At 39.4% G+C, this 144,179-nt stretch overlaps 1 protein-coding gene across 2 annotated transcripts; it reads left to right on the forward strand.

Moving 5' to 3' along the window:
- Positions 1-4,155: 4,155 nt before the first annotated feature.
- Positions 4,156-112,247, forward strand: fbxl4 (F-box and leucine-rich repeat protein 4). Of its 2 annotated transcripts, none has more exons than XM_060820799.1 (8): positions 4,156-4,285; positions 10,911-11,504; positions 19,699-20,026; positions 77,764-78,008; positions 80,288-80,501; positions 95,262-95,333; positions 100,323-100,635; positions 110,855-112,247. In XM_060820799.1, the coding sequence occupies exons 2-8, from the start codon at positions 11,002-11,004 to the stop codon at positions 111,016-111,018; spliced, it is 1,839 nt and encodes a 612-aa protein (XP_060676782.1). In that variant the 5' UTR covers positions 4,156-4,285; positions 10,911-11,001; the 3' UTR covers positions 111,019-112,247. The 2 variants fall into 2 exon arrangements, with proteins under 2 accessions (XP_060676782.1, XP_060676792.1); XM_060820809.1 differs by lacking the exon at positions 110,855-112,247 and adding an exon at positions 103,635-103,699.
- The last annotated feature ends 31,932 nt before the right edge of the window (positions 112,248-144,179 follow it).

Raw genomic sequence — 144,179 nt, forward strand, 5'->3', positions numbered from 1 at the left:
CCCCTTCCTAGATGTCACAGTGGAACGAAAAGCCAATGCAGAGCTGCAGACCAGCGTCTCCAGGAAAGTGACACACACAGACCAGATGCTCAACTACTGGAGCAATCATCAGGACATTATTTAAATCAGCCACAACACACAGCAGCATCCAGGAATTATGAGATGGTGAAGAAAAGCACCTATACAACATATTCAAGAACCGATAAGCACTGTTTGCTGATTCTTATACAACAAATCTTAACAAGAAGACACAACATGTCTAAAGACTCTACCCACACTACCATACATTAATGACATCTTGGAGATGATGACCAGTCTACTCCGGCCCCTTGACATCATGGTAGCCCACAAACCTACCAACACACTGAAACAACTCTTGATGAATCTCAAGGACCCTGTACCAACAACTAACAGAACTAACATCATATACAAAATACCCTGAAAGGACTTCAACAAACATGACATTGGACAGACTAGCAGGAAACTAGCCACCAGGATACATGAGCACCAACTAGCCACCAACAGACATGCCAACTAACACTAGTATCCTTACACACAGACAACAGGAACACCAGTTCGACTGGGACAATCTATCCATCCTGGGACAGGTAAACAAAGATACACATGGAAATTTCTGGAGGCCTAGCATTCAAACCGGAACTCCAACAACAAACACATCGATTAGGACCTCATTTACCAACCTCTCAGAAAAAGAACCGGAAGTGATATCCCCACCACAACAGATACATAAATAGAAAGTGGGGTGGAATACAGTGCTTCAACAGAGGCTCACTGATGAGGTTAGCTAGCATGGTGAAGAAACATCTGAGAACAAACCTGCCAGCTCAGTGAGCAAATTTACAACCTGAGCTACACAAAATCTTCACAAAAATTGCAAGCTGTTTTTACTGCTGTAATTTCTGGTGTCTCGGGTTGATGCCTTGTTGTCTGACTGTTTTATTTGTCTTTTGAGACTTTGTAGTGATTATTACACCTGAGCACTTGCTAGGCCATTTCATAGGGCAGTTAAGAGTCAACCACATTGCTGTGGGTCTGGAGACACATATAGGCCAGGCCAGATAATAATGGAATATATCCTCCCCTGAAGGACATTAGTGAATTAGATGGGTTTTTCTGACAATCAACAATGATTTCATGGTCAACATTTGATTCTTAAGTACAGATATTTATTGAATTCAAATTCCACTACTGCTGTGGTGGGATTCAAACCTAGGTTTCCAGAATATTACCTAAATTTATGGATTAATAGTCTAGCATTAATATCACTTCCGCCATTGTTTCCCCCAGCAAAGAAGTGCTTGCAATTGAAATAGAGCTGGAGTTTGCAATCAGATGCTTCCTGTATTTGCCTTTTCAATGTCCTAATGTCCAGCAGACATAGATCATGTGCTTTTGCCGATCAAAATGAACTAACACCACCCATCCTGGCTGGTGCCCCAGTCATTTTCCAGTTGCATTACACATATATGGAACGGCAAATGAGGGCACAGAACACATTTAGTGGTGAATGCTGTCAAGACAACCTCTGCCTGGTCACTAGGTTCCTCCTTACAGACTCCAATGTACTGGCTTAGTTTAAAGATTGATCATGAATGTGGGTATCTGGGGCACATGTGCCACAGTGGTGGCGTCCTATCTGTAGATCAGGCGGCTCAGATACAGGATCACAATTTACAGCAACATGTAACTCCATGTCACCTTATCATAGATCCCTACTAGAATAAAGGTTTCTCTATTATTTCCTTTGAAAATCATAAATTTAGTTTTTTCTCTCAATGATTACCTTCCTGGGAATATGAGTAGTTTCAACAATTATCCTTTTAATTTAACCATTGGAGCCCTGGTCACAAACTGGTGAATCCAAAACCAATGTATTCTAAGTAGTGAACATGGTGGTGAATGATATGCTTTAACCTTTGCTTTTAATAGCTGTAGCAAAATTTCCTCCAATTTATATCCCAGTCTACTGCAGAAAATGGCTGACATCCAATTAGAATTTACTCATGTTTTCCTTGACATTGCACTATATTTCATTGATCTGTGTACACTGACCCTTTCAATCTCTTTGGATCTCCAATATTTCTAATATTTCATGATTTTAAAATTACTTGGATCTTTTATGGGTCAAAAATGTATGACCTCAACCCACCATTGTTGGAATCCATCAGGAATGATGTTGTCTGCTTCCTCAAACTATCAGTATATCTTTGCAATGTCATGCTCTTGTCTACATTACTTGCCATTCCACCTATTCTTGGATCATTTGTAAAGTTACATGTAAGACTCTCTATTGTGTTATCTAAGTTATCAATAAATTAGTAAGTAGTTGAGGTCCCAGCAACCTTGTGAAACACCACCACTTAGTTCCTTCAAGTTTGTTCCATTGACAAACCATATTGACCCATTATTCCTACTCTCTATCTTCCACTGCCTAAAGAAGCACCTAAGCAAGTCAAGATTTTATCACCAATTGCAGCAGCTTCAATTTGAGTCAGCAATATCTTGTGCAAAGCTTCTGGGAGATCATATAAACTGCATACATAGACATTCCTCCATCTACTACTCTAATTCATTCCTCAAAAGATTCAATTAGGCTTGCTAAACACATACCCCTTACAAATATCTTGACAATCGCTCAAAGTTCTCTGTCAATTAAAGATTCCAATATCTTGACAATAAGAACTGTTGTAATAATAGAGTAATAATTAACATTCCTTCCAACTCACGATCCCCTGTTGTAAATTGTTTCCCACCTTCAGTTCCCTTCTTCACCATCTTTTTTTTAATCCCTGTAGTTGATCTTCTAAGCCTTGTAAATTGCTCACGTCAAAATATTTTGTGAGCAAAGATTCGTCACTACAGGGGACCCAAACAACATAAGTTAAATGAAATAACAGATGTCCCATAATAGAATGCTTCTAATGATACCTTTTATTTTACATAAAAGTATAATAAAATGTGTCAAGCATTAAAATTTACAATAGTCCAGCAAACTACAGGAGACAGATGCCCATACCACGATCAGAAAAATTTCTTAAAGGAAAAAAGTGAAGTTGCGAGGCTGAGAGGTCTGGAGAGGATATTGCAGGGTGTCTTCGTCTTGGGCAACTAAAAGCAAGGTCATAAATGGTGGAGTATTTAAAATTATAGATGCGCAAGAGGCAAATGCTGATATCCCAGGGGATTTTAGTCAAAGGAATTTACGGAGAGTGGAAAAGTGAGGCTAAGGGGACGGGGTTGAAAATAAGGAGTTGACAACACTTGTTGATTTCTGTTCATTCAAGGCTTTGATAGAAACTTTGACGTTTTGATGTGTTTTTAAAATTTTGACATAACCCATGAGACAGTAGATTCCTTGGTCTGCAATCGGGTAGTTAGAAAAATTGTAACTATTTGAGTACATATGTTTTGGTAAAAAAAGAGACAAAATGTGCATTTTGTTTACTATTTATGACAAACACCAATCAACTTCCTAGTCATCATATCCATTGCTGCGGCAACTCGAGAATCCCTATCAAAAAGTGTGCTCAAAGACTGATATTTGCAAAATGACTCTGTTGATATGCATATTCAAGAGTTGGAGATGCCTTCAACATATTGTCTAGCTATCACCATTGTTAGCAGCTAACCCAAGAATGCAAATTTGAAAAGGGTTTTGTGATTTATACATGAAAGAAGTGAAACTATCACTGTATTCTACAGATGAAAGGCTTAACAGACAATCAATTTTTCAATGTATAATTTCAGTTACATCACTGCAAATTTTTGCTATAAATTCTGTGTTACGATGGAGCTCTCCAGTATCACCTGATGAAGGAGCTTCGCTCCAAAAACTAGTGTGCTTCCAATTAAACCTGTTGGACTATAACCTGGTGTTGTGTGATTTTTAACCATATTCAAGAGAACTAAGTAAAAACAATGACTGCAGATTCTGGATTAGTGGTGCTGGAAGAGCACAGCAGTTCAGGCAGCATCCGAGGAGCAGTAAAATCGATGTTTCGGGCAAAAGCCCTTCATCAGGAACGGCCTCTCGCAGGCTGGAGTGCTTTCTCTTTAGTCACGACCGAAACTACAACTCCCGGCAACCTTCGCCGTTGTATGCTCGGAGTTCCCGGCTGGAGGTGACATGTTTACATTTACGGAGGGAGCAGAAAGACAGACTTAAAACAAAACAGCATGTCTTGTGATTGAATAAAACATGCTTAATAAACAAATCATCTGTTCTGCACGCAGTAACACAGCGTCTGTAAATGCTGAGCGACAGGTACAAATAATGTACATTTATTTTTTGGGAGGGGAGGGGTGATAATATGTGTTGTGTTTGTAGTGCACCCCAAAGGCCCCTAGAGCTTGGCAGCTTTACGGAGAAGGGTGTATGTGAGCTGAAGTTCCAGCGTTGGTGGAGCTGACAGACACGGTACTGTCTGTGACTGGAGTTTGCAACTCCGCCTTCCTGTTCCAGAACGTTGGTCACAATGGCCAAGTATCAAAGAGCGAGGCCGACATTCCACAGATAGAATGTCCTCATTGTCTCAATGTTCCAAAAGCGGCACTTCCGCACCCGGTGTCCACCAAGTTAACCTACCATCCGCTGCAACCCATACACTAAATTTAAAAAAACATCACCACCTTTTGTAAATATGTTCTCTCTCCCCCCCCCCCCCCCCAAATCTCGTTGGTGTGCGACAACTAATCAAACTAAAATCGCCAGTTTTTAATGTCCTTTACAAATGGTCCTTCAAAAGGTTCCAGTTTACACTGCCGCGTTTGCGTTGATGCGACGGGTTTTGGCTTTCACATCAATTCAAACGTGGTAGAAAATGACCGACCGTTGTGGGATGAAAGTCCAAGTTTCATTTCAACAAATGAGCGTCACAAGCATAGTTACGATGCAATTCAGGTGGTTTAAAAAAAAGCTTTTTCTTATTTCCCCTGCTCTCCGTTTATTAAGGGCTTTTGCGTTGTAGGTACTAAGTGGGGAATGCTGTCAATCTAGAAAATAGACTATATATCATAAGTGAATACATGGTGTGGGCCAATCGTGGCTTAATAGCACTCTCAACTCTTGAATCGCAAAGTTATATGTTCAGATTCCCACATCGGGATTTAAGCACGATAAAGACTCACATTCCTGTACTACTTGTTGCAGACTGAGATTATTACCCTTTTAGGAGGTGGCGTCTTTCACATCAAGTATAAGACAAGTCTCATCTTCCAGCTTTGGTGGATGCAAAAAAGTCCTGAAGCATTATTGTGAAGACTAGAAGGGGACTTATCCCAGATATTCTTATCCCTGAAAGAAATACCAAAAATAAAAAATCCTTTGGTCATTACCACTTTACTGTTTCTGGGAGCTTGCTGTGTGTATAATGAATACTGTGTTTCTTGCATTCAACAGTAAGTACACTTCAACAAAGTACAGTACTTCATTGGTTGTGAAGTGCTTTGAGACCTCTTATGGTCATTAAAAAGTGTTGCATAAATGTGAGGTTTTGTTTAAGTTTCAAATTTAGGATAGTTTGGAGAAGTAGCTTCACGTTTTAGAGTACCTGGTGTTTGTGGGTTTATTTGATGGCTGGCAAATTTTGTATTACCTGTTTTTCAGTTTTTATAACTTAAAGTGTCGTTTCCTCTCAATTTGAATGGATCAGCCACCCAATAATTCAATGGTAGTCTCCCTTCAGAGGAGGTGTTTGAGATGAATATTTGGTGGGTTCCAATTTATTGTACACCAAATGTCCTATTTTGTTTCAGCGTGTTTTCATTATAACAATATATTTATTTATCTAGTGACCTTAAAATAAAATATCCCAGTATGCTTCAGTGTAATATGATAAACAACCTATGACACCACACCAGGAAATCAGCTTAATCAGAACATTAGGCTTTAAACAGTTTAGTAAAGGAGGAATTTGAGGAAGCAGAGAGATTTGGGGTGGGGGTGAAATCCAAAGGACCAGATAATTAGTTTGCACATTCTCCCCGTGTCTGCATGGGTTTCCTCCGGGTGCTCCGGTTTTTTTCCCACTGTCCAAAAATGTGAATTGGCTATGCTAAATTGCTCGTAGTAGGGAAATGGGTCTGGGTGGGTTGCTCTTCGGAGGGTCGGTGTGGGCTTGTTGAGCCGAAGGGCTTGTTTCCACACTGTAAGTAATGTAATCTAATCTAAAATTGAAGGAATTGTCCTCACTGTGAACTGATTAAATCTGGCGATGCTCAAGAGGTAAAATTAGATGAGCACAGATAGTTTGGAGGGTTGTGGGGTTATAGGAGATAACAGAAATAGGAAAGCATAAGATGGAAACAAGGACGAGATTTTTAAAACCTATATGTTGCTTGACTGGAAATCTGTAGTAGTCAGTGGACAGTGAGGTGATAGGTGAAGAGATGATAGCTGTTCAAATGATGATACAGGCTGCAGAGTTTTGAATGACCTCAAGTCTATGGAAGATAAGAATATAGGAGTGCAGCCAGGAGAACATTGGAATTGTTGAGGGAGCAGTAACAAAGGCATGAATGAGGGTTTTTGCAGCAGTAGGTAAGCTAACTTGAGATAATGTTATGGAAGTAGAGATGGGCTTTTGCTGAAACATCGATTTTCCTGCTCCTCAGATGCTGCCTGACCTGCTGTGCTTTTCCAGCACTACTCTAATCGCCAGCATCTGCAGTACCCACTTCCGCCTATGCAAAAAATATTCTGCCCTCCTAACCCCTGAGGCCTACAGAAGTGCATGTTTTCAATGGTATGGTAATTTTAAAATCTAAATATATATAATTCTGAACTGACATTGTGGAACAATGGTATCATTACAACACAGAGGAAGGCCATTTGGCTTGTGACTGCAGCAACTCTCTGCAAGGCAGTTCTCCCACCCTTTCTCTCTCACCCTGCCTCTTCAGATGCTTACACAGTTCCATTTTGAAAGCACAGATTGAGTCAGCTTGCACCATGTTCCCAGGTAGTACATTCCAAATCCTAATCACTCACTGCCTGAAACATCTTTCCCTGTGTCACTGTTGGCTCTTATGTCATTGACCTGAAATTGGTGCTTTCTGTTTGTCAATCCTTCAACAAATGGGAAGTTTCTGTCTGTCTATCCTGTCTAGACCATTCATAATTTTACCAAATTTACTCTGAATTGTCTCCTCCTTGAGGACAACAATTCTAATTTTCCAATTTATTTGTATAACAGGAGTTTCTTGTTCCTGGAAGCATTATTGGAAGTCATTTCTGCAGCCTCTCTAAAACCTTCACATTCCTTCCTAAAGTGTAGTGTCCAGAATTAGAGAAAATGCTGCAGTTAAGACCAAATTCAAGTTTTATAATGGTTCATGGTAGTGTCCTTTGGACTTAGTGTATGTTGTATTGAATTTTTAAAAATGTTACCTTGGGATGTGGGCAATGCCAGCCAGGCATTGGTGTAATCTCCAAATTAGTAGAATATCAAGTGCCAATCACAAAGTGCTGGTAAAGTCACATATAAGACATACAAGGTGCAGGCATCAGGCTTTCTTCTGTTAAGGAATTATTTAAATTATTTTCCTAGTGTCAGACAAAAAATGACTACATATACTGTAATTAAATTCATCGCTTGTTGTTGTGGTTTTTTTTAACTTAAGCAGTTGCTGAATTAATACCATTACTGTAAAGCTACAGGATATCTGTAATAAGTATTGTTAAAGTGCATTTTCGTACACTTAAAATATACTGTTGCTATTTGATTTTCAAAAGCTACCTTTGCAAACAGGTAATATTAGTCAGATTAGAATTGGGGTTCCATTGTACAAGCACTTATGAAGTAACATGTGTTAAGGCAAGAAATCATTGCTGAAACATGGTTCTTCAATCATTGTAAGAGGCGTACTTGGGTATATTGTTATTTTAGATTTGTTTGCATTATATTAAAATATTTACTATGGCAAAATCAAATCAGAGGCTCTCCTTTATTTTGTTTTTTTTTGGACATTGGAGGATTATGATGCCAAAGAAGCATACTCTCCTTTTGATTTTTTATTAACATTTTGTAAAGGATTAAGAAGGGATAGTGAGGCTGGAGTGTTCTGTGTCTCCCCAGTGTTATGTTTCACTTAGAAGGATAAAAAAAAATGCAGTTTCTGACATGATGTGCAAAGGGGAAATTTAAGCATATATATCAATTCAAGAGATAATCCTTGATGAGTATTGGAATTCTGATTATATCACTTTCTGCAGATCAGTGGGAATTCCTATGGTTCAAAGCAATATTCTTCCATTTAAAAGTTCCATCTTTAGCAATGATGAAATGTCATCCATAGTAAATGCGACAGTGTTGATTTTGTTTTACTCATTGGGATATGCTGGTTAGGCCATCATTTATTGACCATTGGTAATTGGGCCTGAGAAGCTTGTGGTGAGCTGCTGCTCAGTGAAGTGTTGGGTATAGTCTGTCACGAAGGGAGTTCCAGAAATCTGACTGTGCAACGATGAAGGAATGGCGATGTAGTTCCAAGTGCAGGATAATGTGTAGCTGGGAGTAGGGTTTGTAGATGATGGTGGTGTTTCCACAAATCCACTGCCCTTGGCCTTCTGGCTGGTAGAGGTTGCGGATTTGGAAAATGCTTTTGAAGGGGCTTCAGTGAAGGTTGTCAAAAATTTATGCCATTATCAATCTGTCTCTAATATTTCTGAATCTCATGATTTATTGGTGAATAAAAAAAATCAAATAACTATGGCCCTCATGTTAAAGTTTTACCTTCTAGTGTGGAAAACCATTGGCAATACATCTGTTTTTTAACAAAGTAAATGAAGTAGAAAACAATATCAGTTACATTGACACTTTCGATTTGGTAACAAATGGCTTGAGTTTTTTCTCTCTGTGTAATCAGAGAAACTTACATCCTGGAAAATTGTGCAAAAGTTAACAAATCGTTCAGTGATTAATTGGCCAGTCCTGCTTGAATAATTTAAGCGATTTTTATTCAAAATGGCAAATACTGAAAAAACTCAGCAAGTCTGACAGCATCTGTGCAGAGAAAGCAGAATTAATGATTCAAGTCTGTTTCTCAGAATCTGTTCTAAAGAATGAAGAAAGGTGACCGGACTCGAAACGTAAACTGCTTTTTCTCCACAGATGCTGCCAAACCTGCTGAGCTTTTCCAGCAATTTGTGTTTGTTTCAGATCTTCAACATCCAGTTCTTTGTTTTACTCAGGAAAGTTTTATTGGTTGTTCTTGAATTTATTGCAGTTCACAGAAATCTTTTTATGAAATTCAGTGGCTTCTGGAGATTGCTCTAAATATAGTGTGTATATTTATATACCAACATGTGTCTGGAGCTTTTGAATTGCATTTAGTTACAGTTAGCATTTATAATAGTTTATGTGACCCTCATGTTGCATTGCAAGGATTAAGCAATTACTAAAACAGATGTTCAGAATCTTCTGGACTCCAGGAGAAGGAAAAACAAGTATTGTTACTGTACAATGTTTTACAGCTACTGATTTTGTTGTTGTTGCTGATTATGATATATTTGTGGAAATAATGCTGCTGTTACCTCCTAACTCTGTACTGCAGCTCACAGGCAGGTACCAGCTCTTAAGGCATGTAAAAATGTCAGGGATAAAACATACTTTTTCAGTTTTCGGTCACAGGATACAGGCACTGCAAAGGAGGCCGTTATTTTTGCCCATCTCTAATTGCCTTGGAAAATGTAGCAGTGAACTACCTTCTTGAACTGCTGGTGAATTACTCACTGCAGAATTCCAACCTTCTGAACAGTCTTTTAGCCACTATATTTATGTGACTATTCCAGTTCAGTTTCTGGTCAGTAATAAGCCCAGGAAGTTGATAACGGGGATTTCAGCAATAGTAATGCCATTGAATGCTGAAAACAATGGTTAGATTCACTGTGTTTGGAAATGGTGTGGTGCATATGTTGCTTACTACATATAAGTTCAAATCTGGATGTTGTCTATAGCTTTCTACATTTGAACACACGTTGGTTCAATATATGTGAAGTGGTAATTGGTGCTGAACATCATCAGTGCATATCCCCATTTCTGGTCTTATGGAGAAGGGAAAGAAATTGATGAAGCAATCAAAGATGGTTGGGCTTAGGTCATTAACATTAGCATCTTTGGCAGTGACGTCCTACAAGTGAAGTCATTGACAATCTCAACCATTTTCCTTTGTGTCTGATGTAATTTCAACCAGAGGAGAGTTTTCCCTGATTCCCATTGACTCCAGTTTTGCTAATGCTTTTTGCTCCTTAGAGCCACACTCAGTCAGAGACAATCACTCTAGTCTCATCTGTAGTGCCCAATATTTTTGTCTGTGTTTAGACCCAGTTGGTAACGAGGTCAGGAATTGAATGGCCTCGGAGAACCCGTACTGAATATCAGTGAACTGGTTATTGCTGAACAATTACTGACTGGTAGCATGATTGATGACCCCTCCCAATTCTTGTTGATGATGGAGAGTCTCTAGGCTGTTGTCTTGAAGGTACAAATCTGTGCATGAAGGCATTCACTTCTGTCTGTTTCTGATTATAAATGTGAATTTGAATGGAAGTTTGAACTTCACTCAGTTCAGATACTCACTTCACATAAACTCACTTCAGAAAAGTAGAATAATTTTGTGTGTCCTTTGCTGATTTCAAACAAAGTGAAATGCTACTCCGTGACCTTTGTTTTTCCCACTGTTGATTCTTTAAATTTCTGGGGTGTTATTTTTCCATGATAATGTTTAGAATTTAAACAGGACAGGATGCATGGTCAGTGGTTCCGGTTAAAAATGAGTTATCTTATTGCGATATTCTGAGTGTTGTATTTAGTTAAAGAATCAGTTTTGACAATTTTTCTGATTATTCTTAAAGAAATCACCATGATGTCCTTTTGGTTTCATTCACACAGGTCTGTGCTGTGTTAATGGGAATGAAGAAATAAATAAAGCCAGGGGCAAAATAAAGCATCTGTCGTGTAGGAAGGACATAGACAAACCTCAATGTATCCCATGTTAACATTTTTGAGCATGTTTTACTACATTTGCCTACGTCGTAGAGCCAGATCAGGTACAAGAGGAGAAATAATGAACAGTCGGCGAGCTATTGAGTCGAGCAACCGCATCCTACCTCTCAGCGTCGAAGTGGTGCAGTATGCCAAAGAAGTGGTGGATTTTAGTTCTCAGTATGGCAGTGAGAACAGCTTGTCCTATACTATGTGGAATTTGTCTGGACTGCCAAATGTTTACCCAAGTTCCGGTGATTTCACACAGACTGCTGTGTTCCGGACCTACGGGAGGTGGTGGGAAAGCTGTCCGAGTTCACCTCCACCATTCAGAAGGACTCCCCGAAGTTTTCATAGCCAAGAATATGTTGAATTAGCGTTTGAGGAGGCTGTGTACCCAACAGCTATTGATGTACTGGAAACCTATCATCCTGGAGCCATCGTTAGGATCTTAGCTTGCTCAGCAAATCCTTATTCCCAGACTCCTCCATCAGAAATTAGGTAAAGGTAACTTCAAAAGTTGTGACAACTCATTTAAATTATTGCTTGCTTTTGCAGTGTTTAGTATTTTCCCACAACTGTTTCTTTCTTGAGAGACTAAGAACACATACAGAATCAGCCAAGGGAACCCAGTGAAAGTAGATTCTGTCTGTGTGCTTTCATTGTATGTTTCTGTTGATGATAAGCACTTACTGTGCTGCATGACAACTTAGATAACAAATGTTATGTGTGTAGGTAATACACTTTATGTTAATATCTTCAGAATCAAATCTCCATGACCAGTTCTATTGCAGTAGCTCTGTTCAAACTTTCCCGTACTTTAAACCCCAGAATTCTGTCTGCTCATTCCATTGCATTGCATTCCGTTAAGAAATAATTGTCCTTTATAACAAAATTAAAATAGATTGCTTAGATTATAAATAATTACTTTAAAATGAAGGGGATCTTCAGCTTTCTAGTTAAACTGTGCACAAAAACAAATTTATAGTCTATCTACCTGGATTGTTTGGTAATTGCCTATGATGTTTAATGTTATTATTTTGACTCGTGTGTGTTTTCAAGTACAAAGTCTGAGAACAGTAATATGATAGCTACTGCAATCACAACAGTAAATTGAAACATTTCAGTTACAAATAGCATTGATGAAAGCCAGTCTGTGCATTATTTTTAAGACTATTTATACAATATAACTTTTTACAATAAGTAAAACTTACTGTATTAAACATAAATGAAATGTATTAAGTAATCTTGTTTGTTGCATACTAGTGTTTACAGATGTATATTTTTGTTTTGCCTTTCATTATTGTGTGAGGCTTTTTTCCCACACTCATTCTGCAGCTAAAATGTAGACCCCCTACCTTTGGTTAATAGTGGATAATGGGAGATTCCGAATATGATATTTCCCAAATCCTATCAAATTAAGGAGCCTGTTAGTTCTTGTTTTGGCCTTAGGTTTTTACAGCGTTCCACTCTGTGTTTTACCTCATGCTGTGACCAAGTGGGTATCAATTACTGGGTTAAGTTTTAAAAAAAATGTTAAGAAGATTAGTGGCATGTAGCCTTGAATCAACAGTTTGAAATCCAGCAATGAATGTACTATAGGGTTTCTCTGTGAATTGGGATTTAACATAGTGACATTTTACTGGCTGTTGAAAAGCTACAGTTGTTTCTAGAACTTTCCCCTTGAGATTAAGTTTTTGATGTTGGAAGACCTAGCCATAAGAGTACAGTAAAAAGAAGTTAAACTTCGTATGTTAACATGAATTCAGTGAAAGAGCCTAAACATCACTGGGATTCACCTGAATACAATTGCTTACTTTGTAAGAAATATTTTGAAGATTTATCTGTAAGCTTTTATCATATGAACCCAGTTCTCCATTATACTTGATGGTAGCAGCAAGTGAGTCTGTGAGAGGCTAAAATTCACTTCTTGTACATGGGGTATAGGGTTGATGGAAACAAACAGATCCAAAGTGATGTAAAGATTCTGTCCTAAAAAAAAGTTGATTAAAGAATGTTGGACTATAAAGGTAACTGTTCATTTATCTTCAAAAAAATTAGAAGTTGTAGGATTTGCATCTATTTAATCAAAATGAGGTAAGATGAGATTGTGAAGGGAATCAGAAATTTGGGTGGGGAGAAAAAGTGCTATTTTGTGGGCTTCAGTGTGATGGCAACTATCTGAAAATGGCTGATACAAAGGAACAATGTCGTAGATATTGAAAATCTGAAATAAAAAAAAACAGAAAATGCACAGCAAATCAGATCAATTCAGTGGAGACACAAACAGATTTAATATTTCAAGTCATTTCATCTCACTGAATGGCTACAGATTTGAAACGTTTCCTCTCTCTCTCCACAGATGCTGGCTGACCTGCTGAGAATATCCAGCATTTTTATCCTTATTCCTATAGAGAGCTTTGTGGATTATAAATACATAGAAGGAATGTCAACAAACTCTTAGGCCCATCAGTGCACCCCAGTATGTGTGTAAATTGGTGCCAGTGAGATAAACTCAATGATCATGAAGAGTTGTCACCCCATCTGTTGAATCAAACTTGTATTAAGACATAATTTATTATTATTTAACTTTAACACACTGCCACTGACACTCAGTAGTACCAGTGTGTACTATCTGCAAGATGCATTGCAGAGATTCACTGAAGATCCTTATACTGCACCTTCAATGCCCCCAACCACTACCATCCAGAAGGACAAGGGAACAACACCACCTGAAAGTTCCCCTCTAAGCCACTTGCCATCCAGACTTGGAAATATATCATATACCTTCACTGACGGTGTTAATATCCTGGAATTCCCTCCCTGATAGTATTGTGGGTCGATATACAGTGTATGGAGTGCAGTGATTCAAGAAGGCAGCTTGAATATACCTTCACAAGGGCAACAAGGGACAGGTAATAAATGCTGGCCCAGCTAGCAGTGCTCATGTCCCAGAAGTGACGAGAAGAAAAAAAAGTCTACTTACTAATGAGGGAAAGATTATATCCCTGCTCCCAATGTTCTTGGTGTAGGTCACAAGTAAAGGAGTTTGGATGAATCATTCTTAGAGTATATCCTGTAAACGTTCCATAACAATTGGGAGTTACACAGATGAGAACGTTTGCAGACTTTAGCAGCACACTGCACTGAATTACCTGACCTTAAAAAGCCAAAGGGTGATTCATTTAGCCTTTGTAGCCTGGCTTAGGGAGAGGGAAACGAAGTAATCAGAATTTGTGCCTGACACTCAACCATTCATAACGAATACGGTGAAGGACACTGGATCAGGATAGGATCAGGGCTGATTTTGATACCTTTGGACTGTTTTAAGCAGTATGGTATCAGTTAGATGATCTGCTTGTCAGTAGGTTTTAATAACTTTCCTACCCCTATGTTATGATTTTTGTTTGATCTGAATATTTTCTGTATGTATGTGTACCGATTCTGCCTACGCCTCACCTTTTTTTAATCTGCAGTAATCTTGAACATTATTGCATTTCAATCTTGCTGAAATATTTGGTAAAATATGTTTAATCGATCTGTGCTCTTCTTATTACACCTATCCTTTCTGCTTTTTGTTGTATGTGTACATGCCCCCATGTTGACCAAAGAGTAAAGTAGAAATATTCTCCTTGCTTTGTACCAAGTATTTGCCTTACACGTAAAAACAAATAGATGCAGTCAGTTAAAATTTCCATTGTATCCGTCCAGTCCGAAAGATCATATGATACACTTTGCAAAGCTATCCTTGTCACAGGTGATGGTCCATGATAGTAACCAGTGTTGTGGACAATGAGACTAAACTATTTTCATTGGATTCATTACAACTACTTGAGAGATTAGGTTTCTACAATTTGATTGTGCGATACTATTTTTAAAAAATGTATAATAATTCCATCTGGACCTCTAGCCTTTGCTAATTTGACAAAAAGGAAAGAAGGATACTGGAATAGGTTAGGGGATGACTGAAAATGTATTACTAGTTGTTTCTATCAAAGTTTAAAAAAATCTCAACTAGTTCTTCAGAAAGGCATCACCTGCACTCATCTAAAAAAACCTTTTAAAGAGCATGAGTGTTGCAGATCACAGATGATACACTGCACTTACGCTGTTGGGTCCTCACTGTAGAAATGTTTAATGTTTTTGCATGAAATTAATTTGTTTCTTATCAATTCCTTTTAGTTTAAATGCTTCATATAAAATAGTCAAGGCAGGACTCTCAAATGTGTTTCTGCAACGTAATTTCAGGTGGAACGTGCACATTGCTATAAGGTATAGTTCATCAAAGTAGACACGTGCTGCACAAAAATAGACTTCAGTTCAACTCATCCCAAATTAATCTAATCCCCTTTGCCAGCATTTGGCCTATATCACCTCTAAACCCTTCCTATTTACATCCAGATGCCTTTTACATATTGGAATTGGACCAGCCTCCACCAATCCCTCTGGCAGCTCATTCCACACACATGCCATCCTCTGCATGAGGAAGTTGCCCTTTAGGTCCCTTTTTAAATCTTGCCCCTCTCACCTTAAACCTCCTCCCTCTTGTTGTGGACTCCCCTATCTTGAGGAAAAGACCTTGGCTATTCACACTATCCATGCCTCTCATGATTTTATAAACCTTTATCAGGTCACCCCTCAGCATCTGACACTGCAGGGAAAATGGCCACAGCCTTTTCAGCCTCTCCCTCTCGCTCAAATTTCCAACCCTGGTGCCATTCTTATAAATTCTTTCTGAATCCTTTCAAGTTTCACAACATTTTTGTTTCAGCAGGGAGACCAAATTATCCATTTAGAGAGTTTCCTTTTGGGCTAACCTCATGCACAGTGGTCTTCAAGTGTGCCTGTCATTTGATGACTCACTTATCTCTCCAGCGGTCCATATCTTACCCTTAGTTGACGACAAGTTTGTGAAAAGAGTCATCAGCCTTCAGCGAGCTTCTTGCACGAGAGCTTCTAGGCTAATGGACGTAAACTTGGTGGAGCCAGGTTTCATTTACTTATAGATACAATTTCTATATTTGTCATGTATAAAAGATATGCTGAAAAATCATTATTGTTGATAGGCTAAGTGAATGGGCAAGAACAGAGAGAATATAATGTAAATAAGTGTGAGATATTCATTTAGAAAGAAATAGAAAATAGAAAGGCAGGCTTATTCTTAAATGTTGAGAGATTGGGAAGCATTGATGTCCAAAGGATCCCAGTGGGGCCTTGTTCGTGAGTATGGAATGCTAGCATGTCACTGCAAATTGGACTGCATTAATTTAAGACATCTGGTCAGCATGGATGAGTTGGACTGAAGGGTCTACTTTCAAGCTGCCTATTTCTAGAACTCTATAATTCTAACTTTGAACTATCTGTAGCAGATATGTGCAAGTTCCACCTGAAATTACGTTGCTGAAATACATTTGAAATTCCTGCCTTGACTATTTTATATGAAGCATTTAAACTGAAAGGCCTTGATAAGAAACAAGTGCATTGATACGAAAACATTAAACATTTGTCACTGCAGAAAGCAATTAAGAAGTCAAATGGTCTGTTGCATTTGTTGCAAAGAAATTTGAGGACAGAAATGAACTTGCCTTGCTGTAGTTATTTAGAGCCTTGGTGAGACAGCATCTCAAACTTTTTGGACAATTTTGGTTTCCTTATCTAAGGAAGGATGTACTTGCCATCGAAAAAGTGCAGCAGATGTTCACCAGGATAATCCCCGTGAACGATGTATGAGGGGAGATTCAGGAAACTGGGCCTGTATTTTCAGTGCTTTGGAGGATTAGTGGTGATCTCATTGAAACTTGCAAAACCGTTACAAGACATAAATGATGTATATAGGATCTTTCCTCTGGCTGGTGAGTTTAGAATCAGGCAACACGGTCTCGGATAAGGACCATCCATTTAAGACTCAGATGGACAGGAATTTCTTCTCTCAGAGAGTGGTGAATCTTTGGAATACTCTGCCCCAGAGAGCTGTTGAAGCTTAATTATTCAACATGTTCAAGCCAGAAAAAGATTAAAGGATGCTAAAGATTATTGGGAAAATGGCATGGAATTGAATGATCTTCCATAATTTCCTATACTTCTCCTTTGGCTGATAATTAAAGCACAAAAATGTTAGGACTAGGTTTTTGGTTCAGCACTTTGGATTTTTCATGAGATTCTTCAACTAAATATGCCTCTGCCTCCCTGTTCATCTTCCCTTTTCCAGACAGTTAAAACAGAATCAACTCAAACACAGAGGTAATGTCCTTAAACTTAATTACTTAAAGCAGCCTTCTCTCTTTATTGCTGACTGACTGAATGACAATACCTTTTGCCACGGATTTGTGGTATTGACCTACCAGCTTACTATTGTGATGCCTTGGATTAAAATAATAACTACAAAGGAAGTTATTGGAGTAAGCTCACTACAAAAGATTCAGTTTGTTCAGATGCATCATCATACCACTTGTTACTGTGGTAGCAAATTGTGCTGATGAACATAAAGGATCACGCAAAATATACGTAATTATAATTTTTCCGTAGCATATTGATAATATGCTAAATCAGTCAAACACTAATCATTTAACCTTTTCTCATGTGTGCTATTAAAAAGATAGAAATCCTTACCTTTACTTTTTACTGAATGTGGTAAAAAGGAAAAGTAACAAATAAAAAAATGGAAATGAAAGAGAGGGCATGAAAATATATTACGAAGCCAGAAAAGAAAAATCCAAAGATGTTTTACCAGTATATAAAAAGAAAAAGAGTAAAAGAGGAACCTAACAGAGATGAATAAAGGAATGTGAAGAAGCAGAGGATATAGGAAGAAGTTTAAATGAATTTTTTTGTCTCCATATTCACAATGGAAAGGGATGATGTGAATACTGTAATCCGAGAGGAGCAGTGTAAAATATTGGACAAAATAATCAGAGGAAGTATTAGAAGAGTTGGAATCATTGAAATTGGTTAAGTTACCAGGGCTAGATGGATTATTCCCAAGAATGTAGAAGGAGATCAAGGAGGAAAAAAACTGATGCTCTCAGGATTATTTTTCAATCTTCACTCGACACAGGTGAGGTGTCAGAGGCCTGCAGGACTGCAAATGTGGTTCTTTAATTTATAAAGGGTACTAAAGAAATGCCAATTATAGGCTGGTTACTCTTACATTGGTGGTGGGCAAATTGTTAGAATCAATCGTGAGAGGTTGGATAAACTGTCACCAAGAAAGGTATATGCAAGTCATGGATAGTCAGCAGCGATGCCCAACTCTTCTAACAAGAACCTGGATCTGCACCTTAAGTGCTGTAAGCTGCAGTACGAGAGGCCGGATGCAGGAAAATGGGATTAGAAAGGGCATCTGGGTGTCTTTGGATCAACTTGGTCAAGAAGGGCTGAATGGATCCCTTCTGTGCTGTATCATTTCTTTGGTTCTATGGAATGTCTGAAAAAGTATTTTCCTGTTGTTATTGCTTTAGAAAGAAGGTGGCAATCAATTTGAGCACAGTGGCTCAGAGGCTCTCAGGGCCAGGGACCCGGGTTCGATTCCAGCCTCTGAAGACTGTCTGTGTGGAGTTTACACATTCTCCCCGTGTCTGCGTTCTTTCTTCTGGATGCTCCGATTTCCTTCCACAATCCAAAGATGTGCAGATTAGGTGAATTGGCCATGTTAAATTGCCCATAGTGTTCAGGGATGTATAGATTAGGTGTGTTAGTCAGGAGTAAATGTAGAGTAATAGGGTAGGGGAATGGGTTTGGGTGCGATACTCTTCGGAGGGTTGGTGTGGACTTGTTGGGCCGAAGGGCCTGTTTCCATAAGGAAGGGATTCTATGTTTCTGTGATTTGTTTTTGTTCGTTAATTGATGGATAAACATTGGCCAGGCCAGCAGGGACAACATCCTTGTTCTACTTCAATTTAGTGCTACAGGATCTTTTTACCTCAGAAAGACATCTCCTCCCTCCACAATGCACTAGGAGTGTCAGCCATGACCTTTGTGCTGAAGCCATAGAATGAGACTAGAAACCCAGAGCCTTACAATTCGAGGCAAAATTGCTGCCTCCTAAGCTTTGGCTAAAAGGGTGAAACAAAATAAATGGTTTTGATTCCAGGAATCAACAGAATACAGTTGTAACTCTTTGTGGTTTGTTGACCCTGCTGATGAGAAGTCTATTTCTTGTTGATCAATGTTAATGAAATACACTATTGTAATAGTCCCTCATCCCAAAGTATATTTGTGTAGCATGTAGAAGGGAGTGAATCGAAGAAATATAATTTACTAACTTTTGAGTGCGTCTTTTGTACTTTGAGTACCTTGTTTCATATGTGATATTAAAAGAAACAAAAATAATAGTATGTGCATGTAGGGTCAAATGGGAAAACTGTTTTTTAAGAAGATCTACAAGACTGTTTAGCTAAGATAAAGTGCTAATGTACTTTTATTCAAAACTACTTGTTATTTCATAAAACCAGATTTGTCCCGTCACATGGCCTGTAGTATTTGAAAAACACCAGTCAGATAGATTGCTGAGTTAGGAAATTACATGGGTGTTTGTTACACAATTTTGTGAAATTCCATTTCAAGGGTCTTTAGGCACAATTTCAGTGAGTTATTTTCAAATTTCAATTTGTATAATATATTGTATGAAAAAATAATTTCACCTCATAGATTGAAGCTGATTTCATTCTGCCAAGCTTAATGTTTTATGTGCCTACAGATGGGAGACCTTATGGGCAGGTGAACCTGAGAAAGTCAATGTCTCGCAGGCTCGCCAATTTACTCCGTGCATTAAACAACTTGACTTCATGACAAACTTGATTCGCCTGGAACTGAACAGTTCTTTCCTAGATTACTACACGGAGTTGGATGCTGTCCTGTTGCATGGTGTTAAGGACCGGCTTCTTTCTGTTCACAAACCATCAATGCTAGATCTGGAAGATGACGACAAGGATGACCACAGTTTAGAGTTCTTCAATGGGCAAATCACTGGAATACCCTTGCCTGAATACACAAAGAATGGTTATTTTGAAAAACTGCCTTATGAGGTAAGAGTTTCATTTAAGTGCATACAGAATTGGGGAACAGAATTAATGTACTACTTTGTAATGGGAATGAAGAAGTGACCTACTTCCAAGTCTTTAACAATTTTTCTGTATAATGCTTTGAGCTCTGACCTTCATGAATGTTGTGGATGTGTGCTGTTGTTTAGCCATCATTCTGCATCTGGGGTGGTTTAGTGCACATTTTAGCTAATTTAAATGAGAATTAGCCTTCAGCACTAAAATGGTTTCAGTTCACAGAACAAAATTGTTACTCTACTCTTATGATGTTTAACCAGTTTCATTTTGACAAGTGGAGATTTCTTCATGATTTGGAAAAAGTATTGTGTCTGCTTCCACCACCTCCTCTAGCAATGTGCTCCAGGCGCTTACCACCCTTTGTGTGAAAAACTTGCCTTGCACATCTCTTTTAAACTTCCTCCTGGCACTTTGAACCTCTGTCCCATGGTAATTGACCCCCCACCCTGGGAAAAAGCCTCATACTTACCAGTCTATCCATGCTATTCACAATCTTATAAACTCCTATCAGATTGCCCCTCAATCTCCTGCAGTGAAAACAAACCCAATCTATCTAAACTTTCTTCATACTTGGTAACATCGTGGTAAACCTTTTCTGTACCCTCTCTGAAGCATTCACATCTTTCTGGTAGTGTGGTGACCACATCTATGAGCAATATTCTAAGTGTGGCCTAACTAAAGTTCTATAAAGCTGCAGCATAACTTGTCTATCCTTATGGAAAGACACAGCCAGTCAGACAACATCGGAGGAATTCCTGATGAAGAGCTTATGCTCAAAACATAGATTCTCCTGCTCCTCGGATGCTGCGTAACCTACTTTGCTTTTCTAGCACCACACTCTTGACTCTGATCTCCAGCATTTGCAGTCCTTTTTCTCCTCCTTGTCTATGCTTCTACTCAGTGCCCCTTCCAGCGAAGGTAAGCATGCCATAAGCCTTTTATGCTATCCTATCTATCTGCACTGCCACCTTCAGTGATCTGTGGACCTGCACACCCAGATATCTCTGCATATCAAAGTCCTAAAGATTCTGCCATTGACTCTATAGTTTCCACCTGCAATAGACCTTCCAAAATGCATCATCTCACATTTATCCAGATAAAACTCCATCTGCCATTTTTCTGCCCATGCTTCCAAATCATCTATACCCTACTGTATCCTATGACAATCCGCCTCACTATCCGCAACTCCACCGTTACCAAACCTAATTTGTGTAGATCATGAACAGAGGATCCCCTCAGAATACCACTAGTAACCAATCTGAAAAGTATCCCTCCACTGCTACCCTCTGTCCTCTATGACCAAGTCAGTTCTGTACCCATCTTGCCAGCTCGCCCCGATACCACACAAGATACTACTGTTTAAGAAGGGTGGTAAGAACAAGCCAGAGAACTATAGACCAGTGAGCCTAACGTTGGTGGTTGGCAAGTTGTTGGAGGGAATCCTGAGGGACAGGATGTACGTGTATTTGGAAAGGCAAGGACTGATTAGGGATAGTCAATATGGCTTTGTGCGTGGCAAATTATGTTTCACAAACTTGATTGAGTTTTTTAGCAAGGTTAGATCTCACGGAATACAGGGAGATACAGAACTGGCTCAAAGGTAGAAGACAGAGGGTGGTGGTGGAGGGTTGTTTTTCAGACTGGAGGCCTGTGACCAATTGAGGGCCACAAGGATCGGTGCTGGGCCCTCTACTTTTTGTCATTTACATAAATGATTTAGATGCGAGAATAAGAGGTACAGTTAGTAAGTTTGCAGATGACACCAAAATTGGAGATGTAGTGGACAGCGAAGAGGGTTACCTCAGATTACAACAGGATCTGGACCAGATGGGCCAATGAGCAGAGAAGTGGCAGATGGAGTTTAATTTAGATAAATGCGAGATGCTGCATTTTGGGAAAGCAAATCTTAGCAGGACTTATACACTTAATGGTAAGTCCTAGGGAGTGTTGCTGAACAAAGAGACTTTGGAGTGCAGGTTCACAGCTCCTTGAAAGTAGAGTCGCAGGTAGGTAGGATAGTGAAGAAGGTGTTTGGTATGCTTTCATTTATTGGTCAGAGTATTGAGTACAGGAGTTGGGAGGTCATGTTGCGGCTGTTCAAGACATTGGTTAGGCCACTGTTGGAATATGCGTGTAATTCTGGTCTCCTTCCTATTGGAAAGATGTTGTGAAACCTGAAAGGGTTCAGAAAAGATTTACAAGGATATTGCCAGGGTTGGAGGATTTGAGCTATAGGGAGAGGCTGAACAGGCTGGCGCTGTTTTCCCTGGAGCATCGGAGGCTGAGGGGTGACCTTATACAAAATTATGAGTGGCATGGATAGGGTAAATAGGCAAAGTCTTTTCCCTGGGGTGGGGGAGTCCAGAATTAGAGGGCATAGGTTTAGGGTGAGAGGGGAAAGATATAAAAGAGACCTAAGGGCAACTTTTTTACGCAGAGGGTGGTGCGTGTATGGAATGAGCTGCCAGAGGAAGTGGTGGAGGCTGGTACAATTGCAACATTTAAGAGGCATTTGGATGGATATATGAATAGGAGGGGTTTGGAGGGATATGGGCCGGGTACTGGCAGGTGGGACTAGATTGGGTTGGGATATCTGATTGGCATGGACGGGTTGGACATTTTACCAAAGTCCTAAAACTGTGGACGTAGCTCATAGAATAGAAGATTTTAATCTGATCCATTTGGATTTTTGATAGTGCTTTCTCAGTATTGTTCATATCCTAAAAGCAGCACTGTTTAATTGAAGTAGAAGGACTTGCATTTTGTGGCATCAAAACGATTTACAGCAGTTGTCACCATTGTAAAGGAGGAAATGTGGCACCTAATATTCGCATAGCATGCTTCCACAAGTAGCTGTGAAATATCTGACCAAAGCAATTTTAATCTGCGTATCGAACATTAGGAAATTTTCCTAAATAGTGCCGTGGAATATTTGAAGTTCACCCGAGAGGGCCAATACGGCCACAATTTAATATCTTATTCAAAAGCCAGTACCTTCAATAGTATATTTGTACTGTGAAGAAGTACCAGCCGAGGTTAAGAATTCATGCCTCTAAGTAGAGCCTAAACCTGCAACTTTCTGATTGAGGTGTGAGACTGCATAATAAATATTGAGGTGACCAATATATTGATATTGTGAAACTTTACCTTTGCATCACGAAGCTAAAAATTAGTAGATTGCTTTCAAAGGGGAGAAGCAAGTAAAATCTAAATCTTAGGGGAAAACACTTGGTCTGAATGCTTCCAATCTCAGGCTTTGTGAATCTGCTTGTATGGACATTTCAGTTATCTAAACCCAGGGAAAATGTGTCATGTTATGAATATGTTTTCAAGTCCGGTTTGTACATAATCATATTGCATTTTGATTAATGAAAAGAAACTGGTAAAAACTTGCATGCAAATAGAAATGGGGAATTTATAATTAGATTAAATTGGCTATGAATAATGAGGAAAAATCAATTCACGTTGCTTTAATATGTGTCATTTGAGTCTACTTTTCAGGTGATTTCTTGACTGAAGTTAAAGGGCACGTAATTAATTTTCCCAACATTAACCCATGACTGGTTGAGGTGATATGCTCGATCCACAAGTGTTTGAAATAAAAACTGAAAGTGCTGGAGAATCTCGGAAGGTCTGGCTGCATCTGTAGAGAGAAAAAAATAGAGATAATATTTCGGGCTCAATATGACTTTTCTTCAGAACACAAATGGACGCAACTGTAGTGCTGCCAGATGTTTTAAGTTTCTCAGCATCTTCTGTTTTTATTTCAGCTCTCCAGGATTTGCAGCAGTTGTACAAGTGTTTGACGTGGATGTGTTGAATTTCCAAAAGAGCTCTTCCACTCATCTGCAATAACCTCTGCCAAACAAAACAGAAAAATCTCATCAAAAATAGCATAAAAGATTCCCTCGGAATGTCCGAAGGGTAATTGACGTAGTATGAGGAGGCGTTGTCCTTTGGCGTCAAATGTCCTCGGGATCCAGTTCAATTTAGCTGCAGAATAAAGTTTTGACAGTCTAAATTAATCTCAATGCACAACTTAATCTGTCAGAGGCAGTAACCTGGGGTGGATTTGTGCTTCAGGCTAAAGATAGAGCTTCACAGAATTGCACCTTCAGTAGTTGTAGTACAGTGGAAGTTTGTTCTGGTGGTTCAAGATACCAAAAATTCATTTATAATGTGGGGGCTTTGTGGTTTCCAAAAGATGGAAATCTTTATATTTTCATTTGTAGGTTAAAATGTGAGAAGATACACGTTTTCTGACTAATAAAGTTCAGTTACAGTGCAGTCTCAAATTTTGGACCCTAGTATCCAAATGGGCTTTGACTGTATTTTGATGAGCAAAAGCAAAATACTGTCAATGCTGAAATTGTGCAACATCATACAACTTTCAGAAACTGTGAAATGAGAAACTAAGTAGATATTTCTGTGATCTTTCACCAGAACTTTGATGTACTCACTTGTTTGAACAAGGACTGTTGATGTTAAACAATTTGTCCATTAAAGTGAGTTAATCACTGAAGCCATTCTACTTGCATAGCCTTTAAAACTTGTTTCCTTTATTTTAAATCCGATGACTCCACAATTTTATGTAGCCCTGGTGGTGAACTGAGACCTGTTTCTTTTAGAAGTTCGTCGAAATGTAGTTTTATTTATGTTGAATGAAAAACTCATATTTCACTGAAACAGGTTTATTTGCTGATTATTGTAAATGTGTTTCTGTAAGGTTTAGTTGTAAACCAAAGAGGTTGTGCCAGCCAACTAGCTGATCTCTCCAGTTTATGGTGTCAGTAGATGCCACAAGATCAGACACAAGCCTTGAGTGCTTATTTTTGTAACTGTCAGTCATTTTGTGGAATGAAGTATGCAAAATATTTGTCTCTGAAGAAGATATGTGAATTACTACTAAAAGTAGGCGTTTTGTTTTACAGTGCTGCTGAACCACATGACTAAACAATTGTTAGAAACTGCTGAATGGTAATAATTTAATCAGGTCTTATAGGGGGAGCTCTGCGAGATATTAGAAAGCTTTTGAAAAAGAGCATGCTGGGAACTGTATGTGAATTTGTAATTGTGCCTGTTAATGGTAATTACCATCTCCTTCATATTGAAATGCTTTACAGTATTTTAATGGAGCTTGCTACAAATTTTTAATTCATTGTGTACTGACTCACTGTGGTATATATTTGATATTATACCTTGGGTTTGTATGGCGGGTTCTCAGAAGTTCCCACTTTAACTTTGAGAAATCTGAAAAATGGTCATATCTGACATTAGCCTCGTGCTAAGGTTATGGGAGGAGATACAAAGTTTGTGTATTTTAACTTGTTGTGAAGCCATTCTTTAGTTTAATCCTTGACAATTGCCTTGACAGATGTTTTCTGTTTTATCTTGGCTAATTAACATCTTTAGTTCAGTTAGATTTCAGCCCCTTCTTGTGGTTTTCTATTATATGGGATAAGCAGATGTTTTTAACATAAAAGTTAGATTCTTTTTAATGCCTGACACCTAGAAATGTTTGCACCACTTCTTAGCTGGAGGCCCGAGTGGAGCCGGACTATCAGCATGCTCAGAGCGGAGCAGGGACTGTTAATGCACGAGGGACTGGTGTGGGCAGTCAGCAGCTTGTGGGCCCAGTCACTCCATGTATGGAAGCCCTCTGCACAATCTACTGCAGGCCCTTTTTAGAAAGACTGTAATGTTTATCTTAACTTTATTTCTTATTTTTCTAACTCATACTATGAATAACTCTAAAGTAACGTTACTTTTTTTTCTTTATTTCTCCATTTTGTATCTAAGATTTATACCGAGGTACTTTGTACCTAAGGTAGTGCCATATGTGGCGACATTGTAAACTTTTCACTGTATTCCTGTACTTCTGTACTTGAGTACAAGTGCCAATAAATCTAATTCTAATTCAAATTCTAACTCTGGAGTATACTGGGCATCATGGTTTTTCCTGTGACATTTGTTTGTGTCATAATGTTAGCTTTCAACCCTGCTACTTTTGCTGTTTTGTTGCATCTATTTACTGATACATTGATTTGGACATACACTCTTTGTTCTTGCAAGTTTAATAATTGTTGTAAACACTAAAGTTAATAATTTTATCCTGATTTTCTTGATGAAAATATTAGATAAGAGCTCAAATGGAAGGTGCGTAAAACTGTACAGAAATAATTTTCAACTTTAGGCCTTTGTGTCAGTCCTTCTTATACATCTTTCTTGGTAAATAGGACATAGAACAGGACGGCACATGACTTCGGCCCATGATATTGTGCTGAACATGACATCAAATTCAACTAATCCCTCCTGCTTGCCCTTGGTCCATATCCCTACAATCCTTGTATAATCATATGCTTATCTAAAAATCCCTTAAACACCCCTATCATATCTGCCTAAAAATCCCTTAAACACCCCTACCATATCTGCCTCCACCACTATCCCTAGCAGTGTGTTCCAGATTCCTACCACTTCCTATATAAAAAAACTTGCCCCTCACATGTCCTTTGAACTTTCCCCTCTCACATTAAACGCATGTCCTCTCGTATTAGACATTTCAACTTCAGAAAGAAGATTCTGACTGTCAACCCTATCTGTGCCTGTTATAATTTTATAGACTTCTATCAGGTCTCCTCTCAGTGTCTGATGCTCTAGAGAAAGCAACCTGAATTTTTCTAGCTTCTCCTTATAGCTCATGCACTCTAATCCAGGCAGCATCCTGGTAAACCTCTTCTGCACCCCCTCCAAAGCCTGCACACCCTTTCTGTAATGTGTTGACCAGAATTGAATGCAGTACTTGAACAAGTGTAGCCTAACCAAAGTCTTATCAAGCTGCAACATGACATGCTGACTCTTGTACTTAATTTCCTGACTAATAAAGGCAAAAATGCCCTATGACCTCTTTACAATCCTATCTACTTGTGTGGCCACTTTCATGGAGCATTAGACTTGAACCTCAAGATCCCACTTTACGTTAATACTGTTGAGGGTCCTGCTATTAACTGTATACTTTTTCTTAGCATTTGATCTCCCAAAGTGCAGCACCTCACACTTAGCTGAATTAAACTTCAATCTGCCATTATTCCACCTGTATCTGCGGCTGACCTATATCCCACTCTATCTTTTGACAACCTTCTGTACTATCTACAACTTGACGGATCTTTGTGACATCTGCAAACATATTAATTCACCATCTACATTTTCATCCAAAATATATCACAAAAGGGAGAGGTCCCAGTATGGATCCCTGCAGAACACCACTAGGCATGGACCTCCAGACAGAAAAATACCCTTCCACCACTATCCTCTGCCTTTTGTGGGCAAGCCAATTCTGAATCCAAGCAGTCAAGTTACCATGGATCCCAAATGTTTTAATCTTCTGGATGAGCCTATCATGACGGACCTTGTCGAAATCCATGTCGACAACGTCCACTGCTCTACTATCACCTCTTTGAAAAATTCAATCAAGTTAGTAAGATGACCTGCCCCGCACAAAGCCATACTGATTGCCCTTAATTAGGCCATGCTTTTCCAAATGCATGTAAATCCTATCCCTTGCAATTCTCTCCAATTCCATTCCAACCAATGATATGAGACTCAGCAGTCTTTAGTTTCCTGGATTATCCCTATTTCCCCTTTTTATTTGAGGAGAAATATTAGATACTTGCCAGTCCTCCGGGTCCTCTCCAGTGGTTAGCGAGGATACAAAGATGCTGATCGAGGCTCCAGCTATTTCCTCTCGTGCCTCTCCCAATAAGCCTGAGGTAGATAACATCAGGCCCTGAAGACATCCACCTTATGCTCTTCATGAGACCCAGTGCCACTTCTTTCTTGATCTCAGAATGCCCCAGCATATTAGCACGCTCCATACTAATCTCACTACCTCCATGTCCTTCTCCTAGGTGAATACTCATTTAGGATCTCACCCAAATCCTCTGTCTTCAAGCATAAGTCCACTCATTTATCCTTGAGTTGCCATATCTTTACCCTAGTTATCCTCTTGTTTTTAATGCATGTATAGAATGCCTTGGGATTTTCTTTAACTCTATTTGCCAAGGTCATTTCATGGCTCTTTCTTGCTCTCTTAATTCTGTGTTTGAATTCTTTTCAGCTTTCTTCAAATTCCTCATGGCCTTTGTCCGATTTTAGCTTCCTAAATCTTATATATATATATATATATTTCATTTTCCCTTTTAACGAAATTCACAACCTCCCTTCTTATCCAAGAGAGGTTTACCTTACCATCTTGTCCTTCCTCCTCACTGGAACATGCACGTCCTGAACTCTGATCAGTAAGCCCTTAAACAATGCCCACATGTGAAATGTGGACATGCCCAATAACAGCTCCACCCAATTAATACTCCCTAGCTCCTACCTGATACTGAAGTAGTTTATCCTTCCCCAATTTAACATCTTCCTGAAAGGTTCTGACTTATCCTTATTCATAGCTCTTTTAAAATGGAAGGAGTTGTGATCACTGTTTCCAAAATGCTCTCCAAATGAAAGGTTAGGCACCTGGCCAGGCTCATTAGCAATTACTTAGTCCAGTATGTCCCCTCCTCTCATTGCACTATCCACACACTATTTCAAGAAATTGTCTTGGATGCACTTAAAGAAATCCTGCCCCTCTAAGCCTTTTGCTTAGTCCCAGTCAATACTGAGGAAGTTAAAGTCACCCACTGTGGCAACCCTGTTGTTATTGCATCTTCCTATAATCTGCCCATTTGTTCCTCAATGTCTTGGTAGCTGTTGGGGCTCTACAGTATAATCCTATTAGAGTAATCACACTCACCTTACTTCTGAGCTGTACCCATATTGGCTCAATTGATAACCCCTCCATTATGTCCACTCTGAGTGCAGATGTGACATTCTTCCTGATTATTAATGCAACTCCTCCACCTCTTATACCTTCCTCTCATCTTGATGGAATGTTGAGCAGTCAGTCCTGTGCCCCTCTCAACCTCTCTCTCAATTTTTATTTTTATTGACTTCAATTGGGTTAGTCCAATTTTTGCCCTTGTTACACCATTACCAAATTTCTTAATTAGCCCGGCACATTTCACAGCATCCCTCCTTCGGCATTCGCTGCAAGGTGTGCTGAAATAGATTGCTGTATTGCTTGAATCCTTGAAATTGCTAAGTATCTTTTTTTTGCCCATTGTCATTGGCAAAGAAGCCCAAGGCACTTATGCAATTGGAGAATAGTGACTTGAAGAGTGAGGATGAGGTAAGTGGAAGTGATCATTAAATAAAATGTTTGAGAGGAAGCAAGCAGAAATAGAATAGGTGTGAAAGACACAAAAGTAAAAACTAAGAAAGTCTATCCTGTCAATGGAAATCATTGAGGTTTTCCTGAAGAGGATTTAAACAGTAATCAACTGTGATATCAGGGGATGTTATAATATTCTGAAGAAAGCAAGATTAAATATGAAAAACTTGTACTTCTCTACTCAGCCTTTCTCAATAACAAAACAGTATCATCTTCCTGTCATAATATATAAATTTACATAAACTGGAAAAAAGGAACAATTTCCAATAAAAATGCTATAATTTGAAGTGAAAAATCTTTACCTTTTGACTAGGATTAAAATATATAATGAGTCATCAGCCACTATTATTTTTAAAAGATGTTACCTTGGCAATTAGTGGTTGCTTAGATAAGTAATTTAGATAAATAAATGAAACAACAACAGTCATATATAGAAAATGACCATGTGGGCATAGCATTTCAGGGTATTCTTTCTTGAGTATTGCTACATATGTCCAATATGAAGTGTTTACAAATGTCTAACTTACAAATACTTGTACTTTGAATGTAATCCCACAACTGATTCAATTTTAAAGAGCCAACATGCAAACATCTCCTAACTTACAAATGGCTGCTTTCCATTGTCTTGTACTGTGTACCTATTTGCATAAAATTCAACTTGCATACGGACTCCAGAATAGAACCCATTCTCCTGTAGTTTGATCCATAGCTGTATGTAGAAACTCCCTTGCACAGCATAATGGGCTCCATTTGCTCTCAAATGCATCTTTGAAATGGGGCTGTCAAACATGTTTCCTTTCATTTGAAGTTCTAACTGAGTAATCTACCAGAGGCTTCCTTACTACTTTCTACCAGAGGCCTACATTTACTGGGCAATGAGTGTACTGAGGGAAACCTTCAGTTTCATATCATATAAGATTAGTCTTATTGGCAACTTCGTAAATAAGACCCAAGGAATTTTTTTGCCTGTGCAGCTTCATGCTAAAGTAGGTCATGATCAAGCCATCCTGGCTATGCGGTACTCACTATCCTGATCAGAGAATTTCTTGCTGTGCATTGCACAAACTCTTGAACAGGCCTTCTATTTTTAGATTTTGCCCTGAAAAATGTCCAGTCACATTATTCTGAAACGGTAACATATTTCAAAACTTTTGAGCAACAGGTAAAGTTAGCTATGACTATGCAGTAGGAACACAAGTGGTATTTGTCACTAACAGCACGTTGCCATCAAGTATCATAAAAATGATTGATGTGGTAGTTGAATTTCAGTGCTGATGTGATGCAAAGTATGTAAGCCAAGCATCTCAAAGACTCGTGGATCGTATCAAACAATTTGACATTTTGATCATTTGCAACAGGCACAGTGCCCAGCATTGGATATGATTCTGCGATTGGATAATACTTGCGAACATATCCTGAGTGTGCAAAGGACCACTGTAAGATTGCCACGATGTGGCATACCTTTGTGTACTGGAAGCTACATATTAACATACATGTTAATATACAGGGTCCTGTTCTTTGCAGACAGAAAGAAAATAAACACACACTGAGCTTGTTTCAACTCAACAACATAGATGACAGGTTCATTACGCAGAGTGATGCCTTGACTAATCAGACTCAGCTTGTCTGGTTTGAATTTAAACAAATCTTGGCAGTTTATATCAGTCGTTACCTAGTTGGTACATTTTCCATAGCAGCGACTCATACTAATCAGAGTCCACTTGCCAACGTTAGTACTCTGTTGTCATATAGTAATAAAATACTGTTCCCCTTTAGATCAGCATTCTGGCAAACTGTCCTGATGACTGCAAGACAAAAGCATATCTCTTTTCAGCAGTGAGCATGTTCTGTGCTACCAGGTTATTTGTATTTTTTTTAATCCAGATACTTAACTTTGGTATTGGTATTGTTGTATCTCCAAGACATGTGCAAGACAGTTTTTAACCTGGAATAAAGCTCTTCTTCCTTTTCGTTTTTGTTTTTCTTCTCATTCTACCCTTCAGTATTGCTTTGCATAATTTCACCCAAAATCAAACCTCTCTGATAAACAATTACACCGACCTCATCCATAGCCTGCCAGCCTTGCTTCCCATTTCCAACAGCCACCTCAAACTCAGCCACCTCAAACTCACCCACCCACCTTGCACCTTCCTCTGTAATTTGATGGATGTTTTTTGCAAATGTAAAAAAGCTTCCCCTAGCATTCCACAGGACTCAACGTTGTGTTCCTTGCTGTTTGTTGTGCATGTATAGATAGTGATGGTTTGGACGTAAATGTGGGAGAAATGAGGAGTTTGCAGATGATGCAAAAACTTGGCTGTGCAGTTGGTGGTGTAGAGGATAGCTGTTCACTGGATGATATCAGTAGGGTTGAGTGGGTAGAAAAGTGGCAACTAGAATACAATCTAGAGAAGTATGAGGCAATGCATTTGAATAGGACAAATAGAGTAATGGAATACACAATAAATTGGTGGATATTAAGAAAGCTGAAGGACTTGAGACACCCTTCCAAAAGGAAAAGCTAGTAAAACTGGCAAAAGAAACACATTGAAATTTACAAGATGAGTTCGACCAAAGCGGAGCTCCAGTGCAACCAATACATTCATTTACAGAATGAGTTTTTAAAAAAAATTGGTCTTTCCCTCTGAGTTGAACTCTGTATACTAAGGTCACTGAAGCTTGCATGGCAAATAGATCAGGTGGTTAAAAAAAATTATTGGAACACATTTGCATAAAATGCTGTTTAGGCTACATCTGGTATTTTGTATATACTACTTAACAAATCAGATCCCAGACTGAAGTCTGGTTTAATGGATCATATTTTCGTTTGAGATTTGACAAGGTAGTCTCTTCTAAAACATAAGCTTGTAATATTCCAGTTTGGGTTTTCTTTTATTTCAAAGGGAATGGAATATAAAAGTAGGGAAGTTTTGCTACAACTGTACAGGGCACTAGTCAGCCCACAGCTAGAATGCTGTGAGCTGTTTTAGGTCCTTCATCTAAGGTAAGATGCGGTGGCATTAAAGGCAGTCTAGAGAAGGTCTGTACTTATTGGCGTTTAAAAGAATGAGAAGTGACCTTATTGAAACATACAAGATTCTTAGGGGACTTAACAGGGTAGAAGCTGAGAGATTATCTCCCCTTGTAGGAGAGTCTGCTACCAGAGAGCTTAATCATCGAATAATGGGTCTCTCATTTAAGACAGAGATGAGGAGGAATTTCATCCATTGCAGTGTTGTGAACCTGTGGAATTCTTTACCACAGAGAGCTGTTGAGGCCGGCTCATTAAGCATATCCAAGGCTGAGATAGATCTTTAATCAGTAAGGGAAACAAGGGTTTTAGGGAAAAAGCAGCGAAGAGGTGGTGAGGTCAGATTAGCCATGAGTGGTGGAGGAGACAAAATAGACTTCTCTTCCCAGCATCATTGATGCTAGTCTTCACGCAATTTGATTCACTCCAAGTGATGTCAAGAAACGGCTAACATCATTGGATACTGATGAAAGGTTGTTGACAATGCTATCAAGTGACACTTGTGAATGGAAAACCTTTTCTCAATTCCTCTTGGCTCCTGATCTCATTACAAAGTTGGTCGAAACATGGACCAAAAAGCTGAACTCCAGTGGTTAGGTAGGAGTGACTGAACTTCACATCAAGGCTACATTTGACCAAATGCGGCATTAAGGAGCTTTAGCAAAACTGGAGTCAGTCGGAATTGTTGGGTAGGCTCTCCACCAGTCATACCTGACACAAAGGAAAATGTTTGTAGATGTTGGAGATCAGTTAGTTCAGTTGTAGGACATCTCTGCAGGATAATAGCCTCGGCCCAACCATCTTCAGCTGTTTTGTAATGACCTTCCCTCCATCATGAGGTCAGAAATAGGAATGTTCACTGATGGTCACACTACGTTCAGTACCATTTGCAATACCTCAGATACTGAAGCAGCCCATGATCAAATGCAGCAAAACGTAAAAACATCCAGGCTTTTCTTGTTGTACGGCAAGTAAAATTTGCATTAACTAAGTCTCAGGCTACAACCACACCCAACCTGAGAGGATCATTAAACATTGTCCCTTGACATTCAATGGCAAGTATTACTACAGTTGAGTATCTTAATGTTAACTTCCTGGGGGCTACCACTGTGCACAAACTGAATTGAACCAGCTATGAGGAGAGATTGGACAGGAAAGGGCTTGAATCCACTGGAATTTATGAGATTCAGAGGTGACTTGATTGAAATCTGTAAGATGCTGAGTATTCTTGACAGGATGGAAGTGAAAAAGATGTAAGTACGAGGAGTCACTGGTTAAAAATAAGGGGTTATCCATTTAAAACACTTCTGATCTCTCTCTGTGTATTGCGAGTCTTAGGAACTCTTTCTGAAAAAGTATTGGAAATAGCATCTCTGAATGTTTTTATGTGTCTCTGTCTATGGCCTGCAGATGGACAGGTCTGTAGTCATATGCTTGAGGGACTTTTCTATCCTCTTGGATCCATCCATGCACTTTGGAAGTTGGACTGAAGATCTGAGGCAGAATGGACTGTCAATGGAAAGAATTCTTGCACATATGTGATATCTTGATGGTCACATGGTTATAAATGACAGTGCTGTGCCCCTGGGCTAATCCAGTGAATGGTAGCAAAACCCTGGATCTTCCACTATTGTAAGGTTGTGTGTGTCTCTCGCACAATCTCTCTGTCTCTCTCGTGTGCACACACACTCTCTCTCTCACACACTGTCCAACTCTGACAAACCTTCTCTCCTACTTTACTAAGCAGGTGAGGCTCAGTTGGCTGGATGGCTGATTTGTGAAGCAGAGTGATTCCAACAGCAAGAGTTCCGTTCCAACACTGGCTGAAGTAACCATGAAGGTTATGTCTCAATCTCTTCCCTGAGGTGTGATAACCCTCTGGTTAAACCATCACCAATTGTCTCTCACTCCCTCACCCTCTCTCCCCCTCTCTCTCACACTCTCTCTCTCCCACACCCTCTCTCTCTCCCACACCCTCTCTCTCTCCCACACCCTCTCTCTCACACCTTCTCTCTCTCACGCTCTCTCTCTCACACACTCTCTCTCTCACACACGCTCCCTCACACACGCTCCCTCACACACGCTCTCTCACACACACACGCTCTCTCACACACATTCTCTCTTGCACACCCTCTGTCTCTCACGCTCTCTCTCACACACACACTGTCTCACACTCTGTCTCTCTCACACCCTCTCTCACTCACACTCTCATTCACTCTCTCACACACTCTCTGTCAAACTCACTCACTCACTCTCACACTCACACTCTGTCACTCTCTCTCGCACACTCTCTCTCGCACACTCTTGCGCACTCTGGCACACTCTCATACATTCTCTCTCGTACATTCTCACACATACTCTCTCGCACACTCTTGCACACTCTCGCACACTCTCTCTGTGTGTCTCTGTCTCTTGCTCTCTCTCTCATGCTCTCTCACACACACTCTCTCTCATACACACACACTCTCCCTCACACAACACTCTCTCTCTCTCACACACGCACACACACACACTCTTTCTCACACACACACTCTCTCTCACAGAGACACTCTCTCTCACACTGTAATGAGGGAGCAACCCCAATGGTGTCGAAGGACAGTGGTGACTTTACATTTAACTTATCCATGCAATGCAAGGAGTTTGCCAACCAGATTCATAGCCCGGGTGTTTAGTACCACTTTTTGCCACTTGTACAGCAAAATGGAGGACTGCCTTACTAAGTGCCCAGTCTCCCTCTGCCCCACTAACCCTCTCATAGGGTCATTATAATACCCTGAAGATGCAATGACTGGATCTCTGCCTTGTGACTAACCATTGCCATTCAAAAAATGAAAACATCCAACACTTACACCTCTTAACAGCCAGTTCATTTGGCGAGAGCGCAGGATTCCTGTCCCATTATTCTGCTCTGTTGCTTATTGCTGGCACTGGGATTGATGGCTTGGAATAGCCAGACAGCTTCACAGTGTTTGTGAGGGGTGAGAGCGCAAAGAGGTGTACAGAATATTAGTAAAATCTAGCATGATTTAGCATGCTATTTGTCAGTGTAAAGGTAACGTTATATGCAACTTTTGAGCTTTATGAATTCAAAGCTTGTCATGGGCCCAAAACATCGATTTTCCTGCTCCTCGGATGCTGCCGACCTGCTGTGCTTTTCCAGCACCACTCGAACCTTGACTCTAATCTCCAGCATCTGCAGTTCCCACTTCTGCTGAGATGTTTTTCTTCAGGTCTGGCTTTTACTTTGTTATAAATTGTGGAGGAAGGCAAAACATTGCACACAGGAGCAAAATTGGGAATTTTTAAAAAAATACGGTGAGTTTTTCTTTTATTATCAATATGAAACAAATCTTTAGATCCAATGATTATCTTCACACTGACAATACCTGAAAAGTTGGTATCATTGAATTGGCATTCTGTGCACAAAAGAGTTGCTGCTTACATTCTGCATCCAGGTTTGAGGCTGTTTTGTACCTTTTGATCCTGTGCAGAGGATCAGTCGTCTTGGATTCTTTTTTTCTGATGACATGAAAGCATAGAATAATTTATTTTTACAAACTAGTTTGGAGAGTAAAATGCAATTGTTAATTATTACAATGCGAAGGCTTTTTGTATTTATGCTGTAATTTAATTATTCCAGTGATGCTGCAACAACAAATGTCTCTGTGAAGGATATCACACCAATAAAAAAAGTTGTTTTCCTGCTTTATACTTGTCATCACAGCTGTCAAAATAGTCCAATTTAGGAACATAGCAGTGATGATTGGCAAGTATTGCATCGTTGTAAACTCTGAGCTCAAATATCAATCACATTTCAGCCTGGAGGAATATGTTGTGTCTTTTTTTTTAGGTTCTTCGCATTTTGAACCATCATTTTATACAGAATATTAATAAAACCTAGCATGATATTTGTCAGTGTAAAAGTAAAGTGATATGCAACTCTTCAGCTTTATGAATTCAAAGCATGTCATGTTTTTCTTCAGGTACAGCTTATACCTTTGTTATAAATTGTGGAGGAAGGCAAAACACTGGAATCCCATTTTATCTTAACAGGAATGAAGTTTGATTTTACTTCTGGTCATATATATGTGATGAGCTGGAAGCATTACTGTCATTTCACGTACAGATCGGTTGCAGCCAACGTTCTGTTGCTGCCCTAGCCAGAATGAAGCTGTGTTGCACAAATTACAAGATGTACCATTGGGGTGGAAGATGATTTGCAATGACATCTTGATTAGAATGTGCACTTCCTTCACTGTAGCTTGTACAAAGTCTCCTAATCTTACAAACCTTGGTTTTCTTATCTCAACTCCCCTTTTGCGCATGTAACAATGTTGATGCAATTTGTAATAAACATTTTGTTTATTGACATCTGCAAAATGAAAATATATATGTGAACTCAGATGTAATAATGTATATGAGATGACAGTACCTTTACAATCTTGTTATCAGATGGGTATTTTTAAGTATGCATTAAAAGAGTACATGAACAATTTTGTTTGAACATACCTCAATGTTGGAAATCCAGAATAAAAAAATCATCAAATTACTCCCCTGAAAATGTTTCTGGATTGCTGTATAAAGTAATACATCTCACAAATGATATTGATTACTTATGGCTTAAAAGAACTGGTTTTCATTGAGCATTTCTTGCCACTGCAGACTAAAACTTTATTAACGAGCTCATGAATGCGAGAGACTTTTATGTGTGAGTAGTTCAGTCTTTTCAACAACAGGAGCATGGTCATTTAGGAAAGGCAGGCGCAAATGTAGGAAATAACTTTCTTTATGTGAACCTTTGTAAAGCAGATATCAGTATACAGTCTAGCTAATCTGCATTTGTTTTTGTCATAGGAAATTTTAAGGGAATGTTGTATTCCGTCAACATTGGGTCAGAATGACAGCAGGAATTGGCTGCATTTGAGATCATGTAACCGTCGCATTTGATGTTAACTATTTTATTGTCTTGTTTTGATTGCTGTGCATGACTTTTATGTATGTTTTCGGTGGCAGTATTGCAATGCACCTACAATCTGGTTATATTTTCTGCAGTTTGCAGATTTGAGAGGTTGTGCCAGGAGAGAAATTAGCCTTTGCTCCACCCAGTTTCTGAAAGCTAAATAGGTATTTGAACTTTGAACCAGAGTAACCTGTGCTAGATCACACATTTACTGCGGACAGTGCTCAAATACGCAGCAGAAGTGGATGAACTCACTCCAGAAAATGCCCACTAAAATTTAATAACAGATTGACTAGTTGGAGAAAGCGTTGCTCACTAGTCCAAATAGAATGGTGGGAATCTGTAAGAAGCTGCTCCTCCCATTTCAGTTAGGCTTTCTCTCAGTAAAAAGTGAGGTCTGCAGATGCTGGAGATCAGAGCTGAAAATGTGTTGCTGGTTAAAGTGCAGCAGGTCAGTCAGCATCCTGTTCCTTGGATGCTGCCTGACCTGCTGCACTTTAACCAGCAACACATTTTCAGGCTTTCTCTCACTCAACGTAAGTGGGACAGGAAAAAGGCTTGAGGCGGAGGGGGCTCAGGCCATGGTAGGATAGTGATGGGATGTGGAGTGAGGTAGCAAATCTAGAGGAGGAATGTGAGGGAATGCAGTAGGGAGTCAAGAACTCCAAAGGGGAGTGTAAGGTTGAAAATGGGGCAGAGGAGCTACAAAGTGTAGAGTGGTTTTCAGCCTTTAAACAAAGGATTAGTGAGTGCTGTAATGAATACTGTATTCAACAGGTACAGTTCAATACTGATGTTTTTATTTCATAAAGATTTGCATTTAGGTATTACCACATCTTGAATGGCTCATATTGTGTGAACTATCTGAGGTGCTCTGATTATCTTAGAGACACCTATGCAACTGTATAGCTGTGACCTCACCAGTCTGTAGAACACATGTTTATGGAGATGGGTTTTTGTACATAGAAGTTTGTGTCAGATATTTCTGAAAATAAACATTTACTGCTAACTTTATGCCTATTGTCTTGTACTATTTTAAATACTGTGATGTTTAGGAAACTGATACATCTCTTGTGTGTGTGCTTTGTGTTTAATGGGATAATGATGATTACTGGGATTTCAATTAATTCTTGTAATTCTACTTCTGAGAGTCTAAATGCCCCATTATATTAACCAAAATACAGAGGCATTTTTATTACTTTACATGAGTGCCTCACCTAATGAAGGGTTACTGCGAACGGAAAAGGAGCCCCTGAAAACTAAAACGTAGGCCCAAACATCAAAATAGCGCTCTTGATAAATCTCAAAAGGTGTCCTCAGGGAAAATAACAATTGATCTCAGGTGGTGTGCCTGCTGTAAAATTGGAAGTTTGTGTCTTGCGAGTATTTGAGGCGTATGACTGAAGCTGCTTCAGGTTCTTGAATACACCAATTGTAGCTTCCCCACTTCCTAAATTTGGCAGAAACTGAGTGAATGTGACCTAAACGCTGGAGGCTGCCAACATTAAACTAAATGTTTTTGTGCTAATACTGGTGAAAGCTCCATTATGTTAAAAATAGGAACAGAAATTGCTGAAAAAATTCACTGGTCTGGCAGCATCTGAGGAGATTTCTGTTTCTGTTTGTGATTTACAGCATTTGCAGTTCTGTCAGTTTCCATTATGTTGGAAACAGGTATGGGTGCCTAAAAATACTAAATGTATTAGATCTTCTTGCTTCCCCCGTCACACCTCCCCTCCCCAAACACATGTTCTAATCTCTCAAGTTGTGCAGTATTCTGTGCTGCACTGTATTGTGGCTTGTTTGGTAATACCTTTATTCAGAATTGAAGTTGGGTAGGGGCAGCACTTGTGAAATAGATTTCAGGTTTCTTTTTCCTCTTCAAAAACTTCATGGTTATATTCTAGAAAGAGTAGAAGGCGGAAGCATATATGAACAGTGGAAAGGTTTGTCCTTTTTGTTGATTTCCACCAACACCCCCTTCAAATTCTCTCTCTCTCTCTCTCTCTCTCTTGCTCTCTCTCATTCTCTCTCTCTCACTGTTCCTCTGTCTGTTGCTCCCTCTCTCTCACTCCTTCTCTCACTCCTTGCTCTCTCTCTCTCTGGCTCCCTCTCCCTCATGTCCACTCTCTCTCTTGTGCACGCGTGCGCGCGCTCTCTCTCTCTCTCTCTCTCTCTCTCACACACACACACACCCACCCACACACGTACGCACACACGTACACATTCTGAACTTCCATAAGTGTTGATAGACTTTCTAAATCCTATGTCAATGAACAAATGTTAAATGTTTTTAAACAGCAGCTCATACATCTTTATTTATTGTTTACGGATGGGTATTGCATCCACTTTACAGTGGTACAATATTATTGTGGATGGTATGTATCCTGTTTAAAATCAAAACCAAAAAAACTGCAGATGATGTAAATCAGATACAAAAACAGAAGTTGCTGAAAAGCTCAGCAGGTCTGGCTGCATCTATGCAGAGAAATCAGAGTTAACATTTTGGAGAATGGAAGCTTCTGAGGAAGAGTTAGCAGACCTGAAATGTTAACTCTGATTTCTCCAAAATGTTAACTCTGATTTTTCTTCATAAATGCTGCCAGACCTGCTGAGTTTTTCCAGCAACTTCTATTTTTGTTTCTATTTAAAATCAAGTTTGGCTAAATTTGCTTAAACTACAATGTAATTGTGTTTACTTTGTAGTTTGCAGTACATCATTTCTGTGACTTAGTTAGTATATAAGTAACCTTTTACCAATCAGACTGGGGTACAAAATGCTGCCATAAATTGAGATATGATGAAGAGAAGTCATTCAGACAAAGTGCATCTAAAGACTTGAAATGACAGTTGTGCTGGAATTTTGCAGTGAAGGTGTACTGGTTTGTGAAAAGAAAATAGTGCAGTCTGCAAATGTTCTGGGGTGGTATTTACTTACAGTGTGACACACAAAAATTGCTTGATGGATTTAAGCCTTTTTCACAAAGATCTAATATGGTATTTCTCAAACTGGAGAGGAAATGATCAGTGCCTTATTTTAAAAAAAAATATAATGACCATAAGGATATCTGGTCTTTGTTTACGCAGTAAATGGAAGTATTTCAAGCGTAGAAACTTCCTTGCAAAGTGCAGTAAAATATGTCACATAACAGATCAAAGGCAGAGGGCAGTGTGTTCCTTTTTAGATCCTGCCTATGACCTTGCAACATTTCATCATTGCAGCAAAGCTAATTATTCATTTCTGCCTTCATCTATAGGAATTGAATGAGCCAATTTATGGTTAAAAGCTGCTGTCATCACATAATTTTCACATTTTGTTCTACGTAGGCAAATTAAATTCCTTATTTAAGTAATCGAATTCATACTTACACAGCTAACATTCAAAGAAACCACAGTCAAGTACACTGAAAATCTTAAAAGATTTTTTAAATTCCAGTTCAATAATCTATGTGCACAAACCTTTTTGAAAGATAGAAATAGGTGGAAATGATGTTGGGTAAATATGACTGAACTTCTGTATTTCCTTTATTTCTGTGTTATGATCATTCGAGTGGTGTAATTGAATCAGTGAGGTCTGCACAATGTATATTTCATTGCTGTTGCTGTCTTCTGACATGCTTAGCAATTAATATGGTTTTATCACTTAGTGTTTTTCACTGATTACATTCCAGTGCCCTGTAAGATTTAGTGACACTATATGAATGCAGGCAGTTAGTGTTTTTTTTGTTACTATTTCCTATGCTCCTTTTTCATACAAATATGTAATTCAAGCATTGCAGTGGAAACTTAAAGTGACACAGATGTGTTAAAACATGAGTTTATGTGAAATTATTTTAGAGGCTGGTGTTGGTTAGAACTAATGGAAATCAAATGTGAACACAGCCCAAATCCTTTTGTACCTGGTTGTATTTTATACACCAAGTATTCCTGTAGCAGCTGGTTCATAGCATCAATTGTTGTTTTTGCTTTTTATATTCTGTACTTAATTAAACCCTGCTTCGAAGTGAATTTTCCACCTGCATTTCATAACAGCTATTAACAGTGCAGAGATAAACAGTTCATTAGTCTGAGTGCCAAACTAAACTGAAAGTCAGGAGGACCAATATTGAATTATTTGAGTTAATTTGCCAAATCCCTGTTTCCAGGATGTACTTTTAGAATGAGGGACCATTCATGCAAGATTAAACCACAGAGATTGTAGATTAGAAAGAGAAGGTGGGTTTAGACTTGATTGTTGGGTGAAAGCAGAGGACATAGGAATGTGAGAACAGGATGGTAAATGTGATCAGAAGCATGTCATAATGACAATGCCAGCTGTGAGATAAACAGCCAATTTTCAAATTCTATTTTGTATTTCTATATATTAAATGCTGAAATTCACTCTATTTCTAATATTGATTAAACCTGCCTCTTTTACATAGAAATATAGAAAGTATGAGCAGGAGTAGCCCATTCGGCCTGTTGGGCCTACTCCACCATTAACATGATCATGGCTGATCATCCAACTCAGCACCCTATCCTGGGTTTCTTCCCTTTGATCTCTTTAGCACTAAGAACTCTATCTAACGTGACAAAATCCCCAAGACAAGCATTCTGGTTTGTAAGTGGCATGGCAATAGAGATAACTGGGAGCTGCAAGAATAGTGGATCCATAGAATCAACGAGATTTCTGGAGGGGAGATGATGGCTAAGTGGTATTATAGCTAAGTGATTAAGTCAGGCACCCAGGTAATGTTGAAGGAACCCAGGTTTGCTTTCTGTCATGGTTGATAGTGGAATTTGAATTTGGTAAAAAAAAATCTGTACGAGTCTAACAATGACTATTGTTTAAAAAGCCCACCAGGTTCACGACTGTCCTTTTAAGGAAGGTAACATTGTGGTTCTTAACTGGTCTGGCCTTCATGTGACTCTAGACCCGCAGCAATTTGGTGGACTTTTCACTCTTTTATTCTGTCTCTCTGGGCAGTTCAGAACAGCAATAGATGCTGGTGCTACCCATATCCCGTGAATGAATTTTAAAAGAAGGTACTTGCAAATTTGATCTTGTTTTAGTGGTTGGCATAGTTTTTGAGTGTGTGAAACCTGTGCTAATGATAACCTGATTCTTAGCAACTGCTGGAATATTTAAAATACCAGCCTACCCAAACGTTAATTTTTATCAGTATTTTTGGTGGCAGATCATATATGGCAGAAATGGAAATCTTAATCTCATCTCTGTGTGAAATACGAACACTTCAGAAATGCAAGGGCAGACAATGAAAGCCTTTGGGTCATGGGAATGGATGACACATTCTTCCTAAGCTCTCAATATGTGTCCTCAGGTTTGCCCATGGATACTGAATGGGTGGCTCTTTAGGTTGTGTTAGGGTGGTTAGACTCATGAGTTGACATGGAGCTGGCATGAAATGAAGAGGGGCCAAATGGGATGGATGAAGGGGTGAGGACCTGACAACATCAAAAACAATTAGGACCAAGTCTCCAAGAACCAAAATGGACCATCTAACCAGGTCTAAATGGACCCATCGTTTAACTGCCTAGGAAATATGTCTGCAGTCAGTCAGCCCAACTCAATCCTGTTCCCACCTCCCTGAATCAAAAATTAAGGTAAGTGGGGATTTTAAGTTTCCCAAGTCAAGTAACCTGCCGCCGTAGTGGAAATCCAGTAAATAAAATGAATATTAAACCCTGAAACTACACCTGCGAAATGGGAAAGAGAATTCTGAGGAATAGACAATGAAGTTTCAGGAGAGAGAGGGAAGGTAGATTTGAGGAGGTTTGGCAGTCATTCCACCTACAGATGATTTTGGACTGATGGCCTGTGAGTTCTAACGTAATAGACTGGCTCAACATTTTTAAATTGAACCTTCTTGCAGAATACGTACAATGGTGATATATACATTTACTTTGAAATACCATCAGAAGAACGCTGCATTATTCTTTGGAGATCTGACTAGGAATCCACACCTTTTCACAAACCCTCTAGAAATGCCCTTGTGCTTTTTAATGTGTTAAAAGTGCTTTGGACATTGTGAGGTCTATGGAGTTAGCAGCCAAAGAAGCTGCACAGCTGGAACCCAGCACCCAACGACCTGGAACGATGACCACATAAAAGAAACCCATGTAGCAGTGAGAATGCCACAAGTATGGCAGGTCTGGACACTCTATTGTTGCAGAAAGAGCCAGTGCAAGATTAGGAAGTGAGTCTGGTCAGGAAAAACTCCTGCCAAAGATAAATCAGTTCAATCCCCAAGGGTGAAGGTCCTTGCTGTAGGCCATAAGGAAGATGTGAATGTCACTAAGGAATCAAAAATCTCTGACAAGGAATCTAAATTGAACATCCTGGCAATCCAAGGTGATATACATAGATTTTGATTTGTGCCTAAATTGATTTGGCAACCCATCAAAATGGAGGCAGGAGCGAGCACAACAGTTTCACTTATTCATGAAACAATTTACAACCAAAAGCTAAGACACCTGCCACAGAGCATTCGAACGTCATCCTCGAGACATCCACACAGCAGGCAGTGCTGTTAAAAGATGTGCAATGGTGATAGTAGGCGTGCAGGGCCATTGTAAAAGGCAATTATCCAGGCTTTATTTGGGCTGTCCATTCTGAAACAAATTGGCTAGACATCTTAAGTAAGTACCACAGTGTATTTGAAACCACATTTGGAGAAATGAAAGGAGTCCAGTCTAAGCTCCAATTAAAATCAGATGGTCAGCACGAAGGTTTGACGCCATGCACTGTTTCATATGCCAGTATACTGGCATATGTACTGGCAGAATTAATGAGACTGGTGGACACCAACATTCTCAAACTAGTAATGATCAGTATTTGAGTAATCCCGATCATACCCATTTTAAAACATGATGGATTGATCTGAATCTGTGGCACCTTCAACCTAGCACTAGATGCAGATAAATACTCATTGTCCTTGATTGAAGATCTCCTCAGTGGCCTGGCTGTGTTCAAAAATTCATAAAGATGGCCCTGCAGTTGTGAGTGGCAGCTGAATTTCATCCTCATCACTGATCGATCTGTATTTTATTAGGCTCCAGTCAGAACTTAGGAACATACAAACTCGTTCTTTGCTGCAACCCCAACAGGTAGGCTTTATTCCAAAATTGTGCATTCTATAAGAACCTCAAAAGAAGTCTGAACAGCCCATGAACCTAGTAGATAACTCACCAGCGTGACTCACCAGTGTTCATGTGACTCACCTCTTAAAGGGAGTCTGTCCCAAAGTAACATAGCCCAGCTATAATATGTAACATTGTCTACCACTGCCACATCCTGACTGAATGTAGCAGGACTGTAGAGCTTAATCTTGGTCTGTTGGTTCTGGATTTGCTTAACCCTGTCTATTGCATGGTGCTTCATTGTTGACAAAGACTGTAGTTCTGTGTTAGGGTTTCATTGGGTTGCCACCTCAATTTTAGGTAGTGCTGGTGCTGCTCCTGGCATTCCTAGCCCCCCTGCATTCTTCATTGAATCAAGATTGATGTGCCAGATTGATAGTAACGGTGGACTGTGGGTGAAATGAGGTTGCAGATTGTGCCTAAATACAATTTTGTGGTTGCTGACATCCCACAATGCCTCTAGGATACCCAGTTTTGCGTTGCAAGATCTGTTTGAAGACTGTCTTACTCAGCACTGTGGTAGTGCCACACAACATATGGAGGAAATCTTTAGTGTGAGGGCAGGGTTTTATCAACAGGATGATTGTAGTGATCACTTCTCCTGAAACTGTCATGGATAGATGCACCTTTGATAGGTAGATTTATGAGGGCAAGTTCAAGTAGGTCTTGTTTGCTCCTATTGATTCGCTATCACCTGCTGCAGGCCCAGTTTAGCAGGATTGAGCAGCTTGGTTGGTCATGATGTACTCAGCCACTCTTGATTAGAGACCTTGAAGTTCTCCACATAGTGTACTTTTCACCCTCCGAGTCTCTCTCAGTTCGCATTCAGGATGGAGGAGTACTGATTCATCAACAGAGGGGAAAGGGGTAGCTATACTTGGTAATCAGCCGGAGAATTCCTTGCTTCTGTTTAACCTGATGTCATGAAACTTCATGGAATAGAATCAATGTTAACGACTCCCAGGGCAACTCCCCTCTGACTGTGCACCAATGTGCGGCTACTTCTGGTGGGTCTGTTTGTCTGGTGGGACAGGGATGGTGATGGTGGTATCTGGGACCATATCAGTAAGTATAGTTTGGTGACAATGACTATGTCAGGCTGATACTTGACTTATCTGGGAAAAAACTCTCTTCATTTTGGCACAAGCCTCCCATATATTAATCAGGAGAACTTGGTCCATCCAATTTTATTCCTGCTGGATGATCTCCCATTCCTGATGAAGGGCTTATACACAAAACATTAACTCTCCTGCTCCTTGGATGTTGCCTGACCTGCTGTGCTTTTCCACCCTTTTCGACTGTTGAATGATCTAAGTTCAGTGGAAAACTGCTACAGAAGTTGTTTAACCAATCCCGGGCCAGCTACAGTAGTAAACAGGATTACAATTTACATACAATACACACAGGGAAAACAGTGAGCAATAACAATTCAAATGATGATATCAAATCAATTACTGGTTCAAGAAAGATACTGCTTATAAACCTTATAATTACATTTATCAACATTGTAAAACACTTCACATACAATGAATTACTTGGAGTGCAAAGCTGTTATAAAAGCAAACACGCAACAACTATTTGTGTACAAGATTTCACAAACTACAGTGCCATCAGGAACCACTTAATCTGCTTTTGGTGATGGTGGTTCACAGAGAACTGTTGGCTTGGAGAACTCTGTAATTTTCACTTACTCACATGGAATATTTATTGCCAATTTAAACTATTAAAGCAGGCGCATGGGGCCTCACATTTTTACATTTGATTTGAAGATGGCACCTCGAGCACTGCAGTACTCAGCAGTGCTCTGAAGTGTCAGACTAGATTACGTGCTTAAATCTTGGAGTGGAGCTTGAACCAATGACTTTCCAACTTCAGAAACAATAGTGCTAAGGCTGTGGGAAATTGACAACCCGAAACTGCAGGTCCCTCACTCTGACGTAGTTGCTACCGTGGAAATAATCAGCAAGGCTTTAAAATAAGTTTTTAAAATGTTTTGGCGGATTGCTGCAGTACAATCCCAACATTAAAGTAATTCATTTGCAGACAATTCTGTCTTGGCAAGACATTTCCTTTTAATTTTAAACTTGTTTAGATTCCTCTGATAATATCAAGCTAAATATTTTAATTTCCTAAAATATACAGCAGTGTCACTGTGATAGCCTTAGTTTGCTATCAGTATCCATGGTAATAAGTGGCTCCCTCATTTTAATTAAATTATTTGGCCTGTGGCCTCAGCTGTTAATGAGCTCAGAAGCTGTGTACACCTGACAAATGGACTTTACTGTTCAATTGTAAATATAGGTGGAAATGTTTTCCTTTAAATATTCATCAGCCTTGCAATCATCATCGAATCCTGATTTGTTGCACTTAAAAATGTTTAAGTTGAAGAGTATCTAGCTCAGACCGATATTTATTTTTGAAATGTCAGACTCACTGTCAAAATAGGATGAGTTGGGATAGTTAATTTACATAATATAGCGTAATGCTTCCTGATGAAGGGCTTTTGCCCGAAACGTTGATTTCGCTGCTCCTTGGATGCTGCCTGAACTGTTGTGCTCTGCCAGCACCACTGATCCAGAATGAGGAAAAGAGTAGTTGAGGACCAAGTTCTCAAACCCAAACCTAAGGTTTCCTGTTGCAGTGATTGCTGCGTTCCTATCTGCTTTAGAGGCTCAGACAACCCAGTCCTCAGTGCATTACCTTTCTCTCTGATTTTGGTCCTTTTCAGCCCCTTGCTCACCAACAATGACAACAAGTCTTCAGCTGCACATCCTGGGCTCTAGAATTCCCTCTAAACCTTTGTCTAAATGGACATTCCTCTCCATTCTCTCTCTTTCTTTCAAACCTGCCTTAAAATTCCATTTCAATTACCAGCTTTTCAGTCGATAACTTTGGCCCACCATTGATTTTCCTTCGGTTGGCTCTGCTTAAGCACCTTGAGACATTTTTTGTTACCCAAGGAACCATGGACGGGATTTTCAATCCCAATGTGGGTGTAATAGTAGGAAAAATTCACAGTTTGGCACGCTGGCCTTGAGGAAAAGAAATCTCCTTGAACACCTGAATTTTTGTTGCAGTGGGACAAGAGAGTTGGTGGGCAGGTTGGACTTGGGCCTGTTATCCACAGAAACAGTACGCAGATAGCCACAGGAGCTGCCAAGTGCCAGGGCAGGATGTTCAGAAGGCCCGCCTCTGCAGCCTGAGATCGTGTTTCTTCCCACAGTAATGAGAGTAGTTTGGCCATGTGACCCTTATTTGTCACTCCAGCCCCCATTCCCCTCCACCAGTGATGTACCATTCCCCATCCATGCAATCTCACATCTTCAGTCTCACTGTCCCTCTTAACTCCACCTTAGCCTTTGCCCCGGTAATGATCCCCATGGCTCCTCATACCCTCGATTCACTCTCTGTGGCCTCTTTGAAGAAGGGTCACTGATCTATAATGTCAACTCTGTTTTTTGTCCACAATTGCTGACAGACCTGGCAGTTTCTATTTTTGTTTGCTATTTCTAGCATCAGTAATTCTTTGATTTTTTTCTGTTGAGTGATAGATTAGATTATATTAGATTCCCTCCAGTGTGGAAACAGGCCATTTGGTCTAACAAGTCCACACCGACTCCCTGAAGAGTAACCACCCACATCCATTTCCTCTGACTAATGTGCCCCGTACAATGAGCAATTTAGCATGGCCAATTCACCTGACCTGCATATCTTTGGACTGTGGCAGGAAACCAGAGCACCCGGAGGAAACCCACGCAGACATGGGGAGAACATGCAAACTCCACACAGACAGTCGCCTGAGTCTGGAATCGAACCCGGATCCCTGGTGCTGTGAGGCTGCAGTGTTTGTTTTTGCAATGAAAGCCTATGACGGACCGTACACCACAAAGTTCAGTGCTAGGACCTTTGCTGTTTGTTATTTACATTAATGACTTGGATGTGAATGTAGATGATATAATTGGTAAGTTTACAGATGACATTACATTTGATGGTGTTGTTGATAGTGAAGGGGATAGTCTTAGGCGACGTAATGTGATATGGCCCGGTTGATAAATTGGGGCAGAGCAATGGCAGATGGAATTGAATCTTGATAAGTGCAAACTGATGCATTTTGGGAGGTCTAGTAAGGTAAAGGCAAACAAAATGAACGGTTGGTCTCTAGGCAGTACTGAGGAACAAAGGAACTAAATCCCTTAAGGTGTTGGGGAATCTGATTGAGGTATACAAAATTATGAGAGGCTTACACAGAGTAGATGTTTGACATGTTTGCTGTAGGGAAGAGATTTTTGAGACCAGAGACCATATGTTTAAGGTGCAAAGCAGTTAAAAGAGATCTAAGAAGAAAATTTTTTCCACTTAGAGGATGGTAGAAATGTGGAATTTGCTGCCTGAGAGGGTGATGGAGGCAGATACTCCTGCCACATTTAAGAAGCACCTGGATGAGTATTTAAAATGCCATGATATTGAAGGCCATGGACTAAATGCAGGTAAATGGGATTAGTGTAGTTTAGTGTTTGTTGATGGGCATATACATGATGGGCCAAAGGGCCTGTTCTCTGCTGTATGATTCTATGATTTTATGCCTCTATCCACCATAGGCAGGTATCAGCAGGCATGCTAAGATGAAGTAAAAATACATTTAGAAGTGTCTATTACAGACATCACTACATTTTTCAAACTTTCATTGTTAAAAGGTTGTTGAATACATTTCCATCCCATACATTTTAATCCATGTACCAGAGGATACAATAACAAATTAATCCGGTAAGAAAGGTTGGACCTTATATTGCAGAAAATCCTTTTTTAGGTTCTGTCATATAGCCACCCAGTGTTATACAAGAGCAGAAGACAATGGGTTTGAAACAACGGTGATGAGAAATATAGTGTAAGATATAGTGTTAGTTTAAACTTTTATGTATGATTTTGTGCCATTTTGTGTACATCAGAAAAACAACACAACTTCAGTTTACACGGTTAGTGTGAAGATGCTGCACTGGAATGTGATGATCAACATCTTTAGCAGTGTTTATAGGAATGTTGCTCATTTCAGTTATTTAGCAGATATATAAACTGATAAGCTTGTTGCACACAAAATGTCAGTGACATTATTTAGCTTGCTTGTGGTTCTACAGTAAGCCTGTAACCCATTGCTAGTAGTGAGGAAAGGGAATTCACTACCTTTAGAGACTTTATAAGCATTTTGCATGCCTTGTTTTATTGTGACTTGTATCCTGCTCTAATAATTCAAAAAGATTTGAACCTAAGAGAAATATTACTTGACCACCAATAGGGAAGGGCTGGTCAGGTAGAACAAGAATTCTTGCTTTTTATTAAGATTAATCATTTGATTTGTGGAAAAGTTGTACAATCTTCTTGGTTAATATTGTATTTTCTCATTTCTGAAATATTGATTGTGAAATATGAGAATCTTACACAATGGTATTACTGTGATCCAGCATGTATAGATTACCATACAGTGAGGAAGTTTGGAACTCAAATTAATCAGCCATCTTCAATAAAAAATGCTGTAGTTAATTTAACATAATCCACTTTATAAATCACTAACCAGTTTATAAAATATGTGAAGGAAATGAATAACCAATGACCCGAGTGTATAAGTCTGGAGCACACAATATTGCATAAATACAAGGATATGTCACAGGCCAGCAGTGAAATCTGATAAATATCTCTACAAATAAGGCTGACCAGATAACTCATGAGTGACAAATTTGCAAGTGAGTTATGATCGTCCTCCTGAGTGAAGATATTTATCGGATTGCACTGCTAATTGGGGCTGTATTCAGTCGATACTGAATGTTTTAAAGTAGAATTTTTAAAACTGTTTTATGGCAAGTGTGATGAGGTGAAAAATACCCCAATTTTTCTTTAGGTGTCTGGGTAAGGCATCTATATTACATAGTCACATCTGATTAATCTGTCGTGTAGATTAATCAGAATCAGGGATAGACTCAAAACACATTTACATTTTGGTGCGAGTATTTTTAATTTCACTTTTGGAACTCTGGCCAAAAGAGATGAGATTCCCTGGAGACATGAGGCTGTGGTGGGCTGGATGAAGTTGTAGAAGCTGAACATATGGTATCCTATTGTATAACTTTTTGAACAACAGAGGTACTCCTTTCATTGATTAAAAAATCTGACTGAATATAGTTTTGAAACTATTGCATATGGCAGGTATTTGTTTATTGTACTTCATTTGATCTCTTTGCGATATATATTTTTTCACCTTGCCATGGACTTTTCTCTGCCTACTTCCACCTATTGCTGTTCCGAAGTTCATGTGCTTGAACTGAAACAAGGCTGCCATCATATTTAATGGATGGTCTTTCAAAGCTTTGTGAGACGAACTTTCACATAATCTAAAGCTGCAGGATTTCTTCCAGATAAAGTCTATGTTTCAGAACTCGATATCTGCCGAGTATCCATCACTTGTTTATAATTGAGAATTATAAATAAGAAATTAATTTGCACAATGAAAGCTAGTTTGATATTGTGCTGTGTTAATTTATTACTTAAGTAGTAATTTGAGATGGTTTAAGATTTCTGGGTAAAGCACCTTTGCACAGTTTTTCTGGAGGCAGTTTAAAGGAGTCCACTGAAATGCTGATTTAAGATGAAATATTAGAAATGCAATTCGACCCCTATCTTCTATTTTCTTTAAGATCATTGGTTGAAAATGTAACTGCTCTGATTACTAAGCTATTTACCAATTATTCAGTATTTACAAAGATTTTTGAAATCCATACTCGCGTGGGTATTCTGCTTCTGCTTAATCTGTGGCTCTCCAACATCCAGCACAATATTTTGTTTTCAGTGAGCTGAGGAAAAGAGCTTGACAAGTCAAGCTGTCAGATTGTCTTATAGGCTTGTGCATATTTTTAGTGCCCCCTTGAGGTTTGCCCTTTGCCTAGGTCTAATACAAGCTGTTAGTGCTAACAGATCACCCCAGTGTGAAAAGGCTTAGCCTCTGGGAGCTCAGTTTGACACTTTAGTTACTTGCAGAACGTCACTTCTCAGTGTCACTGATATGTGAAACTGCAGTGCTGTTAAAGTGATGAAATGAGCTAAATTCAGAATGCATTACAGGAATGGGAGTTACTGAAATGGAGAGAGAATCTGTCAGTCAGGCAGGAGTGGCTTTATTTATGTGAATGTGGATTTTGTGCCCATGTAATGGATTTTGGTGCACTGTTTTAAATGAACAAGGTCACTATTAATGTTATCTTCATATTTGATTACTTCATTTTGAGAATGTTTCAGTTAATGCACTGAGGTGAATATCTGCCGAGAATCCTTTACTTCTGCCTGTTCCTATATAATTGACGTTCTCACTTTGGGGTACTTCTGGGTACAGAGCAAAATATACAAAAATGAAACTTTAAGATTATTTATGATGTATTACTTTGGGGTTTTTTTTCACTCCTGTCTTGTCGTTCTTAATTACAGGCATGAAACAGTTGGAAAAAAAAGCTAGCAATGGGAATTTTCACATTTAAATATATTTCATTCTCTTTACTCCTCATTCCCACACCCATACTGTGACACTGTTTGCTCTCAAAACCAGACTTCTTATTCTTGTACATGACTGCAAATGGACCATGATTCAGATTCTAATCTTGTCGTATCTAATTTGAAGATGTGAGTTTTGTTTTGTGTGCCTGGCCACACTACAAAGAAAATGTTTTAAATTTTGTTTTCAGCCGAAGTACAGGACACCACTAATGCAAAGTGATGCAATGGTAAGGTTTCAATGCGCTGTAGCGCTCAGCAAGTAAGGAAGAACCAAAAGAGGGTAAAAGATTAGAAAATCCAGTGTAAAAACAGAAAATGCTGGAAAAGCTCAGCAGGTCTGGCAGCCTCTGTGGTGAGAAATTACAGTTAACATTTTGGGTGGAGTGACCCTTCCTCAGAACTTTGACCCCTCTGAGGAGGGGTCACTCAACCCGAAACATCAATCCTGATTTCTCTCGACAGATGTTGCCAAACCTGCTGAGCTTTTCCAGCACTTTATATTTCCAGCATCCATATTTATTTCAGTTTTTATTTTGAAAATCCAATGTTTGGATTTAGAATAGGAGACATTACAATGACTTGTAATATCCAAAAAGTGAACACAGGATGCTAGTAGGTTTGTAGTTAAGAAACAGAGGACTAATAGATAGTCATGATCTTGCCTTTAAGCCTCATAAGTCCTTGACATTTATTTTTAAACAGTAATCTGTAATTCCAGTGCAACAAGAACACAGATAGGAAAGTCTTTACTTAGCATTAAAAAATAATCAGCAGCTTTTCAAAAATGACAAAATCATTCAGTAGACTGCCTGAGCACTTTTCAAACCTGATTCATATCACACTGCCAAGTCTGTGCAATATGAGCTAACTTCCACAAAGCACAGTCACACCTAAAGCTATACACTGCCAGTTATGTATCAGTATTGATAGAAGTGACTGTCACTGTACTTTTAACCTTTCAGCTTGTTTTTGATTTTCTTTGAAACCATACTGTCTTGTCTGTTGAGATATTTTACAACACTTCACAGAATTATGTGATAAAATCACAGGTAAAACACGAAACCCAACAGAGGAGCCTGTTATTGTATGTTCTGAAATCTAATTTTAGAATTGAATTTTAAGTTTACAATTGCTGTTGCTATTTTTTTTATTTTGGACTGCTTGACTAATTATTTCCACATTTTTCTTGCTTTTGTCCTTCTGGAAATGTATGATGAATACTTAAGTGAAATTTTGCAATATTCAGTTTTATAATCATCTCCAGTTGGACTCTTCTCCCTTCTATTCAGTGCCAATTTGCTTTATCGTTGTAAGTGTGAATGAAAAGTCATCGCTATTGTGCTGTAACAAAGCTTCACAGCCTTAGATCTTATTCGGCAGCAGCTGGGCTTTGATTCCAGAAGGTCTAATTCACAGCAATCCATATGTGTTCACCTCTCAGGTGTTGACAATGTTGTTTGTTATTGGAATCTCTGACCCCTGTGGTGATATTCCTGACAATTGCAAGATGGCATTCAAATGTTTAGGTTCTCTGTATTCCATGCACCTGAAAGTTTTAAAATAGAACAAAGGAGAGTTTTTTAAAAAAGAGTTCCACTTGCCCTGAGGCTGCTGTTTTACTACGGATTCTGTTGGGTCAACCTCACTGTACATCACAATCAAATAAGCCCAGAGAGCTCTCTGCGCATACAATTTGCTGAGACAATTTGACAGAACACTTACTTCTCTTGTAACATTAAAAAGATTTTTGACTAAGTATGAAATATTCCCCAAAGGTCCAGTTGATTTCCTGGCCAGTTTTTCAAGTTGGCTTTGCATCAGGCTGAAGTTGTGCCACACTCCAGGCAAAGCTCAGGATATCTCTCATCTCTGGCTTTCATGTGCTCAAAACTTGGATCACTGCCCAAGTCACAAGTTGTACTGCCACTTCTGTGTTGATGTTCGTCCAATAACACTTAACATCATGGTGAAAGTGGTAGTACAGTGGCAGCCTGAGACATGCAGCCTATCATGAAATCTGCTGTGTGTTCCAAGGAATTGGCACACCATTGTCTTGAAATGGTCACAAGCAATAAGTGCAGAGCTGAAGCAACCTTTATTGACATAATTTCACCTGGCTGTTCTAAACTGCGCTGGCTGCAAAGTGATTTAGGATATTCTGAAGTGGTGAAATGTATAATGTAAATACAGGTTTTTCTGTACAATTAATTTTGCTGAAGTAGGAGCAAATTACTGCAGATGCTGGAATAGAACATATAACATAGAACATTACAGCGCAATACAGGCCCTTTGGCCCTCGATGTTGCGCCACCCTGTCATACTAATCTGAAGCCCATCCCACTTACACTATTCCATCTGTATGAAAAACAAAAATTGCTGGAAGTACAGTGGTCAGGCAGCATTGAAAGAGAAAGCAAGCTAACATTTCGAGTCTAGATGAGCTCTGATGAAGAATACTTGAACTCCATGGATGCTGTCTGACTCGCTGTGATTTGAGGCTTTTTTTGTTTTCAGTAATTTTCTGAAGTGGTTGGTTTACATTGTTTTACATGTCTGTGGCTTTGTTTTGCTAGTGAGAGCATCGCGATGGGCAAAGTGGGCAGTATGTTTGTGAGATATAGAATGGGCTCACACCACCAGAGACACTGGCACTGTTTTTGAGTCATGAGACTGATCTGCTGGTGAGTGGGACTGCAGTTTTTACTTGACAAGAACAAAGCAGTCGCGAGTCTGGCTGCAAACCAGGTTGACCAGTTGTCCCAGGTTTTCTGGGACCATCCTTTACTGGAGCTGCTTTCCCCATTTCCCAGGTTATTATAAGATGTAGGAGTAGGCGTAGGCCATTCAATCCATCGAGGCTGGTCTGCAATTCAGTGAGATCCCAGTTGATCTGATAATCTTCAACTGCACTTTTCTGCTCTTTCCCCATAACCTTTGATTCCCTCACTGATTAAAAATCTGTCTATCTCAGCTTTAAATACAGTTAATGACCGAACCTAAATTGTTTTCTATGGTAAAGAATTCCACTCCACATCTCTGTTTTGAATGGGTGACTCCTTATTCTGAGACAATGCCTTAGAATGTGAACCCACAATGCTCTGACACAGTGGTAAGAGTGTTACCAAGCCAAAGCTGACAGAGAGGTTATGATTTATGCCGTAGTGCACTGCTATACTTTCTAATTCTGGCAATACTCCAATGTTTCATGACTTTACCATTCTGCATATTGTCATGGCCAGAGGGCATAAAGAGAAATAATGAAGAAATCTGTTTTCGCTTCTATATTTTCATGTTCAAATTCTGTTTCTTTTAGAAGTGGAAAACTTTTCTGGACTCATAGAATAGATGAGGCTGATCTCATTTTCATATTTCTAGAAGCTGCTGAACTCCCTGCATTGTTTAGACATTCCAACGAAAGCTGACACAAAGGATATGGAGAAGGTTGGCCTGTTGCTATCCAGCTGTGGACAAAGGGTCACACCCATACCCATTACAGGCACAAATACTTTATTTGTAGGTACTTCATCTTGCACAGGAAATGCAGATATGGGGAGATAAAGCTACGCTTAATGATCTTTCAAATAACCTATTGCAATGGGCCATCAGCACCTGAAATGCCTGACCTTGTCAAATATGACTTCCACGTAGGGATGAAACTTGTCTGCATCTGCCCTATATTGCAGAAAGCGTCTTTTATGTTTCGATAAGGTCACCTCTCATTCTTTTAAATTCCAATGAGTACAAGCCCAACCATGATCAAACTAGTGAACCTTCAATAGTCTGCCTCCAGTGAGAGTATGCTTTCTTAGATCATGGGACCAAAGCTGTTCACAGTATTCCAGAGGTGGTATAACTCTTTCCTTGTAAAGCTTTAGAAAGAGTTCCCTATTTTTATACTCCATTCCCTATGAAAAATTACATTTGTCTTCCCTTTTACCTGCTGAACCTGTATGCTAGCTTTTTGTGATTTACGCATGAGGACTCCGGATTCCCAATGTGCTGTAGTCAATCAAGATTTATATTATTGTGTTCTCAGTTTATATTTGGAAAATCTTTGTTCAAGAGAACAATTTGCAGAAGTCAGAGCTAACTTTTTTTCTTGCTGATTATGAATTAATAGAAAATGTAGTACATGTAGGTATTTATTTAGTGTTGACCAATGCCATATTTATGTGGATCCTAGTACAGATTCATTAGGAGAATTACGGAGTTCAGCTGGGCTTCTATAGACGTTGGGACCCAAACAAACCTTGCAAGGTGATCTCCAAATGACTTTAAGGCTGTAATCTCATGTTTAGGGCTGTAAACTGCTTCAGTTTCACTTTACAATTTGCAAAATTGCAGTTATGTTATCACTCTTGTATTCATTGTAATTTATATAATTTAATTGAGCAGGAAATAATTGAGATCCTGTTTATAAGATCCTGCATTCCCTTTTACAAATTTATTTTTGCTGAAACTAGCTGTCTAGGTTTGTATCATGTCACAGCTGGTGGGTGATGCTGGGATGGGGCAGGGGTAGAGATGGTGATGTGGTATGGTGGTGGTGAGTTGGGGCTTACGTGTTGTGGGGGTGGGGGTGAGGATAAATCATGATAGGATTTCCCCTCTTAAGCCAGAGACAGTATACTATGGTTTGATTTACTTCATTCCCTTTTACCCCCGTTTCTTACTGAGGTAGACCAAAGGGTGTTCTTCAAACCCTGGTATCTGGATTCCAATCGTTGATGTAAACCCACAGGAAAGTCGAAGGAGGACTGACTTTCAAAACACAGGGCAATTGCTTCACTACTCCACCAACATATACAAATACTCAGGATATTAAGGAAGGCAGGGTAGGAGAGGAGATAGGCTATTGATTGCAAGCTTTGGTAAATTCAAAGGCATTGAAAATCAGCTTGTGTGCATTATAACGTCCTGGTGATCAGTATGCAGCAATAGATTTTGTGGCTAACTAGGCCCAGAAATTTTGTTTCATTTCAGCAAGTTGTAATCTTCTTTCCAGCCAGCAACTTGGAGTTAGATGGAACGTCTAAATGAAGCTGTCAACTCAATCTAGAGTCCTGCTGTCCCTCTGGAGAACAAACTGCAGATGACGTAATCTTCCAGAATCGTGCATGTTAGCAATTCAACACACTCTGATTTCAGTCATATGACATGGTCAGGCATTTCGGGTGCTGATGGTCAATCGCAATGGGTTAATTGGAAGACCATTAAGTGTAGCTTTGCCTCCCTTTATCTGAATTTCTTGTGCAAGATGATGAGGTATCTACAAAAAGCATTTGTGCCTGTAATGGGTCTAGATGTGACCTTTTGTCCAGAACTGGATAGAAACAGGCCAACCTTCTCCATATCCTTTGTGTCAGCTTTCGTTGGAATGTCTATACAATGCAGGGAGTTCAGCAGCTTCTGGAAATATGAAAATGCCTCATCTATTCTATGAGTCCAGAAAAGTTTTCCATTTTTAAAAGAAACAGAATTTGAACATGAAAATATAGAAGCGAATATAGATTTCTTCGTTGTTTCTCTTTGTGCCCCCTGGCCATGATAATATGCAGAATGGTAAAGTCATGAAACATTGGAGTATTGCCAGAATTAGAAAGTATAGCAGTGCACTACGGCATAAATCATAACCTCTCTGTCAGCTTTGGCTTGGTAACACTCTTACCACTGTGTCAGAGCATTGTGGGTTCATGTCGCACTGAAGAACTGAAGCATAAAACTCTAAGCTGACAGTCCTGAGTGGTACTCAGGGAATGTTAATTTATTGGACATTTTTGGATGAAATGTTATTCTGCCTTTGTGATTGATGTAAAAGGTACAATAGCAATCTTTTGAAGAAGAGTAAAGGATTTATCCCTGGTGTGCTGATGATATTGTTCCTTCAAACAACACCACAAAGACAATTAATCTAGTCATTATCCCATTGCTGTTTCTGGAAGCTTGCTGAACACAAATTTGACTACAGTGTGTCCTGCACTATAAGGGTGATAAGTTTTCAAAAGTAGATAATTTTCTCTGAAGTGCTTTGGAGATTGTGAGACCATGAAAGCTGTTATATAAAATTGGGTCTTTTTTTCTTATTTTATCTGAGGGAGAATTGGGCCAAAGTACTCAAATTAAGTTTTTTTTTGTCAAATGTAGAACTTAATAAAACCACAGTTTAAGCCTTGCTTTTTAATCAGTCTGTTTGCTACTTAATATTCAGCAGTTGCATCCAGCATAGAACCTTGAAAACTCATCATCATTATGAAGTTTACAAATTTGGTCAATTTTTGATGATTTCTGAACTTTTTTCTAAATAATATGAGTGAATTGCTTAACTGTGCTAACCATGAATGACATTTGCAATATTTCACAATTGAAGCGCATGCTTACAATTAGAGATACTTGCTATGAAATTGATGTTTTAAGAATGATCATAAACAGCAATGATTATTGTAAGAAAGTATTAAAAGTCAGGATTCCCCTGTGAGGTATAAATAGAAACCAGTGTTTCCAGCTAGCCAGCTTCAGTTTGAATCTAATAATATTGAAATATTTTATGGTATAATTGCTTGTGGTGGGTATATTTGTTTCTGATATGGTTGCTATGAGTTCCTATTTGAGAATTGCACTGTATAAGATTGCTGCTCTAGTGCAATACTTGAAAGCGTGCTCCATTATTGATGATCGTTTAGAGCTTCAACTAAAGTAAGGCCCTGTGCACCTTTTCTGGTGATTTAGGAGATGTTAGTGATTCCATTTGCAGAAATGCATGAAGTTCTCCTGTCCTGACTAACACCTCTCCCTCATCTAATAACACTAAATCAGGTAACCAAATCATTAATCTCTTTGCTGTTTGTGTGACCTTGCTGCGAACAAAATGATTGCCATATTGATCCACATGACAACTTCCAAGTAATTTATTGTACACTGTTCACTTTGAGACATTTCTAAGAACATGATATTTTGCTGCATCAAGCCAGGTCTGTCTTATAGTGGAACATCATCTTTTTGAGTTTGCTGGCCAAATGTAGGCCTGACCCACAGCACCACAACCTCCACCACAGTTAGGGCAAGGAAGCAGCGCCAGTTAGAAAGGGGGAATGAGTCATGTTCTATTGGCATCAATCTGATCAACACTGGCCATCCAACTAACTGAGCCAATTGACCCCACCCGTGAGCCAAGGAATCTGAGTTTCTGTGACAATTTGTATTTATATATGTTTGTTGTAACCTGAAACTATTGATGGCGTTGCTAGATGCTCCAACAAACGACTGACCAAGAATCGCTCCTGCTTTTATCACCTGCCATTGGCATAGTTTGGAAGGATCGTTGGGACGTGGCACGATGTCACTGGACTATGAATCCAGATGCTTAAGCTAATGTACTGGTGACAAGGGTTCAAATCCTACGATGGAAGATGATGAAAATTGCATTTAACTTAAAAAAACATTGACCAATCACTGTTGCAGAAAATACCACCTAATGTTTGTGAGATGTGAGTGACACTTGACGAGGCCAGCATTTCTTGCCCATCCGTAATTGCCCAGAGAGCAGTGAAGAGACAGCCACATTGATGTGAGCCTGGAGTCACATATAGGCCAACAGTTTCCTTTCCTAAAGGACATTAGTGAACCAGATTTTTTTTTCAACATCCGACAATGGTTTCATGGTCATCATTAATTTTAGGTCTTTTATTGAATTCAATTTCTATCATCTGCCATGGTGCAATTTGAACCCCAGTCCTCAAAGCATTACTTGGGTCTCTGGGATTAATAGTCTAGTAATAGTCTAAGTCATCCCCTCCCTTAACTGTCCTCTGGGCAACTAGGAATGGACAACAAACGTGGCTCAGCCAGTATTATATCCACATCCCACAACTGAATAATGAAAAAAACCTGTTCGGCTGCATTATGAACTCATCATTAAATCCTGGGATGGAACTTGAACTCGGAGCTTCTGGCTAAGAGGCCAAGGATACTACTCGCTGCATCGAAAGATGTCCTCTTACTGCTGACATGAAAGGTTTATTTTGAGGCCAAGCGTTTTCAATGTTTATATAATAATTGGAATAAAATATGATTTTTATAAATAATTTTGTTTCAACAATCCAGAAACCAGTGCTGCTTCTTTCATAAGCTTCTTGCAGCTCAGGATGCATTAATGGAAGAGCAGTGATCATGTACAAAGCCCAACTTGTATTTCTATCCACTATGCCAACACGTTTTGTCACAATAGTCGTAACTATGGATTATCAAATTATAACTGCTATCCTTTGTTGTGACCTGAGACCTTTCATAGACAAAAATGATTTGTAAAAAAAGATGGATACTGCCCTTAAATGGCTGCTGTGATCATCTAACCACAGATTGAGGAGAAATTGAGGACTGCAGGTGCTGGAGAGTCAAAGTCAAAAGCTGTGGTGCTGGAAAAGCATCAGGATGAAGGGTTTATGACAATAGACAATAGGACAATTATGCCCGAAACGTTGACTCTCCTGCTCCTCGGATGCTGCTGCCTGACCAGCTGTGTTTTTCCAGCGCCATACTTCTCGACTGTAACCACAGATTGAGACAAGTTTAACAGACCATGTGGAACAAACAAAATCGCCTACATCGAAATAAGCATTTTCTTGGCAGAGCCGTGGAGTTTATGGGGTTTCAGATTGGGGATGAATCATACAGCTCCCAGAATAGATAGGGTGCCAGGTTCTGCTGGACAGGCAGAGTGAAAGAAAGGTTGGGCAGGCATTTTGGGGGCAGTACCCCCCCCACTCAAAATGAACTACTTTCTTCCTGCCTTTGTCCATGCAGGTATTTAAAAACAGCATTCCCGACTCCTGTCTGACTGCCCCCATCAGCTATATTCTGACATGGTAACATATTGTGAGCTTTTAACAATTGACTCTTAATTATTTATTAATGTCTGTTGGATAACCTGTCAGTCTTGGTGCGCATCCTCCTCAAGTATTATGGCGATAGGCTCAGGGTTGGCTGGCTTATCTACCAGGCATATTTTACACATCCCCATGTAACTCCTCCTTAACTTTACTCACTGACTCAGCATCCACTGTGCTTTATGACAGCGAATACCACAGATTCACAACCCTTTCGGCAAAGTAGTTTCTCCTCAACTCTGTTTTAAATTTGCTACCCCTTATCCTAAGATCTGAGGCAGTCCAGGGAAGCAATATTTCTGAATTTGCAGTCCACATTCAAACACTTGAAGCGTGTCCTTTTGAGAGGATGCTCGAGGATAAGGGCTGATGAGGCTTTGCCCATGTCAGAATAAGTATTTAACCATAAAAACTGCATAAAATCTAAAGAAGTGACTGTGGAAAAAAATAACTATGCTCATCCAAACTGAATTGGAATGAAGTATTGTTTATTTGGTTTTAAATCAAGTTAAAAGAAATTCATTGGGATACAGCTCATTTGCTGATGCAGATAAGCCTCAGGAAATACTGTTTGAAAACAAGCACTCAGTGATAATCAACTCATGGCATTTCAGTAGCTCTATGTGGAAGTGCACTGAGGTATACAGGCAAGCACACTCTTAGTTTCATGTCTGGTTTGTTCAGTCAGATGATTTTTCACCTAGCCTGAGGTGGAGGAAGAATAGGGCTCCAAATGTGGCTTTAATGTTCCTAGGCTAGGTAGGGAAGAATTAAATGCAGTTCCAATTCGAGATTATTATTCCTCAACCTGTGTTGGAAAGTGCTTCACTACTGCACTCTTACCCAGAGCAGTCAAGCAATGTCTGTGCTTGCTGTCCTGGCTCACAAATGAAGAATAACCATTTTTCATGAGCTACAGTCATTTTATATGGATTTTCTTTTACACAATTGGAAATATTGCGCAATTTTGCAAAATAGGCCTCACAGATTCTATCCAACTATTTCACCCTTCTGCTGATAAATCAGCATTTTCTAATCAACTGGAATCAGGAATAATGGAGTAGTTGTCAGAACTAATTATTATGTAATCTATATTATGTATTGTGTTTGATGAACCTTCCATTGATTCCATCATAGTGTTCACCATGTTGTCCATGTCTGGAGTTAATGACTCAATTTCGAACACTTTAAAATACGAGGCACAGCAATTGGAGTCTTAATTGTATATGAATTTTCTATTCAGCAGATTGGAGATTAACTGTTCCAGTCATATGGGGAAGGACACATAACTGACAGAAGAAATATATTGTGTTTGTTATAAGCGGTTTGTGCAGTGAATTTGACAAGTTTAAATTGGTGCTATCTCTGTTTAAGGTCAGTGTAAAAGCTTGTGTGAAGGAGAACAAATGATATTCTCGTCATACTTTTAGAAAATGAAACAAAACGTTTGTACTGTGACATATTTGTAGATATTCAATATAACAATGTATTTGGAGGCAGTGGAACTTTCAGAATGCAATAGTCCATTCGATCTTCGTTTATCAGCTTCTTGCAGTTAAATTTATTCCTTTATCGCATAGAGGAACCAAAAAAGTTCTAATTTATCTGTTTGTTAATCCCCATTTTCTCCCACTGCTGTCCGGCTGGGTGGAAATGTTCCTGCCTAGTTATATTTTCCTATCTAATTTGTTTTAGCCAACGAATCACTTGCACTGGGTGTTGTATAAAGTCATGGGTATGAAAGGATTAATCCAGACAAACCTGAAGCTCCACCTACTGCAATAGATATGACATAACGATTGAATGGACAGTTGGGATGGTTTGGTTAGCATTCAGGGCAGTTCTGGGCAAATGAAGTTGGAGACAGTTATGTTCTCTTAGATTCATGTGACCAGCAGTGTCAATGTAGCTTGCATATGATCACTACTATGTCATAGGCCTTACCTGGGTACCTAAGGTACTCAGTACACATCCTTAATTATAGAAAGCCTATAGACTAATCAAGGAAGAGGGATCGATGCCAGTATTCTCCCTGAGGTATCCATCACGATGACAACAGCAGTTCTCTGCTGTCTCTCAGTGACATCTAGACATCTACAGTATGGAAACAGGCCCTTCGTCCTAACAAATCCACACCGATCCGCCGAAGCGCACCCACCCAGACCCATTCCCCTACATTATCCCTGCACTTAACACTACGGGCAATTTAGCATGGCCAATTCACCTAACCTGCACATTTTTTGGACTGTGGGAGGAAACCGGAGCACCCGGTGGAAACCCATGCAGACACGGGGAGAATGTGCAAACTCCACACAGTCAGTTGCCTGAGGCGGGAATTGAACCCGGATCTCTGGCACTGTGAGGCAGCAGTGCTAACCACTGTGCCACCGTGACGCCCACATCATTGGAATTCACAGTGTTAGTTGGCACATGTACACTGACTAATATCTGGCTTGCAGTCTCTGCTCCAAGCTCTCTACATGCTGCCATGTGCCCTCACTTTGAACAACTTCTCCTTTTACTCCTCTCACTTTCTTCAGGTCAAAGGTATGGCCCTGGGTACCCACATGGGCCCGTTATGTCTGTCTCTTTGTGGATTAAATGGAACATTTCTTGTCTCAATCTTACTCTGGTCCCTTCCCATGACTCCTTCTCCGCTACATCAATAACATCATTGGTGCTGCTTCCCTCTCTCGTCTGGAATTTGAAATTTTTATCAATTTCACTTCCAATTTCTGTATTGCCCTCACCTTCACCTGGTCCATTTCTAACTCCTCCCTTCCTTTCCTTGATATCATTGTTTTCATTTCTGAGGATAGGCTAGCCACCAGTATCCTTTACAAACATACTACTACAAACCATTACCAGTGACTTGACTCTACATCTTTACACCCTGTTTTCTGTAAGGACTCCATCCAATTCTCCCAGTTTCTCCATCTTTCTTGGATCTGTTCTGACAATGCTGCCTTCCACAGTGAGGCCGTTTTCCTTAATGAAAGATTCCCGCCATTGCGGTCAACAGAGCACTTAGCCATGTTCAACCCATCTCCTGCTCTTCTGCCCTCACTACTTCTTTTCTTTCAGACAACAGCGATAAAGTTCCCCAAGTCCTCACTTATCACCCCAGCAGCCTCCACATCCAAAAGACGATTAGCTACCCGTTTCTGCCACCTCCAAAAGCATGCTATGACCAAACATGTGTTTCCCTCCAACCAAAACAGAAATTGCTGTAAAAACTCAGCAGGTCTAGCAGTATCTGCAGGAGGAAAGCAGGGTCAATGCCTGGAGTTCCGTGACTCCTCAGCATGTTCATATTCCCATCCTCTACTTTGTCAGCCTTCCACAGGGACTGTTCCTTCCAGGGCACCTGATCCACTCCTTGTCCATTCGCAGCATCTCCCTACACCCCCATGGCACCTTCCTATGCACTCACAGGAGGGGTAATGCCTGCACACTTACCTCCTCCCTCCTCCCTATACAAGGCCCCAGACACATCTTTCAGGTAAAGCAGCAATTTACTTGATCTTCACTCAATCCAGTTTAATGTGTGTGCCACTCTCAATGTGGTCTCCTCTACTTTGGGGAGATGAAAGGCAGCCTGGCTGATTTGCTTTGCAGAACACCTTATTCAGTTTGCAAAAATGATTCTGAGCTTCCAGTTGCCTGCCACTTCAACACACCTCCATGTCCCCATGCCAACATTTTTTTTTGCAGGTCTGCTGCAGTGTTTCACTGAGGCTCAGTGCAAGCTTAAAAAATAACATCTCATCTTCCACTTGAGGATCCTGCAACACCTGGGACTCAATATTAAGTTCAATAACTTTACAGCCTGATTCCACCCTTCCTTGTTTTTCATCCACGCCATACCCAGTCCTGTTTTGACATGGTTTGCTTTTAGGACAGTTACGCATTCTTATCTATTGCTCAGCCTATTATTACATTGTGGGTTGCTTTCAGTACAGCTCACCCATTCCCTCCTACTGATAACTTTTATTATCAATTGTTCAGTTTTTCTTCTGTGTTGACCGTAATCCCCTTGTTTATCTACCCCTTTCACTTCTCTGTCTCTCTGTTCTCCATCTCCATCTATCTGCTCTCCTTGCCCCCCCCCCTCCCCCAATGCCCTCACCTCCCCCAATCTTGTCTTCAGCTAAAGTACCACTTTCTCACAGCTGCTTACAGATACGATAAAGAGTCAATGGACTCAAAATGTTAGCTCTGCTTTCTTCCCACAGACCTGCTGAGTTTCGCCAGCAATTTCTATTTTTGGTTCACTTCTCCAGAATTCACAGTCCTTTGTTTGATTATATAATAATTTATCCATCTCAGCCTTAAATATACATGCAGACTCTGCTTCCACAGCTCTCTGTGGCAAAGAGTTCCAAAGACCCTGAACCCTCGATTTCATAGAGGTCTCACATACCTGAGGTGGATGTCTTATGACACAGTTGTCTGTAGCCAGGAGAGTGTTTGTCCCATATCGATGGCTATGGCAGCTGGATTCTGGAAGCTCTGTTCCCAAAACCATTCAGTCGTTTTTTTTTGTTTTCAGAATATGGACAGCGCTGGCACAAAAATGTGCCTGATTGTTCCGAGGACTTGGTAAGTGTTAACAGGTGTACTGTGGAGATAGTGAGGACTACAGATGCTGGAAAGTCAAGAGTTAATAAAATGTGGAGCTGGAAAAAGCACAGCAGGTCTTGCGGCATCATGGGAGCAGGAGAGCTGATGTTTCGGACAGGATCCTTCGTCAGGACTGTATTTACTGCAGTTACTATAATTATTTTGCTACTGTTACATCTTCTGGGTTACAGTTGAATGTCACAAACACCAGGTTATATTAAAGCAAAATACTGCTGATGCTGGAAATGTGGAATAAAAAAACGTAGTGTTGGTGAAATTCAGAAGATCTCGCAGCATCTGTGGAGAGAGAAGCTGAGTTTACGTTTCAAGTCTGATATGATTGTTCAGAACTATGTTATTCTGCCTCTGCCTCATCCTAGAGTGATTTTTGAACATCTGTGGCTGCCTGATCTTGTCTGTTACCTTCAGTTGAAGTGTGATGTTTTCTATTGTTAATTGTGTTGTTTTGGATTTTCACACTTTGTGAAAGGATGAATTTTTAGGCTGTAAAAGTCAGGGGTCACGAATGTGCAGGCTACTAATAGGTCTTTGTGATTTGATTGCAAAGCCCAGTTCACACATCGCACACAGCAGCCTCCTAGTAAAAGTTGTAGTATTCGATCTGGCATTAGAACATCTTTGTTTTTCTTTCCCATTTGTCCACACAACTCCTACCCCTTCCCACCTTGAATCAAACTATGATTAGATTAGATTACTTATAGTATGGAAACAGGCCCTTCGGCCCAACAAGTCCACACCGACCCGCTGAAGTGCAACCCACCCATACCCCTACATTTACCCCTTACCTAACACTACGGGCAATTTAGCTTGGCCAATTCACCTGACCCACACATCTTTGGACTGTGGGAGGAATCCGGAGCACCCGGAGGAAACCCACGCAGACACGGGGAGAATGTGCAAACTCCACCCAGTCAGTCGCCTGAGTCGTGAATTGAACCCAGGTCTCAGGCGCTGTGAGACAGCAGTGCTAACCACTATCTGAGGCAGCTCAAGATTTGAAACCTTCTTCACCTGTGAGCTGTTCAGAGGTTTGGAGACAGTAAACATACTGGAAGCCAGAGTCAATAGATGTGAAACTGGAAAAGCACAGCGGGTCAGACAGCATTAAGGAGGCAGGAAAGTCAGCATTTCAGGCTGACACCCTTCACTAGGACTGGAAGATAGAGGGAGCCCAGGAGGGCGCTGGGGGAAGGGTTGGTGTGATGGTGATAGGTGGATACAGGAACGGGTTATTGTGATTGGTCAGTAGGAGGGCTGGAGACTCTGCACCCTGATCAACTGTAATTTTCAAGGTACTTTTAAATATTTTTCTTTGCTTAGTAAGTTTTATCAAGAGCAAAGATGGATAAATAACATTGTGGTACAGATCAGCCTTGAGGCCTTGCTCCAGTAGCAAGGATGTCCAGATGAATGGAGAGCAGGCCCTGCTGTGTTTGCCGAGGAATACAAACACACGCACCCTTACTGCCTTCGACAACATTGTCTTGGTGTTGACATGCCTATCAATGTGCTGTACAGGCATGCTGCATTTACCAGAATTATTCAGCAGCTCCAGCAGCAAAGTTCAGCTGAGTTGGCCCCAAGTAAGCCACCTCGGTCCTGGTCCATACAGTCCGTGGCCGATTGGGTGAGGCATTGCAAAGCAGTACCTGGGGACAATGGCACTGCAGGAACAAGGGCTAAAAGGTCAGACCCAGGGCAAGTATCCTTACTGCGCTTTGCCAGAAACCTGGGCCTCATATTCCTGTGCCCAAGGGGTGGACTCCACAGTGAAGTAGAGAGGTCTGTCTTCAGTGCAATGTGTTTAGGAAGGATTTGTTAACACCCACGTGCAGGCCCCAAATCCACATAAGGAGCTAGAGTTCCTGCATGTCCTCCTCCTTTAGCACCAACATGGCACCTCCTTCTTGAATTCAACACTCCCAATCAGTAGAATGTAAAAGAATAGCAGAAATAGTCTGAGGGGCTGAATGGTCTGATTTTGCTCCTGTACCCTATGATACTCGATGCTTGCTTTAGTTTCTTGCACTTTGACTATTGCAGATTGAATATGCCGTAGAGGTTAACAAAGATGTGAGTTTCCTCTTGACAAAGACAAAAACTTAACAATAAAAGTATGAAGAAAGATTGGCACTAATCGTAAAGTCTTCTGGCTTAAGATATTTTTTCTTCTTACTATCATGGGATTTGGATATCACAGGAGAGGCTAGACTTTGTTGGCCATCCCCAAGTTGGTCTTGAGCTGATTGTCTCTCTAAGGCTATTTGACAGGACAGAGAAGAGTCCACCATATTGGTGTGGGCCTGGAGTTACATGTAGGCCAGACCAGGTAAGGGATGACAGATTTCCTTCCCTAGTGGGCATTAGTGAACCAGAAGAGCTTTAACGACATTGCTGGAGACTGGATTTATATTCCAGATTCAGTAATTGCATTTAAATTCCACCAGCGGGATTTGTAGCCGTATTTCCAAAGCATTTGTGTACGCCTCTGGATTGCTAGTCCATCCCGATAAGTCTTTCAACAGATTGTTGTTATGACTAATTATAATCATTTATTGATCAGCTGGTGTGAGTCAACAAAGAAACATGGCTGCAGGTTCTGGTCGTCTGCTGTGAATTAGTTGACTGAATATTTATGGACTGTCTACAGACTGTGATCAGCATATTTACATGCAGAGCATTTAGAACCCTTTGATGCCTTGATTCCAGTTGATTCTAAAATAAGATAAAACAATGTATGCTTTTCCCGATGTGATGTTGTTTTGACTATATTGTTTAAATGAGCATTATTCCTTGTGTTGTCCCTTATAGGCTGCCAAATGGGTTGTTTTGCACAAATGAAGAGTGAGAGCACTCTTATCAAGTCTTTTAAAGAAAGTTTACTTTGTAGCTATTTAGATCATGGTATTCTTTTGGGAAGAAAATCTGCCACACCATGCCTTGGTTTGGCCTGTATGTGAATCCAGGCCCACAGCAATATCGATGACTTTTACATGTCTTCGGAAATGGCCTGGTAAATCACAGTTGTATCAAACTGCGAAAGTATTATAAAAGGAGTGAAACCAGATGGGCCACCAGGCATCAATCAAGGCAGCAAAATGGACAACAGCACATATAGCCACGTCAACCCTGCAAAATCCTTGTGGAAAAAGAATCCTGATTGCTTTAGGAACTGTTGTCTGTGCTGCACACTCGGTTTCCTAATTAAAGGCTGCATTAATGTCAGACACTTTAATGTACATAGTCAGGTAAATGACAAGTTTGATGCCCAAGGTGTTGGCTGAATAACAGCCTTGCTGCATTTCCTAAGAAAGGTCAGCTGGACCTTGTGCCAAACAAGCGGTCTGCAGGAAACTGGAACCCCAGCCAGTAGGAGGCAGGAAGCGTCTGCATTGGTGTGGGGAACCCTATGGAAGATGTCATGGCTGCTGCCAGAAAAACACAACCCAGAGATTGACTATTACTCTAGTGCATACAATGATACTTTTTTAAGGTGAAGTCAGTGAGTTGTGTTTTTGTTTGTATTGTTTGATTTTAGTTGCATAAAGATGCTTTTACTTCACAGGCAATGTGTAGTATTGCATGAAGAAATGTCTACTTCTTAGTGGCCATTACCGGTCACAGAAGTTGATCTATAATCTAAATTGATAACTAAGTTAAAACAAAATTTGATTAATATTCAGAAAATGGGATTTCCTGACTCAAGTCCGAATGGATTCTCAGTGCTGGCCCTTTCAGTGCAGAATTGTAAGATTGTGTGTTAAGCCCATCATCGCTGTCACAGTAACTTGGACAAACAGGAGAGTGGTGGATGTTGAGAGGGGAGCAGATTCTTCTTTGGAGAGTGTTTATTTATTATACAATTATGTGTGGTTATACAAGGGCTGTCTAAATGACATTAGATATAAACCAGCAGCTTTGGATTTGGAGTTTGACCATTGAAGTTATTGGGAAAAAGAACGATTTTCAAGTTTCTGAGTAAGCTGTCAGGTTAACATTCCAGACAAGAGTTCTGCTGAAGTGTTGTGCTGAAACATCCATTTGTTTGTTCTTACCACACATGCATTACCTGACTTGTTGGTAGGATCCAATGCTTTGTATTTTTGTTCTATGCCTGCATATGTTTTCTGGTTAGCTCAACTGTATATTTTCTCAGATCTTTGCATTGAAGTACACAGTGACCTACAAACTAACAGTAATTAAGGCAGTTTTGACCGCTGATGTTTGATTTTACATATAGAAATAAAGGATCACTAATACAGGAAACCTGGACTGTCGTCCGATTTTCGTGGGAGAATAGACATGGTATGATGCATAGAGGTGGGGTGGGGATTTGGTTGGGGTTCAGCTGTAGAGCAAATGGGGCATGAATCACTGGAGGACTCTGCCTGGGGATTGATCAAGGTAAAGTTACTGCAGGGAAAGGCAACAGCTGTGAACCAGAAGAGCGAACCCATAAGCCAATTTATGAAAAAAATCTCACGGGTTTTTTTTTCACATGAGTGGTTTCAGTTTTACTGTCGACCTTAATGCATTTGGATAGTCTTCAAGTGCCAGTGAAGACAATGCTGGTGTGTAAGAGTGAGCACATTTAGAAGGCATCTGAAAAGTACTGTTGACTGCTACAGGTGAGAGCAAATGTATTTTTGAGATAATAAAAGAAAGTCCTTTGATAAATCAAATTGCGGAACAGATGCTGGAACCTTGCTATGTTGCATGTGTGATAACAGGCTTGCACTGGCATGGTGTGCATGCCTTCTGAAACTAAGCAGCTGTTCCACAGTTTCAGTACCAGGGCAAGCACAGCCACAGTACACTTTGCATATGTTTTTGTCGGGGTACTTGCGCCCTGTGAGGATGACATATTCATGCATATTTTCATTTTCTGCTCTTCAAAAGAACAATGTTCTCTGAAATTGTATATGAACAAATGATGTAATTGTACAAGAGAGGGAAAACTGCAGCCACAAAGAAAGATTGGATGGATTGAGATTGTTTACTTTACAATAGAGGGGATTGAGGTACCTATATACTATTTTACCGATATGACCGTAAGGTATAGGAGCAGAAGTCAGCCATTCACTGCATCGTGTCTGCTCCAGCATTCAATGAAATCATGACTGACCTCTTGACCAGTGATTCTCCTCCTGATTAAAAATCTATCTCAGCCTTGCAAAAATGTTAAAAATCACAGAACACCAGGTTCAAGTCCAACAGGTTTATTTGGAAGTCCATGTTTTCAGAGCGCTGCTACTTTGTCAGGTAGCTAGTGGGGCAGGGTCATAGGACACAGAATTTATAGTAAAAGTCAAATTCCTTTGATCCTGTCCCACTAATTACCTGACAAAGGAGCAGCCCCTGAAAAGCTTGTACTTCAAAATAAGTCTGTTGGACTGTAACCTAGTGTTGTGGTTTTTAGCTTTGTCCACCTCAGTCTAATACTGGCACCTCCACATCTTGAATATTTATAATGACCCAGGGTAAGGACTTATTTCTCGAAGCAAAAGGTCAATGACTAACTGATACAGATTTAAAGTAGATTGTAAAAGGAATTAGAGGGGAGGTGAAGGTGGTCTGAAAATCACTGTTGTTGACAGTCACAGGTGAGGTGCTGGAAATCTGGTTAACACTATTTAAGAAGGTGGTAAGGACAAGCCAGGGAACTATAGACCAGTGAGCCTGATGTCGGCGGTGGGCAAGTTGTTGGAGGGAATCCTGAGGGACAGAGTGTAGACGTATTTGGAAAGGCAAGAACTGATTAGGGTTGGTCAACATGGCTTTGTTCATGGGAAATCATGTCTCACAAACTTGATTGAGTTTTTTGAAGAAGTAACAAAGAGAATGATGAGGGCAGAGCAGTGGATATGTTCTGTATAGACTTCAGTAAGGCATTCAACAACGTTCCCTTAGTCTAATGCCCTCTCCCTCGCCTTCTACTCACCAAAAGAGCAGGAGAGGGGGTAAATTAAATAAATTTAGTACAGTATTTGAGCATTGCTGATAAAAGGCTTATTTTGTCTAAGCTTTTCATTTTGTACTCATTAGGTCAACTTGGAAGAACACCGATAAAGGGGAAAATGGCATTTTTATTGCATGAGGGGCATGCTGATCAGTAGGCAAACTATCCTGATGAGTGCAACACGAAAACCGCAACAAGAAGCGTTGTTTCACATTAGGTCTCAAGTTCCATGCATTTCTTAAATCTGGTGTACACTTCTTAAAGACCAAGTGCTCAGAACAGGTACTGCTAACGGTGCAGGACGTGAATCTGATCTGGAGCATTGTGAGAAAGCAATGAATTGGGAGAATGCATGCTCCAAGGTTTGAGGACATTACAGTGGAAGTCTTGGTGAAGGAAGTGGAAATGAAAAAAGATCGTATTTGTTTGCAGGAAGTTAGAAGACCCTCCCCAGTCAAATGTTCAGAAGGCAGTGCTAGGAGTTAGTGCTTAGGAGTCAAAGTCCAAGGATCTGTTTGCAAGAAGCTCAATGAACTCCCATGAATTGTCAAGGTCTGTGAAAGCATCTTAAAATCCGGCATCCCACTAACTGCAGACTTAGACACTCCTCCATTTTAGTATTCCCCAATCACTCATCAATCAACATCTCCATTAGTCAGAACTCAAATCAGGCATTTATCTTGTTTTATCTTACGTTTGCATGCTTATCGCTGCTGCTCACCTACCCCAACAACTCAGAGAATGCATCTACTGTCGACTGTTTATCCATGCCAACAGGCCACCCAAACACATTACATTACACTCAGCTCCCTTCTCTTGTAGCACATGGCCCTTAGGTAGTAGCAGTGAACTAAAGAGGTACTAACCCCCACAGAGGAAATTATGCTGATTGTTAGTGGAACAGCAATTGCTGAGTAAGTGATTTTGGCTGCAGAGGAGATAAGCATATTAATGGGGCAGTGCACAAATGGTCTCTGATGGGTATGTGCACGTCTTGATACAATGTCTGCCAGAAGCCAGAAATGTCTAGAAGCATGGAGGGATCTGTCATCAATTGGCAAAGAGTTTTTTCCCATTCTTTTCAACATGAAAGTGGCAACCAACTCCATTAGCACACGTGAACCCATCCAGGACGCAGTGAGTGACAGCTGAAATCTCAGCTTCCAAGCACTTTCCACTCTGTGTCCAAGGGCTGCAGGCGAAGCTTGGATTGAAATCAGATGGTTTCATCTTGCTGTCTTGCAAGCACAGACTGCTGCCATCATTGCTGTCCAAAGTGGCTTCAGGTCCTAACACATTGCTGAAGAGCTGCCCCAGGAGCATGGCAGGGCTCGGCAAGTAATTGTTGAAGGTTGCATGTACTGCGTTTAGTTTATTATCTTCAATTTTGTGGTTGTTTTATATTTGCATTGGCTAGCACTGTGATGGTTCCTGAAAGAGGGATGGTAAGATAAGCAGAATTATTGGGAAATGGGGAATTAGGTTTCCAGTTACTAGTATTTCACTTGAAGTAGTTCTCCACATGCAGCCTGTGTAGAAAAGGCTTGTCTTAATTATCTGCACGACCTCATCTTCCTCACCCCTCACCCCTACACTGCCAATGTTAACTTTGTCTATTCCGTGGGTCTATTTTTTAAAAACATTACATATTTCTGCAGAGTTCCTATGATAACTCAATTTATTCAAAGAGTTGGCAAGCAGCACAGGCTTAAACATTGCCAGGTTTGCTCCCTAGTCTTTTTGGAGTCACTAATATAAACCGAAGCATTAGTGGAGGGAATAATATCACTTATTTTTAAGATTGGGAGGAAAGTGCAGCATGTCAGCTTCAATTTGAGTGAATGAAGAGAGCAGACGTGTACTAGAACAGAAGCAATGACAGAGAGACCTGTCAGCCTATTTCTACCTATAGAGCCAAAGTGTGATGTTACAGAAAAACAGGTCAATGGTTACTGAGTATTTATTCTACGTCACTCTTGTTTGATCAATTGATTTAAATCAGGAGACAACATTGTAGCTGAAGAGTGCAATTAGATTAGATTAGATTAGATTCCCTACAGTGTGGAAACAGGCCATTGGGCCCAACAAATCCACAATGACTCTCCGAAGAGCAACTCACCCAGACCCAATTAGGAAATTTATTTTTAAATTATTTAACATCCAAATGAATTAACAAAATGGATGATTAGGCACCTGATATGTTGCAGCTGCAGTATGTGGCAACCAGTAGATGCAAGTGTGTTGCTGCTTAAGGCACCTTGGCTCAGAGTTGATGAACTGAAGTTTGAACTGAGGACACATCAAAGAAGGGGAGAGGTGCCTGGATACTGTGTTTCAGGATGCAGTCATACCTCTGAGATTAATTATATCAAATTTGGTCTAACCTGGTCTAATTGCTGTGAGGTCCATGTTTCTGGTGTGGACGAGAGCATAGGCAGGATGAGCAAATTAACCAAAGCACCACGGTACGGTACACCATTCAAATGGGGAGAGAGAGGGAAAAAAAGTATACAGGGTCATCACCATATCCGCAGGCACGGTTACCGCGGTTTCAGTTACCTGCAGTTTACTGCGGACCGAACATATTGCATGGAACTTTCCAGAAGCAGGGACCTGAGGGCTGCTGGAAAGGTAAATTTCCAATTTAAATGAATGAGTTCACTACTGTCTGTAGTCTCGGGCTTCCACGGTAGGTCTTAGAACATATCCCTGTGGGTATGGGGAGACTACTGCAATAGGAAATTTAGGGGAATAAATACTATTCTCTGCAACAAAGACATAGAATCCTGATGGCCATGTTGCCTACCTTGTACCAAGGTGCACAACATCTCTTCTGGGCTGTAGAGGAATTTAGAGTGAGAGGGGAGGATCCAATTGTCCATTAGGATATCATAAATAATGCTAGGGCTAGATAGAGGTTCTGCTGAGGAATTAGAAAGCAACTTGGGTGGCACAGTGGCTCAGTCGTTAGCACTGCTGCCTCACAGCACCAGAGTCCCAGGTTCAATTCCAGCCTTAGGTTTCTGCCTCTGTGGAGTTTGCACATTCTCCCTGTGTCTGCGTGGGTTTCCTCCGGATACTCCGGTTTCCTCCCACAGTCATAAGATGTGCAGTTCAGGTGAATAGGCCATGTTAAGTTGCCCATAGTGTTAGGTATATTAATCAGAGGGAAATGGGTCTGGGTGGGTTACTCATCGGACTTGTTGAGCCAAAGGGCCTGTAGGGGAATCGAATCTAATCTAATCTAAACTTGAGGTCGCACTCTAAAACAGGACTACCAAGGTCATGATCTCAGAATTGTTACCTGATCAATTGTGCAAATAGCAAATTAGCTTAGGATAAATGAGATTAGAGAGGTAAATGCATGGCTCATAGATTGGTTTGGGAGAAATGAGTTCCGATATTGAGCTGATGGCTCCAGAACTGGAGAAAGAAAGCTCTTCCATTGGGATGGGGTTCATTTAAACTGTGATAGGACCAGTGTCCTGGTAAATCAGATATCCAGGGTCATGGATAGAGATTGGAATTAATTAGTGGCAGGAAGTTTTAATTGAAGGGAAGTTTGAAAATCAAAAAGAAACAAGAGAGTGGAGGTACAATTTTGGGATGAAGTGAAAACTACCAGAGTGTGACAGGAAGGGACAGAAAATGGCCGTAGAAATTAGAACCAAAGTAAGTAGTAGAGGTAAAATGTCAAAACTCAAGCTCTTTATTTGAGTGCATGCCGTATTTGTAACGACATAGATGAGTTGATGGCACAAATAAAAATAAATGCATCTCACTTGATAGTCATTACAGAGACATGGTTGCAGTGTGACCATGGCTAGAAGCGCGATGTTTAAGGATTTTTGACAATCCATAAAAACAGGCAGAAAGGAAAAGAATGTGGAGTAGCTTTGTTAACAAAAGAAGGCATCAGCAAAATGTTACGTTGCAATACGGGTGCTGTACATCATGATATACAATCAGAAAATGTTGGAGTGCTGTTTCTATTTCATATTTGCAGCATCCACAGCATTTTCTTTTTATTCTATGTAATGTACATGCAGATAACGAATAGCAAGGGAAAGAAGTCACAGATATGAGTCATCCACAGTTCTCTAGTGATCATAAATTCCATAAACATTTTGAAGGAGAGCAACATGTGTAGCAAATGCCCTCAACTTAAATGAAGGCAGTTACAGAAGTTTGAAGAAAGCCTTACCTAAAACAGGCAGGGAAAATAGACGAAGGCAAAGGTCGGTAGAGAGCCGTGGAAGATATCTAACTAGATATTTCATAATACTCAGCAAAAGTTCATTCCAGTCAAAAAGAGCGACACAGTGAGAAGGATGAACTACCCATGGTTAAGATAAATGGTCAAAAAGCTTTTCTAGTCAAAACCTAAGAATCCAAAGTAACAGCATTGGGGGTAGGCCTGAGGATTGGGACTTCTTTGGAACTAGCAGTAGATGGCTAATGAAAAGAGATTGAGTTGGTTATGTAAGTCAATTGACAATAAATATAAAACCAAACAACAAAAGCAACTGCAAGTATATAAAAAGAGAGTAGCTAAAGTGGGTGTTGGACCTTAGGAGGATGAAACTAGGGAATTGATAATGGATAAAAGAGATATGGTAGATGATATAAAGCAATATTTTATATTGATCATCATGATGGAGAACATTATAACTGGCCTGAAGTACTAATGGGAGGAAAGATCTTCGAACAGTGTCTATCATGAGGGACAAAGTATTTGACAAACTAAGGGGACTGAAGGCAGACAAGTCACCTGGACCAGATGGTCTGCTTCCTAGTATTTTAAAGGAAATAGCTGCAGAGATAGTGGAGGTATTTCTCAAAATATTCCAGAGTTCATTGTACTCTGCAAGGACTCCAACAGAGTAGAAAATCATCATTGTGACATACCTAATCAAGAAGAGTTGAAGACTGAAAGCAGGAAATTATAGGCCAGGTAAACTCTGTTAATAAGGAAGAAATTGCAGGGCATTTAGAAAAGCTTCATATTACTAGAGTCAACCGAGCTTTATGAAAGGGATAATCTGTTTGATAAACCTCTTAGAGTTCCTTGAGGATATAGCAAGCAGAGTTGAAAAAGGGGAGCCAGTAGCTGTTGGGTATAGAGAAGGCAGTCGATGGGGGTCACATAAAGGTGTAGATGTTGCACAAGATAGGAGCTCACAGTATTTAGGTCGTGTATCAATATTGATTGAGGAGTGGTTAACACACAGGATGCAAAGACTCAGAATAAGTGAGTCTTTCCATTTTGGAAATGTGTAACAAATAGAATGCTGCAAGAATCAGTTGGAGGGCGTCAATTGTTTACTATCTACATGATGGACTTGGAGAAGGAGGCAGAGTGTAATGCATCCACATTTGCTGATGGTGCAGAATTAAGTGGGAGGCCAAGGTGTGATGAAGACATAAGGAATCTACAAAGGAAAATAGATAGGTTGAGTGTGTGGACAAGAGGTACAGAGTGTTGGTGAGGCCACACCTGGAGTACTGTATATAGTTTTGGTTCATGTATTTAAACAAAGATACACTGGCATTGGAGAAGTTCAAAACAGAACTGATAGTCTGGAATTCTCTACCTCAGATAGGATAGATAACTGAAAGTGTTTAACGAGAAGGTAGATAGATTTTTGAAATATCAAGGAATTAAGGACTCTGGGGAGCTGGCATGATAAGAAGAGTTGAGGCCTGGGGCCATGATCTTGCTGAATGGTGGGACAGACTTGAGGGGTTGAGTGGCCTAATCCTGTTCCTCTTTCTTATGTTCTCTCTGCCATTTTACTCAGAAATGAAAAATCTGCTCACATTCCCACACCAGTAAAGACCTAAATGTTTGAGTCAGTAATAATCAGTCTTAGCAGATGGACTTATGGACCCTGCCAACCTTTCGCAACAGTAACAACTACTTGGGTGATTTACTGAACATCTAAAAGCTATCCTCAAAGGAATCAGAGCTTTCAGAAGAGGAGTAAAGCAGTGAGGAAAATGACAAGGAAGAATTGTTCGGCATCGTGTATTTGAAAGCTACACAAACTAAGTCGACCTTGTGGGTAACAGCTGACGGTGCAATCAGTCCAAAGCAATCTCTGTTGAATATGAACAAAGTCTCTCCAATTGTTCTGATTCCTCCCAAAAAAACTGAAATTCTAAAGTAATATCTTATTTGATGATAGCTGCTGTCATCTCATGTGTGCCTATGTATGAGGTAGAGCATAATAAAGCTGGACCTGTTTTGTTTTAATTCTGCTGTTCATTTTCTTTTCCCACAGTTAATCCAGCTGATCCTCAGTCACCTGACAGTGCCAGACCTTTGCCAGTTGGCACAGACCTGCAAATTATTGTACCAACATTGCTATGATCCTCTCCAGTATGTCCAGCTCAGTTTGCAGCCTTATTGGGCAGGCCTGAATGATGGCTCTCTGGAGCACCTGCAGTCACGCTGTGCTCTTGTGCAGTTTTTAAATCTGTCTTGGACTGGGAATAGGGGATCCATTTCCACGCAAGGATTTCGCAGGTCAGTGTTAATGTAATTCTTGAATAAAATTAATTTACTGCAGGCACCAAACAATTTTAAATATTCAAGTTTGTCATTAGTGAGCAGACATTGTTGAGCTGATAGTATGGGCCTGGTAATCTTGACCTGTGATCGTGGAGTTGAACTCATCAAATGATGCAAACACCTCATTTAAAGATGTTTTGGTGTTCCTAGTACATATTGATGGCACACTGAGAATGGCAAGTACCATTGAAGGAGCTATTGAAGGAGCACTAAAGGATCTTGCAGCATGTTTTTTTGACAGCGTGTGAGTTTACTGGTCGATGACCCCTCGAGTCTTTAAAGATCAAATAAGTGCAGCGGAGGGAGGTGATTTGACCATATTGAAAAGGGAAGGCCACACAGGAGGAAAATGTGATTTTTTTTGACTGACATCTTCTAAAATACCTATTCTAAACAAGCACTGGGGCTCTGAAGCACTGCTGAAGCAGTGACACTGCATTATGGGAGCAACCCCGAAGAATTAACTTTGATAAGCCCGGTGCACAGTTTTTATGCTGGTCGTTATTTCACTCCACATTAGTTTAACAAATGGAAATGTATAACACTAATCAGAGTGTAATAGGCCTCAGCTCTCTATGTATGAAGGGCTTATGCTCGAAACGTCGAATTCTCTATTCCTGAGATGCTGCCTGGCCTGCTGTGCTTTGACCAGCAACACATTTGCAGCTCAGCTCTCTATGTGCCTGATAGTGTGAGGTCCAGGTGTTTCAAAAACCGAGACTTCATGTCAGGCCATCTATGAGTTTTCTTTTGTAAGGTATAATGTTCCCTTTATTTAAAAACCTGACTGTCAGTGGTTGTTGTTTTAGAAACCCTTTACATGTAAAACAGGGGGTTTTTTGCATTACATCTGGTGATGCTTACTTTTTGGAAGCAGAGGTGAATATTCGGTCAGCTTAAGCACTAGACATATTTGAAATTTAATTTAATTTAATTCAGCATCTCTCCCTTTTAAATTTTTCCTTTAATTTTTTAATTTAGAGTATGGTATCCCTTTCATTCCCTCTCCATTCTCATTCTTCTAAAACAAGCCTTACCAGTCAGCCTGTCCCTTGTGACAATGTAGTCAGGTTGGAAGACTTGCCAAGAGACATTGACTGAAGTTGGTATTGCACTATCTGTTTGAAAAGTACAAACAGTCTATCTGAATGTTGCAGTCAGGGGATTCCTCTTCATATTCTCTACTAACTCTATTATATGATGCACCCATTTTGGAAGATGTTGTCCTCCCAGGCTAATTACAAATGTTTATAAATATTTTTAATTACCAGCTCTTTTCTTCCTACTTAATTCAAAGCACACAAGCTATAATGGCAAAGCATTGATGCAATGTCTACAAAATTCAACATTTTCTAGTGTGGCAAAAATGCAAGAATTGATTTATTGAGGAGAAACCTATTGCAGTTTTAGAAGAATTAGATGATAACCATTTGACCAAAATGAGTTTCTAACTTCCTGCAACAAACATTTTTCAACATAATGTGTTGATTTTCTAGAATTTTAAGAAATTGACTAGTGACTCACTTTTCTTTTTTACATCTTTAACAAATAACATTCCCTTTCTCAGTATTTTGCTGGTAATCAAATATTTATTAGATGTGTCATATGTAGGGATCTTCCCAAAGTAAAAACTAATTTTTATCTGTTCCTCTTTGTTATCTTATACTTTGCAGCTCACCTCAATTGTTCTTGACTATGTTGTTACTGAATGATGATGACAGAGACTTTGTAGTTTGTTTTTTTCTCTGTTTTTAATTTAAATACAGTGAATATAAAGTTTTACCTTCTGTGTTTTGTGAAATAAAAAGAAGAAATACCCAAAATGCACAATAGGCACGTAAGTATCTGAAGGATGGGATAACATTGCTGGACCATCCTTCATATTATGGCATTTGCTTATACACCCTTGTTTTATTTCTTAAATGAAACAAATTTTCAAATTGACAGGTTAGATCATTTTCTAAAATAAAAAGCAGCAGTACTTGACTGCTTTAATTAAGGTGTCAGTTTACCTATTGGATGAATAAATCTGTAAGCAGTAACCCATTTTCAGATCTGTTCCATATATTAATTCAGAACTTTGCACCTTTTCACTTCCAGTGTAACATCTGCTGTTTTTCTATAGCTTATTCTTGACGTTGCCTCTTTATGTGATGTCTGGCGCATACGCTCACAGCTTGACGCCTACTACTTTGACAGGATTTAACCCTATGATTGCTGTGCTTCCTGTGCAGATTCATGCAAGTGTGTGGATATGAGCTGGTGCGTCTGGAGTTGGCCTGCTGCCACTTCCTGAATGAAAGTTGCCTCGAGGTTATTGCTCAGATGTGCCCAAACCTCCAGGAGCTGAACCTTTCATCCTGTGATAAACTAAACACTCAGGCTTTCTGCCATATTGCTAAGATCTCAGGTCTCCGACGTCTGGTCGTTTACCGCACAAAAATTGAGGTAGGAGCTCCTGCGGTGATTGGCACTGACAGCGAATTGCTTAACGTGCTTGTTTATTTTTTAAATGAAAGAAGTGCTTGTCTTAGGAATAGTATAACAAATTTAACAGAATATATATTAGAAAGGATTTCACAAACAGTTCTGTTTTGAGTGATTCCATTACTTTATAATTTTATGTTTAAGATTGAATAGTCATATTGTGTGAACTTGCCCCTGTTGTTACAACTCACCTGGAATCAGGATAGATCCTGCCAATTTCATTTGTCTTTTTGGGATTTAGAAGCATCATTGGTAATAGTTAAGAATAAATACGGACTTCACAAATGCTTATTGCATAAACATTCTCTATCAAGAGATGCAGGAAAGTAATTGGGATGTGATTTATTCTTTCTGAGCTACAGTGAGTGATCTTGAGTATGGGAGTTACATTACTATCTGGCTGCAAATCTGCATTCTCACTATATCTATGAAGCTGTTTGTACGTAGTGAAATTCTACAAGTTTTTGGTGAAATCTACAAGTTTTTGAACATGGTAACGAGTCCAAATTATAAATATTTGACAAAAGTGAAATAGCTAAAAAGTGCACTGTAAATGATGACACATTCTCTCAGGAGGTTTTTAACACAACTTGAGACTGCTTTGCAATTTTCTTCAAGTTGGTGTCAGCTCAATCATTTGTCTGATTCCATAGCTTCACAAAAGTTCACGACTACCTTTAGTTATGTGGGAAGAATAACTGTTGTTGTAAAATGGGGAAAATCATAAAAGCTATATACTTTTTTTTAATCTACCTGGACTTCTATCTAATTCAATACCCATTCAAATTGGACATTTTAAAAAACATTCTCTTTACCAAACTGTACCATTGTATGCCTCGTGACTTTTCATGCCTGATACGTTACCTTAGTGCTATCTTCTTGCAAGTTTTTTTGTTCTCAAATTTATTTATTAAACCTTCTCATTTAGTATAACCTGCAAATTTGGATCCATTTCTTCCAGGCCTATATTCAAATCATTGAAGTTCTCAGGAACCGCAAACTTTCCCAAACAGAAGCCTGTAGGATATTCTAAACCACCTTCGACCACTCTGAATACAACCCTTTCCTCATGTAATCCCATATACTATTACTGTCTGAAATGCAGACCCTTGGTTCTCTCCAGCAGTCTCCTGCATGATGCCTTTGCAAAGGCTTTCTGACAGTCGATCCACACCATATACAGAAGTATAAAATGGACTGTAAGAACGTATACATGTATTTTAGGAGAGTAGTTGAAGTAAAATTAGGCTGAGACAGGGGAATCAATTGTGGAAAATTTTAAAATTAGTGAATACAGTCTTCACAATATCAGATGCAAATTACATGCGAGAAATAGAAGGTATCCAAGGCAGCAGGAGGAATGAAAAATGTACATTAAGTAATGTCAATAGAGAATAAGTGTTGGAGAAACTGAAGCAACTAAAATGAGACCATAAGATGTCAGGACAGAAGTAGGCTATTCAGTCTGAGTCTGCTGCAGCAACCAATGGACTTACGGCTGACCTGATAATTCTCAACTCCACTTGCCTGCCTTTTCCCTATAACTCTTGATTCCTTTACTAATTAAAAATCTGACTCTCTCAGCCTTGAACGTCCTTGAATAACCCAGCCTTGACAGCCCTCTGCGGTAGAAAAATTCCACAGATTCTGCACCGACTGAGAAGAAATTCCTGCTCACCTCCGTCTTGTATGGGCGACCCCTTGTGCTGAGATTATGCCCTCTCGTCCTAGACTCTCCCACAAAGGGAAACAACTTCTTAGCGTCTACCCTGTCAAGCACCCTACAAATCTAACATTTTAGAAATATGAGTGCCACTGTCAAGGAGCCTGGAATGCAGATTCACAGTCTCAGGATAAGGACTCATTAAATTATGAAGGAGATGAGGAAAAATGTCTTCATTGGGAGGATTCTAAATCTTTTGCATTCTCTTTCCCAGTGGGCTGTGGATCATTCACTGAGTTGTCTTGTATCTATTTGTGGCTGAGATACACAGAGTTTAGATCTCTTTGCGAATTTAGGATTACGGAGTGCAGGCAAGGAAGTGGAGTTAAGAATTGGCCATGTAATAGAACAGAATCATAGAATCCTGACAATGTGAAAGCAGGTCATTTGGCTTTTCGAATCCATACCAAACCTTCCAAAGAGCATCCTACCCAGTCTAATTCCCCTACCAGTGAAACCCTGCATTTTCCATGACTAATCCACCTTGCCTACATATCCCTGGACACTATGGGCAATTTAGCATTGCCAATTCCACCTAACCTGCACATCTTTGGACTGTGGAAGGAAACCGGAGCACTCAGAGGAAACCCACAAAGACACGGGGTGCATTTGCAAACTCCACACATACTGTCGCCCACGGGTGGAGTCGAACCCGGGTCACTGGCGCTGCACGTCAGCAATGCTAACCACTGAGCCAATGAATAGTAGGGCAGGCTCAAGGTGCCTTAAGGATTACTCCTGCTCCTATTTCTCGTGTTCTTACGTCCATGCACTTTTCTATCCAGCAAAGCTGTCATCTAATCAAGAACCTTTAACAAGTTTATCAAGCGCAGCCTTCCTTTCTGAAATCTGTGCTGGTTACTTCTAATTATTTTCGTATGCTTGAGATGTTTAATCATTTAATCCTTAATTAAAGGCTCAAAATTCAATCAAATGTTAGGATAACTCTGTTTCCCTCATTCGAATTGCATTTGTCAATGTCAAGTCACCGGTACTCACCTGCTCTGTGACGAATGTTCAAGTGTAGAGCTGAATTATTGTGACGTCACAGAGACTTTGCATAGCAACTGATGGCTGGCAGGACATGACTCCGTGATGAAAAGAGAGCCAAACTCAGTGAGATCATTTGAATCAGTGCTAACTAAAGCCAAATCTAATTTTTGTTGCAGCAAGCAATTTCCTTATCTTGCAATTTACAAGTTAGAAATCTTTAGAGAGGTTGTAGTGCTCCTCAGGGCTGTATGTGGGTCATAGAACTGTCAAGTAATCTAAGTGGCCAGCACTCTACAAAATGAAATAAAAATGTCTATATGGATCTGTAAGAGCTGAAAATAAATATGTTCTGGTAGTTTCAACATCTATTTGATATCATGACCCTAAGTTCTATCATTAGCATTATTAATACTTTCCAGAACCTGTAGTTATAGTTGGCAGGGCCAGAGTGGCATTGTAAGTTCAAGGAGGTTATTTAAGGATTGGATGTCTTTTGATGTGACATTATGAATACAAATATTTATTTTTGCTTGGGATTAGATGCTTGAAGGAATTTAAATGTATTGCATTTTTTTACGAATGGCACATTGTATATAGTAAACTCTGAAACGAATACTCTGAAATTTCATCTCAGCATGGTCACTGAGTTTTGCCTGTGGTTGATATTAGATGAGTTGCCGTGGAAGGTAGAGGAAAAGTAGTCCATGGGAAGGGAGGCAAGAGCTCATAAGTTCGGTGTGGCGTCTATAGGGGCTTTGGATGGGTAGGGATCATGTGAGGCAAGTAGGTTCTGGCAGAGTATAGGAGCAAGAGCTAGGGATTGTATAAGAAAACAACCAATATTGACTCCCAGCCTAACTTCCAATCTCACTCATCCAGGAGTTTTCCTACTCACCATGGGAGGAAAATTCTAGTCCATTTTTACGTACTCTACTGTCTCCTTTCCAATTTGCCTAAGGACCTTTGAGTGTATGCTTGCACTTTGTCCTTGTTATGTTCCATAATACTTTTATTTATCACAATGCCTCTCATCACACTTTATTCAATTGCCTACATGAAAATAGCCTGCCTTGGCACCTGACACCCTTTGTGGCTTCTTGAACTCATTCTGGGATTGGTGGACCAGTTCCTGTTTGCCCCCTCTCTCCGAATGAAAATCCAAAGGTTCGGGATATTTTATACCCAAACTGTTTTGTCAACTTAGGAGAGATAATTCAACCGTGTTTAGGTAGAGAACCTTTCTTCAGAAGAAAGGTGTAGTAAAGTTCCCTTGACCTGAACTGTTAAAGCTACTTATTTCTCCGCTGAATATTTCCAGCATTTTTTGTTTTTATTCCTTCCTGCAAATGTCATTTTTCTGTGCTGGCCTCACTTATTACATTAATTTTCACAGCATTCCATTGTGCTAACTTGGTCTTGTAAGCTCAGAGTTGTTGCTTCATTAACATAACTATTAACTAACACTCTCTGCAGAAGAGAGCTTTCTTCCGTGAGAGTTTTAAAACTTCATCTGAATCATTCTACCTTGTAGATGGATTCAAATACTGTCTTCCATCCTTTAGGGGATACATGAGAATATGTTACATCAATCAATTTGAGCACTGCTCATAACACTTGTTGATGTTTTTGGTAACAAGATGTTGTCAGCTGATATTAAAACTCCATTTCAACTATTCCTTCCCTTTAGTTACACAATTTTGCCATCTCAAGAAGGAACTATATCATTGATAATGGTAAAGTAGTCTTCATTCTGTGGATAGAGAGATTCATACGATACAATCATCTGACCTTCTTATCCCGAAAGTCCTTGAAGAAAGATAAACTATCCAGTTTTATGAAAATATCAGCAAGTTAGTTGATGCAACCTAGATTCAAGCATGGATTCTGTTTTTGAAAATAATGAAATTAGACTACATTTCAGCAGTGATATAGAGGACTATTTCTTTTGTGTGCCAAGTATGTATTCTGTAAAATCGAAAGTGAAAAGCATAGGGAAGTGTGTGGACATGGTTCCTATTCAAAGAATGAAGCAGAAAAGAACTTGCATTAATTTAACACATTTCACTTGCAAAACTTTACCCAGCACTTGGCAGAGCTGCAAGGACAAATGGATGTTTAGTCAAAAAAAAGATAAACAATGCTTGAACAAAATGCTAGGTTTTAAGGATAGATTTAAATCAAGAAAGACAGAGGATTAGGCTGTGCATTGAGGGTTTTGGCCCCAAGTAGCTGAAAGCATGCTCGCAGATAAAGAGACAGAACATGTAGTGTTAAGAATTTGAGGGGATAGGTGCTGAATATGAGATAACTGATACTATCTGTTTAAGTAATCTATATTTCTATAATCTACTTCACAGTGGATGAGTGTTGCATGTTATAGTCTTCTATATGCAGTGATTGATGTTAGAGTTATATGGATAATTTAGCTGAGCTTTACCAATGAAAACAAAACCCACAAGAGCAAAGGTTAATTGATGTATGAGTGCCTGATGAATACTATTATTATTTTGTTCCCTCCACTGCATCTTTTTTTTATTTTTATGTATTTTGGCAACTTGAATATACTATATTTTGCCATTATAAGTAAAAAATGAAGTGAAAAAAATTTGTGTTCACTTTGTTATTGTTCATCAGCTGTTCAGAAAGTATTAATTGAGTTTGTGACATTTGAATCTAGTGTCTTCTAATGGTGTTCAAGCGTATTGTGAGAACAGTGAGATTGACAATAGAAACTGACTACATGGTGGTCTGCAATGGGTTACTGAAGAATTTGACATTCAGTGCTTATTATATGGAAATTAATGGATACCTAGGCATCATTACAAGAAAGAAAAAGAATAGTGAAATTTAGATGACATGGTAAAATGTGAGAATGAAGCTCGACTGGTTATAATAGCTCTCAGAATCCTTAAAGCCTTCAAGTGACCTCTTGGCATTCACTTTGTTTTAAATACACATGTCATGTATGTGTTTTTCTTACAAGTGTATATTTTAAAGGATTGTTGTGCACTGACAGCTGTCAATTTGTTTTTGGTAGTTGTTGCTCAGTAAACTTATCACAGACAATTTTACGAACGAAATGGCATTTTTTGAGGCTTTCCGTTTTCTTCACGAACTTTCAAATCTGCCATGTTTTTAATGGGCTTCCAAAGCCCTACCATCTCTAGGCAAAAATGGCATGCAGGAAAAAGCCAGCTTTTGTTTTCCATTAAAAACGGGGTAGCCAACCTCTGCAGGGGTGGATGTATGGTTTTAGAACATAGAACATAAAACAGTACTGTACAGCACAGGCCCTTCAGCCCACGATGTTGTGCCGACCACTGATCCTCATGTATGCACCCTCAAATTTCTGTGACCATATGCATGTCCAGGAGTCTCTTAAATGTCCCCAGTGACCTTGCTTCCACAACTGCTGCTGGCAACGTGTTCCATGCTCTCACAACTCTCTGTGTAAAGAACCCACCTCTGACATCCCCTCTAAACTTCCCTCCAACCAGCTTAAAACTATGACCCCTCATGTTAGCTATTTCTGCCCTGGGAAATAGTCTCTGGCTATTGACTCTATCTATGCCTCTCATTATCTTGTATACCTCAATTAGGTCCCCTCTCCTCCTCCTTTTCTCCAATGAAAGAAGTCCAAGCGCAGTCAACCCCTCTTCATAAGATAAGCCCTCCAGTCCAGGCAGCATCCTGGTAAACCTCCTCTGAACCCTCTCCAAAGCATCCACATCTTTCCTATAATAGGGCGACCAGAACTGGACGCAGTATTCCAAGTGCGGTCTAACCAAAGTTTTATAGTGCTGCAACAAGATCTCACGACTCTTAAACTCAATCCCCCTGTTAATGAAAGCCAAAACACCATATGCTTTCTTAACAACCCTGTCCACTTGGGTGGCCATCTTAAGGGATCTATGTATCTGCACACCAAGATCCCTCTGTTCCTCCAGACTGCCAAGAGTCCTATCCTTAATCATGTACTCAGCTTTCAAATTCGACCTTCCAACATGCATCACCTCGCATTTATCCAGGTTGAACTCCATCTGCCACCTCTCAGCCCATCTCTGCATCCCTTCAATGTCCCGCTGCAGCCTACAATAGCCCTCTATACTGTCAACGACACCTCCAACCTTTGTGTCGTCTGGAAACTTGCTGACCCATCCTTCAATCCCCTCATCCAAGTCATTAATAAAAATTACAAACTGTAGAGGCCCAAGGACAGAGCCCTGTGGACGTCCAATGACGTCCAGGCAGAATATTTTCCTTCTACTACCACTCGCTGTCTTCTGTTGGCAGCTAATTCTGTATCCAGACAACTAAGCTCCCCTGTATCCCATTCCTCCTGACCTTCTGAATGTGCCTACCATGGGGAACCTTATCAAATGCTTTGCTGAAGTCCATATACACCACATCCACAGCTTGACCCTCATCAACTTTTCTAGTCACATCTTCAAAGAACTCGATAAGGTTTGTGAGGCATGACCTGCCCCTCACAAAGCCGTGTTGACTGTGTTTAATCAAGCCATGCTCTTCCAGATGGTCATAAATCCTATCCCTCAGAATCCTTTCTAATACCTTTTCATTATAGGTTTTCCCAAACTGCCAGATGTTTGAAGGAAAAATGGAGAGAAAAATGGGAATGCAGAGAGAAATCAGGTTTATTCAGAAAAGAATGAATTGTGGCCATTTGCATACAAAGATCCAGTCAAAACAGTCAACCTTGAGTTACATGGATGGATACAAGGTACAATAACCAGAAGCTTGGTGAAAAATGTGTGTTTCCAAGAGCAGCTTAAAAGAGGAAAAACAGTGCAGTTTGGAAAGGGAAGTCTGGAAATCTGGGGTTCAGCCCTGAAGGCATACTTCCAAAGGTGTGACAAAGGAAATTTGTAATGCACTCAATGTTTAAATTGAAGGAGCAGTGTTCCTGAAGGTTTAAAGAGCCACTCAGATGACATGAGCATTGCTAATCGGCTAACATTTATTGTCTATCCCTAATTGTCCTTGAAAAGGTGGTGATGCCTTCTTGAACCACTGCAGTTCATGTGCTATAGATTGACCCATAATGCCCTTAGGGAGGGAATTCCAGGATGTTGGCCTAGCGACATTGAAGGAATGGTGATATATTTCCAAGTCAGGATATTGAGTGGTTTGGAGGCGACTTTGCAGATAATGTTATTCCCATCTATCTGCAGCTCTTGTCCTTCTAGATGGAAGTTGGTGTGGGTTTGGAAGGTCTGTCTACGGATCCTTTGAGTTTTCCTGCAGTGCATCTTGTAGATAGTGCACACTACTGCTACTGAGCACTGGAGGTGGAGGGAGTGGATGCTTGTAGATGTGGTGTCAATCAAGCGGGCTGCTTTGTCCTGGATGTTGTCAAGCTTCTTGAGTGTTGTGGAGCTGCACCCATCTAGACAAGTGGGGAGTGCTCCATTGCACTCCTGACTTGTGCCTTGTAGATGGTGGGCATGCTTTGAGGAGTCAGGAGGTGAGTTACTTGCTGCCGTATTCCTAGCCTCTGATCTGCTGTTGTAGCCCCTGCAATTAAAAGGTGAATCCAGTTGAGTTTCTGGTCAATAGTAACCAGGATGTTGACAATGGGAGACTCGGTGATACTAACACCATTAAATGTTGAGGGGCAGTGGTTAGATTGTCTCTGATTGGCAATGGTCATTACCTGACATCTGTTTGTTGGAAATGTTATTTCCACGTCTCAGCCCAGTTTGGATATCACCAAATGCTTGTCCATATGGATGTGGGCTATTTCAGTACCTGAGGAACTGTGAATGGTACTGATCATTGTGCAATTATTAGTGAACATCCCCACATCTGACCTTATGATAGATGGAGAACCATTGATGAAGCTGCTGAAGATGGTTGATCCTAGAACACTCCCCTGAGGAACTTCGTCAGATGTCATGCAACTGAGATGACTGACCTCCAAAACTGACAACTATCTTACTATGCGTCAGGTATGATTCCAACCAGCAGAGAGTTTGCCCTGTAATATCTTTTGATTCCAGTTTTACTAGGGCTCCTTACTGTCACACAAGGTTGAATGTGGTGTTGATGTCAAGGGCTGCCATTTTCACCTGACCTCTGGAATTCAACTCTCTGTCCATGTTTGAACTAAGGCTATAATGAGCTCAGGAGCTGACTGGTCCTGGCAAAACCCAAACAGGGCATCACTGAGCAGGCTATTGATGAGCAGGTGCTGCTTGATAGCACAGTTGATGACACCTTCCATCACTTTACTGATGATTGAGAACAGCCTGATGGGGTTGTAAATGGCCAGGTTGGAGTTATCCCGCCTTTTGTGTACAGGGCCTACCTAGCAATGTTTGGATAGATTCCAGTATAGTAACTTGTTACAGAGAAAAAAAAGACCATTGAATAAAAACAATGAGAACGCCATATAATTAAACAAGAGAAGGATACTTATACTTGTATATAACTAGCTAAAACTTGAAATATTTTAATTGACTTGCATGTTTAAACATGTAAAATCATGCAAAGTGTACTTCTAACTCCTACACTGAATCTTAATATAATGAGTTAGCTTGAACAGTTTGAGAAAATGCAACTTCCATGTTACCTTATGTCCCCTCATTGGCAGAAGGGGTCAATGTAAATTTTCAATTGAGGCATTCGATGGATGATTGTTTGGGTAAAAATAATGTACAAGTATATGGGGTAAAAGTAAGAGATTGACCCTGGAAGTGACGCTCATTTAACGAGCAGGTGCAGGTGTGGTGGACTGGATGGCCTCCTTGTGCACTACTAACACCTCTGTGATGTTACAGCTGAGAGTGTTCTATATTATAGCCAGATTCACATGGATCTGAGTAAACCCCACTGACATTTAAAAAGAGTGAGTGGGCCCTTGCTGCAGACATTTTGCTCCATTTCTGACATATTAATTTTTTACTTGCAGGGGAAATGGGACAGGGTGTGGATCAAATGTAAAGAAAAGACAAAGTCAGGAGGGACATTTGACCTCAGTGCGAAGTTCAAACAGACCCCCATTTTGGTTGTTGCAAGGATATTAACCTGAAGTGTGGAAATCTTGAATTGATGAAGTCCCCAGAAATGCTCTGTTGAGTAAGTTCTGGAGCTTTTTCAATGCCCTAAGCTTCAAGTGTCAATAAGAGTTAAAGTAAAGCTCTGATGGACTACTTTGATTCACAGCTGTATGTTAGAAACAAAGTAACATCAGATAGAACAGTTTCAGTAAAGCTCTTTGCAGTTGATTCCCCATGGACTATCCTTATGTCTTTTTGAATATGTGGCTGAATTTCAAGATCTTCAGTGATCTCCGCAGAGTGTTTTGAGTTTATTATTCAATCAATGGTGTGAAGAAGCTATTAAATTATTAGCTGTCTTTGATGAGGAATCTGATTAAACTCTTGCAGAAGCTAATCACTTGAAATTTAGAAGCTTTGAATTTTATGATTGGGAGAGTTTATTTTACCCAATCAAGAATGTAGGTGTCAGAACTCTGTTTGATCCTTAGGATTTTTTTTTCCCACGTGGCTTTTGAGGTCTGTCCATGGTAGTTACTGAGGACCATAGGGAATAGGTAGGGACATCATTACTATTGATTTTACATGTGTGTGTGAGACACCTATAGGGCTGGTGAGGGAAGAGGAAAGTGGGGATGTGCAATGGATGTTGGCAATGAACCTAACAACTTGTAAAATTACTGGGACGAAGACCCAGAGAACCTAACTAGACCTTCTAACCAGCCTGCCTTCGACTCCCCCTGTGACCACTCTCCTTCTGACACAGCAGGCCCAATTTTATCGTGTACCTCCCCACTCAGACTGAAAATTCAAGATTATTGAGCTACACAATAACAAATATTATAAAAAAGAGCTAGTATCCAGCACAGGACTCATTTTCAGCAATCACTCATTAATGAGTGTGATTGTCCTCCAAGCAATTCAATGTCACTGGTCACGGGTGGGTCTCCTGTGGCTGATCAGTCAGATCCAAGAGCCCCATCTCCAACCACACATTTGGTGGGTGTTTCCAGGATGTGGAAATCTCTAGTATTCCTTGCTGTAGTTCCTTTTCATACTTCCTTTTGCCAAAGAATTGCATCTTTTCATACAGCTTCTTCTAAGTAATTTTGTTCTGAAGGTGGGTCTCCCATGTATTGCAATCCACATTGCATTTCTTAAGGGAAGCCTTCAGGAAGTCATTGAAGCATTTCCTTTGTCCTCTTCACATTTGCATGCCTTCCTTGAGCTGGGTAAAGATGATTTGCTTTGGCAATTGGAACTCAATCGTCCTAAGCACGTCCAGCAGAATTGATTTTGGATGATCATGGCCTCAATATTGCTACTATTGACTGCCTCATGGAAGCTGATGTTAGTAAGCCTGTCCTCCCAGCTGTTGTGGAGAGTTTGTCTCAAATAGTTTTGATGATACTTCTCAAGGGTCTCCAGGTGGCAAGGATATGTAGTCCAAGTTTTGGAGCTTACAGCAGAGTTGGAAGGATGACTGCCTTATGCACAAGGATCTTGGTATCAGCATAGATGTCCCAGTTGTCAGAGGAGATTTTTAGTTGTGTAAAGAAGGCACTCATAAATTAGATGTTATGTTGAGTCTCCTCATCAATGTCAGCCTTAGATGAGAGGTAGTATTGAGAGAGATGGACCAGAACTTGATCTGAGCCAGGTTGATAAAAGATGCCCTAAAAGTAGTCTGTTCTGTCACCTATCTGGCTAGAAAACCATTTCCAGTGGGCTCATCTACCTACTGTCTGAAAAGCAAAGTCAAGCTCAATCTCAGAATCTGGAATGTATGAACTCTCATGAATGACAAGCAAAACAATCATCCCTTGTTGCACATGAATTCAGGCACTTCAGCATTGATATTGCTGCTTTGCAGGAGACACAAAGGACAGACGAAGGACAGTTGAGGAGAGAAGTGGTAGAACAGCACTGTAATGTGCTAAAATAATTGTATTGCACAGACATGAACAAAGAGGAAAAGGTAGTATAGAGGCAAATCTGATCAATAACAGTTTCTTCACATTTTGCATTTTTCTAAGTGAATCATTGGATTAGGTTCAATTGTAGTCTGTGGTTTGGCTAAAGATTAATTTAATAAGAGACAATTGGTATGTTTAATCTGTATTTTGTAGATGTTTGGAGCATTTTCTGTTTTTATAAAATTTTGGAGTGTTCAAATTAATTGACTGGGTGATGATACCTTTGTGGGACTCTGTTACTGTTCATATTTTTTTGAAATTCTGCGTGGGTTAGATAAGTGTCAATAATAAGTCATGAGTAGGTCTTGTGAAAAAGGGGGAATAGAGGGAAGCTATAGTGGGAGATGAAAGGCAATCATAATGTTGAAATGGTGTAACAGCATATGTGGAATAAGGCAGCTACTCTTTCAGTTTTGTCATGGTGATATACATTTTATTATTTCAAAAACCATTTGATGAGATAAGATGCCAAACTTGAGTGTGCAGTTCCTTGTGCTGCATTATCTCTTGGAATTGCCTACTCCAAAATAAAACCTTGTTCCATTTTTTATTCCACAGCAGCTAGCTTTGATTTATTTACTCATTTGTTTTATTTTGCCCAGTAATTTTACACTGTGGCATATCTTCCCAAATTCTGGTAGCTTGATTTTTCATAAGAGAATACCTTATAAAGTGGCAGGATATCTACATCAGATTAACTGAATAAAGCAGGAAAAGGAACCAGGGCTGTATTCAGTATTAGGGGAGTTGTTTTTATCTATTCAGTGATGTGCTTATCCAAGTCAGCCTCTGACACCAAAAGAAAGAGATGAACAACCAAATTAAATCCTAATGATTTTGGTTTATTCTGCTGCCAGAAAAAGAAAATTATCAAAACAATCCTCTTTTCCCCTGTCCCTCCCTATTATTAAGTAGATACAAGAAGATAAATGAGTTCAGTGTGAACCCAAGAGAGTGTGAATGGTGTATGAAATTTTAAGTGAATACAGAAAGTACTGTGCACTATCTGGCCTGAACCTAGACACATCTATTGAAAATTGAATGCAGTGGAATTCTAAGAATAGACTCAACTTTGGATTTACATCAATGCAAAAATAACTGAAATAACCAAGGAGACTATATGTAGAGTGCAGTAAAACTGAGGTGTAAAACTACCAACCCTCTGAGGAGACCATCTTGTAGCAGTTTGTGTTTTCATCAACCATGGGAATTTCTAGTATTATTTCTCTTACTGGCTGTGTTGGTCGTCATTGTGGTAATGGTCTATCTCTGTGTGAATATCCCTATTGTTTTGTAATTTGCTATTGGAATTTGCCTTGTTACTATTGACCCATTGCAGAAATCTGACAATGCCAGTCAGTATTTTTAGTGGGGTTTGGTGTACCAGTGAGTGACGAGGTGCAATTGTGTAGCTTAAATTCTCTACACCTGGTCAGTTTCTTAACCTAATCCAACTCAACCCAACCCAACCAAACCAACTGGGGAGAATTGGTGAACATGACGTGAGCATTTCCTCATGAGAATAGATGGAAAACCAGAAGCGGAACCACCCAGGACTGCGCATGTACACCTTTCAGCTTCAGTAGCGCAGAAGCTGATCGTTTGAGCAAATGTACTGGAACGCTTTTAAAAAACAAGAAAGATGAAAGAGAGAGATACTTTTTACATTAATTGTTGTGTATATCAATGTTCACAAACTAATAATTTACTTTACCTTAAATGTTGGGGAGGGCTTCTTACTGTGTTTTTCCCTGAATTACACACTTCAAGCAAAATGTTCCAATAACCTAGAAATAAGGTAACATCTGTGCTATGTTTCTATTGAAGCAACATGTCTGATTAATTTTATGACCAGCATTTCTTCAACCTGTGACTCGTTTATGGCTCATTTTGAGTGATGCAGAAGTTCTAAAACTTGGATTTAGAATTTAGAAGTAAATGGGATCCAGTGGTTCATTTATTCTGCAGTTTTCAATTTTCTTTTGCATCTCCAATTCAGTATCCCTGATGGTCTGCAAAATCATAGAAACACAAGATTATTGAGGTCAATGGCATCGATTCATTTCAAGGGAAACAAAATAAGGGCATGAGAGGTCAAGGAATAAAAAGATATGTTGATGGGATTAGCTGAAGAAGAGTGAAACAGGCTAATGTGAAGCATAATTCCAGTATGAAGTTACTGGGCTGATTGGTCTATTTTTGTGCTAGAAACATATAATATGCAGTAATACTGTTAAGTCATTGTTCTTATTTATTGTGAATGTTAATATGCTAAATATCTAACCAATTGCTCTGGACAGCTACCAGTCTTGATTCTTTATTTAGATGCTGAGCAACCAATATGATATATTTATGTATCATTTATTTTATTCTGTTTTGTGTAACTCAGTGCAGGACAGAGGATAAAATGATGCGACTGACTCTGTGTTCTGTTGCTGTAATCAGCATAATTTAATTGACTTGCAGCTTATAATTACTTTCATACTATGCATTACTCTATATGGTTTGTGTGCAGAAATTCCAGTTAACTATGGAATTCTTTGGTTGGCAGTGGTCAGTACTGTTCGATTCTGCCACTCTAGGTGGTTTACTATTGACAGTTTCTTTAGGTTGTCTGATCTGTGAATGTCACAGTTGCCACTTTATTTCTGGGACAGCACTGATCTATTCTGGTGCCACAAGCAGCCTTGCATGTTAGTAAAAGGTCTCAGCATTTTCAAGATTCCTCCCTTAGGGAGAGGTGTTCAGAGGCACAGAGCCCCTGGTAACAGCGATCTGTGCAGATTCACATCTAGAGGGAACTGCATTTTGAGCCTGTAATGATTTGTTTGGCCATGAGCTAATCGATGGTCTGAATACCTTGGGACTCATTAAACTGCATTTGTGGTAGATGTAACCTAAGTTTAGAGCAGTATTTTGAGAAAGGCAGTGACAGGTTTTAATGCCTAATTGACCTCTTTTCCCTTTGTTTCTCTATCCACGTTGCCTCTGATGTGTCCCATAACGGCAGCAAACAGCACTGCTCAGCATTCTGAACTTCTGCTTGGAACTTCAGCACCTCAGCCTTGGCAGCTGTGTCATGGTAAGAACTTGGAGTTGCATGAACTAATCATTTACTTCTGAGGTCAAGTATGGTCCTATTTGAGAGTACTGATAGCATAAAGTCTTTGAAATACCAAATTATTTCATAATTTTTTTAAAAGGGAGTATATCAAAAACACAAAATTGGGCAAATACTTACTATGGAATAAAATTGCCTGTAGAGAATGCGGTTTTCAAGAAATCATTAGTATGGGCACATTGTCATGAATTATACTTTTGCCTTAAATAATTCATAATTTATCATTTTCATCTAATACCTAATGAGAAAACACCATTGAATTAATTGAGCAGACTTTTAGGCTGCCTGTTCCCAGATTTAGATTTTTAGTTTCTGTTTGGATAAAAAGTTGATGTGCCATTTTTTTAGAACCAAATAAATTCTAAAATCTCCAAATACAAAGAAATGCTATCATATGCAATAGATAGGATGATTTTTATTTTAACAAGTCAGTCATAACTTTGCAGGTGAGAGAGATAGATATAACAACTGACAGAAACTTGCTAGAGATTTGCAGCTATTAAGCATTAGATTTTTCTCAATCTGCATACAAGGATTTGACATTTTTCTTTGTACATTATCAATAATTTGAATTGTAAACATAGGAGTAACTATCTCTGGAAAAGGATACAGGAAACAATCTTTTATCATTGGAACATAAATATTGTTTTTATTTTTCACACTTAAGTTATAAAATTATAGATATCTTTACTTTGTTATTATTCTGCTACTAGTACCATCTTGTGACTCCTCCAAACAAAACTTATATATTTATACTTTAATAAATCAAGTCACTGTATTGCTGTGAGAACATATTAAGATGTTTCTTGAAATGTATTATACTGAACCCAATCAGCTTTTCAACAATGATGATTATGTAAAATTAGCTTTCAGACACATATCAAGGCTCAAAAACTTCAGTTGTATTTGGGGAAAAGATTGTAAAACGGGCCTAAAAGTTGGTAGAAATGTGTTTACAATTATCGTCAAGACTATGTATGACAGATTTTGCAAAGCAATACTTCCAAGAAATGCACTTCTCTTCATAGTTGTCCTTTTTAAATTTCTATGGTCAAACTCATCCAAAGCAAGTGAAAGGTTTGTTTTGATGGGTGTGCTCTCACAAGGTTTGACTCCATATTATGGATTAAATTTAATGTGTTCCTGCTGATCTTTCAGGAATATGCAAGACTCTTAACTCAGGCAAAATGGTTGTTGGTGAATGATCTTGGTTTTTCTCATGAGGCGAAAATAACAGAACATTCTGCACTTGCAGCCATATTCTGTGAATATTGTTGACCTTGAGATTAAAATCCTCTCAGGATGAAATCAGAAGTGTACACTATCTGGTTGATGAGTTCACACTTAATTATTTTACTTTTCACTAGGGTAAGATATTATTTTCAGGCATTTTGAAATAGCAGCAATTCCCTGGGCTAAAATATGTGATTTGCATTCTACCATCAATTCACCTTACTGTAATTTTCAATAAAATGCCATCTAATAAGTTTAGATTTTTGAGCTGTGAACTCAAGAGTTTTTCTTTCAAACAAAAGATATTTTTACCTCATCCCTGCAACAAGAATTAAACTAACCTATACCAAAAACCATTGGTGAATAAATCAATATAAGCACTTTGAATAAAATGAAAGGGCATTGACGTTGAAATTGTTTTGTAGGGAGAACTTAACATGACTGAACTTTCTGTTTCTGCTGTTTGATGGAGATTTTAACCTGTTTTTAAAATAAATGTTCAACAAGCTTGTTAAATAGCAAGTAGAGAAGAATGTCAGGAAAACACAAAAAAATGTTTTTAGTATTCCACAATCTGATTTCAAATATATTGGTTAGTAAACTTTTACTTCCATAACTGTGAAAACAGTTGCAATGTTTGCAACTAATGCATATCTACGCTTTTTAAGAATGGTTAAATATTCTGAGGTTTTTGTGATGTAACTCAGTTGTCAAGTCATTTACAGTTTGTTGAGAAGAGAACATGCAGGATTCTTTTGATCAGTAGAAGACAGCAAAGATTTTCAACTATCTTATAACTTGATTGTAAGAAGATAAATGTGTTTAAGAAAAGCATGTGCAAATAATTTGAGTAGTTCTGCAGATTTTTTTTCCCATGAATTGCATTAGATTTGTATGTTGTGGACAACCCCTTTGTAAATAATTTGAAAACTCCAATAACACATTAGCTAAAATGATATTCTTTCATACCAAAATAGCCAATAGTATGATGGAAACTTCTATCTTTTTGAAGGTGAAGGAAAAGGCAGTGGAGAGATATTAATAACTCCTTAACATGCTTCATGTGTTTCTCACTTGGGAGAAAAAGTGAATGACTGTTATGAGTTTCAAAGAAGAGTCATGTTGGACTTGAAACATTTAACTCAGTTTCTGTGTCCACAGATGTTGCTGGACTGCTGAGTTTCTCCAGCACTTGCTGTTTTTATTTCAGATCACTAGCATCCATAGTATTTTGCTTTTGTTTTAATACCTGTTACTGCATCATTTCTAGATTTGTGCTGGTTGGTATTTTGGGTCTCCTCCCTTGCTGAACTGCTCTGTTGATGTCACTGCCAATTGTGTCTGGAGCAGTTTTATTCTTTTTAAAAGTCAGCAGCTTTGGATCTGCCTTGGACTGATACAGAGCTACTGCTGCCCCCAAGAGAACGGTCAACTGGCAAAGTGTGCAGCAGGTCTGCATTAATGGGTCTCACTGAGCCGAGCTAAATGGAAATATTTTAATAATTATAAATATGGAAGTTTGCATTCCATTGTTTCTTTTCTTAGAGAATAAAGTGGCAGGGGAAAGGTACTTGGGGATGGGGGGAGGGGGAGTGGGGTGGTCGGGGGTGGGGAGATGCAGCGTTAAGAATTGCCAGTCATTTTCAAAAACTTTAACATAAACATTTGAAGGGTCAATCGCTGATGTCCCTTAATACAACAGATGCTGGAGATCACGGTGGGTCAGACAGCATCCATGGAGAGAGCAAGCTAACCTTTCAAGTCTAGATGACTCTTCATCTCCCACATTCCATCTCTCCTGGAAAGAGGATTTGTCTGGTGATCTTTTAAATGACCCTTTGATCATTTTCTTACCTGGCTACACTGTATGTCATTGGCATTTGAGTAACAGATTGATGGAATAAACTATCACACATGGTACAAATTTTGTTGGTACAAATAAATTCTCGCTAAGAAGGAATGTTTACAGTAAGTTAAAAACACATTTGAAAACCTGTTTCTTTACATAGCCCAAGTTGGATGTATTCTACTACTTGAAAACAAAAAGTGCTGGAGAACACAGTAGGTCAGGTAGCATCCATGGAGAGAGGGTAAGCTAACATTTTGAGTCTGGATAACTCTTCATCGGAGCTGAAATGAAGTTTGGAGGGGGCAGCATTTATGCTATATGGTGCGAGGGGAGAGGTTTAGAGTGTTAGGGAAGGTGAGGACCCTGGGATGTTCCGTCCTTAGGTTCAAGGACAGAGGTGCGGTAAGTGGAGGAGATACGCTGGAGGGCAGCATCGACCACATGGGAGGGGAACATTGTGATCTTTGAAGAAGGAGGCCGACTAGGATTTTGTGGAATTGGTCATCCTGGGAACAGATGCAGCGGAGATGGAGGAATTAGCATAAGGGATGGCGTTTTTACAGGAAGCAGGGTGGGAGGAGGTTTAGTCCAAGTAGCTGTGGGTTTGTAGTAGATGTCTGTGGTTAGTCGGCTGCTGGTCGCCATCACTAGGGATATACTTCCCTCCCCACTCCTATCAGCTTTCCGGAGAGACCATTCCCTCAGCAATTCCCTTGTCAGATCCACACCCCCATCAGCCCACATCCAATTCCCAGCACCTTCCCCTGCCCCCACCAGAAGTGCAAAACCTGTACCCACAACTCCCCACTCACCTCTGTCCAAGACCCCAAAGGATGCTTTCACATCCATCAGAAATTTACCTGTGCCTTCACCAATGACATATACTGTAATCATTGCATCCGAAGTGCTCTCCTCTACATCGGGGAGACAGGATGCCAATTTGCAGATCCTTTCAGAGAATGGCTCTGTGACACCTGCACCGACCAACCCCACTGCCCCATGGCTGAACTCTTCAACTCCCCCCTCCCACTCCTCCAAGGACATGCAGGTCCTGGGCATCCTCCATTGTCAAGCCCTAACCGCCCGACGCCTTCAGACCCTGCAACCACACGGGATTAATGTGGATTTCACTAGTTTCCTCATTTTCCCTCCCCCACCTTATCCCAGTCTCAAGCCTCCAAATTGACACCGCTCTCCTGACTTGTCCATCATCTTTCCCATCTATTCGCTCCACCCTCCTCTCTGACCTATCAACACCTCCAACACTTCCGTCTACCTATCGCACTCTTAGCTACCCCCACCCAACCTTCTTCCATTTACCTATCAGCCTCCCACCCCACAAGCCTCATTCCTGATGAAAGGCTTATAATTAGAATGTTGATTCTCCTGTTCCTCAGATGCTGCCTGACCTGCTGTGCTTTTCTAGAACCACACTCTCGACTCTGATCTCCAGCATCTGCTGTCAGTTCAGATTAAGTGATTGGATTGTGAGAATGGCAGAGCAATGGTGTGTCTCCTGCCAGACTTGAAAGGACGGACAGTCCCAGTGGAGTGGGGGAAGGGGAGAGAGGACGTAGTGACAGAGAATTTAACAGATAAAGCTAAAAGAAAGGAAAGGAATGGGTCCACAATTTGTATGTGTTGAACTGGATATTGAGCCCACAAGGTTGGTAAAATGCCTAGTTGGAAGATGAGATGTTGTCCTCCAGTTTGCAATGTGATTCACTGGAGCTTACTACTTCTGTAGTGTGTACACCTTGAAGAAATCCCCAAACTTGTTTTTTTAATGAAGAACTTTATTTTTTCTGTAAGAACATCATTGAGATGAGATTCTGATTATTTTTAATTGTTGACCTTCTGCTGTCCAGGTTGATGACTATGACGTTGTGGCTAGCGTGATTGGTGCTAAGTGTAAAAAGCTACGATCCCTAGATTTGTGGAGATGTAAAAACATCACAGAAAATGGCATTGCTGCTATAGTATCAGGCTGCCGACTCCTGGAAGAACTGGATCTCGGATGGTGCCCAATGTTACAAAGTAGCACAGGATGCTTCATAAAGCTTGCTCGTAAACTGCCCAACTTGCGCAAGATCTTTTTGACAGCCAACAGATCTGTTTGTGACACAGATATCGAGGAGCTGGCTGAAAATTGCCCTCGTCTGTTCTATGTGGACATATTAGGTAAGAAAATGGTTTAACAGAATGAGACTTATGAATATGCTTTGCAAGATTAATTTGATTGTAAAGCAAAAAAAAGTATTTACAAGCTATGTCTTCCTCAGTAATCTGTAGTTTATAGTTTCATGGTCACACTTCTAGAATTGTTCAGTAAATGTGCTTTGTTTATGTGCTAAACTCAACATCAATAGGTGTACTCCACCACGGAATCTGACAGATGATAAACCCTTATTCTGTGATCAGGTTTCCAGGAAAAGCTGAGATTTCAACTTTGGAAAGAAAGTTTGTTTTTCTAAAGTAACTTCCAGCCTATTTTTGTGTACTCTGAATTAAGAAACAAGGAATTCATTAAGCCTGATCTTATACCTAATCTCTGTACAATAAAATTAAGCTGGTTTGTATTCTTTGCAGTTTGTGACATTTTGAATTGTGCTTAGAGACTACAATGTTATTTTAAAGTATTGCAGTTCATGGTTATAATCCTCTTCTCCCCCATCCCTAATATACTAAAGGAAATACCCTTATTAATTAAATGAATGTTATCAGTAAAACTGATAATCCCCTGCCTCCAAGCACCCTAAGCAGCAGCTGTGTGCCAGTAGGGCAGAGTGGATACTGCTGATAGTCTGACTAACCTTTGTTTCTTGTTAACTTAAATCCTATGACGCGCACAGCATAATTCATAGTTCCACCAAATAAGAAAAATGAGGCATATTCACAGATGCTCCATTCAAGAAAACTGGCTTCCATCTAAAGAAGGCTGAAAAACACTAAGATGTTAAACATTAAACTATTTTGCCTGCTAACTTCTTGACCTGTGTTGTTGCATGTACAATGCTTTATTGAACTTCATCAAAGTCAATCCAGTAGCAAGTTATACTTACTATTCCTTGTATTCCTTAACTTCTTTATCGTAATTTGAAGCAGCAATTCATTCAAAAGTACCACATTCCTTTGTGATTGAATTTAACTGAATCTTCAGTTTCAACAAAACCAGCAAAATCAACCCAGTACCAAGAATAAGTCTGAGTCTTGTTTAGTGTTTCATTCTGTGGCCCACAGAAACAAATAATGAATTGACTGTAGATCAATAAATTTCAGACAATGTGGACGTGTGCATCAGAGAGCTTAAGCATATAGAGTCATAGAGATGTACAGCATGGAAACAGACCCTTCGGTCCAACCCGTCCATGCTGACCAGATATCCCAACCCAATCTAGTCCCACCTGCCGGCCCATATCCCTCCAAACCCTTCCTATTCATATACCCATCCAAATGCCTCTTAAATGTTGCAATTGTACCAGCCTCCACCACATCCTCTGGCAGCTCATTCCATACACGTACCACCCTCTGTGTGAAAAAGTTGCCCCTTAGGTCTGTTCTATATCTTTCCCCTCTCACCCTAAACGTATGCCCTCTAGTTCTGGACTCCCCGACTGCAGGGAAAAGATTTTGTCTATTTATCCTATCCATGCTCCTCATAATTTTGTAAATCTCTATAAGGTCACCCCTCAGCTTCCGACACTTCAGGGAAAACAGCCCAGCCTGTTCAGCCTCTCCCTATAGCTCAGATCCTCCAACCCTGGCAACATCCTTGTAAATCTTTTCTGAATCCTTTCAAGTTTCACAACATCTTTCCAATAGGAAGGAGACCAGAATTGCACACAATATTCCAACAGTGGCCTAACCAATGTCCTGTTCAGCCATAACCTGACATCCCAACTCCTGTACTCAATACTCTGACCAATAAAGGTTAGAGCAATGTTACCCAATACGTTAGACATTAGTAATATGTGGGTATTTGTGAATCGAGATGACTGTAAGTGCATTCTGATCCATAAATGAAAAAGATTAATAGACTTGTTCCTTGAGCATGCAATCCTGATACCTGAATTCCATATAGTACACATAGGTAGTGTGATGTTTTTGTGCATTTGTTAGTAATGTGGTATCAGGAAAGCAGAGCATGCAAATGTTTTATTCTAGGTCTGCCTTTGGTTACCTTCTAAAGTGGTGCACAAGATTAGATTAGATTCCCTACAGTGTGGAAACAGGCCCTTCGGCCCAACCAATCCACACTGACCCTCTGAAGAGTAACCCACCCAGATCCACTTCCCTCTGCCTAATGCACCTAACACTATCAGCAATTTAGCATGGCCCATTCACCTGACCTGCACATCTTTGGACTGTGGGAGGAAAACAGAGCACCCGGAGGAAACCCACGCAGATTCGAAGAGAAACTCCACACACACAGTTGCCCAAGGCTGGAATCGAACCTGGGACCCTGGTGCTGTCAGGCAGCAGTGATAACCACTGAACCACCGTGCCGACCCTCGTGGATAAAATTGCAGAATTCTGCATAATGGAAGCAGCAACAATATTATATAGTCGAGAGGGCTGTCATCCCTATCATCAATTGGAATAGCGCTTAAGACTACCAGAAGAAAGCAAATCCAACAGTAATGAGCAGCTCCAATGGAGCCCATTATGGTGAAAGGCAAGTGGTATCCTACTATATTCTGGATAACATAGGGATGGAGTTTCTGGCAGGTATCATCTAATGAGAATCAACTCTGGATTGAGACTTAAAACACCAATTGCAAAAATTCAACAAAAATCTGAGCTGCAGTACTATGTTAGGGTAAAGACCAACATTTCAGCACATTATTTTGATAACTGTTAATTGTCTTTAGTGTTTTGTGGACATCCGCATTGAAATTCCTTTGGTTTTTCACAAATCAGCATGCTCATTTAACAAGTCCACCACTCCTTATTATCCATTATTGTTTTGCCTTACATCCATCCTTTTCAATTTCCTCTTTGCCACTCTCTTCCTTATAAAACCTTCGCAATCTCCTTTTTTTTTTGCATATTTCCACTTTTGTTCCTTGTATTATTTTCTTGGTTTTTATAGATCTTCTGATTTGCTGGATTTCCCACTATGTATTTTTGTGAACCTTTTCTTTAAGCTTGACACTTTTTTTATTTCTCATTTTTTGTAGTTAGCCCTTTAACTATCAAGATGGCTCACGTTGCCTTTTAGAGAACGTACTGATTACATATTGGACAAGGTATATAAAACTTGCCACCTCTCGTCTCTAAGTTTATTCATGAACCGTAAGCCCAATTTGCTGCACTTAATTTATTTTCCGTCTGTCCAAAGATTACTTTTTTAAATTTAAAACTTGAGTTTGTAGCTTTCCATCTAAAGCAATTTATGAAATTCAGTGATTCAGTGATCAATCTTTGCAAGATTCTTCTTGATTCTTCATTATTAAATATTCACTAAACTCTGAATTATTCGTTACTCTATTAGTTCTAAACATATTCTGGAAAACTGAATTGAATACAATCTAGAAGTTAGGAGCAAGTTAATTGTCTTTCCTACTTGAAATGTTCTGATTCTCCTAGTTTGGGCTCATCAAAATCTCCACCAATAACCATATAGTTTTTAATGTATACTTCCTTGATTTCCACACACCTAAATCCAGAAAATCAGTGTCTGAGATCCATATATTTTGCAGGGCTTTAATGAAATGGATGTAGAAATGTTTCCACAAATGGGGAAATCAAATCCTTAGACCATAAATATGAGATAGTAACCAATAAATCCCTTTCACAGTTCAGGAGAGACATGCGCGAAGAATGGTAAGAATGAAGAACTTGCTACTACAATAAGGAATTAATGTAAATACTGTGGATATATTTGAATGCAAGTGCATGATGAGCAGAGAGATAAAAGCATTTGTCAGTCAAGTTAAGTTAAGGAATATGGGGACAGGTTCATGTGGAGCATTATGAATTGTGTGAAAGTGTACAGGAACAGACATAGTCTATTATGCTCCTTGAGTCTGTTCTGCCACTCAATAAAATCATGGCTGAACTGTAACCTGAGGCCATGAGCTGGATTTGGAAGGAAAGATGACTGGAAACTGGCTCGCACTTTGCAAACATGCTCTGCAGAAGTATCATGCTGTGAGTGGACGAAAGTGTTTGAGAGTGTGACTTCTGCCCTTTGGTGCAAATAGGCCCCCAGATTGAGAGCTGCAAGTCGTTGTAACTAGCCAAAAATTCCGTAAGTCTGAGAATTCAATGGTGGGTGCCACCAGGACAGCAGAAAGAAGTCGTAAGGAGACTCCAGAAAGCTGAGTGCTGGGATATAGGGCAAGGAAGAAGGCTGAATGGGAAGGTGGTGGACTAGCCACCTGACCTATTGTGTGTACCCCCTGCTCTCAACATATGCAGCATGAGCATATAAATTCCTCATATCATTCATGCTCGTACTTAATGTCACTTTAATATCTTTGGTCAACAAAAAGCTACCAGTTTCAAAATTAACAAATCACTGAGCATCAGTTGCATTGAATCAACACTAACTCTCTAAATGAGCTTCATAGCTAAGTGCCTTTTCCCATACCATTGCACATTTCTTCTATTTTAAGCGTCATCCAATACCGTCTTGAATGTCTCAATTGACTCTGACTCCGTCACACTTCTGGGCAGTGCATTCCATTCATGAACAACTTACAGTGTGGACATTTTTTTCTCTCACCTCGCATTTGCTTCCTTTGCAAATCACTTTCAATCTGTGCACTCTAATTCCTGATTCTTTTTTCAAGTGGGAACAGTTTCTTCCAAATACTCTATCCAGACCCCTCATAATTTTGAAAACTTTTCTCAGATTTCCTCTTAGCTTTTCACTTCCAAGGGGAACAGTCCCAACTTCTCCAGTCTATCTACTTCACATTCACAGCAGTGTGTACCATTAGCAAGATGTCATGCAAATATTCTCCAAGGGACCTTCCCAACCAACAGCCACTGTCATCTAGAATAACAAGGGTAACAAATATATGGATATGTGACGCAGCAGATACATACCACTGGCAAGTTTCTCTTCAAACCACTCACCATCTTGACTTGGAAATATCTTGTCATTCATTAACTATTGCTGGTTAAACTCCCTCCCAAGTAGAATTATGGATGTACAAATGTTCAGGATAGCAGCTCAGCAGCACCTTTACAGGGACAACGAGGAGTGGGCAAGAAATGCTGGTCAAGCCAACAAAGATCAAGTCCTGTGCAGGATGAAAAAAAACTCAAAGCTACCTTAAATATCATGTACTTCAAAACTTCACTATTTTGTTCTTCTAGTTGTTTAGTACTTAATTAACAGTTCAGGTTTTTCATAGTGATGAACTGATCTTGAGATTTTCTCAACTAGTAAAAAGATTTTCGTTCCCAATAAATTTCTTGAATAATTTCTGAACTATTTCTTGTTAAAATATTTGAGATGTATTTAATTTCTTTAGCGTTATTCAAAAAACTTCCAAGAATCTAAATTAATAGATATAAAAAATAATGATTTATGGTTGCAATTATTAAATAATAATTTAATTTATTTCATTTAATTTTATTTAATTTCAGTTTTGATCCATTTTGCTTGAAAGGCCCCAGCACATTATTTCTGTAAATTTGTTTGTAGCAGGGTTTATTTACTTATGCCTGCTCATGTTTACCACATATGAGGTCAGTATGTGTGTGTGAGAACAAGAGAAATTTGTTTTGGATGGAACTTACATTTCATCTATTTTCTCATTTTAATGCAGCAGATATTTTGGTTGATAAAATAAAGCAGATTACAAATCTTAAGAAAAACTTAAACCTAAGCTAAATTAGCTGGAAATAATTTGAATTGCTTACATACTCATCCTCCAAAGTTATGAATAATTTGTGAAATTTTAATTGTGTTGATCATTTTCAATCAAGAAAGGATTTTATAGATATATTTACATGATCAACAAAAGTCTAGTATTTAACTCTTTCTTTCAATATCTATGTGGCAAAAGAGGGAATCCTGGAAAAAATTTCTAGAAAACTGTCGGAGGCGATGGATGAATAAAAATAAATGGGCTATAACATTTTGTTTGCCTGGGGTGCTCCAAGGTTGCTTTCTACAATGATGTTCGTGAGGAACACTGCAGAGGTCACGTGGGTAGGGTGGCCAGGGTGCTTTCTTTCTCTGGAAATTCAATGTAGTCTAGATAGCACTGCTTTCAAGTGGTAATATGTGAATAATTTTTGAGCCTTTAAATTTCTGATATTGCTGCAAATAGAATGTTTTTATTTCCAATTTACAAATTCCAAGAATTTATTTACATCAGGATGCAAAAGCAATTAATTAAAAATTTCAAGCTTAACATAATTTCATGGAACTGCCAAACTGAAATGATCATATATTTTGAAAAGTTATAAAGTAAATCATTTGAAAACATTGCATTTTGTATGTGTTGACCAACATCTTCATCTTGTGCACTATCTTGTCAGTAATCTAAATGCAAGATTCTATTCAACAGATATTGATGCTATATCCAAAGACAAGTACATATTTCATTGTAGGGAAACTGAAAGGTTATTTGTGATGTGCTGATGTAGATTGTCCAATCCTTACTTGTGGTTCCACAGTCTTCACTTGGATCATTGCATTCATCTTGTTAAGACTCCATGTTCCATTGTGAAGAATTTTTTTTTTCATTTTATGATATTGAATCCTTTCATTTGTACATTTTAGAAGGCATTAATCAAAAGTCATTAAGTTTACAAAATATTTCCGTAATAGAAACTTCTCCATTTATAGATCTCCCCTGAAAATTTAAGCTATTTTTCAATTAATTTCAAAGGGGTTTCCTCACCCTTCTTTTCTGTCTTCTTCCTCTCCTCTCTATGACATCACTTTCTGAAAAGATTTGCCGCACTGTTGGAGGCTCATGATCTGTAAGATTGATACATCATCTAACCTTTCCCCTACAAACTTTTGGACTGTCAAAGCTATTAGTGTAACTATTTCCGCAGTTATTTCATCTATTTTGTTCCCAATTTTACTTGTGATCTGGACTTTTACTTTTCTTTGTAAACTTTACTCCTTTTATGTTCCTTTTAAACAATCATCTAGAGCATTCAAGCATTACCAAAATTGTCAAACAGCGTAACTTTTCAATACAATAGAAAACAAGAAAAAAAAATCCAGCTTGGCATCAGTTTACTTCTGATATCCTTATCTAATTAATTTTTCTAACTTTTAGTGCAGCATTTCTTCCATCTTCGCAGTTTACAATTCAGTATTTTACAAAGAAACTACATTTAACCTACATCTTGTGAATTTCTAATTGAAAATATTTCTGAGGTAACTAGAGTTACCTCAGTTTCTTAATGTCGTATTTTAATAAAGACTCTTAGAAGTGATTCTTTGTTAAATTTGGCATAGGAAAGAAATGTCATTGTTTTTCATGGATATGCAGTCAGAACATTGTCTAAACTCTCACAGTCAAAGTGATACACTTTGACAATTTTAAAATTAGGTTTATTGTCACATGTACTCTCATGGGTGCACTGAAAAATAAACAAGTTGCCACTTACGATACCATCCTAGGTAGAAAGGTACCTAGGTACAGATTCCTCAGTACAAATTCTTGGGAAAAATTAGAAAAATAAAGAAATAGAATGTCCAGCTTTATAGGCCTTCTAAGCCAGTCGACCTTAGGTACAAAAGTACAAAGTCATAGGAATAAATTAGAAAAACAAAGAAATAAAAAGTTCAGAATAACAGTCTTTCCAACCCAGTCTGTGCCGATCCTCACCTCCAGACCACATGTGCCCTCACCTCCAGGCCAGGCCAAGCCAGCTCTCATCTCCAGCCCACAGCAGCCCTCACCTCCAGCCCACAGCAGCCCTCACCTCCAGGCCAGGCCAAGCCAGCCCTCACCTCCAGGCCAAGCCAGCTCTCACCTCCAGACCACAACAGCCCTCACCTCCAGACCACAGCAGCCCTCACCTCCGGACTCACCTCAAGGTCAGGACTCCACTCTGCATTCACCTCGAGGCCGGGAGTCCACGCTGAGGCTGAGAGACCGTGATGACTTCGCTCGAGGCTCAAGCTCAGGACATAAAAAGAAAGGAGGGAAAAAAACATGAAAAGAGGAGAAAAACAGAAACAGATAGAGCAGATGAGCTCCAGCTGAGGAGTCCTGCTTCTCCGCCATCATGTTAACAGGGAATCTTTACTTGTCCTGCCCAGAGAAATTGAAGATTGGTGTAGCTTTCATACCTGAATGTCAAGCAAAAATTGTTCTGCAGAAAGATGACAGAGGTCTTCATAATCAACCGGTGTGCTCACACCTAGTGTTACGGTTCATTTGAACTGAGCTCAACAATTGTGGAACATGTCAGTTGTAAGTGTGTGCTTGGTTCCCCCCAGTGATCGGGTGAGAAAAGCAACTCACTTAGTCATGCTGAGTTTGCAAATAATAAAATTCTAGATCCATTCTTTGTCTCTCTTAAATCAGCTGACCTTTGGTACTGTGCATATGTCCTCACTGACTCTGGGCCAACACAAGAGAAAGTTAAGATTGTTCCTGGTCCTCATCACTATCTAGTGACTCCAGCTGGAAAACATGTTGATCAGGCTTCTCTGTTGATATAACCATGAAGATAAGCCACTTGGGCAACATCCCCAAAAGGCTTCTGGCATCAGTGGAACCAGATAGCAACGAGAGAGGACAGAAGATTATGGTAGATATGGGGAAAATGTACTCACGAGGAAACATCTATTCAATTGGAAAACTGAAAATAAATACTGCCAACTGTTAAATTTGTCAGGCACTTCTTTTTAAATGAAGTTTAAAAAAAAATCCTGCAAGTATCTTAGATCTAGGGAAGTGCCATCCTGTAAGTGGACATTATTAAGGTGCCACCAAATACAACAACTAAACCAGCACTGTTTTTGAACCTATTATCAAGTGTAACTTTTAAAATAAAATGTTTTGGGCCGGCACACATGCTTTGATTCTTTGGTTGGAAACACAGAAGTATTGTGTGCAGTTCTCATGGATTTAGTATCATTCCTCTCCTTCCTATCATCTGTTGCTGGCATTCAGTTCCACAGTAAAAGTCACACTTCACTACCTCTCCCTGTTCTTCATGTGTGAACAACTTTATTGTGAGGAGCATTATAACCAACCTGATTCTGTCCTTCCTTCATTGCCCACGTCCCCCAATGAGGCTTTGCTGGATAAGCATCCGAGATCTGGATTGGGGCATGAAGCCAGACTGTAGTCCTCATTTGAAAGCAATATGTTTAATGCTTATTTTCCTATTTCACTTGTAGATTGATTTTTCTTATGAAGGAACGCTACAGTCAGTAGCATTCTGTGTTTCTTTACTTCTCTGCTGAGACGAAATCAACTGATATCTCTGATAAGAGGCAAAAGTGAGGACTGCAGATGCTCGAGATTAGAGTCAAGGTTAGAGTGATGTTGGAAATGCACATCAGGTCAGGCAGCATCCGAGGAGCAGGAAAATCGACGTTTCAGGCAGGAGCCCTTCATCAGGAATGATCCCTGATGAAGGGCTCCTGCCCGAAACATCAGTTTTCCTGCTCGTATGCAGCCTGACCTGCTGTGCGTTTCCTGCACTACTTTAATCTTGACAAATATCTATGATACACTGAGAAGTTATATATGCATTTGCTTGTTGTCAACTTTTTCCACCTAACCCAGTGAAGTTGCTGCTGCAGTATCACTGCTGGGATAGAGTCATTAAATTATAGTCAGTTTAGTTAGGTTGTTCCCATATAAATATGCTCATTGGAATCTACAGTTGAAATAGAAAAATAAGAAAGAAAAGACTTTAAAATGGGGACTGCAAACTGTCTTCATGCTCTGATCCAATTAGTCTGCTGCATCTAATCAAATTATACCTGAACATTGTATTTTCTTACTTGGTTTCCTGTCTTTTAGTCTTACACTCATCAGAACAACGCTCAAGAATGCCAATTTAAGTGGGACACCAACATTTATAGTGGAGGAGAATGCTGATTGGTTGACAAGTGGACTCTGACTGGTAGAGGCATTATGAAGGATAATGCACCACTTGATAATTGAAATGGAAGTCAAATGAGCTCACATTCCTCAATTTCCACATTGAGAAATTGACCAGGGCTTTTCTTTTACTGCAAACGTGCTTTCAATTGTCAGTGTATGTCTTGAGATTCTAGTGGTTTTGTGCTATAAATTTGGCAAGACTAAAAGCTTCAGCAAACTTTGTATTTCCTTCAATATTACAGAAGCAATATTATTACAGATTCCACTTGCTGATTGACCTTTTTTTTGCACCTCAAGTAATTCCTGATTATTTAACATATGAATTATTTGTTTTTATTTTCCTATAGGTACACGAATGGTGAGCCCTGCGGCCTTACGAAAGCTACTTCAATTCTGTAAAGAGCTCTGTCTTCTAGACATTTCCTTCTGTTCTCAGATTGATAGTCGGGTGGTTCAAGAGCTCAGTGCCAACTTTCCAAATGTGTCAATTAAGAAGAGTTACACCCAGTGACCAATCTTACACCCAGTGACCAACCTTACTGTATCCCAAATGATTAATCAGCTCTCTAGTCCTGTTTTGGTTTCTGGGGTTTAACAAAATGAATCTTAAGCTGAATTCCTTCACTATTTGGCACCATTTCCACATTAGAGTCCTTTGTCCTGGGAAGGTGCCAAAAGGTGTGATTATTGCAATCATTTAGAGTTGATTTGGGCTCTCAGAACTAAATTAATGATGACAATGAGTTAAAATAAAGGTTTACAAAGAGCCAAACATGTGTCTTTCTAATAAGTCAATAAGTCAAGGTAATGCAAGGTAAATAAATTACCTTTAACTGTGTTCCTATGATAATTGCTTTAATAAATGAGTAAAATTAAAAGATAACTAAGAAACCTATTTTTTTCTCCCAAACATATATTTTTGAATGTGCAAGATTATATCACGCTGCTTACAGAAGCTCAACTTAGTGGAATGGTTCAGAGTAGAACTGATATCAAGGGGCTTAGACAGAAGAAGGTGTATTGTTTGGAAGCTTGAATTGAGACTCTGTTTTGCATTTTGATATTTACTTTGTTCACTGAGCAACATATATCAAAGAATTGTATTCTTGCTACAAAACTCATTGCACGTTATTGTGCTGAAGGTGAAATATTTGATGTATCACCAACTGTCCCTCAAATTGAGGATGAAGTCTACTCAGGGTCATGAGTTTCTCCCATGGGTCTGTATGTGACTGAGCTGGCTGGTTTTGACAGGTCTTTGGGCTCATGGGACAGGACGTCCGAGGAGGCAGTAAGATCCAGAGTGGCGGACTTGTTTCGATTTGCTCCGTTCTCTGCTGCCATTCTGCCTTGTCATTAAAGTCTTGGAACTTGAAGCCTGACGTGGCTTGACGGACAGGTTATCTCCTTACGAAGTGATTTGTAGCCCTCCCCGTCATGAAGGTCAATGCTGCCTCACTTCCCTTAGAGTGTCTTTGAAGCTTTTCCTTTTTTCTCCTCTGGAATGTGTATTTGAGCATTAAGTTGGTATGGACTGACTTTTAACCTATTTTTGAAGAAAGTTTTAGAATTTTGATGTTTCTCATGTTATTGTCACAATAATTCACCTATCCCTGTACAAAAAACTACGTGGTGAGATGGAATGTTGTTAGAAAATAAATTTATGCATGATACAGTTTTCTTTGTTAGTACTTCAATGTAATTAAGTTTAATGTTCTTTATCTTTAATGTAGGTGTAAAACACAATGCAGGATTAAACTACAAGGAGTTTAAATTAAAGATATGATCTTAAAACAAGCTGAAATGTACTATTTAAAATGTTTCTATTTTGATTTCCTACATTTCATTTTGATTATTAGTGAAAATATGCTTTGCAGTAGATAAGAGTTCTTCGAATCTGACTGCTATACAAAATTATAGTTATATTAGCATTTGTTAAAACAAGACTAATATGGACTTTAAAAGAAAGGTTAAGTCAGGAGCCATTTACTGTGGATGCTGGAAATCTGAACTAAAACCAGAAAAGTGCTTGAATTACTCAGAAAGTCAAGCATCATTTTGTGGAGAGAGAAACAGAGTTGCATTTCAGATCAATAATGAAAGGTCATGAAAACGAGTTTCTGTTTCCACAGATGCTGCTGGCTGCATTTTAAAGCATGTGCTGTTTTTATTAAAGCTTAGATTAGGGATTATTTATCAGATTTACATGAATGTATATTTGGTTTAAAAAAACAGGTTTTCATTGAATATGTGCTTATTTGCACAATAAATTAGATAAATTTTAAATATTTTATGATATATGTTTCAGTCAACTTTCTTCTCCTGTGTAAATCTTCTAAATTTGCATAGAATCCTCAAATTCAAGGATACCTCTGAATGCAAAGAAAATAATAATCCAATTTCAGATCAGCTCATGATAACCTTTCTGTTTACAATCCCTGTTGTTTTTTTTCAGGTAGGCTTCTTCTAGTCTGACATCTGTTGTCACTGTGAATGATAATATTGTTCCCTGTGTACTTAGTGTTTGAAAGTGCTCACACAAGTGAATTAAGACTGTGATCATGCAACAGCAGGTTTATGAAGAAATAAACTGAAATTGATTTCTGAGAAATTCAAAATAAAAGTGTATTGGTATTTAGATGACTCACCAAAGTCACGTTATAATGGCTTTTAAAAGTAGTGATAAAGTAAATGTTGGGATTTATACGATATTTTTAAATTGCTTGACCTTAAACTCTCAAAGTAGGTTCAAATGTGTATATAATGATTTAAAAAAATTGAACTGTGAAAAATCTTCCTTTACTATTAATGAGTAAATATTTGTTCACAATGCTAATATCATATTGCCACCAAAATGATTATAACTTGTTTTAAAAAATAATAGGAATGAAGAATGGTAGAAGATCCATTGTTACCAAAATAATATGCATCTGTTTGTACTAACCATGCTGCCAACAGAAATGAAAGATATGGATATTTAAACAAGAGTCTTCTGCATCCATTTTGCATAAAGTATGATTCGATATACTTTGTAAAGTTATTTGAATGTTAAACAATTTATTTTGGAAATCTGTTTTGTTTGTGCAAAATTTCAGACTAAGTCTATTCTCTCAACCAAGGCAGTACGTATTGTTGACCTTCATTTTGCATTAACAAAAGTAAAAACAAGTTTCTACTGTTGCATTTGAAACAAATAATTAGCATTAATTTATTTGCTTTCTCAGATCAATAAGTCCCTCCCCAACCCTCATGTGCAAAGTTTACAGTGTGTAGGTGACAAAATAAAGAATCTATAATAATCAGGATACTGAGTTTAATCCTACAAATGCTTAAGCACCCTATGACATTGAAATGAACATGTTTTCTAATGTATTGGTAGAAGGGGATGTTATGAAAATATTATTCCTTTGTCCAACCTTGGAAATCACTGCTGCATTAAAGAAATATTTTGGAAAAAGCACTTTTTAAAATTTGTACTGTAAAAGTCTGTAAGAGAAATCATTTTTAATTCTAGCACTTCATTGGATCCTGTTTAAAAAAAGTTTACATTCATAATTAGAGAATCTTAATGTTGACCTTAAATGCTGTCATTTAGTTTTTTTTTGTCAAATAACAGACAGTAAACTACTCCAGAGTTGTCTCTTTGACTTCACATTTTTGTTGTTTGTTCAGCTTTATGTATGAACCAGTGAAGTGATTCACATGAAAGCAAGAGAGAGGATAATTTTGTCAAATACATGTATGGTGTTTGTATTTTGTGATGTCTGCTTATGTACAGCAATGGTCAATGAGCTCCAGATCTAAAGGTTTGAAGTTGACAAATTAGCTTTTCCGAATTAACTGAAAGGAAATAAATCTGTTGGGAATTTGGGAGATTGAAGGGGATATAGTGAGAGGTATCTCCTAGACTGTTTAAGCAGAGGGGTTTCATATTCAGATTGCAAGGAAGTTGAAACTGCAAAAAGATTAAAAATTAACAGAAGACTTCAAGTGTCCTGCAGATTTAGACATTGTAGGGTTTTATTTGTTGTCAGAATTCCAAAACACTATTTGTACTTTGGGCAGTTCCTTGTTAATGTTCTGATTCATCAGCACAACTTGGTAATAAATGATGAAATTAAGACATTTTCTTCATGGTGTTGTAATGTAAACCTTCACAAGGTGACTGACACTCTGCGGGAAAGTCAGTGTAACACATGTTCACAGGGCCGTAGGGTGCATTTCAACAGAAAACATGCTGTCTGTCCATCTCAACGACCTGACCATCTGCTTTTGGTTGGATGTGCCACAAAGTTACAGGGTTGTTGGAAATCATACAAAAGTTTTCTTACCCTCCCAGCTAGAGAAACAATTCATGAAAGTGGAGAAAAATGAAAAAAGGGAAGATGAGTTGTCACAAAAGCTGCATTTTTAAGCATTTCTAAAATTAAAGTGCAATGTTTTCTTGAATTTTAGTTTACATTAGATTACATTACATGAGTGTATGCATTTTGTAGCAACAGACAATTGATTTTTTGACACAATAACTTGTGTCACATTTTAACAAATCTGGTTTTGATGAATTGTATTTTTGAAGGCTTGGGATAATGTAGCACCATCCCTCTAATTTTTGACGTAAAAGAATGCTTGTGTTTGATGCTTTGAAAAGTAATTATTTTTATAAACATTTCTTGTGTTAATAAAATCTTTCAATGCTATAATCTAATTATATGGGTGCTATTTATTATTCCAGGGGTGAAGCTTCACACTTTTCCACTCACTGCTTTGCAGTTGTAATTACTAATTGTGACCTTGATTGTGAAGCTTCATGCTGCCTGATATTAAATGCAGTCAGTGTACCTCATTAAATGGAAGTACTTTGATCAATAATGGCAGATAGATATTGGAAAAATAGTTACCAAGATTGTTTACTTCTGAATGAATGACAAAGGACTCATTCAGAAGTTGACAACAGCCATGATCGGAAGCTTTAAAGTAGGTTTAAAATTATAGGCATACAATACTGCAGTTAATTCTCTGCTGTCAACGCAAATAAATTTCAAACATACTGGCATACCTTGGCTCCCAATGTCAGGACCAAAGCAATTTCTGAGCCTGCACAGATGGATGGAGAGACCATAGGGGCAATTTTGCTGGCAGAGGCTGCCAGTACTTTAAGGGAATGCCAGCAAGACATTAATTAAGGACAGTGGTCCACCCCTTTGAACAGCCAGTGCAGTCAGGTGGCCAGCAGCTTTGCACTCTTGGCAGTGCCAACATTCTGGTGAGCCTCTGTGGAAGCTGCAAAGAGGACAGGGCATTTTCGCTTGATGTGCTCATGAAGGGTTGGTAAGTGGAAAGTAGATGTTCAGGTGCCCGGCAGACTGGCCTTGATAATGAGAGGGGAAAATCCTCAGGCAACATCTAAACTGCTGTATGACCACAGAACCTTTGAAAAAGAATCCACTCCTCATGAAGCTCCTCATTGAAACTTCAGCTTGTAGAGTCGCCGTCAACAGCCCGATGAATTGGCCAACCTCCTCCTATTGGGTGGTGTTCCCACCTTGGATGATATTTTTTCTGAAAGTGTGAACACATTGAGCTTCCTTTGGTGCCCTCTGCAGCTATTTTACCACCTCTCAGCCTGTCTCCAAAGGCTGGTCAAACAGTGGCCTCACTGCCTCAAAAGTGGAATCATAACTCAGTTCAAGGTATTATGACAGTAAAATGGGAAGCTGGGCACTAAAATTGGTCAGGCAGTCCATTGGATCAACTGGTCTCTTTCTTGGCTTGCTAAAATATATTTTTAATGTTATGAAAACATATCTATTTCTGTTCTCATTCTGAAACGTTAAGGATATTTTTTTCTGCCTCAGCACAGGGAAGGATCAGTACATCCATAGTATACTGTGTCCATGTCCACACTTATCTGTTTTTCCTGTCCAAAGTCAAACACTAGTGCTTTCCTGCATCGATTTCCCTCTGGCTGGCCTTTGTTCCGGCTCTGGTTTCTGATACTATCATCTTTGAAGTTGTTTTATCGAGCAATAACAGCCAGAGGATATGCAGATCCATTGGAAATGTTTATGTTAATATTTTAAGCTTAACTTGGAGATGAGGTGGGTGAGGCAGTGGGAGCCGTTAGCCTGTTACCTTATTCTGCCAAGCCCTTCAACCAACTTCTGAGGTGCATCCTAACCATAGCTCCAGACAAAAGAAGTCAGAAATGCCTCTTCCTAATTTAACTAAAAGCCATATTTTGCTTCCCATTCCAAGTCTCTTTTGGGGGAATGTCTACAATTTCATAAAAGTGGCAAAGACCCAAAGCTAGAGATTTTCTACCCTGGTGTTTCTTAGAGAAAAAAAGTCAGGAACATTGACACTTTAAAATTTTCTAGAGCTTAGTCTGAGTGTCTGCATCTTCAGTCAGGTACAGCACACGATTACAATAGTGAAATACTGGGGATGATGGAAATCTAAAAGATAGAAAAAGCTGGAAATGCTCAGCAGATCAGACAGTGTTTGTGAAGAGAACTTATGCTTTCTGTTATTGAAACTGACCTGGTGAAAGGTTATTGAGCTGAAAAGTGAAACGTGTTTCTCTTCACATTTGTGAAGAGCCAGACAAACTGAGTATTTCTAGCATTTTCTGTTTTTATTTCATACAATTTTCTGTTGGGGAAAATGAAACAATCAAACTACAGCACAAATGTGTTAACTGTATTTTATACCCTAGAGCTATTTGTCCTTAGCTGGTGGTGGCATGCAAACATTTGGTCCAAAAATATTGAGATCTTAATATCATAAAATACATTGGAATGGTAATATATAAAGGGCAGAGAGGCATGAGTTTTTCAAGGATGTCTGGGAAAATGTTTATGATTAATATATTCTGGCTCAGTGAGGAAAGGGCATTACAGAATCTGGTTCTGGGAATGAGCTGGGTAAAATGGATCAGTAACAAGTGGGAACATTTATATAATAGTGGTGGCCATAGTATCATTACGTTTAGGTTAGCGGCTGAAAGTGACAAGAACCAATCTAAATTAAAAATACTTGATTGGTAGAAGAGCAATTTCACTAGTGTGAGAAGAGGTCTGATCGAAGTCATTAGAATCAAACATTGAACAACGGATTGTTTTTAGATAGAGCTAAGGTACAGTCAAGGTGCATTTCCTTGCGATTGAAAGATAGACAATCAGTTCCAGAGCTCCCGGGATGATGAAGCAGTGATAACACACATATGAGAGATATCAGTTTGAAAATGAGTACGAACCACGCTGAATTTAGGAAATTCAGTGTGCAGATATAAAATGAAAATTGGAGAGGCAATAAGACTGAAAAATGCCCAGAAGTTAATATCAAAGGGAATCCAACTTTCTTTTCAGGCATATCAATGACAAAGTGTAGAAAAGGGAGACGTAGGCTGGTAAAGAATTGAAAAGGAAGTATGCATGGAGGAAAAGAACATTGTTGAGGCATAAAGTGCATATTTTATGTCTTTACTAAGAAAGAAAATGGTCCTAAAATCATAATTATAGTGGAGGTAGTTGATGATATAGGGTAAAAACAATAAGGTAATAGAAAGGCTAGCTGAAATTAAAATTGATAAATCATCAAAACCTATGGAAGCCAGAGGACATGTATCCAAGGTTACTAATGGAAGTAAGGGAGGAAATTGTGGAGGCTGGAACTTTGCTTTGTAGATATTGGGATGGTTGCAAAGGATTGAAGAATTGTAAGTTCATATCTTTGATCAAAAAGAGTGAATGATCATCTTATCAACTATAGTCCAGTCTATTTATGCCAATGATGGGAAAGCTTCATGAAGCAATAACTCAGGACAAAATTGATGGAAATTTCGTCATGTGAGGATCAAATAGAGAAAGGCAATTTGTTAAAAACAAAGTATATTTAACTGATTTGATTGAGAGTCTTGATGAGGTAACAGGGTTGATAAAGGTAATGTGGCGCACAGTGACTTCCACATGGCATTTGATAAAGTGCTATGTAATGGGTTTACAAGTAAAATCAAAGCTCATGGAACAAAAGGGAATAGTGATGAAGTTTTTTTTTGGACAAGAGGTAGGTACGTAATGAAGTTCCCCATGGATTGATGTTTGAACTACTGCTTTCCTTGATCTAGATGAATGACATAAATGTGGGTGTATAAGGAACAAATTCAAAATTCGCAGATGACAAAATTTGGAAGCTTTGTGAAATACAAAGAGGATTGTGATACACGCCAGGAGGATATAGGATGATTAAATGTGTTAGTATGAGGTTGATGAAAATTTGTGCAGAGAATTATAAGACAGTTTAACAGGAAGAGCAAAGAGGCAATGCAACATTGAAGGATGTAATTCTGAAGTGATTGCAGGAATGTAAAACATGGGTAGTGCAGATTGTATGAGCAGGTAGGGAATATTAGACTCCTGGGCTCTGTAAACAGGGCTATAGAGTGCACAAGCAAGGAAAACATAATGTGCTTTTATAAGTAACTGGTTTATCCTCAACTGGAGGACAATTCTGGGCACCAGACTTCAGGAAAGACATGAAGTGTTTAGTATTCAGAAAGAATTTACCAGATTCCTGGGATGAGGGACTTCATTTATGTGAAAAAATTGGAGAATCTGGAATTGTCTTTGAAGAAAAGGTTGAGAGGAAGTTTGGTAGAGATGTTCAAAAAAATAAGCGACCAGATTGCGTGAAAGGGAAAAAGGAAAATCTCTTTGACAGAAAGGGTCACAAGCCAGTGGACACTGATATAAGGTGAAAGCAAATGAACTCAAGGCAACTTGAGGTGAGTCTTGTACAGTAAATGGAAAGGCATTTTGAAATGTATTGTTAAGAGTTTATGATGAGAGTAAATTTAACTAGGGCTATCAAAAGAGAATTGGATAAGATCTTAAAACAATATCAGTTGTCATGCTGCAGAAAATAGGTAAGGATCGAGACTAAGAGATCTGCTCTTGAAAGGCAATGGCACAGTCAGGAGGGACCAAGTTGAGTTGTTTGTTGCTGAAACGCAGAATGAGTCTAATGTAATTGAATTTGGGTATGCTTATTCTGCCTTCTCTGTTGTGATGTTTAACTACTGGCAGCAGTTCAGATGTATGGAACGCTACCCAGGGCTTGTGGATGCTGCTGGTACTGCAACTACCTGCTCAATTAAATGCCCCTCACCACCAAGCTTGTCCATGGTGGTGGGCATTAAATTCAATCCATTAACTCCATTTTTCTTTCTCTCCCCAGATGTTGTCAGGTCTGCTGGGTGTTTGCAGCACACTCTGTTTTCATATTAGCTCTTCCACTTCGCTCTGTTAAAACTTCAATTTAAGGAATGAGTAGTAACTTCTTGGCCTTTTGTATATCCTGTGTTAATTGATTTGTTTCCTCAATCACTTATAAGACATAAGAGTTGGAGTAGGCCATTCAGTCCATCGAGTCTGCTGATCATTCAAATAGTTCATGGCTGATCTGATAATCCTCAACTTTCCACTCTCCTACCATTACCTCATAACTGTTGATTACTGATTAAAACTCTCTCAGGCTTGAATACACTTTATAATCCTGCACTCTGTGATAAAAAAAATTCCACAGATTCACAACCCTCTGAGAAAAGAAATTCCACCTCACCTCTGCTGTAAATATGAGACCTTCATTTTGATGTTATGCCCTTTGCTCCTGTACACACCCACACAGGGAAAGAATCTTTCTGCATCAACCATTTCAAGTCCCCTAAGCATCTTCTATGTTTCAATAAAGTTGCCTCTCATTCTTCCATTTTTCAATGAGTATAGGTTTAATTTCTCCTGCCAAACCGTTTTGCCATTCCTGGCATAGGCCTAGTCAACCTTCTCTAATCTGCCTCCATTTCCAGTATATCTTTCCTTAGACAAGGAGCTCAAAACTACTCACAAAATTCTAGCTGTGGTATGATTAGTGCCTTGTATAATTTTAACAAAACTTCCTAATATTTATACACCATTCTCTTTGAAATAAAGGCTACCATCCAACTTGCCTTCCTATTACCCACTCAATGAACTTGAATCATGCCTCAGTAATCTCAAATCCATAATTTCCATATCTTTCTGCAGTATTTTGTAATTTAACTGATATTCAAGTCATCTATTCTTCCTGCCAAATGCTTAACTTTGTTTTTTTTTCACATTTTATTATATTCTACCTGTTAAGTTTTTGGTTATTCCCTTAACCTGACTGTATCCCTCTGCCGACTCTTTGTGTCATTCTCACCACTTGCCTTCCCACTTATTTTTGTGTCATCAACAAACTTGGCTATCGTACATTAATCTTCCTCATCCAAGTCATTAACACGTGTTATACATAATTGTCACCCCAGAGCTAATCCCTGCAGCACTTCACTAATTACAGGTTGCCATCCTGAAAATGTCCTCTGATCCCAACTCTCTCTTTTCTATTAGTTTTTCAATCCTCTATCCATACTAACATACTACCTCTAACACCATGGACTATTATCTTATTAAGTAGCTTAATATGTGGTACCTTATCAAGTGCTTTCTGAAAATCCAAATATATTATTTCCAACATAATTTCCAAGCCCTACCTGGACAGTTAATTCTCCTGTTTTGAGTCATTTATTGTAACCTCAAATTAAATTCCACCTTAACTGGTCACTGACCAAGGCTCATTTAAATAAAATAAGCCTCCTGTAGCTTCAATGTATGTACAAAATAACCAGTTGATGCCTTGCAGGAGATATCTTCAGCTATTTCAATGCATATGTTAACCAAACCAACCAGCTGAATGCCAGTGAGACAGCACTTAACATTTAAGTAAACTGTTCAGAAGCTATCCAGTGCTGTCAATACATTGGCAGAACTGCCTGTTGAGTTCTGGGTATTTAGTAGTAGGAGCCACTTGATTAGAAAATACAATTATCTGAGTAGCAAAGCCAAAAATATATCTAAATAGCAAATACACAGTTCACCATGGAGAGGTGGACTTAAAGACAGCAACAGAAAAAAAATGATACACAACATTATCTTACTGAGAAAACATGTAGGTTTGGAAGCTAAGTTTTTGAATAAATTGGGACAACATGGAATCCACTTTGCCTTATGACACATTCTGTACTGCCCACTGCCAAGAAAAGGGAGAGCTAAGAGTTAAACCCAAATCTGTAGATGGGAAATTCTGATGGAGGCTGTTAATGTTCCTGCAGATGCAAATTAATCTAAACTGTCACATGGGAAGTGGCATTTTGCTGTTTCCTACAGTATGTATATTTCCCAAAGGTTTTGTTTTTTTAAAGCTTTTAAATGGAACAGTGTTTTGCCCCGAAATAAATAGAAATAATTATCTCCATTTGTATTTCGAGAGCACCCAGTCAAATTTAATAACCGTTAACTTCAGAGTTGTATATGTGTGTTGTAGGGAAAAAGAATGCTTTCTATCACTGAGAGCAAACTGCGGAAAGCAACTTGTAACCCACTTGCAAAGAACATAATTGTAATAAAGTCTAGATGCGAGGGGAAATGAATAAAATGTTGTAATTATTATAAACAAAATAAAATCACATGCTGTCTCCAGCCAATATGAATTGGTCATTTTTGTTATATTTTGTTATAAATGAAGACTAATTGATGTGAATTTAATATTTGACAAGATAATAGTAATCAGATTTATTTTGGTGATCAGATACATTCCATTTGTTTGGAACATAATTTTGGGGAAAAAAAATGCCTGAACACTTTTTCCAAAACATGTCAAAGTATTACACATGCGACAATCAATTTAAAGTTAGCATCCATCTGAACTGTTTCAGCAGACAGACAGGGATTGGTTTATGATTTTATCCAAATAACAGTACCTTTGGCAATGTATTTCTCCATGCTGCATTTCGACGAAGTGTCATTAAATGGTGTAATTTATACTACAGGCTCAGCAATAATGCAAAACAATTTCTGAATAATGCTGATGCTAAACTTAAAGTCAAGGCACAACTCAACCAAAGTTCAAAGAGGAAAGACTTCCAGAGAAAGGTGCTCGACACTGCACAAAACATTAACCTAGCATGATATCTAAATGGTTTTTAAAAGGAATTTGAGATCCATTAGATTCCCACTGCATTTTAATCCCACCTGACATTGAGGCCACTGCTTAACTGAGTCTCACATGCCAAGTTAAGGAATCAGGGTAGGCCATGACACTGGATTTTTCTTACACAATAACTTTAGTATCACTGTGGAGCAAAATCACTTGGCTCTGATTTTATAATTAGAGTATTGCTTGGGCAGACTTACTCACTTAAGAATCATGGCAAATAGTATCAGTTCTCATAAATAACAAAAAACTTCAAATAAAAACAGGAATTGCTGGAGAAACTCAGTAAGTCTGGTCACATCTGTGGAGAGAAAACAAAGTTAACATTTCAAGTCCAGTAACTTGTCTTATAACACCTTTAGCTAAATTAAATTAGATTCCCTACAGTGTGGAAACAGTCCCTTCAGCCCAACCAGTCCACATTGACCCTCTGAAGAGTAACTCACCCAGACCCATCTCTCTCTCTGACAAATGTACCTAACACTATGGGCAATTTAGCATGGCCAATTCACTGGCCTGCACATCTTTGGACTGTGGGAGGAAACTGGAGCACCTGGAGGAAACCCACGCAGACACAGGGAGAATGTGCAAACTCCACGCAGTCACCCGGGGCTGGAATCAAACCTGACACCCTGGTATTGTGATGCAGTAGTGCTAACCACTGAGCCACCATGCTGCCCACCCCTAGGGCCCAAACAAGAATATTATAATACAATATCTGACAATGAAGCACATAACAAGATATTAGAAAGGATCATCCAAAGAGATTGCTCAAAGGGGTAAGTTTTATGAAGTATCCTAAAAAAGAAAATAGAGAAAACAGTTTAGGAAGAAATTCTAAAGTTGGGGGCCAAGCTATGGAAAGCACAGCTACCAATATTGACACATTTTAGCTTAGGATTCTCAAGAAGCTAGATTTTGATGGTTTAAGGGCTAGAAGAGAATACATAATAGTGAGAAGTGATAGCAAGGAGCAATTTCAAAACAAGATGGAGAGTTTTAAAGTTACAGCATTGTTTAATCAGAAACCAGGTTAGATCAATGAGCAGATGGGTGATGTGCAAAGATGGATAGTGAGCAAGTTAATACACAGGCAGTAGCATTTCAACTGACCTAGTTTACAAGTACTAAAGGTTAGGGCTCGCCAGATTAGCATTTGAATAATTAAATTTGGAGAACAAAGGCATAGATTGAAGTTTTAGTGGCAGATGAGTTAGGCAGGTTGCTAATCAGATCATTATTGAATATTCAAAAAACTCTTCTTTCACACCTCAACAAAGCAATTTTGAATACCATCAGTAATATTTCACCAACACTATCAAAGCACAGAAAACTGATAATGAATAGGGCTGATATGTCTGATTCAGCAGGATTATGATGGTACTTTCTGCCAGAAAACATGTTAGTTCATTGAATTTGTGATTTGATTTGATTTGATTTATTATTGTCACATGTACTTAAGTACAGTGAAAAGTTTTGTTTTTTGTGCAGTACAAGTAGATCTTAATGTACAAAGATCATAGGGTGAACAGAGTGAGGAATACAAAGTTATGGCTTCAAAGAAGGTGCACAAAAAGCAAGATCAACATTAGATTTGAAGTTTGAGAGTTCCATTCAGAAGTCTAGTAACAGCGGGGAAGAAGCTGTCCTTGAAACTGTTGGTACGTGTGTTTAAGCTTTTGTATTCTATTCCTGATGGAATAGGTTGGAAAAGATTATAACCAGGGTGGGAGGCATCTTTTATAATATTAGCTGCCTTTGAGAGGCATCAGGAAGTATAGATGGTGTTGTAACTTGTTACAATCCTTTGGGAATGTTGAGTCTAGGAGTTGGTAAGTTATGTTGGGATTGTGCAGAACATTGATGAAGCTTCTTCTGCAGTACCATGTCCAGTTCTGATTGCCCTTTTATATAAATGATATTATTAAGCTATAGAGGTTTCAGAAGTGATTTACCAGGATGTTACCAGATATGGAAGGTTTGAGTTATAAAGAAAGGCTTGATAGACCGGGACATTTTCACTGGAGTATAGGAGATTGAGAGGTGACCTTATAGAGGTCTATAAAATCATGAGAGATATTGATAGGGTTAAGGGTAGGTGTCCTTTTCCTAAGATGGGGATTTAAAAACTAAGGGGCATATTTTTAAGATGAGAGAGCAGATTTTTCAAAAAGATTTGAGGGCAATTTTCTTTACACAGATGGTGATTCACATGTGAAATGAACTTGCTGAGGAAGTGGTGGATGCAGGTACAGTTACCATGTTTGAAAGATACTTAGATGAATAGAAGAGGTTTGGAGGATATGGGACAAGAGCAGGCAGGCGGGACTAGTTTAGTTTGGTATTATGTTTGGCACGGACTGTTTGGATCAACGGGTCTGTTTCTGTACTATATGATTCTATGACTATGTTTAAGGACGAAATCTGGTTGGATCCGCCACAATACTCCAGCAGGACAACTGTCCACTTTTTCCATCAGATGCAAGCGAGAGTAAATCTTCGCCATGTCATTTCTTTATGACTCCTATAACTGAATTATCTCTTCTTTCAACTATGACACTGAGATAACATAAACAAACTAACCTTCAAATTAAGACTCCAGCCTGAATCATTGTTTCATCAAATCATAAAAACAGAGAATCTCGATAGTGCAGTAAGTGACCATTTGACCCATTTGGTCTGCACCACCCTTTGAAGAGCACCCCCTAACACATCCCCAGACTCTTAATTGTTTTTTTTTAACCACAGCTAACCTATACATCCTTGGACACTACAGATCAATTTCTAGCATGGCCAATCCACCGAATCTGCACATCCTTCGACTGTGGGAAGGAAACACATGTAGGCATGGAGAGAGCGTGCAAACTCTACACAGATAGTTACCCAAAGTTGGTATCAAACCTGGGTCCTTGGCGTTGTGAGGCATTGTGATATGCTTTGGATGATTCAACTAGAAATGTAAACAAGGTATTCTTCCTTCAACATAACTCATTGATTCCGAGCACCTGAATAATTTAAGTTGCTAATAGTGTTTACTTCCTGGTTATCCCATGGTAAATCTTTGATGCTTACCATTAAGTGGATAAAGTTATTGAATATTACTATTTACAGATGCAAGCAAAGTCAGAAGTTTGATAAGCAGTTTACAATGGACCACTTTTTAAGTAATGTCAACAATCAAGTGTAATGCCATTCTCCATCAGCTCTCCCGCCATTAGTTCCAACAGTTACTTTCATTGACTCCAATAGTGATGAGTCTTCTACAGTCTCATTCAAGCAATCTTCCATTGCTTTAAATAGTTCCAATACTTTAAATGTTGATAAAACAATTTTCATTACGTTAATAAGAATGGATCTGAAAAAATAATGTAACCCAATTCATGTTACATATTTTCTTATGGGGAGCTTCTTTTTAAATTTGGGCATGATTTTGTTAGCATCCCATTCTTGGCAGCACCATACACACACTAAACAAAGAATGGTTTTACCTGTGTGTTTGTAATGCTCTTAGATAATTTTTCCTGAATTTTGTTTGGAATTTAGTCTGGAAAAAATATATTTCAAAAGTAATTTTTGGTGTGTGATCAGACTGACCTTTTGCAAGTCTAACTTTTGTTGAGATAAGTTAGTCTTTCCAGTCACCTGCACTGTTATTTGATTGTTCAACTTGCAAAGAACATATACAGGGAGAAAGTGAGGACTGCAGGACTGGAGATCAGAGTCAAGAGTATGGTGCTGGAAAAGCACAGCAGGTCAGGCAGCATATAAGGAGCAGGAGAATCGATGTTTCAGGCATAAGTCCATCAGGATGAAGGGCTTATGCCCGAAATGTCGCTTCCCCTGCTCCTCGGATGCTGCCTGACCTGCTGAGCTTTTCCAGCATCATACTCGCGAAACAGAACATACATATTTTCAATGAAGATTCAGCATGCACTCTCAACACCAACTCAAAATTTAAATTTACTCTTCCTAAGGGTTTTGAGACCACGTTAGATTTGAGCCTTATCCCACCTTGTGTATTATCAAAAAAGCCAAATGAAACATTTTGTACAATTGTTTTTCCTAATGGAACAACCTTAATATTTATCCTCCAATGTTTTGATAGGTCATCAAATGTGGTGTTTTCATGAATGACTCATTTGTTAGAAGTTGGCTGAATCCAATCCTTCACTTTCCCGTGAATCAAGTATTTTCTTAACAATTCTGACATTATTTTACAAATTGGACAGACAAAATATTGTTTTCTTCATTTAAGCCATCCATGTAAGTTCCTGGGCAGTGTTAGACTTTTCTGCATTGATTGCTTAAGGACAGCAAGTTTATTTTGCAGCTGTGCTCTTACTTCACTTTCTGAGCTTGCTTGTTTCAGTTCACATTTGATAAATGAGGAAATATTTGGCTGCAACTGTCATATTCTTAACCAACAAGTGCCTGTGAAAGGGATATTGGAAAATTCTCCATTGTACCCACATACAAGTGTAGTTGCATTGTTCACTTGAGATTATAGTTCAAAGTTTGAGAAGGTGCAGTAGAATTGACATCCACATAAATCTTTCTTTCTCTGGTAGTCCCTTAGGGTCAGATATGATTTGCTTCTACTGTGGGGGTTGGTGGGGAAGCAGGGACATGATGGGAGCTTAGGTTCTGTGGTGGCTGAATAGTCCAATCCTAGTGCCACAGACGTATCAGCCAAAGGTGAGGTGTGTGGTGTTTGAGGAGGCAGATATATGGGCCACCCTGGATTCTGTGTACCCTTTCTGCAACCTGTGCTTGGCCTCCATTTGGTAACGCTCAAAGTGTTTGGCACCTTTGCAGTGCTCCTTTTCCAGTTTGTGTATTCTAGTGCAAGTGGTTCTCATGTGTCTATGGGGATGTCGCTTTTGTTTAGGGAGTCTTTCAGGGTGTCCCTGTGGTGTTTCCTTTGCCCTTTTTATGTTCGCTTACTGTTGCAGAGCTCAGAGTAGAGAACTTGTTCAGGGACACTTTGTCAACATGCAGACAATGTGGCCCGCCCATCACAGCTTGTTGTACATGGCCAGTGCCTCAATACTGAAGATACTGGCCTGGGAGAGGATGCTCATGTTGGCAAGCTTATCTGACCAGTGCATATATAGGGGGAATACCTATCGAGGGATCTGAGGTATCTGCTGTACATGGTCCATATTGCTGATGTTGCAGGACGGTGGGGAACATGGCTGCTCTGCAGGTTATGAGGTTGATGCTGGGTCTGAGGTCTCAGACTTTGAACATTTTCTTCCTCAAGCATCCAAAGGCTGCACTGATGCATTAGATTTGATGTTGGACTTTATTGTCAATGTCTGCTCACATAAAGCAGAAGCTCCTGAGGTTGCAAAATGATCCTTGTTGTCCAGGGGCTCATCATGGATTTTGATAGTCAGTGACAGTGTTTCATTGCAAGAGTGAGCTGGTAGAGAAACTTTGTTTTCAAAATGTTTAGTCTGAGGCGCATTCCCTCATACCCCTCAATGAATGCATTGATGATGACTTGTATGTTGACCTCCAAATGCATATACATGTCAGTGTTCACTACATACTGCAGCTCGATGACAAAAGCTGGGGAACCTTGGTTCTGGAAGGAAGTGAGGACTGCAGGTGCTGGTGAATCAGAGTCGCAAAGGGTGGCGCTGGAAAAGCACAGCAGATCAGGAAGCATTCAAGAAGCAGGAGGGTCGATGTTTCGGGCATAAGCCCTTCATCAGCCCAAAGCATTGACTCTCCTGCTCCTCTGATGCTGCCTAATCTTGGTTTTGGTCTGGAGGCACCAAAAGTTTCTGTTTCCTGTTCAGTCTGTTGGTTAGCTCACTCTGATGGGGAGCTTCATAGAGATGGGGTGGAGTGTTGTGGCAAGGAAGGTGGAGAAAAACAATGGTTTGATGATACAATCCTGTTTGCACTCATATTGATGTATGGTGGATCCATTGACTCGCAGGTCTTCAAGAAGTAGGTGAAGAATGGTGATGCATTCCTCTGGGCAGCCAGATTTGAGGATTTTCCACAAACCCTCCCAGATTGTTAGAGTCAAAGACTGCTGTCTTCAGTGATTGGTGCTGTAAATCTTGGATTTGACGTGCACTGAAAATCTTGAATGTATTCTGAACTTATCAAGTCTTTTTGGATTTAAAACTATTGGAGATTGAGTCCACTCAATCTTATATTCATTGCACTCAATTGTATTATGTGTTTGTTCTTCCTGTCTAATTCTCATTAGGTTCCAAAATGGAATATTACTTAACCTGTTTATTGTTGATTTGCATTTCTTTGAAATTTGCAGGTTATCCCAGTTTGATCAAATTGTGTATGAAAGCAGGAATTATAAGAGGTGGATCAATCAAGATGCAGGATGTATTCTTTCCATACACTTAAAGGTATGGGGAGTGTTGCTGAACAAAGAGATCTTGGAGTGCAGGTTCATAGTTCCTTGAAAGTGGAGTCACAGGTAGAAAGGAGATTGAAGAAGGCGTTTGGTATGCTTGCCTTTACTGGTCAGTGCATTGAGTATGGGAGTTGAGAGGTCATGTTGTGGCTGTGCAGGACATTTGTTCAGTCTTTATTGGAATACTGCATGCAATGTTCAACTCCCTGCTAAATGGAAGGATGTTGTGAAAATTGAAAGGTTCAGAAGAGATTTACAAGGATGTTGCCAGGATTTGAGAGTTTGAGCTATTCAGCAAGAGGCTGAATAGACTTGAGCTATTTTCTCTGGAGTGTCGGAGGCTAAGGGATAACCTTATAGACATTTATGAAATCAAGAGGGGTATGGATAGAATAAATAGACAAAGTATTTTCCCTGGGGCGAGTGAGTCCAAAACTAGAGGGCATAGAGTTTTAAGGTAACAGGGGAACATTTAAAAGGGACCTAAGAGACAACTTGTTCACACAGAGGGTGGTGTGTTTTTGGAATGGGCTGCCAGAGGAAGTGATAGAGGCTAGTGCAATTACAACATTTAAAAGACATCTGGATGTTTATATGAATAGGAAAGCTTTGGAGGGATATGAGCCAAGTGTTGCCAAAGGGGACTAGATTTATCTAGGATGTCTGGTTAGCATGGCTGAGTTGGACCAAAGAGTTTGTTTCTGTGCTGTATATCTCTATGACTCTAAGTCAAACAATAGTTAGTTGCTAAAAGTATCCTATTTATTGTGTATTCCAAATAGAAATGCAATAGACTGGGTTAATCTTGTTATTCATAATTGATCCTTGGGTTCATTCTAAGGCTGGACTAGGTAATGCCTCAGTTTTGAAAGATTCTCTATTTTCCCCTCTCTTTATGTAGTGCATAGAACATTGAACATAGGACAATACACCACATTCGGCTCTTGGTATTGTGCCGACCTGTGAACTAATCTAAGCCCATCACTCTACACTATTCCATCATCATTCATGTGCTTATCCAAGGACTGTTTAAATGCCCCTAATATGGCTGAGTTGACTACATTGGCAGGCAGGGCATTCCATGCCCATACCACTGTCTGACTAAAGAACCTGCCTCTGACATCTATTTTAAATCTATCACCCTTCAATTTGCAGCTATGCCCCCATTTGTGAGCAGATGTCATCATCCTCAGAAAAAGACTTTCACTGTCCACCCTATCTAATCCTCTGATCATCTTGTATGTCTCTATTAAATCCCCTCTTAGCCTTCTTCTCTCCAATGAGAACAGACCCTAGTCCCTCAGCCTTTCCTCATAAGACCTTCGCTCCAGACCAGGCAACATCCTGGTAAATCTCCTCTGCATCTTTTCCAATGCTTCCACATCCTTTCTGTAATGGGGCAACCAGAATTGCACACAATGCTCCACATGAGGCTGCACTAGTGTTTCATACAATTGCAGCATGACATTACGGCTCCCAAACTCAGTCCCTCTACCAATAAAACTTAACACACCGTATGCCTTCTTAACAGCACTATCAATCTGGTTGGCAACTTACAGTGATCTATGTACATGGACACCAAGATCCCTTTGCACATCCACAGTACCAAGTATCTTTCCATTTACCCAGTATTCTTTCCAAAGTGAATCACCTCACATTTACTTGCATTGAACTCCATTTGCCACCTTTCAGCCCAATTCTGCAGTTTTTCCAAATCTCCCTGCAACCTGCAACATTTTTCCACATTGTCCATACTCCACCGACTTTAGTATCAACTACAAACTTACTAACCCACCCATCTATGCTGACACCCAAGTTGTTTGTAAAAATTACAAACAACAGATAGGGGTCAGATTTGGGATAGGGGTCCCAAAATATGATAGTAGATGGGGGAGATCTTCAAGAAATGTTGCTCTGCATGCTTTTCCTCACCTCTCTTCACTTATCCTTCTCTGCCCTCCATGTAAACTATAATAAGCTGCCTATTTTCCTCAGATATTTATTCTCACACTGATGTGGCAATTATATATTGCCAAATACTTGATTGCTGTTTAAACTAGAGTCAAAAAGTGTGATGCTGGAAAAGCACAGCCAATCAGGCAGCATCCGATGAGCAGGAGAATCGACATTTCGGGCATAAGCCCTCATAAGAAATGTGGGGAGGGGCCAAAGGGAGCTGAGAGATAAATGGGAGGGAGAGCTGAGGCGAAGGTAGCTAGGAATGAAATAGATAGATGAAGGGGGGTGATGGTGATAGATTGGAGGGTGGAACAGATAGGTGGGAAGGACAATGGACAGGTCGGATAGTGCAAGAGGATGGTGCTAAGTTGGACGGTTGGATCTGGGATAAGGTGGAGGGAGGGGAGGTGAGGAAACTGGTGAAATCGACATTGATTCCGTGTGGTTGGAGGGTCCCAAAGTGGAAGATGAGGTGTTCTTCCTCCAGTCGTCAGGTGGCTAGGATTTGGCGGTGGAGGACTGCTGTAGATCTCTCCTAGGTCACATCAAAACATAAAATACCCTGTTACTGTACATGAGTTCTAAGCAAACTGTTGCCATCAAATTTGTATTGACCTGTTTCATCAGAACTCTCTTGTCCATACTTGATCACAAGATATTGTTATTCATACATGGGATGTGGGTTTTGCTGACTGGACCAACATTTATTGCTCATTTCTGAATGCCTAATGAACTGACTGGCTTGTTAGGGCCATTTCAAACAACAGGTAAGAGTCAACCATATTGATGTGAGCCTGTAATTACATGTAGGCCAGATCAGGTAAAGATTATAATGTCCTTCCCTGAAGAACATTTCTGAATCAGAGATGGGAATTTACAACAATTCACTTATAAACCTCTAAAAGGTCACCCCTCAACATCTTCCTGAAGAAGGACTCATGCCTGAAACGTCAACTCTCCTGCTCCTTGGATGCTGCCTGACCTGCTGTGCTTTTCCAGCAACACATTTTCAGCTCTGATCTCCAGCATCTGCAGTCCTCACTTTCTCCACCCCTCAGCATCTGCCAATGCAGGGAAAACAAAGGCTGAGGGGTGACCTTATGGAGATTTATAAAATCATGAGCGGCATGGATAGGATAAACAGACAAAGTCTTTTCCCTGAGGTGGGGGGAGTCCAGAACTAGAGGGCATAGGTTTTGGGTGAGAGGGGAGAGTGACCTAAGGGGCAACTTTCTCACACAGAAGGTGATATGTGTATGGAATGAACTACCAGAGGAAATGGTGGGGGCTGTGCAATTACAATATCTAAAAGGATCTGGATAGGTATATGAATAGGAAGGGATATGGGCCGGATGCTGGCAGGTGGGACTAGATTGAGGTGGGCTATCTGGTCAGCAAGACAAGTTGGACTGAAGGGTTTGTTTCCATGCTGTATATCTCAATGACTCTATGACTCTATGATAATCATTATATGGCTAGCTACTAAAAGATAAGCTTTTAATATCAAATTTTCATTGATTCAAATTTCATCATTAGCCATGTGGGATTCAAATCCACTGTATCCAAACAACATTAGCCAGCAGTCTCTGAATTATGACTCCAGTGGCAATATCACAAGGTCACTGCTTCCCTTAGAATTTAATACCTCCTGTCAAAGAATTGGTGGTTCTTTAATTTTAATGTACTTCATTTTGACTCAGAGTTATGATTATTCCCAACTCACAGTGAGACCTTTTTAAAAAGGTATTGGGTTGTTGGCATCATTGATAAACCTGATGTTTTATGTTCACATCCAATTACTGTAAGATAATGATGGTGGTTATCTTCTTCTTTAATCATTGTAGTCCATATGGTGAAAGCACTCAAATAAAGTTGTTCCAGGATCCAGAAAGCCCAAAAGAATGTTGATATTATTCAGAAGTATCAGAGTGTCTGAGTTGGTGGGGATCTTGGATGTGACAGTGATTACAATGCATCTACTACCATTGCACTGTAGATAGGAGAGGCTGAAATGCTCTGGTGATAAGCACCAAAGAAATCCTGGTGAATTGCTGTAATGAAATCTGTAGATAATTAATTATGCAGATAGGATGTGCTATAAGTTAATGTTTAAGTTAGTGAGTGGAATGTTGATCAAGGAGTCTGCTTTATCCTGGATGATATAGAGCTAATTGAGTGTTGTTGCAATTGTACTTATCAGTCAAATGGAGCATATTCCAACACTTCCTTATTCGACTCTTGTAGATGGAATACAGGCTTTTGGGATTTTGGAAGTGAATGATGAATATATCTTTATTCCATCATAAACCTTATGTTGCTCACCTCTTTTGAAATATTAGTATTGTTTTATCTGTACTTTGACATTCCCACCCAGGTGAGATGGATCACATGTGACCTCCCCTCAACCAACTGTTAACTGGCATAAGCAAACTGGTAAACTGCAGATTTTCTTTTTTAAATTGCCTATCCTTAATTACCCTGGAGAAAGTGAAATTAACCTCCCAATGGAAGGTTACCTTCTCAAAAAATAGTAATTCCTTTCTTGTTCCGATGAATGTGATCTGACTGAAGAATGAAGAGACCTATTTCATTGTTTTGAACCAGGAGAGAGAAGAAGCTAGTGTCTTTGACTACCTACAGTTTGGGGTCAAGACCTATCCCTAATTTAAAGGCAGAGAGGTCTTTCTTCTACTAAAACAATCACTGATCATTGGGAATGCAGAATGCATTACTGTTTGATTAGTTGGAATTTGACATATTCCACTTCTTCAAATGGAACCAAGAACTAAGAGTGAAAGTGAATATTCTTTTCACTGAAATTGACCCTTGATCTCCTTTTGTTTCTATTCAATCAACTGTTGAGCTGAAAATGTGTTGCTGGAAAAGCGCAGCAGGTCAGGCAGCATCCAAGGAACAGGAGATTTGACATTTCGGGCATAAGCCCTTCATTCCTGAGGAAGGGCTTATGCCCGAAACGTCAAATCTCCTGTTCCTTGGATGCTGCCTGACCTGCTGCGCTTTTCCAGCAACACATTTTCAGCTCTGATCTCCAGCATCTGCAGACCTCACGTTCTCCTAGAATCAACTGTTGAGTCCAACCTCTTGTCAATTTTTGTTTGTTTTCTACAAGTATTTATATACATTGCAAATAATATAGACAGCAGACAGCCATCGAGTTAAAACTAAATTGCTGGAATATCCAGTATCTTCCTCACCTTTACATATTAACCTGAAGAAATGTATCGGTGCTGTGCAGCACTTCTGTTAGGCGCACCCTCAGACTGTTTTAACATGAGGACCTGTTAATCCTGAAAAGTGTCTCCACATATGATTCAATATGATATGTTAACTCCACGTATTTTAATAGAATATTTAAATAAACGATAGAAACTAACCTGGTGCGTTTGCCTAAAAGGGTACAACAATTGGTTGTGTTCAGATAAGTCTGTTTAAAGTTTTATACAAACAGTAGAGTTCTTATCAATTTATAGAAGACGACCGTTTATTGCAAAGTGTTGCTTCCTAATTATTAAACTAAAAATCGAATGGTTTCAGTTTACATTTAGAACTGGGTTGCAGTCTTGTCACTTTTTTTTATGTACACATCCCATTTCATGTCGATTTATCCAAAACCCTACTTGGTGCATTTATTCCCCAAAGGGAGGAATTATCACAGCGTGAAGCTACCACCACCATCTCCCATCTCCCCCTCCCCACACAAAAAAAACGAATCTCAAACTGGAACAGGTATCAATTTCGTGTATGTCAGATCCAAGGGGGTCGAGTCTGCATTATTCATTGCTGATGGTAAAGTATTAACATTTTGACTTGTGATTGTAATTTGCATTATTTCTTGGGTGGAAATGTTATTATCGATTTATACCTGAGATGTTTAGGGTAGAATTTGAAATGAAATGTTCGAGGTGTCCTTTTGGGGGTAGGGAGAGGGCTTGCTCTGAATGTTGTGGTTCTGGGTTATTTCTGAATGAACGTTTAACCTTACAACTTTCTGACAGTTAGTTTTTATCTATCTTACAAATGATGCAAACTGAAAATTTGATATATCGCTTCAAATTATTTTTGTAAATCAAAACCTTTACTAAATTATTAAAGAAACTGCTCGGCTTTGACGTCGGTCGGTGGAATCAGATTGCAACGATTCAATATTTGCAGAAATGTCAGCGCATTGGAGAAGTTTGCATTGGTCTGTGCGTTTGTGTCTTCTACAGCGGCCTATTGAACAATCAAGAGGCACCTAACCAGCAAATTGGACATTTAGTGTTTTCCAGCAGATACACTGCACTGCGCTGTGTTACAGCTTCGTGTTACATTTATCTAAATAATATGCTAACATTCGGGTATATTGTCATCCCTTACTGGGAAAAGGTTTGCTTGCGCTCCAGTGTATCCCTGAGCTTAAATAAAACAAATCAATGTACCCACAGCGTGTGTACGGGATCTCACTGTCAAAGTAACATGTTTCCTCTCATCTCCTTGATTTCCAAAGTTCTGGAAGCCTGAACTTTGCGAATCACTCATAAAAGTTTCGCCATCAGAAGCTTATTCCTTCTCAGAGTTTTCCTGATGAGAAACAATAGCTAGTTGGAAGTGATGGCTCGGAGATGCCGGTGTTGGACTGGGGTGTACAAAGTTAGAAATCGCACAATGCCAGGCTATAGTCCAACAGGATTACTTGGAAGCAGTAGTTTTTGAAGCGCTGCACCTTCATCAGGTGGTTGTGGAATAGGACCATAAGACACAGAATTTATAGCAAAAGCTAGTGCTTCCAAATAAACCTGTTGGACAATAACCTGGTGTGTGATTTTTAACTTTGTGTCATTCAGGATTCGCTGCGTGTAAGATGTTCTCACATTGCTGGCAATAGCATGTATGTGAAGCTGTGTTCTTGGATTCTTTTATTTTCTTTACTTGTATTTTTTTTAAAATACAACCTCTATTTTGTCCTTATATGGTTTTGTGTTGATTATTCATTAAGCAACCTGATGAGAGAGTAGGGGACGTGTAACCGAAACAATTTTACTGCCGGTGTTCCCTCCGGCTGAACTTCCTTTTGTGTGAGGATTTGAGACCTGGACATTCTTCGATAGTCCATGTCGGGATCGAAATAGACAAACTCAGCAGAAAACTGCAGCAGCTTTCCGCAACATTGGCGTGGACAGGTTACAGAGACCACGCTCTCAATACTGTGAAGAAAGTGTGCGCCTTGATAATGTTTTTGAGCACCAGGATGTCCCAAAGTGTTTTGCAACAGTGAGGCACTTTTTGAAAGGAGTCGAGATTATTCGTTGGCATAAAGTCACCGATCTGTTTAAGGAAAAAGAAGTCGTGACGTGCATTTTAGGCAGAGATGAATGTTCTTTACATCTGATTTCCAGCCTGTCAGTGATAACTTTAGGCATTTGTGGATACAGATTGTCAAATGTCTGAATGCCAGTTTCTAATTGCGAATATTCAAGTGGATAAAAACTATATTTTGAGATTTATTTTCTAAACTTCCCTCATTCACAATATTTACTTCAACAGGCATTAGCTGTAGGTACAATATTTGAACTGAATTGCTTTCGCTGTAAACCTCACCCTCTTGGCGATGGGTTCCGCTGTGCTTTCCTGTCCTTGCTCGTCTGCAAAAGGTTACGGGGCAGTTTGTGAATGTGACTCTAGTTTTGCTCTTTCTAAATTAAATGAACAGACATTTCGGATTTCTCCTTATCCTTTAATGAGTACAATTTAAATCATTCGTATATTTAAAAAAAAACTCAATCCCCTAGACAGATGTCCAACAATTTGGGGTTTGGTAACTACGTTTTGTAATTACCTCGAAAGGGAACTGCGGGAAATATTACAACCCAGTACAGAGAAATGTATTCATTATCGAAATTATCTATAAATATTACAGCGAGCGGGAATCAAGGCTGTACAACACAAATGACAGTATCGCAACGTGCAAACATTTTCAAAGTTCAAATTCGATTTGGTAGTTTGAAGTTGGGGGCTAATTCCCAAAGTTAACATACTGTTCTGCCCTTAATTGAGTCTAATTCGGTTTTGTCCAGTAACTCGAAGCAGAACAGTTTTCACGCTGACCCGTGGATTGGAGCAGCGCTATCAATGTCACCGTTTCTCATTTGCCAACCTAGACGGAGGCAACTGTTTGTAGTAAAACATAAGTTGTTTTTACTGGTGAAGAAAAACTGGACATCATGTAAACTAATGTTCATGGATCGAATTGGGCTCCCACTCATTTGGCGTAAACTGTAAGATTTGAAAGTAGTGTGAACTAGGCGAAGCGAAAAAAAAACAGACGGTTAGAATGATTATAGCAACTCGTCATATTCTTCAAAAATGAAAACATATACTTTTCCCCCCTCATTCAAATAGCATGTCCAAACGGTGTAGCCGTTAGATGTGTCCACACAATAGCGTTCTCCAGCAGCTGCAACTTGTAAGCCAGTTCACCAGCCCCTCTGCTGTCAGTCCCACACAGTCCAGTCTGAAAGCCAGAACGTCCCGAGACCGTGTTCCGATTTGGAAGAATTTGGAAATGAAGTCCCTCTCTTGCGATGGCGTCTATTTACTGGCTAACATGACGTCGTTCTGCCTTATATGACACGCACGAACAACAAACTTTCAAAAGAACAACATTTGCGACATTTCTTTCAAAATAGAACTGTCCTGGGATGTTTAACTCAAACATTGATAATATTGCAGCGTTAGGCGATATTATGTTTTATATACAATGGGAAACATAAGGTTTGTGTGCGGATTCAATTCCACGTCAGTGGAGCTAGTGCAATGTTCATTACCGTACGCGTTTCCACTCCACCGGAGCTAACGATTATTGACCACAATACAACAATATTTGTTTGATTAACAGTGAGCACTGCAGGATGGTCTGCAGACAACTGACACTTACCTTAAACTGGCCAGCATGCAAACTTGCTTGTCGTATAGATCACACAAGAAACAACCGCCCTTCTCTTTTCGATGGCCTGATCGATGATTGATCAGAGAGCATTCACTCCGATTGTAACAATCAGTAAAGGATTTAGCAACCCTCGATATTTTGTCTGTACAAGTAAAGCTCGGGTTACCATAACTTTTTTTTAACAATTGTGTTTAATCTGTATTCTTTTCGCTGCAAAATCTATAATGATGTCGTGGCGTAAAATGTCACGAAAGCATTAATTCCCGGTAGAATTGTATTGGCATAAAGGAAACTGCACGGGTTTCGGCAACCTTTGGAAGCAGTAATTGCCCATTCTTACCGATAGGCCGCGCCATTGTATCATGTTCACTCAGCCTGGCGAGCAGACAGCTTAGAGAAGACACACGAACTTTCAAAACACTTCATATTGTGTGTGTCTGTTAAGAGGTTTGGAAATGTGTCTGCTGGAAAATATTCAAATCAAATTTCCTTTAAAGTGAATGTCTCCATTGAAGCCACAGAAAAATTGTACGTAACTGACAAAATATCCTATCTATGCCAACTTAATGTGCACTTGCCTTCATGTTTCCAGAAAGTTACCAGTATTGTTAGTAAACGTGCAACAATGTGGCTGACAGCAATGCTACACTAGGAGTCTTTTTTTGTCTGGTGTACAAACTGTGCCGGAACATGAAATTTACATTTATTTCCTCAAATCTGTTGCATTAAATTTCCTGAACTGACTGGAATATGCAAAATCAGTATGATTCTGTTGGTTTACAAGGTTACGGCCAAAGACTTTCCATACTGTAGGGAATCTAATCTAATCAGACTAAACAAAAAAAAACTTTCCAACATGTTTCAGGCACCAAAAAGACTTTTTCACGAGTTGCCAGCATTTCTATAGAAAATTTATCTATTTAATTTAATTTATGTGGAATGTTGGAGTTTTATATTAATAAATGTTTTACATTCCGTTTTGCTTTTAGGTAGTGTTTACCAATGCTGATTGATGGAAATATAGAATTGTTTGTCGATCAAAAAAAACGAGTTAGTTTTGACAACGATGTAAATGTGCACACTTCACAATAATTTAGATTTGCCTTGAATCGTTTTCCCCTCGAAATGACCTGGTAGTGACAAATTATTGATATCACTGAAGCTAAAATACGTTGCTGATAATACTTTTCAGCATTTTAGCGATCGCAAGATGCGTTGATACCAAGAAAACGTATGGGTAGTAACGAATGCATTACCTGGCTGTGTGTTAATTCCACACTTACGAAATAGCAACAAACTCTGATCCCAATTCTACGATTGTCAAAGATTTTGTAAATGGATTAATAATTGATTGCGTTTCCCCACAGTTCCTGCCTCCATTGCTTTGGGGGCAGGAGTACAAAAGAAGCCCAAATCATAATTCATAGTGCAGCAAGAAACTTTCCCACCTTACATGTAGCCAGTCTTCTTTCATGTTCCGACTGGAACTGGCTACTATCCTCCATTTTTTATGTGACTGGCTTTTTAAAAAGCAACATCAAACCAGTGGCTACATTTCTAAAAGCACAAAACTGGTATGAAGGGAACTGTAGCCGAGGTATTTCCTTCAGTTATTTCAACAAACTTACAAGTTCTGGATTTGACAATGCTTAACTATATTTTCTATGAGGTACGTATTCGAAGTATATTTCTTTTACAAAAAGACATCAACGGTATAATTTGTTTTTTTTCTCTTCATGTTTTAAACTCTCCCAATTTTTCCCACACAAGCACGTAAACATATCCACAATTACTATTCCTAGGATGAGTTTCGTTCAGTGTTAAACTTAATTTCAAATTGCAGCTACACAATGTCAGTGAAGGTAACTGTCCAACCCACCAGTACCAGTGACTAACCAACAGCCCGCAGAAACTCGCAAGTAAATAGCATTTAATTGCTGCTTCCGATATTATAAATTTTATATCTGCATGTCCAATAAAAGAAATGCTATTGACAATAAAGGATTGAGCCGTCAAGTTGCTGTGATACAACAAAGTACAGCGAACAAAAAAAAAGCCTGCGAGGATGAACATTCCTAAACTGGGGGAGATGTTACGAACTTTCATGACATAATATTATTTACATTGTAATGACAAAGACCGGCGTCGCTGTTGGAAATGACGTTTGAACCACATTCATTAGGCACAGGCCGTTTCCTATTGTTTTATTGCGCGATGGTAATAATCGCATTGATGGTCTGGGACTGAACATAGGAAATGTCTTATTCGTTAATAGGTGGAGATCTATTATCTTTTTAAAGTGCATAGATCAGTGACAAGTATAACTATGCCTCTAAAACATGATTTCCAGGTATCCATTAGCTACTCATAAGCTAACATTATATATTATCCATTTGAAGCACGGTAATTTATGGTCCTTAGAATATCTTTCAAAATACAGAATCAAAGATACATCGGGCCTGGATTATTTCTTACTGCACTGATAAGTTGCGTCCCTGACTAAATAGAACAACGTCGCTGAGTTTTAATGGAGACGTATGCTTTCCACTAAAGCACTGGTTATTTCCAGACTCATGCAGAAACAGCAAAGCTATGCTGTGAGCAACAAGGTCGCTAACTCAAAATAATATTTGGTTAACCCTTTGAATGCTTACTTCTCACTTTTTAGTACTAGAATCACGCGTTCTCTATCAGACAACATTCGCCGGTATTATTGTATTTGGTACAGTTTGGGCAACAAGTCACTCGGGTGTATGTGGAAACATTGACAATTATCATGTGAGCTATCACTGGACAGTGTAGCGGTAACATTGCACGCACGGCTGCAATAGAGTAATAGAAGATGTGACCGCCTGATCTACAGAACCATCTGAGCCTTTTAAGACAGCTTCTACCTGGGCTACTAATCGCATTACTCGAGCTCTGTTATGTGAATATTTGAAAATCAATCAGAATACAAAATTATATGGGAATTCCTGCAAAACCCCACTTTCCACTGGGCTCACATTACCTTCTCGCCCTTGTGGTCATTGACTGACACAAAACATCTCTATTGCAAATGCGGACCCCCCCCCCCCCCCCCCCCCTTCACCTTCTTACTCTTTACACGCGTGTTTTTATTCATGTACATGTCAGTGCAAATGCAGAGGTATTGAAATATACATTCGTGATCATGGAAGCCTGAATGGAATATGTTCTATAACTTGCATGACTTTGCAATCTGTGGTATCTGTTATATTTTTGTTGGTCTGTCTGGACATCCCGTGGACTGTGCGCAGAAATAATCTTCTTGTACGCTTTATGATGGATGTTTTATTTGCGTGTGTTTTTACTGTATTACACAATTGGGTCTTGCTGACAGTTCTGAGCGCTTTGTACCCAAGTTGGTTGAACATATTATGGTTGCAAATCTCTCCCCCTATCTCAGTGTCTGTGTAGCTTGTGTTTATGAACGTCCAGCTACGGGGGGAGTTGGGTTAACGTACAATCTGATTTTCGAGACTAAGAGTTCTCAGTCTGTAAAGGTCCGAAAGAGTCACTGACGTGCTTCCTTCCTTCAATGCACAGAAACTGTCCGTGTTGATGTTTTGTTAAAGTCCACATGTGTGACTGGAGTCCAGCCTCTCCCTGGGCTAATAATTTTGTTCGGAGTTTGTTTCGTGCGGGCCTATCTGCTTACTTTGGTCGTTAAGGCTGCGGTCTTTGTTCGTGTATTTGCACAAAGCGGCCTCGAGTTAAGTTTACATAGTTTTCAAGCATAACGAATGGACGCGCGCCTGATTTTGCTCTCTATCTGATGGGGAGTTCATAAATTCCCTCGCCTCCCCACCCCCCTCCGTTCCCGTTACTTACTCAAACGCATTGTCTCCGATTAGAGTTTAATAGTCAAAAGTAACTGAAACGTTTTAAATTAATCAATTTGTTTACCATCAAAAGGCTTTTTTTTTGCTTATGAGTTAAAATCTATTTCATGGCTGGCCTTAATAAGCTGCCAAATGTTTTATGGACGGGTAGCCTGTTTGAACGCACCGAGGTGTTTGTTTACAGTTTGAAATAAGTAATCACATTTATAAATGTGTCTCCGTCAGACGTGAGGACCCAACCGCAACAGTGCTGTCGACGCGCACACAAGTTTGGTATATTGAATACGTCTTTGTTAAAATTTCTTAATTTCAAACTTTCTAAGTCTGTCCTCTTTATATACGTCCAAATATTGTCATATTTAATTTTGAACCTCATGATTATAACTGTATATATATAAGTGAATCGAAATGTTTATTGGCTACAATTTACTCAAATCACAATAGTAATTTAGTGTTCACCGTATCGGCAGTTTTGCAATAGCAAGTTTTTAATTTCCACTCTATGTTAGCTGCTGGAATTGTTCATCCCAACGCCCGGGAAAACCAGATCTAGAAACCTCACAAATTCTTCATATTTTTCAGGAACATTTTTAAAAACTATGGTCGTAGTAATATTTACTGACGAAATGAATGTATTTCTCCAGTACAGTTATCACTTAAATCGTGCGTTTTATTTGAATGTATCGTAGCCCCTTTTCTATGGAGATCAATTTTCAAGGGTAGAAGAGGTTTCTGTTTTTAAGGGACTGTCATTCTGTAAAGTTTTCAATAAAATCTTTCGTGATCATCATCCGCATTAATTTTAAAGGAAGCAAAACGAGACAGCGGAAACGTTGTTCCATCAGTTATATATCATATATTGAAAAAAACTGTCTTGATCTTACTGAAGAACACTATTCCATTTTGAAATCCGCGCTTAATATTAAAAATGTCTCTCTTCCCGAAAAAAATTCGATAGCAGCATGACAGATACAAAAAAAAAGACGGAATTAAACTTAATCAATTTTATTTAGTCTGTCTCGGGCTGTCAGTGTTGATGGGGAAGATAGAACTCGGTGTTTTAAAAACAGTTTATGAAAACAAATTAATGGCGACATTACGTGAACCTAATTTAATAATTCCCAGTGACAGCAAAACATCTCTTTGTCTCAGATCTTAGAATGGATTTCATTTAAAACAAGGTTTCTTTATGCACGTCTTCATTTCACTTGTTGGTGTGAAACTAATTTAAAAGTGGAGTGCAGTATCAACCATTCAACAACGACAGGAAATTCGCCGAACAAATTGGGGCTTCCGACAGACTGGACAACTTTGAGTATCGATTACATTTACATTTAAAATCTGAGAATAATCTAGAAAGTCGCTGAATAATTTTAAATTGAAAACTGCAGTGATTAAATAGTAAATAATATATTTGTTAGACGTTTTATTATTCTGCAATAAGAGCTGTTGTTTAATCGCCTACACGCTTTGTTTAGATTGGACTAAATCGTTTTTTTTGTCTTAACTCATATCAAGGAATGCTCTGTCTGAAGAGACACATTTCTATATTAGCCACAATGCCGTCAGTGCGTCTTGGGTACGTTTCGCACTTTCTCAAAGTTTAGCACTGCAACGGGACAAACGCATGAGAAAATATTGAAGGGAAAGATTTGCCTGGGTCGTTTTGTAGTTTCCCAACAACTGGTCCACTCTCCCCAACTAACCAATAGGCCCGCTAGTTGACAATTTGTTGTCACGATACCTAGTCACAAATGTAATTAAATGCCTACTCTTCCAGACCACACACACAAAAAGAAATTGAAAATCGTAGCAGGAAGAATTGAACTGCTTTGGTGGAGAGTCGTGGGCCAGTGTGGGGCCCTGGCCTGTAGAGGGCAGCCGCATTCCTTACAGATACTGCGGTGGCTGCTATTGAACAATGCTCCCGATCCATAACCAACTACAACATTTCACCCGATCAGCACGTTTGTGGTCAGAAAACACTTCTTCTTTCTGTCAATTTTTTTTTGTCTGTATTGATAAGATAATTTAACTGAATATGTTTTGTACGTGTGTAATATTGACTGAGCGCAGAAGCGAACCAGGGCCCGGCCAGTCAGCCAGCCGGTTGCAACTTTTAATTTCTCGAGAGAAATCCGATCTACCAAATATTACAGCTAATTCAAAATGAAATGAGCTTAAGTATTCGTCAATAGAGCAAAATATTTTACAACTGGAAAACCCCGTCTGTTCGACACTGCCGGGTAACAAACACGTGCGACATAAGTACAATTATAGTTTGCCCATATTGGTGTGTTAGTTAAGAGATACAACAATCTAAAATAACAAGTATACGTGGCACATGTGTAAAATGTGTGCAGGTCGGTTTAAAGCAATATGCATGCACTAAATATGTGTGATTCCTATTAGCTGCCATGTGCACCATACAATAGATTATGGTT

This window comes from Hemiscyllium ocellatum, chromosome 3 (genome assembly GCF_020745735.1).
Source record: "Hemiscyllium ocellatum isolate sHemOce1 chromosome 3, sHemOce1.pat.X.cur, whole genome shotgun sequence".
Taxonomy (NCBI): Eukaryota; Metazoa; Chordata; class Chondrichthyes; order Orectolobiformes; family Hemiscylliidae; genus Hemiscyllium; species Hemiscyllium ocellatum.

Bases quoted from the DNA above. Each gene is read 5' to 3' on its own strand.
- fbxl4 (XM_060820799.1), top strand. From the start codon at position 11,002: ATGTATCCCATGTTAACATTTTTGAGCATGTTTTACTACATTTGCCTA. The intron at 11,505-19,698 runs GTAAAGGTAACT...ATGTGCCTACAG, and splicing joins ACTCCTCCATCAGAAATTAG to ATGGGAGACCTTATGGGCAG. The intron at 20,027-77,763 runs GTAAGAGTTTCA...CTTTTCCCACAG, and splicing joins TTGAAAAACTGCCTTATGAG to TTAATCCAGCTGATCCTCAG.